The sequence below is a fragment of the Medicago truncatula genome, chromosome 7 (assembly GCF_003473485.1).
Source record: "Medicago truncatula cultivar Jemalong A17 chromosome 7, MtrunA17r5.0-ANR, whole genome shotgun sequence".
NCBI lineage: Eukaryota > Viridiplantae > Streptophyta > Magnoliopsida > Fabales > Fabaceae > Medicago > Medicago truncatula.
Genome location: NC_053048.1, coordinates 11,877,712 through 11,998,791, shown reverse-complemented (window position 1 = coordinate 11,998,791; position 121,080 = coordinate 11,877,712). Strand labels below are relative to the sequence as shown.

Here is a 121,080-nt window from a genome sequence, read left to right as displayed (position 1 = left end):
CTTATGGTGGAATCTTCTTTCATGAGGTTGTTGATGTTCCACAAATCGAATGTTAACTCACTGAGTTTACGATTTTAGGTCCCAAAATCGTGTTAACTCGGAGGTAAACTCGATTTCTGGTAAAATCGGAATGTTTGCCGAGTTTGACTCGAGTTAACTCGGTCTTGAGTTTACCGAGTTTACGTCTAAAAATTTTAAGCAAAAGTGGGCTATTTTTTTTACCCATTTAATTTCAAAGCCCAATTTCTTTTCTTCAAGCCCAAAGATGGAATAGTTTTCTTTCCGTAACACGTTGCCTGGTGTACTTGAAAAAGCACAATAAGGGATTCTAGGGTTAAGAATCGTATTCTAGGGTTTTAGAACTGATTATTGGATGCCTTGATAGTGATCTCAAGAGTGGTATTTATAGGTTTCCTTGTGGGCTTACTTTAGCGTGATTTCAGCCCTAAGGAAGTTGGGCTTTTGGTCTTTTTGGTTTGTTTTAGGCGGTTTAAGACGAATTCTAGAAGTTTCTAGAAGCTAAGAATGGCGGCGTCCTAGGGAGGATGCGCCTGGGCCTCAGGAGCCCATCTAGAGGGCGTTTTAGCCATTCTAAAGAGCTTTTAAACCTTTAGGAATATTATGCGTTTTAGCCTTTAGGAATATTAATCTTTCATGAACCTGCAATTAGCATTAATATGACTTCTTTTTATGTTACTAAATAAACTAATAACTCCTTCAAAAAATAAAAAAAATAAACTGATGACTACCAACATTATATTTATATTGATCTGAACGAAATTGTTTGTTATTTTATAAAGTCAATTTTCTTTAAGAAAAAAGAAACAAAATAAAAAAATTAGAGGACATAAACCTAAGAAAGGAAAAAATAAAAGTAAAAATAAAAAGTTCTTCATATTACGTAAGTTTTCTACGTCTTGTAATATGTAATCGAACTGCATTCGCCATTTTTTTTTCTTCCATAAAGACCATCTATATAAAAGACTTTCTTAGAAGTATCTTTATTCATAGTTTTAAAACTCGGCTCGGTCATCGACTCGGCGGGGGTACTGGGTCAATGGGTCAATGGTCGAACCACTGAGTCATTGGTCGAACCGCATGACTGAATCGGAACCACTCGGATAACTCGGTTAGATAACTCGGTCCTTAGATTAAATTTATATAGTTATTTAACCGGATTAACTCGGATTGAATCGGTGACTCGGTCATTTTAAAAACTAAAATAATCTAAGAGACGCGGGTTCAACACTTATTATATGATCAAACACAAATTAATTCTTATATATATATATGTTATGAAACATTTACTTATACAATATATTATGAAGATAAAATAAAAAATAAAAAGAGAATACATGTTTCTATTTTTTTATAAGAAAGACAAAATACAAGTTATGCAAAAAAATTGACAAAATTCAAATTATGCAAAAAAAAATATAAAATACAAGTTAAAATGTGAATTGAAATGAAGTAGTTTTAGTGTAACGAAAAAAAAAAATGGTGTAGTTTTAGTTTATGATATTTTGAAATAATATACAATCAAAATGAATCAACAATTCATCACAACAAACAGCAGTGAATTATTAGTACCTTTGAGAAGTTTGTGACTGTTTGGTCGCCTGTTCGATCCACGGCATGGCCAGTTTTCAATTTTTTGGTAAATAATATAATTATTCATTAAAAAACAAATTTGTAACCCGGTTGGCTCATTAAACCGCCGGTTCACCGGTTTTAACCGAGTTTGTCCGGTTCATGCCGGTTCGCACCGGTTTGATTGCATGACCAATCCAACATGCCAACCGAACCGGTTACCCCTCCGGTTCACGGTCGGACCGGTTCGACCGACCGGTCCGGTCCGGTTTTCAAAACTATGTCTTTATCCTTCAAATTCTTCAATATGTTCAAGCCATAAGAACATTTGGATATTCTCGAATATAGTCTTTGCTCTAGTATGGGCCGACGCCCAATCACTAATAAGTTCTATAAAATTGCTCTTCTCACATACAAAATTGTTCAGTCCCATACAAACTGACGAAAATATCCCACGTGACTCGAGTCACGTTGACCTTATACTGCATCAAAGATCTAAAGGAAAAAAAGTAGCTTGAGATTCAAAGACCTTATGGATTGTCTAATTTCAATAGTGTTTAAAGTTTGGATATGTTGTGGGATTGCTTAGCATAGAAGATTAGGAATCGAAAGAATCTTTGTCATCATATAGTTGTGTAACATTTTCAACATCATAGTGGAAGTCTGTATAGGAGGCGTTTTCCTTTACAAAGAGTGGATGTACCTCTAGCGAGGAAGAAAAAGGGAACCGTTATAAATCTTTCTTTCCTTATCTCTTTAAATTTTTGCAAGTCAATTTGTGATATATAATTATGATAAATTAGCTAATATGCTACATGCTTGTGATTGAGGAAGATCTAAAACTCATTTTTCAAAAGCTTATTGACAATCACATTTATTGTATAGATCAATTTGGTGATTAATTCATCATATATATCAAAATTGTTCAATTACTTGTGTTAGTAATTTATTAATTAAGAGTATGTTTGGTTTGAGATAATCATAGATTTTGTGGATTATTGTGTGTATTGATTAATTGATTGTTAAATAATAATTCATAGTTAAACATGGGAAAAGTTATGGTGCATAAGCCATTTTCTTATGCACTGTGCATAAACACTTCACAACCATTAGATTTACATAAAAAAGGGCAGTATAAAAACAACTTCAAACAAAAAAAAGTCATAAACCAACACTCTTTCTCTCTCTAAGTCTGAAACTTAGAGAGAGATGCTCTGCAAAAGAGTTTCTTCTCCGACCTCCTCATCAAGCGCCGGCGCGGTGGCTGCCTGCCCAACAGGGTGGCGCCGCCGTGCCGGAGATAGCAAAAACCTCCATTTTAAAAAAAAAAAAATTCAAGAATCCGACATCCATTTTCTTTTTAAACTCAAACCCACCTTTAAAAATTTCGAAAAGCAAACACATATGCCTAGATCTAGCTTCAAAGATTCGAAAAAAAAGGACACGGAAGAGAAGAATTCGAAATTGATAGAAGAGAAGAGAAGAATTCGAAATTTGTAGTGTGTTATGATTCTGATGATTGTTTGCAGGAAAAGTGTTTGATGGATTTGTAGTGAAAGCTCAAAAAATGAATTGCTGAAACCATTCCCACAGCAAAAATTTATGGAAATCATTCCCACAACAAAATGGTTTTGGTTTCGCTTGGAGGTGTAGGAAAGCAATTATATTTCAAATGAGATTTATGCACGGTGCATAAGGATTTCCTTATGCACCATAACCGCTCCCGTTAAACATCTCATTCTAAGTTGAATTATCTTTGTCCTTTGCTTATTCTATTATCATTCAAGCTCTAGTATATAATCCAATAGTCATAACATTTCAAACAAGTTTTTCAAACCACACTTTCGCAAACATTTTTAAATCGAAATAGCTACTCATCCCCCTCTAGCTTCATCTTATTACCATCATATCGGCCAACATATCCAACTCGACGGATTAATTTCTACAATTGCGCACAAAGGCAGGGACGAAGGTACGTATGACTCAAGACTGCTGATAAACCCCCTCACTTGAAGGAATTGACAATGCATAGTGCAATAATTCTGCTATTTTGCTCTACATACACTGACCTATAGTGTGTTGGTGTATAAATTGCGCATCACTAATATTAATATTAATATATATAACATAGCAACTTAATTATAATGCCCTTGGGCACATGTCAAGCATTTCACTAATGGTAAGAAGTTATTGTAAAAATTAATTTTCAATATTTTGAATAATAAATTAACATAATTTCCAATACATAATTTTTTATTGGCAGAATTCTTAACATGTACTCCGAGGATACAAATTGGTATTTCTCTATCTTTTACTCGATCCTACTTTTCTAGTAGATTTTTCATTTTGAAAGAAACTATTTTGATTCAATTTTCAGCCTAGTAGTGCAGTACTGGTCCAGCTTTCACACCTCCCCAAACACTTGTAGCCTTGTAGGTACGTATTGGTAATGTTTGTTTTTTGAAAGTTTTTTTTTCTACAACAGCCTTATCGAACAAGTATTATAAAATAGGCCTTTCTTTCCTGTTAAGCAGATATTCCCATTTGGGACCTCTTACAAAAGAAACCAATACATTTCAAAATGTCTACCTTATCAGGTACTCCAGTTCACATGGGAATATTTATTTTATTAGAAGTTACCTAGAAAATACAGACATTTTACACAACATTAACCTAGAAACATCGATACCATTAATTTGTATAACTATTTTTTTATAACTTTTGAAAAAATATTCCAATAGCATTCATTAACATTCTCTTTTTAAAAAAAAAATGAAGTTTTAGCTCTCTTGTACTCCATCCGTTCCATTTTAAGTGAGTTTTTTTTATTCATTTCACACATATTAAAAAAAAAAAAAAAAGATAAAAATGATTTTAAGTGTCTTGCCAAATATTTTGCATTACTTCTTATCATAAATGCAAAGTAGAATATATTATTGATTATTGATATGTCAACTGCTAAAGACTTATGTTGCCTATTACAAACAACTAAAAATTAATTTCAAACATAATTGTGATGGATCATATCAGTAAAACTTACACGAAAAAGGGATGGGTTGGAGAGGAAATTCTATAAAAAAATAAAATAAAAAATAAAGTGAATCATAAGACTAAAAAAATGGGGGTTAAAAAGAATAATGATATTTGAACAATTATTTAATGACAACGAACAAGATAGAGGGTAAGAACATAATGTGATTTTGGAAGAGAGTTGTTTAAAAGTTGTCGGTATAAATGTCATTTCTCAGAGGCTGAGACTCTAAGACGAAAGTGGAAGGTACCTACAAATGCGTCAGCACTCCAACACTCAAGTCAAAATCTGAATGAGGTGGTTAAGCGCAAAGTAGGGTGAAAAGTGAATTGTACCTTGAGGGTGATGAGGAATCACCCTTATATAGGTGTGGAGGCGTATAACTGTCTTCGTGAAATGCGGAGAGGCTAGCGGAGTAAGTTAGAGATGATATGGACGAACGAGATGGAGCCAGGATGTGCTTCTATGAGGTCTTCTACATAGAGCTTAACATGCTCCCTCACCGTGTTGTTTATGATTCTTTTCAATATGGGCCCCTTGTCTTCATGGGCTTCTAGCCGATCTAGAACAGTTTCCCCCAAGTCTTTACTGTCTTTATGACGTATTGGACTTATTGTCTAGGGCGTGAAGAATGCCGCTTTGGTGAGTCTTTGTCAACAGGTGCAAATAATATCGTGTTAAGGTACTATGTGCAGAGGCTCCTTGGCGAAAGACTCCCACTAAGTGGGGTTAGTTTGGCAATAAACGATGTGAAATCAAAGGGACATATGTTCAGTTTCTCTTCACACGTGTCAATAGCGTGGGAGGCACTCGTATGTGTTCCACTACTTGAGTGTTTCTCGGGGCTCGAGGTTATTCCAATTGTTGGATCGTGCCCTGTGGTTTCTGCTTGATCTGAAGCGTTGATTTAAACGCTTTGAAGTCTATAAAAGGTGGGGAAATCTTCATTCCCATTATTTCTATCTTCTTAACTCAGTTACACACTGAAACCGCAAATTTCTGGTTCATTAATCTACCTTTGTTTTTCCATAATTCTTTAGCATATTCCAGATTTTACGGTGATCTTCTTTGCTTTGTTCGGCTAGAACTGCGGGTCTTGCAGTTTTCTTCGCCGTTTCTACTTTCCAGTCGAAGTTCACCTTTCAATTGTGTTATTCCTTTTTCGATCGGGTATATTTGTTTATTTCTCCCTTCTGAAACTTTGTTGTTTTACTTAGCTTTTTTATTGCATTGAAATGGTGAGGGACGTAATTGTTCTTGATTTGAGAGTTCCCATGAGAGTTCAGGTTGTGAGGAAGTTGACGAAATGCTCATTGAGTGGGATTGTATTTCGGATGAGGTCGACGAACCCAAACCACCTTCTAACATATGAGTGGGTGTTGGCTATACTTTTGGTACGATCAATCTGGAAAGCGTTGTTGTTGTTATTGATTTCGAGAGTGATGAGGGGTATCAATGTATGAGAAGGTCTTTAACATCATGTCTGAATCGTTCTCATTCTTACTAAGAAGTTGTGTGGTGGTCAGAGGAGAGTTCCAGATGATGTACTCATGGCCTTCGTTTTCTTTTTGTGGACAGATTCGGAGACTTGTCGGACACTTGACTAGAACTTCTTCTGTTGAGACATAATATTTTTATTTTTGAGATAAGTTGAATTATTTCCATTGTTGAGTATGAATTAATATTGCCTTATTGAATGAAAGACGATGAGTTTTGTAACATCATTTTATTTAAATATATTCTTATTATTTAATAAAACAACGTCGGGATTCAGGATGTTACAATGGACCCTTCATAGTAACACGACTATGCAAGAATAGTCTCATAGAAATTTAGGACAACATGAGATGTTATGCCAAGGTGAATCGACATAAACTGAAGTATGTAGAAGATCATGTCCAGGAGATGGGAGCCGAATAAGATGAACAAGTTTTGAAGAGGTTAAAGGGCACAATGTAGACTCGTCAGTCAGGCTTGAAAGAGATCATATTCATCTCGCAACATGATATTAACTTCTCAAACATTAGATAGAAATCACCATTACACTCAATCTTCCAATATATCTTTGGCACATCTTTTATAGTGGGTTTGAAAAAGTTCATAATCACCTTACGATTATAAGATTGAACCTAGAAAGAAAGATCATTGTGATATCAAATTGATCATTGTTATAATCACGATCACAAAACAATTGTGTAAACAGTTGTAAAGCTTCATTAATCCTCTTTAGGATATAAAGGTGGATTGTGTGGTAACTAGAGTATAAAGTTGTCCAAATCTTCTAAGGTAGGCTAGACTGGAAAAAAAAGAATAGAAAATGTACAAAATCTGAGAGGGAATCTAATGCACCAATATGTTATTTTCAACACAAAACATGCTTTTTACCAAAACCATGAGTAACTCACTATAAAATCTTCTAAAACATATGCTAAAGTAGCAAAAAGACTTGATAAAACACCTAAAACATGACACCATAGGGTGTCATTACTCCTTCCTATGTATGTGTGGAATGAAGCCCAGACACCTAATACGACGTCGATACGGAAAAAATATAAAATTCAAGATACGATACGTCCAGAATACTTTAATAAAAAATTAAATTTTAACTATATATTAAAACTCAAAATACAAACTATAAACTAAAACTCAAAAGCAAAAGAATATGCGCAAAATCTAGACCAACTATAAGACGTCTTTTATAACCTAAAATAAAAGACGTCTTTTATGTTAAAAGACGTATTTTTCATTTCTTAAAGAAATAGTTAAAAATATTTCGAAGACATAATTACTATTTTCAAGAATTTTGTAATACTTTCAATACATTTTTTTAAGTTTTCTCTCTTTTTTTTTATCAACGAGTACGCTCTCTTCTAGAACGAACATGTGGTACACCGACGCATTAATGTCGTGTTTTTCAATTTGAAACCATCTGTATTGTGCATTTGAAACCATCTGTATTGTGCTTTAATGTCGCTTTTTTTATTAGTACCTTTTTTATTTTTATTTTTTTAGAGAAGTATCTTTTTAAATTTTAACTTGTATATTTATTGATTAATTTCTTTTACCTTCTTAACTTTTGTTCTAAGGGCACAAGTTAGCATGACCCTTTTAATTTTTGTCCGGTCTCTTAGTCCCTCGATTTGTCTAGTTTCAAAAACAGTTTTAAAAACAAAAATGATACAGATAATATTAATGTTAATTAGTAGAAGATAACAGTCTTTTATTGTCAAGTATTGGTGCATTCATAGTTAAGGATGTAAGTGGTTTGGACAAAACCAACGAAACCGAAAAAATATATGACCTTGTTTGGTTCGGTTTGAAACCAATCAAAACCGATCTAGTTTGGTTTGGTTCGTGGTTTTTCATTTCGAGATCCGTAAAACCGATAAACCAATCCGATGATAATTTCAGTTTGTATGGATTTGATATTTTGACTATGTTTTAATTTTAGGATGTTCTTTTTAGAATTTTTGTGTTTGTTGATGAATGATGCATGTATGGATCATGAGTGATTGAAATATTTGAATTTGATGAAGTTGTTTTTGAAGAATGATGGATGAATGAGTTTTGGATCATATGTATGAAATATTGAATAAGGTTAGTTATAAAAAATTGTTTAAAAAAATAGAGAACATGAAAAAACAAAATATGAAATACAATTATTATACAAAGCTCTATGAAATATTTTGTGAGAATATGAATTTTTTTAATTGTATTTTTAAATAAACTGATCGACCGAACCAATTCAAACGGAACCAAACTGATTAGTTTGGTTCGGTTTCTTTTTTAAAAACAGCAAAAACGAACCAATCCAAACCGATGAAGGTTTCATTGGTTCAGACATTTTTTTGACTGAAAACCAATTCAAACCGAACCGTTATAGTTATCATAAATATAAAGTAGAAGATATTGAATTGAGAGTGATACAAATAATATTAATTAGAATATACAATTAGAAAACAGTCATGCTAGGCAAAAGTTAAAAAGTTAAAGGAGGAATTAATCAATAAATGTACAAGTTAAAAAGCTAAAATTTAAAACTTTCAAAATTAAGAATACACAATTTCTATTATGAATATTATAAGTGGATATCCATATAACAACTGGGTTATTGGGCCACACTATTAGCTCATGCATACTATTTTGCTAGTTTCCGAAGTCATTGATGCTTGTTTCTCAAGTTATTGTATTTCTCTATAAATAGAGCTCACATGTAACCTTATTGACAACATAAGAGAATAATATAATACTTCTCTCTCTTCTCTCTTCCTCTACTTGCTTGTTTCCAAAGTCATTGTGTTTCTTTATAAATAGAGGTCACATGTAACCTAATGGACAACATATATAAAAGAGAATAATAGAATACTTCTCTCTCTTCTCTCTATTCTTGTTCCTACTTATTTAGTTTTATAACAATTTCCAAGATTTTATTTTTACTTTTGGTTCCTTATCTTGCGTCCTTAAGGAACAAGTTAGCATTTCCAAAACTAAAATTCTCGTCCCTTATTAATTTTTTGTGAACAACACAAGTTGTTTAGAGTACGAAAATAATATTTTGTCTACTAACCATTGTGCAAGACAAAAATTTATCAATACTTCAAAAGTTTGTCTAGTGTTATTCTATCTTATGTTGTTTTGTCATTGTTGTTCTGTTCATTATTTAATTTTTAGTAGATCAAACACACATTTAATGAAAAATTAGATTTAATTATTCACACGGTCCTAGTTAGCCGAACAACAAAAATGGAAAACTACAGTAGAGAAAAGGTTAACTGTAACACCCCGTTTTCCCAATATTTAAAAATTTCTTAAAGCATAACATTTATCAGAGTAAACATCAATCAACGGGATATCACATATATCGTAATCCAGCAGTTAAATAACAATTTAACCAATATCTTAACCATTGCAGCGGAAAATCATAATCTTAATTCATAAAACATTTTGGCACGTAGGCCCCATCAAATAGTTCATAATCGCAATCCATAACATTATAAAAATAACACAATAGTCACGTAAGAGAATGAAGCATGCATAAACATAAACCCCATCCCGTTACGTATCAGAGCGACCTAAACGACACAGTGAAGGCAAGGCCAACTCACGAAAGCAACCTGCAAACTAAGCACGATCACCTGCAAGTTACCCATACGAAGGGCAACTTTTTCAAGCAGAAGGGGTGAGATTTCATAATCAAATAACATTAATCAATGTAATTGCGAATCATAAATTAACAACATAATCATTCCTTAATTAACATTGCATATTTGCTAAACAGTTATAACATAATCATATATTCAATTATCATGAACAAAATCACATAATTGGTAAACACTTATCACGTAATCACGTATTCAATCATCATCAACAAGGCATCTTAATCATGACAATGTGACAATGCTCTTAGACTCCCTATATGCATGTGGTACCAATCGTCATCATAAGTATTAATATACTTTAATCGTGCGGAGGACAAAGCTCCTATAAAACGTGCGGAGGACAAAGCTCCTATTATTTGTGGTGAGGACTAAGCTCAATATGAGATGCTATGCATGGACACTTATGAACAAAAACATCGTAATCAACATATCAACATGCATCCATTAATTTGGAGCTAACTTCATCATGAATTTATGCACTTAGTTAAATAACGGAAGCAGCATAAACAGGTCACATAAACAAAATGATATCATTATATCAATAGCTTATAAATATCAGGAATATCAACCTTCATTTCTTGCATGAATATACAATACATTAGTTCATGTCCATTTAATATCAACATAACTTAAACAACTCTACAGACTGCATTAAACGTCATCATTAGGTCTTAATACCAACTAGGGGTTCGCTCTTGATCAACACGTGCGACACAGGTCGCACAAACACTCAAGCAAGTACATTCTGGTTGTACTCGCGAGGCGAGAGTTCTTACTCGCCATGGCGAGTACCACTCATCTCCCAAACTAAAGTTGTTCTGGGTTCCCTCTGATCCTACATTCATTCCTAATCAATACTAGGTATGTTCAGGCACTCTAGGGCATCCAAGGTCCAACTAAAAATGTCGAAACACAAAATATGACATGCACTCTGCCTAAGCTCGCGAGGCGAGGAAGGGTTGCTCGCCATGGCGAGTTGCACCAAACAACTCGCGAGGCGAAGGGAAGGGGCTCGCGTGGCGAGCGATGAAGGTCATCACTCGCGAGGCGAGGATCATCACTCGCCGTGACGAGCGATGAACAGAAGCACGGGCAGACTAGGGTTTTTCTCAAAAATCCAACACACAACATGGTTCAAAGCCTAATTTTGATTCCATGATCCATCCTAAACATGTTCTAAGGTTAAAGGACGGTTTCTACATCAATCTAAACAAGTTTTACCGTTTCATCACCAATTTTTTAGGGTTTTGACCTAATTCCAAAACTTTTCTAAATCAATCCTAACTTTGTCAATTAATCATCAGAATTACAACAATCAATGCTATTGAATCATTAGTCTCACCCTTACCTTGTTTGAAGAAAATCGCAGCACTCTTGGTCTCTTGCTCCTCTCTAAGCTTTTCTCCCTTTTTCCAAAAGTTTTCACGTACAATAGTTTTCTAAAGATATTAGGTCTTCCCTATTTATACCTCTTTCTAATAACTTATCTTATCTCACTTTCTCCCTCAAAACTATCTAAAATATCAAAACAGCCCTCAACTAAATATTTTATATTATTTTCAAATCTTTATTTTATTTAACAATAAAATAATTCTCCTATTCTTATCAAATCTTCCAAAGCTCATAACTTAACACGTCATCAATCAAATCATCGTAAATCATCAAGACATACCAAAATCATGCATATATTATATAAATATAATATAATCACCTAAACTCGATTAAATAAACGATTAAACGAAAGTGGGCGTTACATTAACAAATGCCTAAATACTTCTTAAGGATTCAAAATAGGAAATAGTATATAAGTTTTATTTTTATTTTTTTTAGTGAAGTATATAAGTTTTATGTAGATAAAGTTTCTTTTTAAAGTTTAAATATCGTAAATACAAATTTTCTAAAATATTTTTTTTTATTTCTTAATAAATACCCCAAAGATATTTGTTGGCTTTTTCATTGAAGTAAAAGAGAGAAATTTTGAAATTGTCAAATTGTGACAAATATTTTCAATGCTACTCACTCTCTCACATAAGACTAATAACTCCTTCCCAAAAGGTTGGATAACAGAACAGAAACACTTGTAAAGACAATGAGTTCCAAAATCAACAACCAACCACAGGTTATATTTTTCATCATGTCATGTTTATTTTCTCACACAATTTCGGACCCAAGAATCTCAGAAGCTGGACTCTACTGTGGTAAAGACAAAGCACCACAAAAATCAAACTTCATCCCAAGTTTCATAAAAGAAATGGAGAATCTCTCACAGCTTGTGACTGATCATAATTGGGGAACTCAATCCGTAAATATCGCAGAATTTGTTCCGATATATGGCTTTGCACAATGTTTTCAAGATCTCTCTCATACTGATTGTCTTCTTTGCTACGCTGCAAGTCGGACTATGCTCCCTCGTTGCCTCCCTTCGCTATCAGCTCGTATTTATCTTGATGGTTGCTTCCTTCGTTACGATAATTATAGTTTCTACTCAGAGGAAACTGACCCTTTGAGGGATAAAGTAATTTGCACCTCTTCTGAGAGGTTGGAGGTGCAGATGGAAAGGAGTGTTGAAAGAGTGGTTGATGTTGTGGCCAAGGATGCTGGTGATGGTGGTGGATTTGCTGTTGGAGAGGTTGAGGGTGTTTATGCCTTAGCACAATGCTGGAAAACTCTTGGGATTGATGGGTGTAGAGATTGTTTGAGCAATGCTGTTAAGAAGGTTAGAGGGTGTTTGCCAAATAGTGAAGGTAGGGTTTTGAATGCTGGATGTTATTTGAGATACTCAACACACAAATTTTTCAAAGATGGAGGTGGAACAAATGGTGGAAATGGTTACAAATTGTGTTCTTTCTTGATTTCAAACATGGTTACCTTTTTAATTATTGTCTCCAACTGCAATTAACACTTTGCTATAAGAGTTTGCAATTAAGACTTTTTGTACACTAAAAATTTTGTGGACTATATAAACAAACATCAATTATTCAACGAACCTGGAAAATGAATATTTGCTTATAACAATGACCGAAGAGAGTAGTAATGAATACATTAGATAGTTTCTAGGATCGCGGAGTAGCTTGTATGAATATTTGTTTATAACAGTGACCGAAGAGAGTAGTAATGAATACATTAGATAGTTTCTAGGATCACGGAGTAGCTTGTATGAATATTTGCTTATAACAGTGACCGAAGAGAGTAGTAATGAATACATTAGATAGTTTCTAGGATCGCGGAGTAGCTTGTGCTGCAGCAACTTAAACCTTTTCCTTGATTTTTGGTAGTTTCTAATGAGTTAAAATGACAGTCTGAATTGAAATTTGAAACCTACCTTGGGATTTTCATGTCTTTTATTTTGATGTTATTGTTTCAAATTTGGTCTGCTTTTAGAAGCAAGAATCTTTCATACCAAAAATACAAAACTGATTCTCTTGCATTTAAGAAGCACGGATACCGGACACGACACGGACACTGACACGCCGACACCGCTAACAATTTGAGAAAATCACATAATTCAGGGCGTGTCCGACACAGGGACACGTTGAATCCGAGGAGTGTCCGTGCTTATATGGCATTTATTGATGTCATTGTTTGTGTTTCATTATTTCAGGATCTTTAAGAAATGGAGCTGTAATAGCAGCAGTGTTAGCAATAGCTGCAATTATCATGCTTGCTCTCTCTGCCTCTTTTGCAGTCTACAAAAAATTGTCAAATCTGAAAAAAGGTTAACATTTCATATTGAAAATGAAATTATTTACACACTCTAAACTTTTGTATGTTAACTTCCTTTTGTTGTTTATCTTTTTCTTTATTCAGAAAAAAATAACCACGATCAAATTTCATCTTCCATAACAAAATCAAGTTTGAATTACAAATACGAAACGCTTGAGAAGGCAACAGATTATTTCAACTCTTCGAGAAAAATAGGCCAAGGAGGATCAGGTTCAGTTTTCAAAGGTATTCTCCCTAACGGAAACGTTGTTGCAGTAAAGAGATTGGTATTCAACAATAGGCAATGGGTGGATGAGTTCTTCAATGAAGTAGATTTGATCAGTGGAATTGAACACAAAAACCTTGTCAAACTATTAGGTTGTAGCATTGAAGGACCTGAGAGCTTACTTGTATATGAGCACTTACCCAACAAGAGTTTAGATCAATTTATCTTTGGTAAGTTCTCTTACATCTCTTTATCTTAACACTTACATTACATAGGTTCTAAAGTTAATTTCTTTATTTAATATAAGGAGGCTTTTATAGAATAAACGCTTATCATATAAGTGTTTCTTTATAAACTATTTCTATAACAAAAGTTAAAAGAAAGTCAAATTGTTTGTCAATAAGTTGTTTTAAGCTTTCCTAGAAGTTATGAAATAAGATGAAAACAAATTATCGACATGTCATAAGCTATTTCTATAAGTCCTCGCAAATGGTATCACAAGTGTTTATGTAAGTAGTGGTAATGACACACGTGTAAAAACTCGAATACTAACAATACGATTTAGGCGAGGAAAACAATTATAAAAAGAAGCTGCATGTTCGTTGGAACATTTTGTTATTAATGGTAAATAGATAGATACCGACAGGTCAAAATGTAAGCATATAAACCAACTTCGGTTGGCCTGGTGGTATTGGCTTGGGACCTGGGAATGTGCTCCTCCTTAAGGTATCAGATTCGATTCTCCCCAGTGCCAATTTGGGTGGGCTAATTTAGCTTCTTCAAAAAAAAAATGTAAGCATATAAAGATGGGTAGATAGATCAATTTTTGGGGCTTGTGGAAAATAAATCTTTTGTTTTCCTTTTCAGAGAAGAGCAGAACTCAAATTCTAAATTGGAAGCAGAGGTTTAACATCATTTGTGGAACAGCAGAAGGGCTTGCATATCTTCATCAAGGTTCTATTAAAAGAATCATCCATAGAGATATTAAAAGCAGCAATGTTCTTCTGGATGATAATCTCTCTCCAAAGATTGCAGATTTCGGCCTTGCGCGATGTTTTGCTACTGATAAAACACATTTGAGTACTGGAATTGCTGGAACACTGTAAGTCTTTGGCTTTAGGTAGATCATATGATATTACAAGTTTTCGATTTATGTAGTCTCGATTAGTTTTTCAAAAAAAAAATGTAGTCTGCATTAACAGTGGCATTTTCATGCTTGGAGCAGTGGTTACATGGCTCCGGAGTACCTAATTCGAGGACAACTTACAGATAAAGCTGATGTCTATAGTTTTGGAGTACTTGTTCTCGAGATTGTATGTGGTAGAAGGAATAATGTCATCAGAGAGGACTCTGGATCACTTCTACAAAATGTAAGACTTTAAAACATGAAACTGGATTGGTTAATATTTATTCTTATAAAATCGAAAATATGTTGATTTTTCCACTAAAACTTATCACTTTTTAGTCCAAATATACCGTATGGCATCAAAGCTTTATGCTTGTTATTCTCTTCGTTCCACAATATAAGTAACTTCAGAAAATAAAATTATCAATTATATAAGTCGTCTTACACTCTTTGTATTCCGATTAAATACCTTGCTACTTATCAAGCTCATTCTCATACCGTTGTTTAAGGATATCATTTGTTAATGCGAGTCCTATTTTTTTATATAATTAACTACATTTCTTAAGATGTGTGCCATTTGCTCTAGTGACTTATATTAGAGGAACGAGAGAGTGATAAAAGTTGTCTTTTTGGCGCCAGGTTTGGAAACATTATCGTTCAAACACATTAGTCGAGACTATCGATTCTAGCTTGGGAGATGATATTCCTGAAGCTGAGCCATCAAGAGTGTTACACATTGGTTTGCTTTGCACACAAGCTTCTGCTTCCCTTAGACCATCCATGACTCAAGTTGTTAAAATGTTAAGTAATTCAGATTTAGATGTTCCTACACCAAATCAACCACCATTTTTTAGCAGTGCAATTTTAGACTCAGAAAGTTCCATTAGATCTTATAGTACAAACAGCTTTGTATTCAATGCTTTAAAAAAGATTGGAGTTTCATACAGCTATTCGGAGTCCACTTGTTCTCACAACTCAGACGAGCCATCAAGAAGTGAAGAACCAACTATCCAAGCTTGATTATAGAATGCAATTATTGGTTTTGAAGGTCTAATCAAGTGTTTATATTGTTTATAGTAACAAAAACTGAAAGATTAATTACATGTAAGACTTACCAAGTAAAAAAAAATTAGCCAAATAGGTGTTACAAAGGACAATGTAACGATCTAAATAGTATCATTTTTGTTATGAAATTGAATTTTCTTTCACGATTCAGAAGCGCGATGTATAAGAGCAAAAACAAATCAGAAAATGCATGGGGCTGAAATTATAATAAGGACTTGATTAAGATCAAATTGGAGAAATACGCTTAATTAGGGGACGCAAGTTGAAACATTTGAACAAAATAGATAGATTACAAATCTAGGGAACACTGTAAGTTCTTGAATCAATAGATATATGTAAAGAAAAAAGTATATAAACCTTAAAATGTATGAACAAAATGAGTGAATGAAAATTTATGAATTCCTCTAATATAATTGCTCCACTAAATGCAGCTGATTTATGAATATGAACTATTTCCTTTCTTGCTCCACAAGTCACCTGCATTTAGATATAGCGATATATTGGAATTATTTTGTATTTTTGCTTGAGCTATTACATCAAACATTTAGTTTCAATCGAAAAAAAAAAAATCGATTTACCTATAAATCATGCAGATTGTGGACAAGTTCATCTTGGTATGCTTCATTTGACATCAATATCTTGAGGTCTGCATTGGTTACTCTCTATAAGAACATAAAACATTGAAGTCAGGTAGTAGGTACAAAGCCAAAAAGAATAATCAAAGCAAATGCATTATAGTTTTATTAGATTTATATGTAAACACAAATAGCATTAGACTAAGCTTGTTACCAAAGCAACCATTGAGGCAAGAGGCTCAATTAAGGAAGTCGATGCCTCTTTTAGAACATAAACAATGGTTGCTTTCGTAACAAGCTTAGTCTAATGCTATTTGTGTTTACAAGCTTAGGAAGTCGATGCCTCTTTTAGAACATAAACAGTCGATGCTTCGAAAGTCTAAAAAGTATTATTTTCAACTTAAAACTTTCTCGTTTTGCTTCTTTAAACATGCCCAGGAACACTGGTTAGCATGATCCATATTTATATTAGTTGCATAATTTTAAATGGAAATGAGGAAGGGAAACAACTAGTTCTTAACCTTTTTTGTCCCTGCCAAAGCTTTGAATTTCCAGAATAGAGTCTCAAGTTCATCATCCTTTAGTTTATAACCATGCTGAAATAACACATGAAACAAAATTAACAAATAGTTAATATGCTTTTATTGCATATGAATGAAATGTGATGATTACCTCTTCAAGTCTTTTTCTTAATGCCTGGCGTCCGCTGTAACAATTGGTGTAAAAGTTCATGAAATGATAAAACATGTCACAAAATAATTGTACAGTTACTAATGAAATTAACAATTAGCACAAAACTATAAGCAAAATATAAGCATTATATATGCTGAGGTCCGGGTTCGAATCCCAAACTCCTTACTTATTCACCATTAAAGGTGAAATTATAGTCGGTAGACTACTTGAAAAAAAATAAAACGGTATCTCTTCAATCAGAAGTATATTTTGTACACTTAATTTGTATATAGATTAAGAATAAATTAAGGAAAACATTATTTTTTGGGACAATGATTTAATATTAAAACTTGAGAAAGGAAAATTTTATAAACTTCTGTATTATGTTGGATTTTATATATCCTATTATCTCTTTTAAATCCTTATAAAGTTCTTAACCTTGCCTAATAATAGTTAATTTGAAAAGGGCCAAATGACATACCTAAGTTTCCCCAATACAATACTAGCCTCAATGGATCTTTCAAGACCAATATCCTCAGGAGATATTATTTCATATGTGCCTTTATGTTTTAACATGCCATCCTATATATAAAGCATAAAATTAAGTTAGAGAGTTAAAAAGTCACAAGACCAAAGGAAAACTCTTAACAATGGTTTAGAAATGTATAACTGGAAAATATTAAAGGAATTAAACTCTCACAATAGCTATATTGTCTAATGTTTCTGAGTAAGGTTCAGCCACCAGTGTTATAGGTGGCTTCATTCGGGGGCTAAACTGGGCGTATCAGATGTTTGGTTTGCTATTTGATGGCATCTCTCACATTGTCGTGGCTACCATCATTTCGTCCCATAACTCGGTCCACATAAACAATGTGAACAGAAAATGGGATGAAAATGGTCGCTCTATTCCTAACTTTCTATAATTGGTCGATGTCGTGTGTGTCCCAGAAAAAATATACATGGAAAAATATCTTTGGTGCAATGTTGGGTCGGGGATCAGAGGTGTTGTTACTATTTAGGTCCTAGTATTTTATGTGAGACAAATGTATCTGCTTGAATTCTTTTTTGTTTCTATTATTGGAGGCATCTCGGTGGACGATCTAGTGGGTCTCAAAACACTCTTTAACAGCATAAAATATGTTTGATTTGGTAAAAATATTAGCGATTTCTATATTTGGTAACTAATGCACTACGAAAGCGTAGGCTAGCAAGCGCTAAACTTAGAATAGGAAGATTTGATCTTTCGTCCATGAGAATCTTCTTGACTTCATCGCGATTCAACAAAGTTTGAACGGGAATTACCAAAGATTACAATCCTAGAGTAACATGTTTGTTAGTGTTGATTCTTTGTTAAATTATATTCCTTTTATTAACTCACATTCCTGAAAACACATTCCTGTAGGGTTGATCGATGGGAGGGAAAACAATATCATGCATCTGGTTGTTGAAATGTTTGTAAACCAAAGACTAGGGTTTGTCTTACAATGAGGAATCTCAAACTCTTCAACATTATTCTACTAAATAGAGGTGGAGGCTCTAATTCGTCATAATCTGATCACTGAGTAATGATTGTCAACAATATGGCTCAGAAACCAAGAGAGAATCCACTCTCTAACTCTCAAATGAGAAACTCAAGTTTTATATATTTCAAATTATGGTGATACATGAAGGAAGTGGCATTATTTATAGCAATCCTAGAGGCCATATGGTAGCTGAAATAGTGCTGATAATTAATACATCAATGGAAACACAATCTAGTAAATGTCAAACATGGTGGCTTGTTGGCCTTATTGTCAATAATAGGGTTGTGGAATTGAAAAGCTAGCATATAGGGTGGTGGCTGCAAAGTCTATGTCATATTAATGTCTTACTCTGTATCATCCTCCCTGGGTTGAACAGAACTCGCCCTCGAGTTCATATCTGGTTCGTCATCCAGATATGGTGAAAGATCGGCAACATTGAAGGTTGCTGAGACACCATAGGTTCCTAGCAATTCTACCTTGTAAGCATTGTCATTGATTTTTTGAACTATTTTGAAGGGACCATCAGCTCTTGGTGACAACTTGGCATTTGGTTGTTTGGAAAATCGTTCTTTGCGCAAATGTATCCATACCAAATCTCCAACTTTAAAGATTTGTTGCTTTATGTGCTTGTCACGATTAGTTTTGTATCTTGAATTTTGCTTGATTATCCGTTGTCAAACCTGTTCATGCAGTTTCTTGATCTCCTTTGCTCTGCTTTCTGCATCTGCACTAAACTGATGTTTATCTGATGATGGAGTCAAGTCTAACGGACTGTGTGGTCGAGTTCCGTATGCTACTTCAAAAGGACATTTTTCAGTTGCTTGATTAGTTGAATTATTGTATGCAAATTCAACTTGTGCCAATATGAGATCCCACTGTTTTTGATCAGTTTGTCCATCTGTTTAGGGGTGACTAGCACTACTAAACTGAAGTTTAGTACCCATCTTCTTCCATAAGGTTCTCCAAAAATGACTTAAAAATTTAACATCCCTATCAGAAGTGATGGTTTTTGGAATTCTATGAAGACGAACAATTTCCTTGAAGTATAAGTCAGCAACTTGAACGGCATCATTAGTCTTCTGGCATGGGATGAAATGAGCCATCTTTGAAAATCTGTCCACAACTACCATCACAGAATCTTTCTGGCGTTGTGTCCGAGGCAATCCAAGGACAAAGTCCATGCTAACATCTTCCCAAGGTGCTTCTGGAACAGGGAGTGGCATGTAAAAACCAGTGTTTTGGCTTTTGGCCTTGGCCAAATGGCAGACTCGACATCTTTGAATATGTTTGTAGACATCTCTTTCAAGTCTTGGCCAATGGAAATTTTCTTTCACTAAAGCAATAGTTTTATCTCGTCCAAAATGACCTGCTAATCCTCCATCATGGGCTTCCCAAATAATGGCTTCACGTAGACAGCACTGGGGAATACATAAGGTTTTTCCTTTGAACAAAAATCCTTCATGTCTGTAGTAGTCCTGAGAGGATTGTGAATTAGTGGCATTCCAAAACTTTTGAAAATCTGGATCATCTTTGTATAACTCTTTGGCTGTCTCAAATCCAATGACTTTCATTTGCATAGTGGCAAGTAGGGTATGACGCCTGCTAAGAGCATCTGCAACAACATTTTGAACTCCCGCCTTATGTTTTAGAGAGAACGGATAAGCTTGTAAAAACTCACTCCAAGCGGCATGCCTGCGATTGATCTTTTGTTGAGAATTCAAATGTTTAAGGGCTTCATGATCAGAATAAAGAATAAATTCTTTATTCAACAAGTAATGACTCCAATGTTGCAAGGCTCGGACAATGGCATAAAATTCTTTATCATATGTTGAATATCTAAGTTTACCATTGTTGAGCTTTTCACTAAAGAAGGCTATAGGATGACCTTCTTGACATAGAACCGCACCAATTCCTGAATTGGAAGCGTCACAACTTACTTCGAACACCTGGTCAAAGTTGGGAAGGGCTAGCACCGGTGTTTCAGTCAAAAGTTGTTTTAGGTGGTCAAAACTCTTTTGTGCTTGCTCGGTCCATTGGAACTTATCTCCCTTTATGCAATCTGTAAGCGGGGCAGCAACAGAGCTAAAGTTCTTGATGAACCTTCTATAAAATGAAGCTAATCCATGGAAACTTCTCACATCATGAATTGACTTTGGAATAGGCCACCTATTGATAGCCTCAACCTTGCTGGGGTCAACTCGAACACCTTCAGCAGTGATTATGTAACCCAGAAAAGTAACCTCATTGGTTAGGAAAGAACATTTCTTCAAATTTGCATAAGAGTTTTTGTTCGCGAAGAGTTTGTAGCACTTGTCGAAGCTGCTCTAAGTGTTCCTCTTTCTGTTTGTTGTAGATCAAGATATCGTCAAAGTATACAACTACAAATTTGCCAATGAATGGTCGAAGTACTTGATTCATTAGACGCATGAAGGTACTTGGAGCATTAGATAACCCAAAGGGCATCACTGTCCATTCATATAAGCCATCTCTTGTTTTGAATGCAGTCTTTCATTCATCTCCTGGCCTAAGCCTGATTTGATGGTATCCACTTCGAAGATCAATCTTTTAAAATATGGTGGCACCATGCAACTGATCTAATAAATCATCAAGTCTAGGTATCGGAAATCGATATTTGATTGTAATCTTGTTGACAACTCGACTATCAACACACATTCTCCAGCTTCCATCCTTTTTGGGTACTAAAATTGCAGAAACAGCACAAGGGCTAACACTTTCCTGTATTAGTCCTTTCTTCAGCAATTCTTCAACTTGACGTGTGATTTCAGCATGCTCTTGTGGACTCATTCTATAAGTTGGTCTATTAGGAATGACAGCTCCAGGAATAAAGTCAATAGCATGTTGAATGTCTCGCATCGGCGGCAATCCTTGTGGAACGTCTTCTGGTACTACATCTGGGAATTCACTGAGTATTTGTTCAATTTCTACTGGAATGACAGTTTCTGCATTTTCTTCGAACATTAGAATAAAGCTCATGGTTTGGACTTCGTCCACAGCTTCTTTGAACTGAGTCTTAGTGATTAAAGACACTAATGGCTTGGACTCATTTTTGTTTTTATCAAGTCCACTCGATGGTAATGGAGTTAACTTGATTTTTACTCCATCTTTGACAAAGGAGTAGGTGTTGGCATAACAATCATGATGGGCACGACGATCGTATTGCCAGGGTCTTCCAAGGAGAAAATGACATGCATCCATTGGGACGACATCACACCAAACTTGATCTTGATACTTCTGACCAATGGAAAAACTCACAAGGCAACGCTTCGTAACCTTCACTTCACTACCTTTGTTGAGCCATTGTAGTTTGTAAGGATGAGGATGACTTTGTGCTGCCATCTCTAACTTCTCTACCATGTAGTTCGACACCACATTTTCACAACTACCACTGTCTATTATAACATCACAAACTTTTCCAGCAATGGTGCAACGAGTATGGAAAATGTTTTTCCTCAACCAATGCTCTTCTTGAGCTGACATCGCGTGTAGGCTTCGTCTGATCACCAGAGACTCGCCATGATCAGCAACAATGAGCTCTTCATCATAAATTGGCTCTAACACTTCTTCTTTTTCTGGTTCATCTCGGTTTGTTTCCTCATCAACTTCTTCATAAGCTTCTCCTTTGATGATGGTGATGGTTCTTCGTGTTGGACAATTTGAAGCTATATGTCCAAAACCTTGACATTTGAAACACTTGGTAGCTTTGGGTTTATTTTCTGTAGTGGGTTTAGGAGAAGGTTTTGTAGAAGTACTGGGCTGATCGTTGTCTGTTTTGCGGGGATAAGAAAAATTCTCAGTGGAGGAAAAATTCCTATAAGAATGCTTCTTGGGTAAATGTTTCTCCACTCGCATGGTCAAACGAACAACATCGTCTAATGACCAGTATTGTTGGAGCTGAACTGGATGAGCAACGTCAGTGTTTAATCCACCAAGGTAACGAGCTATTGTCTGCTCCTGCCTTTCATGAATGTCGCACTTCATCATTAACTTCTCAAATTCTCTAGTGTATTCTTCTACAGACAAGTTTTTCTGACGAAGGTTCTGTAGTTGAATAAAACTATCTTGATAATAGTGAGAAGGCAAGAACTTTTTGCTTAGTTCTCGACGCATTTTCTCCCAAGTCTTGATCTTGCTTTTTCCTTCACGGACTCGCTTCATTTTTAGATTTTCCCACCAAATGGAAGCATGCTTCTTTAATTTGACAGCAATGATCTTGACTTTCTTTTCTTCAAGTATCTCTTTATACTCGAAGACTCTTTCAACAGTTTGGAGCCAATCAACGAACTCATCTGGAAGTAGCTTTCCTTCAAAATCAAGAATATCTACCTTGATGTCGTTGTCTCTGAATGATTGTCTTTGTGGACGACGACTTCTTAATGATGATGATTCGCTACTTGATTCATCAACGTCTGATTGCATGTGTTGGGCTTCCAATTGTGCTTGTTGTGCATTTACAGTTTCTTGTAACTGTTGGATTTGTCTTCTCATTTCTTCCATTTGAATATCCCTAAGTGTTTGGTCGTTTTTTCTTGGAGGCATATTTTTTATTTTTTTTTAAAGGGTGAAATGAGTATAAATACTATAAAATAGAATAATTATTTTCTGATGTGGAAGATCAGATTAAACTGCAACCACAGAGCATAATAGAAATTGTCTATTATAATAGCACTAAAAAGGAAGGATTTCCTGAAAATTCACAATTTTTGAACAAGGGTAAAATTGTAATTCCATAAAGAATATGGGCAAATTTGCAATTTAAAAAAAAAGGGTAATTCTGCAATTTTTTGAAAGTTGAGGGGCAATTTTCTAATTTCAGAAAGTTTTGGGGCAAATATGAAATTTCTGAAAAGTTTTGGGGAAAATTTGCAATTTCTGGAAATTTTGGGTGACTGGGTCATGACGTGGCACTGGGTGACACGTGGCAGGGATGTGGAGGCTGACTTGTCGATGACTGGACATGTCAGGTGATGTGTCAGGTTGACACGTGGCAGCAAGTTATTGGTTTAAGTGACACGTGGTTGCTGACTGGTCGTCTTCAACCTCTAGACTTCCGGCGGTGGTTAGTGGCGGCGGGTGGTGGTCCGGCGAGTCATTTGGCGGCTCGTGGAGGCTCCGTTGGTGACAAAAACCTCCAGTCCAAGGTTTTTCGGCCTTCCGAACGCAATGGCGGCGTTAGTTTTGCGAAAAAATGGCCGCAAAGTAGAGTTTCGAAGGTGGCAGCTCTTTTTCTTCAAGAAACCCTTAGAAAACCCTTAGAACCTTGCTCTAATGCCAATACGGCTCAGAAACCAAGAGAGAATCCACTCTCTAACTCTCAAATGAGAAACTCAAGTTTTATATATTTCAAATTGTGGTGATACATGAAGGAAGTGGTGTTGGAACAAAGTGTGTTTCACAATGAACCTTATTGAGTTTTGATGATAACAAGGTATTAAAAATTGTCAATTGGTTATTACTAATAATTGTTCAAGTGTACAGGACCAAAGGCTACTCAAGTTATTTCAATAGGTCTTGGAAGAACAATGGAAAGAAAAAGAAATTCTGAGCATCTGAAGAAAACTGCTCCTGAAGAGATGACGTCATCAGAAGCAGAAGGTCATCAGAAGCAAAAGTTTTCATCAGAAGCAATATCTTCACCAGAAGCTACGTTTGATCCTTTAATCAAACTGAAGATTCAAAGTAGCTGATTTTCAATTCAGTCTTATCAAAGAAGAACGAAGAATTGAAAGGGAGGTATCAACGGATATATGGATAGCACTGAGCTCTTGTCTCTCGTTAATAGAGTTGACAAAGTACAAGTGTACAACCACTACCTCCACTACTCTGTTTTCTGTCTACGCTACAAGACAAAACAACAGCCATGCCTGCAGAATTGTACACTCAAGATGGGAATGAATTTGAAGTTTATTCTTCAAAGGACTACACCCAAATCAGGCAAAGGATCACTGGTGGATAATCAAAGGATTTCAAACGACTCTTTAGACGTGCTGATTATCTCAACGTCTCTTTCACGCCTCTATATAAAGGAGTGAAGACTTGAAGATAATAGATAGAAATACATAAGTTCAAAAGCGCCAAAACTCTGTCAATTTGATTCTACAAAGCACACTGAATTTCTGCACTGATTTGATACATCTTAGAAATTCAAAGTCTAGAGTCTTTTCTGTATTGTATTGTGAACACCACTGATTGTATATCAAGTTTTCAATTCAAACTCAATTCTCTGTATTGTTGTTTGATTAGAAGTCTCTTGCCTGCGTGCTTGAGCATTAGAAGTCTCTTGCTTAGTGCTTGAGCATTGGAAGACTCTTGCGTGTGTGCTTGAGCATTTTTGTGAAGTCTCATACTTAGAAAGTATTGAGCAGTTGTAATCTTTGTGATTATAGTGAAATCTCCTTGGAAGTGCAAGGGGACTGGACTACTTCCGTGTTGTGGAAGGAACCAGGATAACTGCTTGTGTCTTTGTCTTTCTTTTCTCTGCTCTGTTCTTTTCCGCTGCAATCTGACTCTGATCATTTCATCAGAAGCAATCAAACTGCTTCTGAAGTTTTATCAGAAGAAGTATTTTTTAAGAGAAAAAGAAAACACAATTCAACCCCCCCCTTCTTGTGTTTTTCACCTTCAATTGGTATCAGAGCTTGCTCTGTTATCACAGCACTTAACCGTGTTACAGTTCAAGATCTATTAGAAAAACATGTCTGGAGATGAGGAATCAGTTACTACAAAATACACAAGTGTCAAGCATGACTATGATACTGCTGACAAGAAAACAGACTCTGGAAAAGCTCCAAAGTTTAATGGAGATCCAGAAGAGTTTTCATGGTGGAAAACTAATATGTACAGCTTTATCATGGGATTGGATGAAGAGCTATGGGATATACTGGAAGATGGAGTTGATGATCTGGATTTGGATGAAGAAGGAGCTGCTATAGACAGAAGAATACATACTCCTGCTCAGAAGAAGCTTTATAAGAAACACCACAAGATAAGAGGAATCATTGTGGCTTCTATACCTCGCACCGAATACATGAAAATGAGTGACAAATCTACTGCGAAGGCTATGTTTGCTTCTCTATGTGCAAACTTTGAAGGCAGCAAGAAAGTAAAAGAGGCTAAAGCTTTGATGCTAGTTCATCAGTATGAACTTTTCAGAATGAAGGATGATGAGAGTATAGAAGAAATGTACTCAAGATTTCAAACTTTAGTTTCTGGATTGCAAATACTGAAGAAAAGTTATGTTGCTTCTGATCATGTTAGTAAGATTTTGAGAAGCTTACCTTCAAGATGGAGACCCAAAGTAACTGCTATTGAGGAAGCTAAGGATCTAAATACTTTAAGTGTTGAAGATCTTGTTAGCTCACTCAAAGTGCATGAAATGAGTTTAAATGAGCATGAAACCTCTAAGAAGAGTAAATCCATTGCTTTACCATCTAAAGGAAAGATCTCAAAATCTTCCAAAGCCTACAAAGCCAGTGAATCTGAAGAAGAATCACCTGATGGAGATTCTGATGAAGATCAATCTGTAAAAATGGCTATGCTGTCCAACAAGCTTGAGTATCTGGCAAGGAAGCAGAAGAAATTTTTGAGCAAGAAAGGTAGCTACAAGAACTCCAAGAAAGAAGATCAGAAGGGATGCTTCAATTGTAAGAAGCCTGGTCATTTCATTGCTGATTGCCCTGATCTTCAGAAGGAGAAGTTTAAAGGCAAATCCAAGAAATCAAGCTTCAATTCCAGTAAATTCAGAAAGCAAATCAAAAAGAGCTTGATGGCGACCTGGGAAGATTTGGATAGTGAATCTGGTTCTGATAAAGAAGAAGCTGATGATGATGCTAAGGCAGCCGTTGGGTTAGTGGCAACAGTATCATCAGAAGCAGTATCAGAAGCTGAATCAGATTCAGAAGATGAAAATGAGGTATATTCCAAAATCCCTAGACAAGAACTTGTTGATTCTCTAAAAGAACTTTTATCACTGTTTGAACACAGAACCAATGAGTTGACAGATTTAAAAGAAAAATATGTTGATTTGATGAAACAACAAAAGTCAACTCTATTGGAACTGAAAGCTTCTGAAGAAGAACTCAAAGGGTTTAACCTCATATCAACAACATATGAAGATAGACTCAAGAGTCTTTGTCAGAAGCTACAAGAAAAATGTGATAAAGGTTCAGGCAATAAACATGAGATTGCCTTGGATGATTTTATTATGGCTGGAATAGACAGAAGCAAAGTTGCTTCTATGATCTACAGCACATACAAGAACAAAGGCAAAGGGATTGGATATTCTGAGGAGAAATCCAAAGAATACAGTCTCAAGAGCTACTGTGATTGTATCAAGGATGGATTGAAATCCACCTTTGTGCCTGAAGGTACAAATGCTATAACTGCTGTTCAGTCAAAACCTGAAGCTTCAGGTTCACAGGCTAAGATCACATCAAAGCCAGAGAATCTTAAGATCAAGGTAATGACAAAATCTGATCCTAAGAGTCAAAAGATTAAAATTCTGAAAAGATCAGAACCTGTTCATCAGAATCTGATTAAACCAGAATCTAAAATTCCAAAACAAAAGGATCAGAAGAACAAAGCAGCTACTGCTTCTGAGAAAACAATACCAAAAGGTGTCAAACCTAAAGTATTGAATGATCAGAAGCCACTCAGCATTCACCCTAAGGTACAAGGGAGGAAAAGTAAAACCTCCAAAACTAACCCAAAAGGACCCATGAAGATATGGGTACCTAAATCTGAATTGGCCAAAAATGCAGGTGTGCTTAAGGGCAAGAGAGAAACAAAGGTCATGGTACCTAGACAGCGGATGTTCAAGGCACATGACTGGAGAGAAAGCTTTGTTCCTTACCCTTACAATGAAAGATGGAGGAGAAGTGAAGTTTGGTGGCAACCAAACTGGAAAGATCATTGGTACAGGTACTATTGGTAATTCCTCCATCTCAATTAATAATGTGTGGCTAGTAGATGGTCTGAAGCATAACCTATTGAGCATAAGTCAATTTTGTGACAATGGGTATGATGTAACGTTCAGTAAGACCAACTGCACACTAGTCAACAAGGATGACAAATCCATTACATTCAAGGGAAAGAGAGTTGAGAATGTCTATAAAATAAATTTCTCTGATCTGGCTGATCAGAAGGTAGTTTGCCTTCTGTCAATGAATGATAAAAAATGGGTATGGCATAAAAGGTTGGGACATGCTAATTGGAGATTAATTTCTAAAATTAGCAAGTTACAACTGGTCAAAGGATTGCCTAACATTGATTATCATTCAGATGCACTTTGTGGTGCATGTCAGAAAGGGAAAATTGTGAAAAGTTCTTTCAAATCTAAAGACATTGTATCAACCTCCAGACCCTTAGAATTACTCCATATTGATCTTTTTGGTCCAGTTAACACTGCATCTTTATATGGAAGTAAATATGGATTAGTCATTGTTGATGATTACAGCAGATGGACTTGGGTAAAATTCATTAAAAGTAAAGACTATGCATGTGAAGTGTTTAGCAGCTTCTGCACTCAAATACAATCTGAAAAAGAATTGAAAATTTTGAAAGTCAGAAGTGATCATGGTGGAGAATTTGAAAATGAGCCATTTGAACTTTTTTGTGAAAAACATGGGATTCTCCATGAGTTTTCCTCTCCTAGAACTCCACAACAAAATGGAGTTGTAGAGAGAAAGAACAGAACTTTACAAGAAATGGCCAGAACCATGATCCATGAAAACAACTTAGCTAAACATTTTTGGGCAGAAGCAGTCAATACTTCATGTTATATTCAAAATAGGATCTATATCAGACCTATGTTGGAGAAAACAGCATATGAACTCTTTAAAGGAAGAAGACCCAATATCTCTTACTTTCATCAGTTTGGATGTACCTGTTACATCTTAAACACTAAAGACTATCTGAAGAAATTTGATGCCAAGGCTCAAAGAGGAATCTTTTTAGGTTACTCTGAAAGGTCAAAGGCATACAGAGTGTATAATTCAGAAACACAATGTGTTGAAGAATCTATGCATGTAAAATTTGATGATAGAGAGCCTGGAAGTAAAACTTCAGAGCAAAGTGAAAGTAATGCAGGTACAACTGATTCTGAAGATGCATCAGAATCTGATCAACCTTCTGATTCTGAAAAGTATACAGAAGTTGAATCTAGTCCAGAAGCTGAAATCACTCCAGAAGCTGAGTCTAATTCAGAAGCAGAACCTAGCTCAAAAGTACAGAATGAAATTGCTTCTGAGGACTTTCTAGATAACACTCAGCAGGTTATACAACCTAAATTCAAGCACAAATCTTCACATCCTGAGGAGCTAATCATTGGAAGCAAAGATAGTCCTAGAAGAACAAGATCACATTTTAGACAAGAAGAGTCATTAATAGGACTGCTTTCAATAATTGAGCCTAAAACTGTTGAAGAAGCTCTCTCAGATGATGGATGGATATTAGCTATGCAAGAAGAGCTAAATCAATTCCAAAGGAATGATGTGTGGGATCTGGTACCCAAACCTTCTCAGAAGAACATTATTGGAACAAAATGGGTATTCAGAAACAAGCTGAATGAACAAGGAGAAGTAACCAGAAACAAAGCCAGACTTGTTGCTCAAGGCTACAGTCAACAAGAAGGCATTGATTACACTGAAACATTTGCTCCAGTTGCAAGATTGGAAGCAATCAGGTTACTTCTATCCTACGCAATTAATCATGGCATAATATTATATCAAATGGATGTCAAAAGTGCCTTTCTTAATGGTGTCATTGAAGAAGAAGTGTATGTTAAACAACCTCCTGGGTTTGAGGATCTTAAGCATCCTGACCATGTTTATAAACTTAAGAAATCACTATATGGCTTGAAACAAGCTCCCAGAGCTTGGTATGATAGACTAAGTAATTTCTTAATTAAAAATGATTTTGAAAGAGGACAAGTTGACGCAACACTCTTCAGAAGGACTCTTAAGAAAGATATTTTGATTGTGCAAATATATGTTGATGATATAATATTTGGTTCTACTAATGCATCTCTTTGCAAAGAATTTTCTAAGTTAATGCAGGATGAATTTGAAATGAGTATGATGGGAGAATTGAAATTCTTTCTTGGAATTCAAATCAACCAAAGTAAAGAAGGAGTATATGTTCATCAAACAAAATATACAAAGGAGCTTCTGAAGAAGTTCAAGCTAGAAGATTGTAAAGTGATGAACACTCCAATGCATCCAACCTGCACCTTAAGCAAAGAAGATACTGGAACAGTAGTAGACCAGAAGCTATACAGAGGTATGATTGGTTCTCTGTTATACCTCACTGCATCTAGACCTGATATTTTATTCAGTGTATGCTTGTGTGCAAGATTTCAATCAGATCCTAGAGAATCTCATTTAACTGCAGTTAAGAGAATCTTCAGGTATCTGAAAGGAACAACTAATCTTGGACTCCTGTATAGGAAATCCCTAGATTATAAGTTGATTGGATTCTGTGATGCTGATTATGCTGGTGATAGGATTGAAAGAAAATCAACCAGTGGAAATTGTCAATTCCTGGGAGAGAATCTGATATCCTGGGCAAGCAAAAGACAAGCAACTATTGCTATGTCTACAGCAGAAGCAGAGTACATTTCAGCTGCAAGTTGTTGCACACAACTACTTTGGATGAAACATCAGTTGGAAGACTATCAGATCAATGCTAACAGTATTCCCATTTATTGTGATAATACTGCTGCTATTTGTTTGTCAAAGAATCCAATTCTACATTCAAGAGCCAAGCATATTGAAATCAAACACCATTTTATCAGAGACTATGTTCAAAAAGGAATTTTAGATATACAATTCATTGATACTGAACATCAATGGGCTGATATATTTACAAAACCTTTGTCTGTTGAAAGATTTGATTTTATTAAGAAAAATTTGAACATGCATTTTGTGTCTGATTGAAAATTTGCTTGCCTCTGAATAAGAAGTTTGGTTCTGAAGTTTATTCAGAAGCATTTTGGTTCATCAGAAGCTCTTAACTGAGGTTCTGAGGAAAATGTGCTTCTGAAGATGACGTCAGCACTAAAACTTCAGAAGTGTTATTCTTTGCTTCTGAATAGCTTGGTTAGTGGGAACGTTGACAGTTACTTTATGTAACAGCTGTCCCATTACCCAAAAGGTAGTTTTCTGAAGAGTCTCTGACGTGGTCTATTTGTATTGGAGTATAACAAAAAGGGCAATGATGTTTTTATTCGCTTTTTAACATACTTACACGCGCCCCCAATTTGTCATTAATGCTGTGTTTGTTTGTCCCCTCTGAATTACAAACGTTTTAATAAAAACACTAAGTCATTTCACACACTTCTCACTTCACAACAAACACTTTCTATTTTTTCGTCTTAACCCTCTGCGAAAGTAAACGCATTCTCTCATCCTCTCAAAAACTCTTTAGAACCCTAAAACCACTTCATATCAATGGCTTCTTCAAGTTCTGCATCTAGTTCATCATCAAACGAACAACAAGGAGAAGCTCCTGCTTATGAGATAAAGGGAAGAACCATGTCCTTGGAGGAATGGGAATTAAACATTCAATCAGAAAGTCCGGTGGATTTTGATTCTTTGGCCGCTCACGACTGTGACATTGGCAAGTACTACGAGAAACAAGGTCTGGGAAGGTACTTCAATCTTCTAAATGGACCAACTTATCAAACACTGGTTCGTCATTTCTGGGTTAGAGCCAGCATCTACGACAGGGAAGCCGCCAAGATTGAAGAAGATGAAAAAGTTCTTCTCAATCCTGAACTCAAAGGGAAGTCTAGAGCGGAAATGGGCTTGGAAACTTTCTCCAAAACCCAGATAAGATCAAGCATCATGGGAATCCGTGTCTGGATCACTGAGGACACTATTGCCTTTGTCATCAGAAGACCAGCAGAAGGAGAACATGAGGCTGGGATTTCAAAGCCAAAGGACAGCCCCTGGAATGCTATTGTTAACAGAACTCTCTACAACAAGGTAAAGGACTTTGCCTATTCTGACATGAACACCAAGACAAAGGTTATGTTGAAGATTCAGAACGAAAACCTACTACCAAAAGGTGGTGGTGGTGATCAGCCCTCTCTGGAACATAAAATCCTCTTACACTTTGTCATAAAGGGTGTAGAGGCAAATATTCCCAGATACATATTCAGACATATGGTTCATCAACTCAGAGAGAGTCAACTGAATAAAAGGTCTTGGGTACCCTATGGAAGACTACTCTCTGAGATTTTCCATCAGGGAGGAATTATTGAGATGCTGAAAGAAGCTCAGATCTTCACAGATGAACAGTTGGGAACTGTTAGAGGGAAGATTATCAATGGTGAGACTCTAAGGGCTATGCATCTGATTAAAGCAAAAGATGTGAAGAAGAGTCCTACTGACTTGAAACCTTCTGATGCCAAATCAGATCTTATCCCAAACTTTCCTCCCATCTGTAAACAAGATCCCTTGGAGGTTCAAAGGGCATATATCATGGATTTCTACAAATCCTATAACCAGAAAATCAGCTTGAAGGATGTTCCTGACCAGATGTATGGTGGTGCTTTGCCTGTGGCCAAAGGCAGGAAATCCAAGACTAAGCCAATCACCAAGGAAGAATATCTTGCTGGTGATGCTTCTGAGAAGGGTGCTCAGAAGCACAAAAAGGCTAAAATTGTCAAACCTGCAATGTCCACCATTCAGGAAGAGGAGGAGGATTCAGATGATATCCCTCTTATCAGGAAAAGGACAAGGAGTACTCAAGAAACAGCAGAACAGCCTGCTTCTGAACAAACTGGTTCTGAACAAGCTGCTTCTGATCAAGCTGCTTCTGAAAAGCCTTCAAGTCCCAAAAAGAAAAGAGAAGCTGCTCTTCAGACCATCAAAAGGAAGAGGTCTAATTTAACAAAAAATCTGAAGACAGTTGAAGGAAGGAGGGAAGAAATGTTGAAAGAACTGGAAGAAAATTGGGATGAAGACTCAAGCCCCAAGAAGGCAAAAAGGACTGCAACTTCTGAGCCCATAGTCATGCCCAGTTTCGAAATGACTGAGGAAATGAGGCAGTATACTAGGGAGGTTTCTGCATCCAAGATAGCAGAAAAGAAAAGGATGAAGATGTTGTATGAAAAAGAAAGGGATGAGCATCTCAAGGCTGCAGGGTATGTGCCTACTCCTGACATTGCTGCTTTAGCGTCTGAGTTAGAAACTGTTCAGTATGGAGCAACTCTGCTTTCTCAAGCCTTGAAGAATAAGCAAGCTTCAGGAGCAACTTCATCAGAACCTGTTTCAAAAGCTCCAGAAGCAGTTCATCCAGAAGCTCAATCTTCAGGTAATTCATCCAAACCTGACATCTATACTCAGATTCCATCTCTACCCTCTTCACCCTCTTCATCATCCACAGAATCAGATGACCAACCCCTTAGCCAACATATAGACAAGCTTCTAAAAACCAAACCTACCAAACTAACAGAATTTGGAACACTTGACTATGAGAGTACTCAAATAGAATTTTCAAAAAATAGGATAAAACTTTGTGAGAAATTCAATTTGCCTACTACTCATCCACTATATCCAGATATTCCAGAACCTGTTAGTATACATCAACCTGAACCTACCCAAACAAACTCACCAAATAACCAATCTCCACAAAAAGCCTCTGAAGTAGCTTCAGATGCAACTACTTCAGAAACCCCCCAACACCAAGAATCCTCAACCCTTCACAACTTAGAAAAACATCTAGGTGGTGAAATGCAACCAACACCCACTAAGGCCTCTAAGACAGTTTCTGAAAAGACTGTCTTGGAAACCCAAACAGAAACCCAAACCATCCCTGAGCAAACTGTTCAGGAGCAAACTGCTTCTGAACAAGTTGCTCCTGACCAAACAACTTCTGACCAACATATACCTTCTGACCAAACAACAGAACAACAACAACCAGATTCACCCACTATAATAGACTTAACCTCTGACCAACCTTCCACATCAAATACAACTCAAACTGAACCTTCACCCATCCCTGACCATATCCTGGAGTCTGAGTATATAGAGGAACAACTGATCAGACTTAGTGATGAGATTCAGGCACTGATTCTTCGCAGAACAGTTCCTGCACCTCCTATTCACTATTATGATCAGTGGATGGATCTACAGAAGAGCTTTGATGAGCTGCTGGATCAGCTTAGAACTAAATGTGTGTCATCTCACTCTGCTATGCTGAAGAAGCTTTTGGATGATATGCATGAAGCAGCTAAGGAGAAAGAGCTGAATTTTGTGCCTCTGCTGGACATCACTCCTTTCTATCCAGAAGAAGAGTACATCACTAGGGCTGCTAGAATTCAGGCTGGATATAAAAGAAGAATGAGGGAAAAGGATGAGCTACTTCAGAAGAAGGATGATCAGATCAAGTATCTCTTAGAACAGTTGTATAAGCAAGCCCAACCTTAGTTGCACACCCAACTCTAGCTTGTTTTTTACTTTTGTTCTTAGTAGCTGTGTCTTTGTATCTTAATCTTTCTTTATATATATTATCATTGTTTCTGAATCTTGTGCTTTTTCACCTTCAATATGTTTTACAAGCTTTAACTCTGATGATATTTACTGTTTTTAATGCTGCTTGCTCTGATACTCTTTCTTTTGTTTCTATTCTTTTTGTTGATGACAAAAGGGGGAGTAAATGTATAGTATTTTTTAAGGCACTGAGCCCTACTATAACCACTTCTAAATTTCTTTTAAATACTTCTGATTTGATTTTATAAGTATTTTATTGAAATTTAATTAATAAGAATAGAACTTAGGGGAGCTTACAAACCTCACCTTAAAGATCTATTAGACTCAGGGGGAGCTTACAAACCTCTGTCCCAGTAGTCAACTTATTAATTAGATCAACAACAATTGAACATTTTAAATACTATTGTTTGTCATCATCAAAAAGGGGGAGATTGTTGGAACAAAGTGTGTTTCACAATGAACCTTATTGAGTTTTGATGATAACAAGGTATTAAAAATTGTCAATTGGTTATTACTAATAATTGTTCAAGTGTACAGGACCAAAGGCTACTCAAGTTATTTCAATAGGTCTTGGAAGAACAATGGAAAGAAAAAGAAATTCTGAGCATCTGAAGAAAACTGCTCCTGAAGCTAAACTGCTCCTGAAGAGATGACGTCATCAGAAGCAGAAGGTCATCAGAAGCAAAAGTTTTCATCAGAAGCAATATCTTCACCAGAAGCTACGTTTGATCCTTTAATCAAACTGAAGATTCAAAGTAGCTGATTTTCAATTCAGTCTTATCAAAGAAGAACGAAGAATTGAAAGGGAGGTATCAACGGATATATGGATAGCACTGAGCTCTTGTCTCTCGTTAATAGAGTTGACAAAGTACAAGTGTACAACCACTACCTCCACTACTCTGTTTTCTGTCTACGCTACAAGACAAAACAACAGCCATGCCTGCAGAATTGTACACTCAAGATGGGAATGAATTTGAAGTTTATTCTTCAAAGGACTACACCCAAATCAGGCAAAGGATCACTGGTGGATAATCAAAGGATTTCAAACGACTCTTTAGACGTGCTGATTATCTCAACGTCTCTTTCACGCCTCTATATAAAGGAGTGAAGACTTGAAGATAATAGATAGAAATACATAAGTTCAAAAGCGCCAAAACTCTGTCAATTTGATTCTACAAAGCACACTGAATTTCTGCACTGATTTGATACATCTTAGAAATTCAAAGTCTAGAGTCTTTTCTGTATTGTATTGTGAACACCACTGATTGTATATCAAGTGTTCAATTCAAACTCAATTCTCTGTATTGTTGTTTGATTAGAAGTCTCTTGCCTGTGTGCTTGAGCATTAGAAGTCTCTTGCTTAGTGCTTGAGCATTGGAAGACTCTTGCGTGTGTGCTTGAGCATTTTTGTGAAGTCTCATACTTAGAAAGTATTGAGCAGTTGTAATCTTTGTGATTATAGTGAAATCTCCTTGGAAGTGCAAGGGGGACTGGACTACTTCCGTGTTGTGGAAGGAACCAGGATAACTGCTTGTGTCTTTGTCTTTCTTTTCTCTGCTCTGTTCTTTTCCGCTGCAATCTGACTCTGATCATTTCATCAGAAGCAATCAAACTGCTTCTGAAGTTTTATCAGAAGAAGTATTTTTTAAGAGAAAAAGAAAACACAATTCAACCCCCCCCCCCCCTTCTTGTGTTTTTCACCTTCAAGTGGCCTTATTTATAGCAATCCTAGAGGCCATATGGTAGCTGAAATAGTGCTGATAATTAATACATCAATGGAAACACAATCTAGTAAATGTCAAACATGGTGGCTTGTTGGCCTTATTGTCAATAATAGGGTTGTGGAATTGGAAAGCTAGCATATAGGGTGGTGGCTGCAAAGTCTATGCTATATTAATGTCTTACTCTGTATCACAATATGAGACTAAAGTATGCAGCTCGCCACTCCTAGGCCAGCAGAGATGGGTTTCGTCTGCATACTTGCGGCAGAACACATTCGTGTGGTGCATGTGAGTAGGGGTTTGATTCATACTAGTTTTATGACACAACTTACAAAAGGGAATGGATATGGATCCTCTCCTTCACTTGATTAGGAGGCCTTAATTTCTTTTGGTCCGATGCTTGGTTGGGCCAATAACCTTTCTGTAATAAGTTCAAACTCATAACAAATACGTTTTAATCGTCTTCTAAGTACAACTTAGATTATTAAAGACTGTAAGAACATTTGATATGTTGAAGCAGAGGGTCGAACCCATAATTTCCCACTTCTCAACATTTAATGTCAGGGAATTCGATGTTAGGTTCTTTAGAGAGAAAAAAATGTTATAATCTTTAGGTATTAACTGAAAACACAATGAAACAATTTCATAAATATTGTAGCAAATGTATTGATATCAAAAACCTGATGAATGCCACTCTCATGAAGAAAAGCATTAGCACCAACAAGAGCCTTGTGTGGCTGTAAAAGCATGCCGGAGTATTCTTCAACCTATTGACAAAAATTGTGAAATTTGAATTGTAAAAAGGGAAATTCAATGAGGGAATATATAAAAATAACAAGAGTTTCAAATATGTAACCATTTTGCTTGTCCTTATTATGTGTCTTGTATTAATTCCTGTATGTAGACCACCTAAGACATCATTACCCCTGCATGTCAAGGCCATTACAACCTTGAATGTACAAAGAAAATATGAGAGTGAGTTATAAAGAACGAAATGTAATTATTTGTTGGATTCAGATTATTATATCAACTTCGATCTAGTACAGATTTAATCAATGATTATTTTGGTGATATCAATGTGACAGATTTGAAGGCATTGGTTAAATGGAAAACGAACATTCAAATAAACTTTGCATAATAATTTTTTCATAGAAATAAATTGTATTAAAAAATTGAAAAATATGCATTAAAAAAGTTACAAGGATTCTCCATGCCTAAAAAATTTAAAATGACAAAAGCTGTTATTACTATTTATTTAAAAATAAAAAGTAGAAGATAAACTCACCTCTTCTAATGAGGCATTACCAGCCCTTTCACCAATACCATTAATTGTTACTTCTAATTGTCTTGCACCTGCACGTGCACCCTGAAAGTAGAGAATGAATAGGTTACAGGTAAAATTAGAATTTAAAAAAAAAAGTATTTAAATATGAATTTTTATATTTTTAACAGTTAAAAATTCATGTTTATTAAAATAATCTAATTTTTTGTTTGAGAGATTTTTAAATTATGCTACACATTTATGCACAATTTCATTAAAAATATATGACTTGAAATTGGATCAAAAGTGATGATTGAAAATTTTATAGGGACTAAAAGTCGAATGAAAATTTTAGTGGGATTAAAACGAAAATTTGATATATTTATATAGTGACAAAAAAACATATTTACCTATTAAAAAATTATATATTTTCTGTTTTTAATGCTAAATTGTTTTTTTTTTATTAAGAAGAATTTGACTGAACCAAATTATCTATAGTAAAGTGATGGTTATATGGTACCTCTATGGTGTTAGCAGTAGCCAGTCCAAGATCATTATGACAATGGGTTGCAATGATAACATTTTCAATTCCAGGTGTATTCATTTTTATATCAGCAATAAGATTTCCATATTCAAATGGCATTGCTATGCCAACAGTGTCAGGTATGACCACAGTTGTTGCCCCAGCTTTGATAACTTCTCCCAAAACTTGATAAAGGAATTCCTTCTCTGATCTGATTCCACAGTGCATAATATAAGCATAAACACAATGTTTATTAATAGATTGTTTTAACACTGTTTTTGTTTTTTTTTTTAAAGTAAAAAGTGCAGACATCTCAACTACGTTGACATGCCAAGATTTAATATACTTTTTTTATATATAATTGGTATAGTTCATTGTTTTTTTTTAGTCTTTTTAAATATGTGTTAGGGTTTTTCAAAACATATTCGCAATAGCAAAAATTATGTTGTGTAACCTGGTCGCATCTTCGACACCAAACTGGATATCACAACAACCTAAACTCCGTGCAAACTTCACCGTTTCACGAGCAATCTTGAGAACTTGATCTTTCGTCTTTCTTAGCTTGTACTCCATGTGAATGGGACTAGTGGCTAGAAAAGTACAAATCCTTGGTCTTTTGGCATGTTTGACAGCCTCCCAAGTAATGGCAATGTCCTTCTCATTGCACCTACACATACCACCTATCACAGGAACATGTCCATCATTATCAACATCGTTCCCAACTTCTTGCGCTATCATTTTGACAGCCATGAAGTCGTCATTGGAAGCAGAAGGGAAACCTGCCTCAATGACGTCAACACGTAGCTTTGCTAGTAGGTGCGCGATGTCAAGTTTCTCTTTGCAAGACATCGCGGCACCAGGGGATTGTTCACCATCGCGGAGGGTGGTGTCCAATATGCGCACATAGGTTGGTATAGGAATTTGGTTAGGAGTGTATAAAATGGTACCATTTGTGCCATTAGGGGATTTAGAATTTGAAATAGGTTTACTTGCCATGAAATATTAATATAATCAATGAAATGGAGAAGTTTTGAACTTTTATATCTATGAAGCATGCCCTGAATGTTTTATCTCCACTCATACATATTAAATGAATTAAGCAATTTCTACTTGCAAGTACCACTATTTTTCACAATATTATTATTATATTTAAAAGATGTTGGATTTGATTATAAATTTTTAAAAAATATACAGAGGTTTTTATCTTTTCATTATAATCTGTCAATTGCCCCTCCCTCTCTCTCTCTCTAGGTTCATTAAAGGTTAATACACGGTTGAAGTGTGAAAAACAACTATACTTTGCTATGATTGATCAGACAATATTTTTTTGAGTTTGTCATAGGTTAATTTCATAAAATTAATATTATTTGAGATATATCTTGTAATTAAAAATGAGTTTATCTATTAGTTTGAGAATTTAACATTTATTCGCTACAAATCCATTTGGATTGGTTCGGTAGTGTTGACAATGGATTTAGGTTTGATTCTCTTGGGTGATAATTTTGGTGGATGGTGGGTTAGTTTAATTTCTTATGAAAACATTGATTCCCTACATTATAGGAGTCTAGCCTAGACCGAACCCTCATATATTAGATTAATTTTCTACTTCTATTCACCTGAAAATGAGATGTTAGATCAAACGGCATTTTTTAAAAGATCATATAATAAGATTTTAAAACCAAGTACGAGACATTTCATAAATTTGTCTATTTTATTCACAAGTTGCAAGTAAAGTTCATTTTGTAGGTCGTACAATATTTGAGAATTTTTTAAAAATGCAATAAGTTTAAAATGATCACTATAAGCTAGTAAAAAAAAAAATTTATTTCAATTATTTTGTAAGTCTCTAGAATATTTGAGAATTTTTAAATTGGATTTTAAACTAAAAATACTGTAATCAAATCTCTAATCTATTCGTTTCGGACTGCATGATTCAATAGTCAAATAGTGGTCCGGCAAAGGCCCCACAACGGCCCACTTATTCCAGACCTGCACACAGGCACAACGCCTCTTAAATGCACTCACACAATATAATCTGAGATCATTAGAGCATGGAATGGGGTCTCATGACGATCTCACCTATAATCTTATCATTCAACGGTCATTACTGGTCTTCGATGTCTATATAAGTGTGGCATCTCTGCCACGCCAAGTACATAATACATAATTATTTATGCACACACATAAACTCAAAGCTAAACTTTGAACATTTTTCTTTCTCTCGAGAAATACTAACTTAAGTGTGGAAATGTATGTCTGTTTCACAATTATTGTCGTCTCTCGCCTTAACGATCACCATAAAGCTCATCGATAACAGTAATTGTCACCGGAAAACTCATCGAAACATCTTGACGGTTTCGGCTCCCCTTCATGGGTATCACAACCCATTTCATCCATAAGCTATGTTTTCTGACAGATCACTATTATACCTTTTAATTTAGGTCCTTCAGTTACTTTCCATTACACAACTCTTGGTCAAAAACACATGTAATAGAAAATCTTAATTACAACAACTATTATAATTCAGGACCTAATTAAATTTTTTTTAGGGATATAATTGAAAACCTCAAAATAGTTTAGGAACTCACAATATATTATATATATATATATATATATATATATATATATATTGCTTGTTAACTTACTCCTACTTTAAAATATGAAGGAATAAATTAGCAAACTTACTACAGGATACCTTAGACGAAAAAACTGCTTTCTATCATTTTGAGCTAGTATTAACTAAAGGTTAATTTTTTGAATTTTGTTTTTAAACACTCATAAATCTTTTCTTAATTTCTGTAAAAATTGTCAACTATGTTGTAATTTATTATTTTTATACTAAATATCCATTCTTTTCCCCGCCATCGTTCATCTCAACTTGATTTCTTGGCTACACAGTATTTAATATATATCCACCTGACTCACTAGCAATTTTCATGCCTTTGAACATTGATCTTTCCAAGCTATGACCCCAAATTGCTCATATTCATAGTAAATGTGAATAGTCTTACGACTGAGTATATGTTCATTTCTAAGCTTGTAGTGAAGGATCTCCCCTACCATCTTGTGTGTATTGTTAACAGAAATACATTGGGAGACTAATATATTTACTTCTAATTATAATTAAAATCAGCTAGAAGGTTAGTGTCCAATAACCACAATAAATAAGATGACCAATACATAATTTCACAACTTTTATCAAAATTTTACCACATAAGTATGAACTCTAGCTCTCACACCCTATGAGACTTGACAACATGGTGATAACATACATGAACCTGCATTGAGCTGTTCTTTCATTTGGCATTACATGTGGCAATCTTTTCGACAAAATGTATGAACCAATCACAACAGAACAAAAGCTATTAACTCATCCAGAGTTAGAAGTTTATTCAGTCTCCACAAAATTTGCAACTCATATAAAACTGATGTAAAGGAATATTACAGCCATTGTGGTGGAATCATGAAATAATTGTTTAATCGGAAACAAAATTTAACTGTTTTCTGCTGATCTCACACAAAACTACTGAAAAAGAAGAGAAAAAAAACAGCTTCTTGATACAAGTTACAGTTCAGTTTGTACCCAAATTCGCTTTGTTTCATAATGCATATAGCTTGATCTGACATAACTTAATTCACCTATTTTCTGCAAAACTTGTCTTAATTCAACCAACATACATCAAGTCTCGTCGTTCTTCTTGCTTTTCTTCTTTCTAGAAGCAAAGCTGCTGGGTCCAACTTCTATTGACAGTCTTTTTGTTCTGCTGGGTATAAGGAAAAAGAAACTCAACATATAGATTTGGCAATATGGAAAACTAGGTATTACTTCAGATTAGTCCTAATGTTTGGAAAATAGTAATTTCATGCTGAAGTAAAATACCTTGAGGATAACTCTTCTGACTCCTTGCAATCCACATCAGCATCACCATCTACAAAAAAAAAAAATAATAATATCATCTGCTCTGTTAATTTTCTTGTACAAGTAGAATAGAAACCATGTAATATATCGCTAATCTCACTCACAATTGTGATAAGGAACAAGGAATAAAGAAATAAAATAAACACATGAATAGTAAAATTTTACAAAACTTAACATGGTTCGCTGTGTTATGTTAAGTCTAATCCTCATATTAGAGGAGTAGATAAAAAATAACTATAGCAGTTATACTTTATTATTAATTGTCAGTTATGATGTGCTTGTGTTTAGGAATAAAATAGGGAAAGACAAGGAGAGCCCAAGACACTCGAATTTCTCGGAGGAAACTGCTCTATCTATCTTTGATTTTCCTCCCTCAGGAATGCTAGGGTCACAGTCTCTAACACACTCCAATGAGAACCAGCCACATCACCTATTCTTTTTATTCAATTAACCGGCAACAGGATTTTCAAGTTGCTCAAGGTTAAAACATAAAAAATTGCAATTTTTGGGTTTCGCCGTTTTTGTACTGTGATTTTTGCAGAGAGGGAGAGAGAGATCATCGTTCCATTTTCTCCTGTTTCTTCCCCATTCTCATTCTTAATTTCAATAACATCCTGCTAATTCATTTTTAACTTCAATTTCTAACAACCACACCTCTTCTCAATGTAATAGCAAATTGAAAGAAAAAAAAGGAATCGTGGTGAATTTGGTGATGGTGAGTGTGGAAACAGTATTGGAACCATGGGTAATTGGGGGAAATATCATTTTTCCATAGGTCTTCAATGAAGGAAGCATCATCAAGGGTCTTCTTGAAAAGGGGTGTATACAGACCGCAAATTGAAGCAAAAAGTAATGGGTATTCTTAGAATTATCCTGTTGATTTCTCGGCACAACCATATGTTTTCAAGTTCCTCTCTTTCTCTGAAAAAAAGAATCAGTCGGTGAAGGAAGAAAATGAACAATTTTTTTTCTTTTTTAATGTTAAACCACTTGTTGCACCGGTTACAGGTTAAAAGAATAAAAAAAATAAGTGATGTGGCTAATTTTCATTGGAGTGTGTCAAAGAGTGTGTTAGAGGGTGTGTCCCTAGCATTCCTCTTTCCTCTAACTTATCTCTAGTAACTATATATAAACTGGATTTCCCATTTTGTGTGATTTTAAATAATAGGAGTTTAGGACAGAGGCAGGGATTGGGTTGGGAGAGATAGGCTCTCAATTCCTAGTGGTTACAATTATCCATCTCTCTATTGTATTTCCTTTTCTCCCTTTGTATCAAATATCTGTTGGAAGATAATTCACATAGTTAGAACAGTAAAAATTAAAAGTATTATTAAGCAAATCAAAGTAGTTTCATGTCAGTTCTACCAAACTATTACTTTCTATTAGAACAGCAAAATCAATCACTCAAATTTTCACTAGTGTCCTTATACCTTTGTTATAACAATTGTAATTTGTTAACAAAAAACAAGCTAAGCGAGTTTATGTTTCTGATCAATATTTAGATGTCATGTATTGATTCGATTCCTGTTTTCTTCTCGTGTCTTCTTTATAAACTTGGGTAAGAATTTATTTATCAGTATAAGTAGCATCTTATAACTAGCTCTAAGCTATTGAATTGACATTACAAGTTATTTTAACATTAAATCTTATTTGAGTTTAGAGAAAATGTGTTATGGCAGTATACATACCAATTACATCGCCTTCTTCAGCTTCCGGTTCTGACTCTGAATCGGACCCTGAATCTGAACACCATCGATCTCCTCCGTCATCGTTATCCCAACGTTCTCCAGCAGGAGGCATCCAGAAGTCTTCCTCCTCAGTGTCAGTTTCCTCATTAGAAGACTTCCTAACTTCAGAAATAATCTCTTCAACTCTCTTATCTTTCTTCTTCTTTGTCTTCTTTTTCTTCTTATTCTTTTGCTTGTTCTTCTTCTTCATTTCAGCTTTAGTTCCACAATCTACACTTTGCTGCTCTTGCAAGCTCTCGCCATTTTCCATTCCTTCTTCCTGTTGCTCTGTTTATGAAACCTTTAATGCATAAGCTAATGAAGCTCCACAAAATACAGATTCATTCATTATATAATCAACTAATCAATTTTCATTCTCTGCAATCATGCAGTTGTGGATCTCTAAAGTCTAGATGAAGACCGGATACTCATTTCAATATGTATTTTTAAAACAATTAAATGAAGTCAAAATAGTCTAACATCCAACAGTCGAGATCCCTTGACTGTGTGAGCGGGTGTTTAGCCCAAGCGAATAGAATTGGGTCCATCCACTGATACTAGTAGGGAAACTGAGGCTTGTCATTTCATTTAAGCACCCACATTATTTCAAACAAAAAATTGGGTGAATCATAATTTTGGTCCTCCAGATGGTAACAGATGGACAATTTAGTCTCTTCCAAATTCACATAATGACAGATTGTACATACGATTGAAGGTTGTCAGCTATGAATCAGGGACACTCCTCGGATTAGCCGTGTGTCCGACACCGAGACAACACAGACACATAATTACATTGAATTATGTGATTTTGTCAAATTATTAACGGTGTCAGCGTCCGTGTCGTGTCCGTATCCGTGCTTCATAGGTTGTCAGTCAATTAAGTCTTTCTTATCTAACAAGATCATAAATGTTTAGTTGACATGTTTGAAATTTTTTCAATTAAAGCACGCTTCTAGAACTTCGTTAAAAACTTCCATGGATATCTAAAGCATCCAAATGAAACTAGATTGAAAAACAACCTTCAGAAGACCTATTTGGATTGGCTTATTAGAGTTTATCCACTGACATTAATGCTTGTGAAACTATTTGTGAAAAATTATGAAAACAACTTATCACATGTCTGCAAGTTGTTTTCAGTTTATGCATACAGCTTCTACGAAAACAGCTTAACTTTACCTTATCATCTGTTATAGAAATACAGGCCTGTCCAGATAAACTCCTTATTTTCAACTGATTGCACAAGCGCTTATTTTTATAGAAAAAGATAAAATAAAGTTACATTGTTTTTATATATGCAATAAGCTTCTTTTATAAGCTAAATTTGAGAACTTATGAAAATAGTACGGAAAAAACTAATAAACTAAATTAGCCCACTCAAATTGGCACAGAGAGAATCGAACCTGAGACCTTGAGGAGGAGCAAACTCTCAAGTCTCAAGCCAATGCCACTAGGCCGGGTTAACTCTCACAAAACTTTTGTCAGTAGATAAGCTCAAATTTCCCTAATCCAAACAGTAGTCAATACATAAGCACGTATATGAGAATAAGTTGTTAATCCACATTGCCGGGATGACCAAATTTCCCTAATCCCTACAATCAAGTACTAAAACAGCATTGCTCACAACAACAACAAAAATTATGAATAAAAAGTAAAGAAAACTGACCTAATTTATTGAGAAATCTTTTCCCAGTCATATGCTTCCAGATATGTTCCTCTGACTTATTAACCTTATGACCAGTCAACTTACATATCAACTTCGAACTGCAAACACAAACACAAACACAAACAAAACAATAACTATCTATTCGCGGTGCAGTTTGGATCGGTTTTGAGACGAAAACATAAAGGGCGAAAGGAACGAAGAAATTACCGGCAAAGAGGATCTTGATTAAACATATTAAGCGGAGATTTATTATTCGCCAAAGCGAAATCGATGAGACCCAAACGACATTTTTTACTGTTGGAGTAAAAGGGAATGTCTTTGGAGAGTACTTCGTGACCTGTCTCTACGCATTTCAATCGACCGTTTCCGATTTCTTTGAATTTCGGTGAACCTAATAGGTTACTTCCTTCTTTCTGCTTAACACTCTCCTCCGTCGTCACCACCTCCACCGCCGTCGTCTCCGCCATAACCTTCTTTCCTGAGAAATATCTAAGTTTTTATCGACTCTGTTGTGATGAGGGATGATGGTAGTAAGCCAAGACCTAACTCTCTCAGCTGAAGTTTATTGCAATGTATTCGGTATACACATTACGGTGTCGTTTAATAATAGGCGATTTTCGTAATACTAATAGACAAGACCCATTTTAGTCGTAAAAAGAATAAAAATAAAAAATAAAAAAATAAAAAAACTTTTGTTTTCTTTCTATTTTTGCTGTGCCAAAGTATGGAAATTGATTATTCATTTTAAAATTATGTAGTTTTGGTTTATTTTTCAGATTTTTGAACTTAAAAATTATGATATATCATATTTAAATTGAATTTTTTTTTAAAAAAAAACTAAAATGGAATTTATGAAGATAACAATGAATCTTAACCGCCACAAGGAGTGCTAGGTTAAGAGTCTTATAGTAGCAACAAACAAAGGATGATAGAAGCCCCAAATAGAAAACCCATACACCCGTGAAAATAAAGAAAAATCCAAAAACCGATAGGAAATACCTCCTAACAAAGGGCCATCTCCGAAATCAATAAATAGAAACACCAAAACAATGCGAACACCTCGAGCAACGAAACAACATAAACAAAATCATCAAGCATCGTCACAACTGCCACAAAAACAACTTCTACCACCCACATTCTGCTGCTCGCACACAACCCCTGAACACCAGCTTAAAAACCTACACCACAACCAACAACCTTTGGAAAACAGCCGGGAAAAAAAACCCCAAACACAACCATTAGCTCTCCTAAGCACCTTCACCCAAACACACCTTATAAACAATCGCAAAAGCCAACCAAAACTCCGTGTACCATCCCCAAAAATCACCACAAAAATCAACACCATTACCACCACCGTCACCAAAACTACCATTGACCACCACAAAAATCACCATTAACCCTCACCTAAAAGCAACACCAGCCACCACGTGCAGCACCACCCAAAACCACAACAAGCATCACCACCAAAAACCACCACGACCCATATAGTTTGTAATAATTGTTTCGGTTAATGAAAGTTATCTCTATTTACCAAAAAAAAATTACAACAAAATATTTTTAATTTTGACTCATTAACTTGTATCTTAATAACACAAGTTAGCATTCCCTTTTTTTTAAAAGATTTTATTCAAGGAATGAATATAGGTGATTGTATCTTCCTTGATTTGAAGCAATCAATCTATTTTTCCATATATTTGAAAAGAGAACAGGCATGACATTTGAGATTGTTACAAAATTAAAGTGTAAGATATAGAGAATGTTTATTGTGAGAATGACTATTTTATATGAGAATGTTGAGAATGATCATCAATCATTAGATCAAAAATAAATGGTTGAGATTAAAAAATCACCTATGTACCTCAACTTATTACATCAATTCTCATAAACTCATTTCCATTTTCATTTTCTTCTCCCTCAATCTGGATTTTTGCTACTGTCTCTCACATTGATTCTTCTTTCTTCTTCTCTGCCCTAAAACAAATCAAATTCTGCTTACTCCCTTATCTCTTTCGATTCATTCATTATAACATTTCTTCATGTCCTAGATCTCACCCTCCCGAATATTTTCAATTTTTAAATTCAGTTTAATTGATTTATCCCAATCGCTTTATACAAATTCTTACGACAATTAATTTTCCACTAAATTGAAAATTGAATACATTAGTTCAATGGCAAGTTAGCAATGTCGATGAAACTACTGTTGGTAATACCAACTGAATTGAAATTAGACCTCGGTACACTTAAAGAATTCACATACGTGAATTCAATTCAGGTACAATAATGAAAACATGAAAACACCAGAAATCATTCAACAACTCACTTTTTTGAATTACATATATCTAATAAAATTTCAATGGAATATTCTATACTTGAATCTCCAACCTTTCAACAAATTCATAAACCATCAATTGATAATTGTTAATGAGAGGGTTAGTAAAAATTTAATTTCGTTTAACTATGATTGTGGGGGGAAGAAGATGAAAAGGGAAATGAGCTTATGAGAATTGATGCAACGAGTTGAGGTACATATATAACTTTTTAATCTCAACCATTTATTTTTGATCTAATAATTGATGATCATTCTCATATAAAATAGTCAATCTCATAGTACTATTTTTCAACTTAAAACTATTTAAGATATTTTGATTTGTAGTAAGGTTAGAATGAAATTGTGATAATATTCATTGAATTATGCATCGTCGATGTATCTAAAATTAAGAGATAATAAGATACTATAAATAATTGTAAAAAAAAATATATATATATATATATATATATATAAATAATAATTTTTGTTGTCTTAATTTTGGTGGTGTTCTGCATATATCATGTATTATCTTTACCAATTGAGCTAAGTCTATGGGAACAAATTTTTGTTGTCTTATTTCATTTTATCACCACCATCTTAAAATACAAAATCATAACCATAAAATTTGTAAAAGTTATAGAATGATAAAAAAAAAAAAATTAAATTATAGGGTTCCAACACAATAACCAAATAACAACACATAAAATTTTAAGTAAATTACACTCTTATGTTCTGAAAGATGCTTTAATTACACTCTTCTCTCATCTTAGGTTAAACATACACTCCCCTCCCCTCTTATTCAAAACTTATTAGAAAATATTTCACTCTCCCCCCTTAAGAGAAGCTTGAATTACATTCCTCACCCCTCTTATGTTAAAATGTACGCTGTACTCCCTCAATATTTTTTTTTCTAACAATCTAGAAAAAAAAATCTAACACACTTCAAAGAAAAATAGTATTGCGGATCCATTTTTATATAATCAAATTTTGAATACATATGCTTCGCTATTTTTTATTCACAATTCCATTAACACGTAGTTTTAAACCTTATTATAAAATATGAAACAACCCTAAATAAAATTAAAATATGTGACAAATAACTAAAATGGATTAAGTATGGTTATTTAAAAGTGGATATTTTACTCAAAATTATAAAATTAATAACAAAATATTTAAATTTAATTATCAATAACATTTAATTATAAAGAAACAAATATATTTTTTCTAAATGGTGATTCAAAATTAGTACATATATTATAAAAGTATTTATCTATCTTAAAATAGATTAAAAGGTAGTGCATATTTAATTATTAAGGGAGAATATTGTAATTCAAGCATCTCATAGGGGAGAGGAGTATAAATTTTACTTTTCAATGGAGGAAAGTGTATCTTTTAACATAAGAAAGGATGAGAGTGTAATTCAACCTTATTTTAAGGAAGAGCAGTGTAATTTACTTTAAAATTTTCAAGTAGAATCTTATGGACACATACTCAAGCACGGTGGCATTTAACATGCACAAATTATAAATTTGTGCATCATACACAAGTTACCTTCTCATCCATTGATAACCATTGATATATTATTATTTTATATGGACGGTTCAGATCAAAGACCGGTTACTTATTACCAACTTTTTGTCATTGTACCAAAAACAAAAAGAGCAACCCCACCTCTGAATTGTATATAATAAAAGTTAGAAATGGACTTTTATGTGGGTTATAAATTATTTTAACGTGTAGACTTTTGCTTTTCTGATAGGATTATTTCTTTAACTAAAAATAAATTATTAAACTGTACCCAAAAAGAAAAAGTATTAATATTATTCATGTGTTCTTTAAAGAATCTTCATCTTTACCAATTTTTTCTTCCTAAAAATTCAGATCTTTAAATCTGAAAAACCACAACCACAAGAAAATGTTCATTTTTGAAAAACCACCACAACCTTACCACATCCTTTTCTTAATATCAGCCAAAGTATAGAGTAAGAATCCTCTTGAATTATTTGGCAGGATTATGTAGAATTATTTTAGTTCAATTTGTCACAACTTCCTTCCCATCTCTAACTTCAGTTCATGTTTCTAATTGTGTAAATCATAAAAGGAAATTTAAATTTAAGCTTACAACCAAAAATGACAAAAGTAGAAGAGATGGGGGCGTGAATTTGTTTTCCAGCTTTTACAAAGAAAAAAAACCACCCTAAAAAAAACAGATCTGAGTTTCACGTTCTAAGTATATCTTCATCTCATAATATTATTCAACTTCTTAAAATTGGGTTATAGGGTTATTCTTTCATCTCAACAAGATATCAATTTTGTACTTGTAGGAAATGTTACAAGTGGATTCATTGGTTCTTTGATGATAAAATTTTCCTTCAAACTTAAGTGGGAAATGGAAAGAAATTTAACAGAGAATGTGTTACTGGAGAGTGGGTTGCTGATAATAAAAAGAAGGATGTGGAGGAGGAATGGTTTAGAGAATGGTTTTTGCAGATGGGTTGCTGGAAATTTAACAGTAGTATGAACAAATTAAAAGCACCTTTTTTTTTTTTATGAATGAATGAAGGGAGAGAGAGAGTAACCGAGAGAAAAAGAAGAGATGAACAAATTAAAAGCACTTTTTTTTAGAGAATGGTTTTTTTTCAGAAATAAAAAACTAATATGGATGGAGGTGTAATTGTTTTTAATCATTTATAGGAGTTCAATTAACAAAAACAAACAATCAATATTTACTATTAAAATATGTTTCAATTTTTTATTTATTTTTATTCCAGCAGGTAAGCAACCCACACCTGGCCTTCAACAAACAATTTGTGCATGGTGCACAAGTTTAACACTTGTGCATACTAAATGCCACCACTCAAGCACATGCACATATGTTGTGTTTATTACACCATGATATATCAGGAAATGGGCACATGTCATCCGGACAATCATAATTTTGAGTACAGTATGTAACCGCTGTAAGGAAAAATAAGAGATAATAAAAGGATGTTACTAAAATGGGATCAAACATTATGCAGAAAGTAACTCACGAAATTTGAGAATGAGAAAAAATGACTTACCATCAACATTCATTCCAATAAGATATATGAAAAGAATGATAATCAAACCATAAATAAATTTGACTATTTCAACCATATTTTTTCCGTATACATGTAAGAAATAGAATATGATTTTAGCACTTTATAATTTATAAAGTTTCATGCACTCCTTAAGTACATTAAATAGTTTTTAGCACTTATAGATATGTAAACAACTTCCTAAAATAATAATAATCATAAAATGTTTCTTAAGAATAGAGTTTGTCTTTTTAGCACACTTAGTAAAGAGGCAAAATAAAAACTCCAATCATAAGAATTTATTCTTATTTTACCAAGTTTTTATTATTTTATAACCTTTCATGACTAAAACGGAAAAATTAAGATTGTTTTAAGGTTTTTCTCTGATAATGTTTTGAACTTTATGTCTAGCGTAACACCCTTATAAACTCTTTGTATTTTTAAATGACTTTGTTACGTAGAACTTGAATTAAGTCTGGTATCATAAAATGGTTTTATAAATATATAGAACCCTTTTGCTGATGCAAAATAACTTCTTCTCACAATTCACTTCAGAAACCCTAGCCTCTACATAGGTTCTAAAACACCTTCTCTCTCTAGCACTGTGAATGGATGAATTTTGTTCATGTTGACTAAGTAGAGGTGTTGTCATTCGGGAGGCGCTCAAAATCCATTCTTGATGCGTTTTCGTTCGATAGGTGCTCGTACACGGTTAATTGTGAAGGTGAGAAAAACACGAGAAGGAGGTTGAATTGTGTTGGTTTTTTCTAAAATCTTTTTCTATGTTGCTAACAAAATAGAGCAAGCAAAGATAAACACACTCACACACGCGTGCGCGCACACACACAAACAAGATAAGCACAATAAATTATCCTAGTTCACCTCATAGTCCGAGGTTAGTCCAATCCCTTGCACTTTCAAGGGATTTTCGACTATAATCACACAAGATTACAATTACTTAGACACACAAGTCTAATATTTCCTTGTCTCACACTTAAGGACTTGTACAATCAGAGTTTACAAATAAAGTTGATTGTGCTTACACTTTGATAGTCAGAGAGAGGTAATCTAACTTAAAGCTCAATAGACTTCTGATACTTAAGAAATACTAGGATTAAAAGTTTGTAAGAATTTTTCTAAGTGTTTGTGCACTATGAGTTCTTACAGAGTTTGGGCACCCTTAAATTTCGTGAAGTCTCTTATATTCTTCAAAGGCTCAAGGTCCTTAAATAGGAGAAGAGAATAGAGATATTGTTGGAAGAAGTGCTAACACATTAAATCTTCCTTGAGAAGCTTTGCCGGCACATTAAATCTTCCTCGAAAAGCTCTGTCATACCCAGCTCTAGGAGCTTGTTTGAGACCATAAAGTGACTTTTTTCAATTTGTATACATTGATTAAGGTCTAACACCTTTAGGGATTTAATAGGGACCTCAACATTTAGAGGAAAATTTTGGTTTCCTACTTCATCTGGGTTTTCCAAGTTCACCATTCGTATGATCAACAAAAAACAAATAGTAAATAGAGAGGAAGACGAAGTAGCTTTACGTTATCTTAAATCGCGTGAAGGATGGCAAAGAAAACACAAAACAAGGTGAATATTCAACAAGAGATAATAGCAAGGGGTTTCAGAAAGTTTCTAAAATCCGAAAGTTCTTACTTTATAGTACCACTCGAAAGACAAATCAATAGTCAAGACCCATGTGAATACGAATAAAGCCTTCATACACTCCTAATTGTCACTCGAATCTACAACCACTCTCAAACAACCAAGGTGTATCACCACCAAATCCACACACATGTGAGACACGTGTAGACAGTTAGTGTGAAAAGTGTCGCTTTAATTATGTAGACATTTAATGTAACTACCCCCATCCACATCGTCGTTCCAATACATAACTGACCATTAACCCATAATCCTCACTATTCAGGGCAACATAGAAGACCTTCTGAGTGTGTCATTCAATCTGGACCGTTGAACTAATCTCTAATGGCTTCCCACATATCCCGCGGAGTTTCACGGAGATAGCTATAGCCGTGCTTCGCATATAAGTGTGGAAAATTATATAATTTTTTTTTTGGTCAAGTAGTCTAGTGGTCAGAGCTCGCACATTTTAAATGTAGAGAAGTGGGGTGTGTTTGGGGTTCGAACTCCGGCCCTTGCATATATTATGTAATATCCCTACCATCTGAGCTAAACTCACGGGGATGAAAATTATATAATTTTATAAAATAATACTAGCAACACTCTCTTTTGAACACACTCTCTAATACTCACTCTCATATTAGTTTAAATCACTGTGAGTTTACACTTTGAAAATTGAACCTACACAAAGTGGTAGGACATACATTGATTTCATCCAATAAAAGAGTGAATATTAGAGAGGGTTATTAACCTTCCTCAATTTTATAATATAGATATAATAAACTTAAAATATACAACTTAGATATAAACTGATACTATACAAGTAGAAAATGATAGATAGACATGGCTTGTAAATATAAAGGCAGAAGAAACATTTGATGATATGTTTCGAATTTGAATTTACACAAGAAACTTGAAATTTCCATATCCTATCATCCCACTACAAAGTCTAAAAATAAGAAAGAAAACTAAAGAGCCTCTCCTTTTGCTTTGCTTTGCTTTGTCTCCCTAAGTGGTGCATCTTTTCAAATTTTCAAAAAGCTTTTTATTCGAATCTTCAATTATTGATCATTAGCGTATACACCATTCAAGATTCTCTATAACTTAACGCACTAACCCAAAACGTTCAAACGACGCCGTATAATGTACTGTCTTTATCTTCTTCACTTTCACCATTTATTTCAGGTATCTTCAACATTGTGAAAACTCTCGCTATCACTTCACTTCCTTTTTCCCTTTTCTTCACCAAAACGCAAGTCCTTTTCGTTGCATGAAACATTTACTGAATCTCGTGCGTTACACGAAAACACAAGGCTGTTTTGTTTTCTTTGCTTTTGTTGGTTAATTTGTTGATTGATTCTGTTACATGTCTGCTTTCATATCAATGATTGGTTCTACATTTTATATTTTATTTCTTTTCCTTTCTCTAAATTGAACTAAACTTTGTCTTGTGTTGTCTTTTCATGAAAAGAATCTTGTTGTTGCTGACGCTTCATATTGAAGGTTTGTCTGGTGTTTGACACGTGTCGTTGTCAGCCACCGATGAGTGTGGTTATATTTAATGACGTCTATTTTTCTTAGAGGGTGTCTAGTTAAGGAAGCAAATATAGTAATAATGTCTTGAAACATATGTTAATATTGTGTCTCGTATCCGTGTCTGTATTAGTTGAAGTTGCTTGTAGTTGAAGCCATTGGTAGCTATAACTTGACAATGTTGTGTTACTTAAATTGGTGGATTTTGTATTGACTATTAAGGAGTCGTGTTGTGTGTTGAAAAATTACTTTTAAATGAGTGGAAAAGATTGAGAAGTTGTTTGGAAAGTGGAAACTGGAACATCGAAGACGATACCTTAACTCGTTTCTATTTATAGCATTTGGAATTGGTGTCTATCTGCAACTTTTCATGTTATTTGTTTTTGTTGATTTAGTACTTGAACAAAGATAAGATTGGTTTGGTTTTTTTTTTTTTTTTTATAAGAAAGAGTGAGTTGATATGGGGGGACGAAGTTCCAAGGAAGAAAGTTGGAGGCAGAGTTCAAATTCTTGGAGGGAATATATCGATCCACAATCGAGTTATGGTCAGGGGAGTTATGCTTATGAATATGATCCACATCCCTCTTATTCTTCTTCGCAGCTGTATTATAACCCGCCTCCTCCAAGTTACTATGGTGCTGGCGAGTTTTATGAGAGTCGTAGAGTGGCCTTTGATGAAGGTACAAAGTTGCAAAGGAAATACTCAAGAATTGCTGATAATTACAATTCCATAGATGAGGTAAGACATTAGTCGCTTTACGTAAATGACCATTTGTTCATCTTGCTTCAACATGCAGTTAAAGTATGTTAATTTGAGTTCTCCGAAAAGAAAGATAAATACTCGGCATATTTAGTTTACTATTTTGCAATTTTATAACGATTAATCCAGCATTATAGATACTTCAGAGTGTATTTTTCGTGTGATTATTAGATATAATTTGTGTTGTGTGTTGAATGTTGATACTGACTTGTAATTTTCAGATTCGTTTCTCACCGTATTTTAGTGCTCGTCTTCATATTTGATACTTTGTTATTGTTTTAACTATAAACATTTACATCATTGACTATATTGCAGGTTACCGAGGCTCTTGGACGTGCAGGCCTTGAATCTTCCAATCTTATTGTTGGTGTTGATTTCACAAAGAGCAATGAGTGGACAGGTTCGTATTTACTACATTAATTTTCTCGCTAAAGTTAGAATTTACGCAGTATGTTATAGTGAAACGTGTTGAACTTGGTTTTGATTTTAGGGAAGAATTCATTTCGCAGACAAAGCTTGCATCATACTGGGAGTGATCTAAATCCCTATGAACAAGCAATATCAATTATTGGGAAAACCATGGCAGAATTTGATGACGATAACTTGATACCTTGTTTTGGATTTGGAGACGGTAGGTATCTCATAAACTTCATATAACGTAACATCGTAGAGTTTATTCTTTCCAAAGTTTAGAGTTGGTAGTAAAAATTATGTGATATTGTGGCAGCATCAACGCATGATCAAGATGTATTCAGTTTCTATCCTGATGGAAGTTTTTGCAATGGATTTGAAGACGTGCTGAGTCGGTATAGGGAAATTGTTCCTCATCTTCGACTTGCAGGTTACCTTTCACAAAAAAATCTTGTTCCTCGGTATATTCTACTTATTCATGTCATGGTTAAAAGAACATTGGTGCTTACTATTTTCAGGTCCTACCTCATTTGGGCCAATAGTTGAAATGGCCATGACAATTGTTGAGCAGAGTGGGGGTCAGTACCATGTTTTGGTGATAATAGCAGATGGCCAGGTATTCTTTCAACTCAATTTCCTTTACGACATTAATTTTATTTGCATGTGTACTCTTCAACGGCTAAACAGTTTCTAGTAGGTTTAACCATACATAATGGTTAAAGACATTGGTTGATTTATGTGTTCGGTTCAATCAATGTGTTCATGATGGATCCATTTTTACCGAGTAGTTATTATAAACATATCTTTTGTGGTTTGGCCGTGCTGCAATTTCATAGCTTTTCACATTTACCTTGAAAAACCGTGTCTTTCGTATGGAGTTGCTAGTATGTTTTATCATTAAGTGTAAACATTATACTCACTCGACATCTACAATGGTCGATGTAGGTAACAAGAAGTGTTGACACTGAGTATGGAAAACTAAGTCCACAGGAACAGAAGACTATGGATGCCATTGTCCGGGCTAGGTGACTCTGATGTAGTTTTTGCTTCAGAATCTATCTTTTTTGAAACATCATATCTTATATGTTTTATTTATAACAGTAAGCTTCCTCTTTCAATTATATTGGTTGGTGTTGGAGATGGACCATGGGACATGATGAAAGAATTTGACGATAATATTCCATCTCGTGCCTTCGATAATTTCCAGGTTTGTGATGAGAAGCACACAGAACTTCCTTTAAATCTTGTTCAAATGACATTACTTGTCGAAATTGATCCACTGAATCATTGCGAATTTCCCTTTGTTCTCTTTAGTTTGTGAATTTCACGGAGATTATGTCAAAGAATACACCTCCTTCACGAAAAGAAGCAGCATTTGCACTTGCAGCATTGATGGAAATTCCTTCTCAGTATAAGGCAGCAATAGAGCTTAATCTATTGGGGTATGTATTTGGGTTCCTTACCGATCCCATCGGTTTTATTTTTTAATTTGTATTTCGAGGAAGTTTTTGTCATCTCATGTTATTTATGCATATTGTTATCCTTTGGTAGCAAAAAGGAGGTCAATGCTTCTCAAAGAGTTCCCTTACCACCCCCATATATGAGAACTTCAAAGCCTTCTCATGCAGCTAGGTTTGAGCCGATTATCCCTCGCCAGTATGGCAACAGCCTCCCAATGGGAACAGCTCCTTCTGCCCCAAGTTCGACTTACGACAATCAAGTACAAATTCTCTAATATAGTTAGCTCTTGTTAATTTCATAATTTTGTGTTTTTTTTATCTCTATCTTTGAAGAACGTGGTTTTGCATACATGAAATTGTTTGAATATGTATTTTTTTTGTCTTGTTTGTCATGTTTATGCAATTTAGCTGCTATTCATTATTATTTTCAAATGCTTTAGAAGGGAAATTATATTACCTATCCACATTACTTACTCTAAAGCTCCTTTTATTAACTTATAATACGAAAAAGAGTTTGTGATCCGAGGTGATCAAGAAAACGGCGCCCGACGAGCTCGTGTGGTGTTGTTTGTAGAGGGGGTACCTACAAAAGGTGCTTCGACGCTCAAGTCAGTATATGAGCAAGGATGAGAGGTTTAGGTTAGATTGATCGTACCTTTTGGGGGCAGCAAAGTGCCCCTTTTTATGTGGGATGGACAGCCTTGTGAGTAAAGGCGATAGCCGTTGAACGAGAGTTGTAGACGGGTCTCGTTACCCTAGCAACCCTTATTGGTAGTAGAAAGGAGGGTGTGCACAGTGTTTTGGGCTCTTGTAGTATTGAGCCTCTTATTGGGCTTCTACTTGTAATGTGATGAACTAAAGATACGTTATGGACATTGAAAATTGCTCTTTCTCTAGTGCCAGCGTGAGAGTGTTTTTCAGCGTGAGTTAACTCACGCTGTCACTTTTAAGATCGGTTGACCTGACTTTTTAACGTTCTCTTATTTTTCCTTTTTGTTCCATTCTCATCACATTATTGTACACTCTTCTTTTTAATTTCTCTATCTATCTCCCTCTTTATGAAAGCACATTGTGCTTGTGAAAGATGAAAAACTTTGATCTCATTAATTGAATTTAAAGAGGTACAATGAGGTTTTATATAGGTAGATAGCAGCTCTCTAACTACCAAACCTAACTAAAATCAGAAACAGTTACAGACAGATATGCCAATGTGAGCTAGTTAAGCCTAAGCGCTAATTTAGTAACTTCATCCTCTATGATTGATACCTACCATTTTCAAATCCTTACAATAAAATAATTGATTTTGTGAACATTCTTGTATAAGAAATCAATTAATGTAGGCTTAATTACTTTTTTGGTCCCTTAACTTATTTTTTAGTTTCATTTTGGTCCCTTAACTATTAAAAGTTTCGTTTTGGTCCCTTAACTTACTTTTTGGTTTCGTTTTGGTCCCTTAACTATTAAAAGCTTCGTTTTGGTCCGTTAACTTACTTTTTGGTTTCGTTTTGGTCCCTTAACTCATCCTCCGTCAACCACTTTGGTCCTTTATGTTAGGATGAATGTATTAGAGTTAAGGGACCAAAATGAAACAAAAAAATAAGTTAAGGGACCAAAATGAAACCAAAAAATAAGTGAAGGGACCAAAACGAAACTTTTAATAGTTAAGGGATCAAAAGAAAACCCAAAAATAAGTTATAGGACCGAAACGAAACTTTTAATAGTTAAGGGACCAAAACGAAACCAAAAAATAAGTTAAAGGACCAAAAGAGTAATTAAGCCATTAATGTAAAAATCATTTTGTGTAAAATATTTCATGATTTGTAAGTCCTGCATGTAGTTTAGTAGTTAGTGATAGGAGTTGTGAATATTCTTATTTGAAATGAGTTAATTTTTGTTGCAAATAGAGGTCGTATTTTGATCCACCAAATCCATATTCATCCACTACAAAATCCATCCTATCGATCAATTTAAAAATATAGATGAATCCAATCCATCCAACTTATTTTAAAGATTAAATTGATCGTTGTTTATTATTTGTTTTTAATCCAACGAACTAGACAATTTTATTCAAAAAAATTAAAACATTAAAACAAACAAACAATTGAAATGTTTCAGGAGTGGTAAAATAAAATGTGTTATTCTGGAGTTTCAGTTGTTACTGTTATTGCCTCTTGGATAGAGGTCCTCTATATTTATCTAATCTAAATAAAAGAAAGGAAAATTCTTTTACTCTTGCCTAGGCACACTTTATTGATATTTTGTAACTTTTTTTTTTGAAAATGCTAACTGGTGCTTCCGGGATACTGGTTAAGGATATAAAAAAGGAAATTATATAGTAGTTAATGCATTGAAATTGTGTAATTAATTTATAATAAAGTCAAAAACAGTTTTTTTTTTTATGGTAATAATTCTCTTTTATGATATGCTTAACCTGTACCCGGAGGCACCGGTTAGCAGGACCTTTTTTACAAAAGATAATTTGTGACATAATTGGGTCATTTTACAACCAACATAATATTAAATGAGCTATTTATTTCAGATGAGAAATGATAGGACCTCTAATTAACATCCTAAAATAATTTAATTGTTTATTTTCTCTTTTTATTGTTCAATTCAATAGCAATGAATTTATGTTTCCAAATGTGGTTGTAATGTCAATTTGATTAATCGAGTTGATCTTATCCAGCTTTGTCCTATTTGTCTGACTAATACAAAAGACATGGCCTTTGGATGTGGACATCAGGTAAATGCAATTTTTTTTTTCTTTTTAAATTGCTCAAAATACATCAAATATATGAGGTATGTTATTTGATATTTTTTGTTTTATGCTTTTTTGAAGACTTGTTGTGAATGTGGAAAAGAGCTTAAGTCATGCCCCATCTGCAGAAGCTGCATTAACACTAGAATTAAGCTTTACTAAGGTTATTGTTGTTGTTGACCATTCATGTACATGTATCAATCTAATTAATGAATTTTATATTACTTTTTCTTTCTGCCACTGCTTTTCTTTTCTGAATTGTTTTGAATGTACTCTTGAATCATAGAATCGTAAAGAGTGAATCATCATCTTTGTTTTTGAATTTTGTAAGGATCGGTTAAAATCGTTCTTCAATTATACGAAATATTAAATTAGTTTCTGAATTTGTCATATGTCAATCAATTTAGTCACTCTGTCCAATTGGAGTGTTAACGGTGCTGACGTGGCCGTTAACCTCTCACATGGGTTGCCATGTCGGATGCCACAGAAGCAGGGACTAATGTGGTCGATAGCGACCAAAATTTCCAAGGATCAAATTGATTGATTTGTAGAAAATGCTTTGCTCTTTCTCCCCCAAATATATAAAATTGGAACCCTAATTTTACAATCTGTAATCTACACTCCAAAATCTCCAAAATTTCTTTCAATAATTAGAGGTAACGTTCTTCACCAATTCAAAAAGCTTCAAAACCTAATTTTTTTTTAGGGTTAATAGTGTTTTTCACCCCTGTAATATAGGTCATTTCCGGTTTTCGCCCCTATAAAATTTTCGGTTTGATTTGCATCCTTGTAAAACTTTTTTTTTTTTCCGGAAAACATCCCTCCCCCATATGACTGTGCATATTAGCTAACGTGGTACACGGTGTGGCATGCTGACTGTGCATATATGCTTATGTGGCGTGCTGACAGTATAATTAATTTTATTTTTCTAAGGCTGCATGTGGCATTTGTGACTATTTTTTTTAAAAAAATTATAATATAATTCATTTATATTAATTTAGAAATAAAAAATTTGAAATTATTTTTTATTACGAAAAATATTTTCCAAAAATTTTGTTTAAATTAGAAAATGATTTTTTTAAAAATCTGGAATAAAATTTTCAAAAAAAAAATCTGAATTTTTTCTAAATTTTTAAAAATAAAATATTTCTCCATAATTTTTTTTTTGTAGAAAATGATTTTTTTATAAAATTTTAATTTCAAAAATGATTTTATAAAAATCTGGAATAAAATTTTCGAAAAAAGAATATGAATTTTTAAAAAAATTTGTATCCAGAATTTTAAAACTGTTTTTTTATTTTTAATTTCGAATTTGTTTTTTCTAATTTATTTTTTTTTATTTTGAAAATTAAACTCCAGAATCTTTAAAAAAATTAATTTCGAAAAAAAACCGAATATTTTTTCTGATTTTTTTAATATTTGAATTTAAATAAAAACCGAAAATTTCAAAAAAATCTTATCGTTTTTTCTGATTTTTTTAATATATGAAAAAAAAACTATTTTTTTTCGATTTTTAAATTTTTTGGAAAAAAATCTGAATATTTTTCTGATTTTTTTATTTTTGAAAATTAATTTTCAAATATTTTAAAAAATAAAATATGTTGTAGACAATTAAAAATAAATAAAAATTAAAAAAAAAGCTAAGTTAGCGCCACATATGCGCATTTGATGAGTTGGATGGAGGTGGGGTGTTTTCCGGAAAAAAAAAGTTTTACAAGGATGCAAATCAAACCGAAAATTTTATAGGGGCGAAAACTGGAAATGACCTATATTACAGGGGTGAAAAACACTATTAACCCTTTTTTTTATTGAATCCAAAATCCCCAAAATTTCTTCAAGCAAAATTGTTCAATTTGAATCCGAAATGATGAGGGGTGGTGTAAGGGCAAAAAGCAATTATGAAAGTCGAGCTTCATCTTTAAGCTCCATGTTTAATGGTGATGTGAGAGTACTTGAATGTTGGTGTCCTAGAATTTGTGTTGTAAGAAAAACCAATACTCTTAAAAATCCAAGAAGGTCTTTCTATGCTTGCCCTCTGCCAAAGGTTTGTTTAACTATTAAAGATGTGATGTCATCCTGGTTTGATCAACACCTTTCTGATTCTGAATTTTCTTTTGTACAAGACGATGTTGAAAATTGTGAATTTTTTGTCTGGATTGATTAAGCCGAAGAACTAGGATACTTTAAAAACAATGGAATTGGTGCTAGTCAATGAAGAAAGACAAGATTGATGGAGAATGTTCAGTCCATGGTTAAGGCTAAGGCTAAGGAAAGTGGCAATGAAGAGGTTTGGAGGGCAAGGTTGATGGACAAAGTTGAGTGTATAGGAAGTGAGCTTAGGTTGATTAAGTTTTTGATAGTCATAATTTACTTGTTTGAGTTTTTTAACATGCTATTGTATTGTTCTAGGAGTGTGTAAAGTTATAATGAAAAGAGGTTGAAGATGAATGAAATGTAACATTTCTATAATAATATTATCATCAAATTAGTCCCTGAATTATTTGACTAACTATCAAATCGATCCCTACATTATATTAAAAACCCATCAAATAAGTCCTTGAATTATTTAATTAAATATCAATTTGATTCTTAAAGCATATATGTGCAGAACAAAGTAAAAAAGTCAGAAGACACAACTTGATCCTAAAATATTACATAGGAAAAAAGTCATAAGTTATAAGTCTTAAGTCTGAAATATTACACAAGCAAAAACAACCCAACTATGGGGCATTAACAAGTCATAAATCTTAAATATTACACAGGCAAAATATTACACTAACCAAACGATGAAATCACCTTCAAAACACAATCTTCTCCAACATTGATTGATGAAGATGATGGTGATTTTGGAGAGATGAAGATGGTGAAGGTTTTAGCGGAAAGGAGAAGAATCAGAGTCTTGTTTGATGTGTCTGAATAAAATGTAAGGATGTAAATGAATGGGTAAGAGAGGGGTAATATTGAAAAAACAGAAAAGAAAAAAAAATGAAAGTGAAAAGTTAAAATGAAATTTGTTGCTTTTCAATCAAAAGGGGTTCTTGTATACGTGGCTGACTTGATGACATGTGTACAACACATCACAGCATTCAAGAAGACACCTCATCACCACTAACAGAGAGATTGGACGGAGGGACTAAATTGATGGACGTCTAACGAATTCAAGGACTAATTTGATATTTTGCATAATTGAGGGACGATTTTGACACAGAATATCGTATTTTATTTTGTACAATTTTTCGTTAAAATATATCCTTAGCATTTTTGTAATTTTAGTGTTCAATCAGTCCCATAATATATCCTCCATATTTTAAATTTTTATTTGTCTTAAATTATGTCCCTTTTTAATATAAAGATTTGATTAATTGTATACCACAATTTTTCCAGCATCGATATCTCAGCTTACTATTTATTAATCAGACATTCTACCTAACAGCTAATTAACAAATGTATTTTAGTACAAAAAAAGGTGTTTTAGTAAATTCAACTTTCTCATGTGTCTATATTATCTTGAGTAATAGATAATGAAAGTGCCACAAATAAGATAGGTACCTCTCCATTGAAAATCACTGACAAAAATAATTATAAAAGAAATAAAAAAAAAAAAAAAAAGTCTTACATGTATTCTCAGGCCACATTAACGTAGTAGCATTAAATTTTGTATTAAAAATTGTGTTAATTTATTTTTCAAAAAATTAAATGATTCATATGAATTAATTTTTTTTAATAAATACTTACTATTTTTAAAATCTTTAACATATATTATGAGGACACAAGTTAACAAGAAAAAAAAGGAAAAATTATACTTTTAGTCCTTAACTTAATTTCAGATAACAATTTAGTTCTTTATCTTTTTTTATTTTAATTTGATCTTTTTTGTCCATTTTCATATATATTTTCAAGTTTCAAATCTAATATTCTTATGCAAACATAGATGAGGATTATAGATTTGAAAACTGAAAGACCATAAGAAAATAAAATCATGAATTTTAAGCTTAAAAATTCATATGAAAATGGACAAAAAGGACCAAGTTAAAATGAAAAAAAGATAAAGGACTAAATTGTTATTTGAAATTAAATTAAGGAGTAAAAACGTAATTTTGCCAAAAAAAATGACTTGCTCATTAAGAGAGAGTGAAACTTCCTAACTAGATAGGTACATAACTGAATTGAGAAATGAAGTAAATTTATCACATGAAGTAAAATATAAATATGTACACTCATTACTCAACAACCTCTTCCTATTGCATTTAATACATTCAACAACTTCTTCATACTCACCTCTCTATTCCTATCCATCGAACTTTCCCTTCTCTTCTTTTCATCTCACATTTTTCATTACAAAACCTAACTCACAAAACCATATTTATCCACACTCATCAAGAAGGACAAGTTAGTTTTCATTGATATTGTATCATCTTTTGAAAAACTTCAACCATGTCTTCCATTCAGATGGTATCTTCTAACAAATTTGGTTATCAAAAACTAAGACATGAAGTTGTGTTAGATGATGAAAGAGTGATTCAAAGACCAAAGAATTTTTTTAGGTTTAGAAGGATTCCTATGAGGAGAAGGTTTAGGTTGAAAATACCAAGCTTGAGAAGACTTTGGAGGAAGAAAACAAAGGTGGTATCTTCCATGAGAGTTTCTTGTGCTAAAGTGGTGAAGAGATTCAAAGATGGACAAGTTCATTTTGGTGATCTTTTTGCTGGAAACTACTTGTTCATGCAAGTCAATCCTTCATCACTCAACTACCTTGGAAAAGATATCTCTATTCCCAAAATTGCTTAATGCATGTCTTGTTTATTTACTTTTGGCATGCACTTTCTTAAGAAATAAATATTTTGGTTTTCTTGTCTCTTTATGTTTCATGTTATTAAGCCTAGCTAGTTTGCTACAAAGGTTCACAACTATGCAAAGTTTCTTTCATGTATATTTTCATATTTTCCTTCAAATTTACTCACATGATAGGGGATCTAGTTTACTTGTATAGGGTCGGATCAGTTGAAGAATGGAATACTCATATTTTAACAACCATAAGTCAGATTTAAAAAAAATAGAGTCATTTGATCTTCATCTAATAGAATTCAAGGAATTCAGATCCTTATGCTTGTAAACCAAATATGTTTGCCTCTTGGTAATTGTAATTTACTGATCCACAACTAATAATAAATACAGTAGCAGTACAAGTAGTAAGTATAACATTTATTAATACATTATTATTTGTAGGGATTGGAGTTCAAACTCCAAACACCCCATTTATTCACCTTATAATGTGAATTCTAGCCACTAGATTACCTGACAAAAAAAAACATTTATTATTCACCCTGCCATTTCCAGAAGAGTTTATTTTGGTTACACTATACTCCCTCAATATAGTTGAAAAAAAAGTAAAGAATGCATCTAGAAATTTGTAAATGATCTTATATTTAAGGACAAACACTTCTTTGTAAATAGTTTTATAATTAGGGACGAAAGAGGTATATTGTTAGAGCTATTTTCAAGTGTTCTATAAGGAAAGGAAATTCATTATAACGAGTAAGGTTTTTTTTTTTTTTTTTAACCAAACAATTGAGCTAAAGTGGTTAATGAGCTCAATCAAACGGACGAATTATTCAAAGGAATTTGAGTTCGATTTTTAGGTGGAATAATTTTTTATCAAACTTTATTTATCTCACGGTCGAATAAAAAGTTTCTTATTTTTCTTGAAATTGATAATAAATGCATAGAAAAATCCCACTCGTCACACAATAACTTGTTCATACGAGTATCTATGTGATTTATGTGTTTTGTTTCTTATATAAAGGACCGCATCAAGTATTATTTTATCTTGTGCAATAATATATGATACTGCACATGTAAAGGCAAATAAGAATAGCAACTTTTTTAATTGAAAAACAACAATTATTTATTAAAAAGTTATATATTTAATATAAAATGTAAAAATTTCAATACAAACTCATTATGTGGTTCTTTACCTCCACCTCATGTGTTTTCAAGAGAAAACTATGATTTAATCGCTGTAAAATAGAAGACTTATTTGAGAGCTTGAAGTTTATGCGATGTGATTGAAAAGGGTAGCAATCCGTCACCTCTCTCAAACAACCTAACATTAGCTCAAATGAGAAATCACAGTAATGAAGTGGCAAAAGAAGGTAGAGCCCTTGCCATAATACATGGACCTCTATATGATGATATTTTTCTCAAGATTTTGAATCTTGAAATTGCAAAAGAAGCTTAGAACAATCTGAAGGAGGAGTATGAGTGCCAAGGAAGTGAAAGAACAAAGAAAATTGAAGTGTTGAACTTGAGAATAGAGTTTAAAGCACTAATAATGAAAGAAATTGAACCTGTTGGAGAATTTTCTGATAGAATTTCAAAAGTTACATGAATCAGATTGTTGGGAGAAGATCTCAGTGATCAAAGAGTTGTGAAATTTTTTTCGATGTGTCTTTCAGAGATGTTTGAAATAAAAATTTTATCTCTTGACGAAAATAATTTTTTTTTCTTTCTAAAACCACGGTTGTAGATCTTGATAATGCATTTCAAGCTTCTAAAAAAATAACATCTTTAAGGATAGAAGAAAATGTTGAAGGTGCTTTTTTGGCCAGCTACAAAGGCAAAAATCAAAGCTTTAAATTTTTTAGTAAAAAGAAGTTTCCACCCTATCTACATTGCAATAATGATACTCATTTAGATAAGGTTTTTTGGTACAAGCCATAAGTTAAATGCAGAGCTTGTAATCAATTTGGTCGTGTGGAGAAGGTTTGCAAAAACAAAACAAACCAACAGGAACGAAAAGCTCGAGTTTTTGAGAACCACCGAGAAAATGAGGAGCAATTACTTAAGGCTTCTTGTTATTTAGTTTGTAGTAGTAATGAAACATGGCTAATAGATAGTGGATGCACCAATCATCTAACTAACATTGTTAGTTTTTTTGGCTAAATTGTATTTTTGGTCCCTTAACTATTTAAGTAGTATCGCTTTGGTCCCTTAATTAAAATTCGATTTATTTTGATCCTTTAACTTCTATCTGTTACACATTTTGGTCATTTCCGTTAGTTTTATTCAAAAAGGTTAGTTTTTCTTCATTTTCTTCTCATCTTTTTCATCTTCATATCATCTCTGTCAAGCTTCAACAACAAAAATCCTAGAAAAATTCCAGAAGAAAATGAAGAAAACCTAACGTTTTTGAATTAAAACTAACAGAAAGGACCAAAATGTATAACGAAGAGAAGTTAAGGGACCAAAATAAATCGAATTTTAATTAAGGGACCAAAGTGATATTATCTAAATATTTAAAGGACCAAAAATGCAATTTAGCCTTTTTTTTAAAAGAATTTGATGAATCTTTTTACTACAAAGTTGTTATAGGCAATGGACAACATCTTAAGGTCAAAGACAAATGAGTTGTGGCTATTGAAACTCTTTCAAGTATAAAATATATTTCTGATATTTTATTTTTGTCTTAGATACATCAAAGTCTTTTGAATGTTGGACAAATGATTGAGAAAAACTATTCTTTGCAATTTAAGAATATAAAATGCAATAGTTTTTATCCTTATGGATCTAAATTAATGATTTTTGAAATGAGAGGCTAAAGCTTTCAAGTAGAGTGGAAGTAAACATCCTTGCTTATTTTTCCAAGTAAAGTCGAAGAAAATTTTTCGGCTCGAGAAAAGGTAACTTTTGATGACATTTATGTTAGATGCAATATTATTGCTTTGTTAGATACCGCAAGGTATACTAAAGCTACTGATTTTGATTGGTTTAAAGTTACTATGCAAGAGGAGAAAAATATTATAAAGAAGATTGTTGGCTGTAATGTTGTTAATCCCTCCATAAACATCATTTTTTCTATATATTTGTAGTGTATGTTTCAGTTTAGGGAAATGTTAACAAGTGTCTTAGAGGCATTGGTTAAGATCTTTAAAAGGTAATTTATAATGAAAATACGTGTAATTAATGCATCGGAAATTGAAATATTTGATTTTTAAGGAAAATATATGTAAGAGGATACCGCAACAACCGAAAATCATAACTAGACAAATTAACGGATCCTTAGCATTTCATTTCATGTAAAGCAACCATGTAATCTCCTACAAAGATTCCAAATGGACAGTGACAAATTTTTAAATTTAGTGATGAGTTTTTTTTAAGGAATTTAAGTAATGAGTTATATTCTTATAAAAAAAAGGGTAAATGAGAAATTTGTTGTAAGTTGTAATTCATAGTTGTTAGGGTTTGAGGTGAAAAAATGGAAGGATTGGATGAATATGAATATAGATCATAATGAATGGATAAAATAATTATTAATCTTTTACAATCTACTAAATTTTTTTAAAAAAAATCCATCCAACTCATCTATTAATGGATGGATGAATATCCATTCGATCCATCAATTAAAGCTTTATATTTTGTTACAATGAAAAATCGAAGAAACAACAAAACAAATGAAAAAAGCTAACTACTCCCGAAGGAACAAAATGCCATCGACATCGCTTCCGAGAATTTTGATAAGACCAACATGGACCGACATATGAAGAAGAAGATCATATGAAGAAGAAGCTCCAAGTTTTTGCCAAGAAGTCTGCACATTGACTCTGATTAGGTGTCAGTCTTGAGTCGTTTATTTTTCATGTCTTTGATACTTATTCACTCAGTATGTTGAGATTGAGATTTTATCTGGGTGATGTATTACATGGCTACTTAGAGATTTTTATTTGGTTGATGATGAGATGTTATAACTATTATTCTGATGCGATGTTTTAAAAAATTATTTATGCATGATTTGAACTTGTAGAAGAAGTAACATCTAAATTCTTTATATGATTGTATCATTTACGTAATTTATCAATTTAAAGGGTTTAGGATGTTACAATACACACATTAAAATTTGGGTTGACTACCTTACTTCCATGAGTTTATTTTTGGTCCACACTAATACTCCCTCCGTTTTTAATTATAAGCAAAATTAATTTTTTAGGTTCATTCAATTAATGATGTACGTTTTTAATTATAAGCAAAATTGATTTTTTAGGTTCATTCAATTAATGAGGACCACGTACATCATTAATTGAATGAACCTAAAAAATCAATTTTGCTTATAATTAAAAACAGAGGAAGAACTACTTAATTGGTAGTTAATTCCTTCCTAATCTCTTGAACAACAATATCGTGTGCTATAAATATGCAGCCTTAACATAAACAAACAACTTTTCCGGTTTTTTACTCTGAACTCTTGCAAGAGTCTTCTTCCGTGCTACGGAGGTAAGGGCTTTTCCATATACATCCATACTAAGTGCTACGATCATGTTATAAAATAGTGGTATAAATTCTTGTCGTTTAAAAGAAAAATAATAATAATTAAAGTATATATATTTATTAAAGTTTGGATTTTTTTACGAATTTTATATAGGAGAATATGATATTAGATTTTTTTATTTTATTTTATATGCTTTGTGATGTTTGAGAATAAAAAGATGTAATTTATTTAAGATTTAATTGTGTGGTTGCCTTAGTGGCTGAATTTTATTTTGTATTTGCCTAAGTGGCTAGAACATAATAAAATCCAGCCACTTAGGCATAATTAGTTTTTAAAATTAATTTTCATTAATTTGTAATTGTAACTTTAAAAATATTTTTGAACTCTATTATTTCTTTCGTTAGAAAATAATTAATCTTAAAGAGTAATTTTCCATTAATTTATTTTAATAGTTTATCTTTCTATTAGTTTTGTTCAAATAGTTTGTTAAAAAAAATATAGTCTCATATTTTTTAAAGAAGTGAATTTTTTTAATTAAAGTATTGTATTAAAATCCCAGGGCATTACAACAAGGATATGCACATCGTCCCACCTACCGAGCTAACCACACTCACCTCTCCATGCCCTTTTACATGTTGGGGAATCGACAAACTATGACTCATCCCCAAAGTAGTGAGGAAGGTCAAATATCTAATGGTCGTTGTCAACTACTTGACATAATGGATTGAGGTAGAAACCCTCGCAAAAATAACAACAAACAACGTACCATGTTTCTTCAAAAGAAACTCACTCGTCAGATTTGAAGTACACGCAATTGTAGTCACCGACAATGAGACTCAATTCATTAACGGAAAATTCCAACATTATCTAAGGGATTTGAAAATCAAACGCCACTTCACTTCTTTCGAACATCCCCAAACCAGCAGGCAAACTAAACTCGCCAATCAAGTCGACGATTGGACAAGACAAAGGGAAATTGGGTCGAGGAATTACATATTGTGTTGTGGGCTTATCACAACAGTCTTCATTAGACCACTGATGAGTACCCATTTCGTCATACATACAGAACATAAGCTATCATTCTTGTCGAACTAAATGAATTTAGTTGGTGAACGGAGGCATCAACCGATTTCCAAACCAACGATGAAAGTCTACGAGAAGAGCTTGAATTTTTCGAGGAGATTAGAAGTGAAGGGGCACTAAAAGAAGACACCATCAAACAAGAGATAACTACTCGCCACGACAAAAAAGTTGTAAAACAAGAATTCAAAGTAGGTGACTTTGTCCTCCAACGAAAACACGAGGACTCGAAGGAAGGCAAGTTCGCTACCAACTGGGTCGGGCCATATCGTGTGTGTCTCAAAATGGAGACAGGAGCCTATGGCCTCAAATATCTCACCAAGGGACCAATCCCAAACCTGGAACGCCGAGAAACTCATGAGGTACTACAATTGAATTAATTCACAAATTCCAAGTAGGTCCTCATCACTTTTCTATAAGCATTCCTTAAATTACAAATTGCATTTCTAAAATTACACATATTATCATGAACATGTTACCGACCATCACAATCAAGCAAAAATAATTGAAATGCACTACTCAAAGTACCAAACACTTGACATACAAAAATGAAAAGGTTAGTCTAACATCAACCAGCTCTAATGCAAAGGAGCAACTACAATGGAGATAGACATTCATGCCAATATATGCATCCAAAACTCATATTTATAGAACAAGTAAATGTATTCGACATATATACTTGATCCTTGGTATAACAGCTACAAACTGCTACATCAATGTCTGGCATGTAAGGCAGAACTTCAGCTCTAATGGGATCTTTATGCCTTGGGGAAAAGAACTAAAACTTTGTTTTTGTTCATCCACCATTTCCAGTTCAAACAACATATTTGAACACACGTTCAGAATAAACTACTCTTGAGAATGTGCACTTCTAATCTAAGAAGGAATGTTAAGTCAAGAGGAATCGTAATCATAATGGTAAAAAAGTCATTGATAAGATTTGATAACAAATTCTAATTTAAGAATCTGACTCAAAATAACCGTGTCATTTTCATCAAAATTCTACTAACTTTATTCATAAATGAATTACAATATATAGAGCTCTTACTCCAAGTAATACAATGGATGCAAATAAATTAAAAATAACACCTAATCTTAATTTAAATAAAAAAATAAATGGCATATTAGCATTGCCATTATTTTAGTAAAAATAAAGTAATAAAAATGCTAGTACACCGGCTAAACCAATCCCATATCAAAACCTTAATTGCCATTGTCACATAATGAATTAGCATGAATTGGCTAGTTGCCCGTTTCAGCGGTGTCTTCGTGTGAGCAGCCCAACCAAATTCCAACGTTTATAGTCAACTAGACCTTGCACCTGTGCTGCCGCACGGGTCATATTGATGGCAAACAAAACATTCAATTATACCGTTAATTATGTTGTATAATTAGGTGTGGAATTATCACAAATAAGAAATTTAAGAGAAATATCATAACAAATAAATATGACTAATAATAAAGTGAAACAAAGTAAAAGGAACTTATCGAATTTAGTTGTCGACACGACTCCATCAAAACCTTCACAAATTTAATTAGGGGAAACCTGCAAAACAAAACACTTCCTGAGGTGTGACATAGTCACTGTCCTTGAGGATTTTATCCGCCTCATAAGCGCATATCCTCCCAGGATACAACAGTTGTTCCCGTTATGAATCATAATCGGAGGTGACAGAACAACTCAAATTTATCTCAAAGATATCATGAGATGTAACCCAGAAACCTCAATATTTTGGATGAGAGAAAATGATTGTATGTACAGAAAACATGAAGTGAGAGTATGTATCTGTAGTTATTTTTTTGGACTGACAATTGCTATGTATTGTAGTAGTTAAGCGTATCTTGTTTGGAGAAATAAAAGAAGAATATATACATCAGAGTTGTGGTGAGTTGTTCCCTGTAGTAAGGGAAATGAGGCATAACAATAGGGAATGAGCTTTTAGCATTTGACCCAACGCTTATAAAAAAAATAATTGTGACAAATAAGACTTTGACTAAGTAAATATCACATGGTTAAATCAACAACAAATAATAAACAAATTTTAATAACTTTTGAAATATAATATCAACTCAAAAATACTAACAAATTCATAATCTGTTTATGCAAATACAATGTTTGTGTAAACAACATTGGAAGTGTTATCCATGTATACACATCATAAGTCATAATTTCATGTAGAGAGAGCATACATATGTGTGGATGTTTAAACGGAAGCAACAGAGAAAGAAACAGAATCATCCTCAGAGAAGCAACAATCAAGAAGAGCAGCTTCTGAATTCGCTTCTAATCTATCCACAGAAGCATCCAAATTGCATAAACGAAGATTCTGCAAAACCCACATCGAAAAGTCGATTCAATTCAGTGAAATGCCGCAAAAAAAAAAACTCAAATTAACAAAACAAAAAGAAACGAAACTTACTGAATCCCAAGATGAAATGAGAAGGTTGTTAGAATTAGGCGCAAATTGAATTATGAAAATAGCGTCACTGATTGGAATCAACAATTTCTACGATTTCAATGAGATACTTCTTGCGTTCATTGTTTTTTGCAGTGAATAGTGTTGCTGTGATTTGAATTTGAAACAATGTAGTTCTTCACGGTTTGTGTTTATTTTGTATCGTATTTGAAAGAATTATGAAAGGACCGTGAACTTTCTGATTTGAGCAAGAAGAAAGTGTTGGGTCAAAATCAGAGACGGGGTCGGCGGAGATGAAATGGCAAGAGCTGGTGCCGTCATGGGTGATGGTGGTCAGGTGCCGTCATGGGTGATGGTGGTCAGGGCCATCCCCGTGAAATTGGAGGTTCGGTTCTCTTTTTAAAATAGACCCCTAGTAAAATAAAACGTAAATTTTTTTGTGTAGTTAAATTTCATTAAAAAAAAAAAATCAGAACTATAAGAAGTTCTAAACATGAAAGGAATTAAAAAAAATTAAGTGAAAGAGGTGAAATTTATCAAACGATGTCGTTTAGATTTGTCACTCCTCTGTTGTGGAAAAGAGTAAAACGAATGATTTATGCGAAGAAAAAAATGATTGTTGTGATTCTTTCATTGAAATAACTTTCCAAATTGACTGATTAAGTGATTATACAAATTAGGAGTGGTTTGATAGGATCCGATTTATATGTACAAAAAGGAGAACTAGAGTCTAGAAAAAAACTCAAATGTGTACTAAAGAAAGAAAATGATATAACATATATATTTTTTATTTAAGTGGGGGGTGGATATTAGATTTAATTTTTCGTTAAAGGCCCGACCTGGTTGAGCACCTTGCACACCCTCAAGGCCGGGCCTGAATTGGTGGTGATACGGCAGAGAATAACTTCTACTGCGACATAAGCGCGTTAATGGGGGGTAGGGTTTTGAGCTGCGGCGAGTGGGACGTTGTAGGAGAGAGTGGATGTCGAGGGTGTTATTGGGGTGGGATAGAGGGAGTTCAGGGAGGATGAGGGAGGCGGTTGGGGTTTTTGGGGTGAGAATTTGTGGAAGAGAAAAAGAGGGAGAATAGATACCGATGATGAGGAGGGTGGGTTTATTCAAATTTAGATAATATATAAGGATTTATTCAAATAAAAGATAAGATGCTAGCTTGAAATTAAATTTAAAAACTTACTATTCATTTTTAGTGTATTTTTTTTTATATTTCTTTCCAAGTGCTTAATGAACTCGTGATCACATCAAACACATAGTTAGTTAATTTTTTTAAAAAAAAAAAACTAACTATGTATTTAAATTCCCTATAATTATAGGATAGATTTGAATTTAAATTTGACAATAATTGTATATTAAAAATAGCTCACACCAAAAAAATTATGTATCAGTATAGATTATAATAACATAACTAGCAACAAACACGTACTCTGCACGGTTTAATTCGAAGCGGGGGACAATGCTATATGAATTGAAAAAATAAGAAAAAAAACTAATGAATAAAGCTGACGTTAATAATAAAAGGGTAAATTACATTGACTTCCTTTAAGACTTTTTTAAATAACACAACCACCCCTTCTAATTTTCCAAACACATCAATCTCCTCTCGTTTTATCCATTTTAAGAACTTTGTAAATATATAATTTAATTTCAATCATTTTGATTTGTTTGTATCTGTTTTCTATTTTCATAATTAAGTTAAATGAGATTTTTTTTCTAACAATGGAGAAACAATAATAATATTTGTTTTTTCTACCAAATAGAATAAAACGTCGGCAATTATATAAGAGATCAAAAGAGAATATAGAAAAGAGAAGATTTTTGGTGGATGGGCATTGTGGTTGATCAATGAAAAAGAAATAATCTTTGATATATATGTTTTATTACATTAGAGTTTAAAAATTATAGGTTTAAATATGTAAATCGTCCCCGTAAGTTCGCGTGTTTTTTGTTTTCGTCCATGTATCTATTTTTGTTCTAAAACAAACCCTGTAAGTTACAAATGTTTTGATTTTCGTCCCTCTCGTCAGCATCTGTTACAAAAATGCTGATGTGTCTAACGGTGACTGACGTGGCGTTGTTTGACGTGGAAAAACAAGCTTATGTGTCCTTCCACACAAGATTATAGGGACCAAAATCAAAAACGAAAAAATTACATAGGGACGAAATTAAAAATCACCAAGTTACAAAATTTGAAATTAAAAATCCTTGATGTTTCTATCCTCTTCCTTTCTCTTCCATATTCTTCTTCTTCCGCTCAGACTCTCTTCACTGTGAAATTGTAAATATACCATTTGTAGCTTCTCCTGGTTTGTATCATGATTTCTCCATTCACCAAACATATACTTCATCATTTTGAGGCCAAAACTTGTCCATTTTTTTGTCCTACGTCACATGAGTAAGTACATATTTATGGGAGAAAATTTAGAAAAAGGTGATAACATTATTCAACAATAACATTTGCTTAACTTGTCCAATCATTATTCAAAATCATAATTGTACTGCAATTTTCTTGGGCATATTCTCTATGTCAGTTGCTTAACATTGTAAACTTAATCAACAATAAAGAACTTCTACCATATGAAATGAAAACTGGGGTATTGATTGATAATTTATGAGCTTAAAGCTCTCACAGTGGAAGAAAATTGAAACCGAAAAGAGAGAAATGACACCAGAGTTGCAAGAACTCCTAGACCAGAGTTGCAAGAACTCGGGCAACTTTATATTGTTCAGTTAGAAGCGAAACTCTCTCTGATTTAAGAGCAATACTTCTCTGGTCATGCTTATCTCTCTGTGGATGTCTTGAATTATTTACTACTCTCTTGTTGGATTTTCGTCTTCCTTAACGATGAGCTGGTGGTTCTCTTGTTGAGAGTTCTAAGGGCGGATTGATTTGTGGAAATATATCTTACATGGATTGTTCATTCAATTTGGTTTGATAAATTTAAAAGGCAGCACAAGCTGAATATGTATGAAATAATGTAAAAATGTCATAGTTGTTCATTTTATAAAGTAACACAAAGAGGATTGTTATTAGAGATGAAGAAATTGGAGTTGGAGATGAAGAAGAAAAAACAGAGGTTGGAGATGAAGAAGAAGAAAATTTTAAATTTCAAAATTTGATATTTACATTTTTTTTCAATTTCATCCCTCTGCAATTTTGCATTTTTGGTTTTGGTCCCTCAAATCTAGTCACTTATCATCTGTCAGTACACATAAGCGTGTTTTGCCATGTCATCGATTGCCACGTGTGACTCCATTTGCCAACAATGCGTTTTTGTAACGGAAGTTAACGTTAGGGACTAAAATCAAAAGGTTAACAACTTACAGGGTGAGTTTTAGAACAAAAAAACTTACATGGACGAAAACCAAAAACATGCGAACTTACAGGGACCGTTTACATATTTAAGCCAAAATTATATCACCTTGACTGAGGAACAATAAGTTGTGAAAAATGGAAAGAAAAAATGGTCGAATATGAAGTGAGTTCATACTCGTATGAAGAAGTTAATTGCTAGAAAAATGGAATTAACAAACTTTAAACGGTGTTATAATATAAGGGAGATTAGTGTTTGGTTAAAAAATAGAGTGGATGTTTGTGTTATTTAAGAAGACCTTATGGGAGGTTAGTGTAATTTGCCCTTGATAAAATCATTGAAATAGTTGTTATTAAATATTATGAAGTGGTAAACTAAAAATATGTAAAAATAATAAAGATTTCATTATTAATAAAGATGTTGTTATGAGTCTCGTGTATGAATTGAATAACTATATTATTTAGTGACTCATTTATATTTTTTTTAGTGTTTTTGATAGTCATATTTTTTTTGGGACAATTATAGTCATATTTCTAAAAGATATAATAATTAATAATCAATAATTATAAAAAATATTATTTTATTATATAACATGGTGGTCTGACTTCTTTGATTCTCTATTGTTTTCGATTATGTTAAGATCTGCAGGTTTCAAGGTATCTTGTTTACCTACACTTTGGTTCTTCAAGCTCGAAAGAGCTTTTATGCTTGCTGATTTATTTAGGGAGTTGTTGACACTTAGATTTTGATATTGTGATGACGGTTGATCCATTAATTATTCGTTGGACATGTACATTTTTCATATTTTTTGTAACCTGATTTCACGCCCGTATACGGGTTCGCTGGGTTGCGTCTGTGATTAGTGAATTTTTTTTTTAGGATAGATTAGGGTCGATCAATCTTTTGAAAGTTATTTTCCCTCTCAACTAAATATGATCTTTTGTTACAAAAGACACAAAAAGGTAAATATATGTTGAGGTGTCAAAATATTAAGATGGGGCAAAATTGTGTTTTTACAAGTCATTAGCTTTCCTAATTAGAGAAAAAGATAATAGATTGTAAATTGTTTTTAACTCTTTAAATATTTAGAAGATGAATTATAAGAAAATTTGTTTTGATTGAGATTAAAATTAAGTTTGTTTTTTCTTTAAAAAAAATAAATTAAGTTAGTGTATTTTATCGAGTGAGTTTGTTTTAATTTGTTTTTAAGAGAGAAAAAATAGGGGGACGTTGAAGCAAAAGACATAAAATGATATAGTTTGATGACGTGTCAACAAATTAAGAAGGGTTAAGATTGTATTTTTGGTAGACATTAAGTTTCATAAAAAGAGAATAAATTAGAGAAAAAGATAATAGATTGTATATTGTTTTTAACTCTTGAAATATTTAGAGAATAGATTAGAGAAAAAGATAATAGATTTTATATTGTTTTTAACTCTTTAGATATTTAAAAGTTGAATTATAGGAAAATTTGTTTTGATTGAGATTAAGTCTGTTTGTCCTTTCCTAAAAAAAAAAAAAGAGGTTTGTTTGTTCTTTAAAAAAGATTAAGCTAATGTGTTTTATCGAATAAGTTTGTTTTAATTTGTTTTTAAGAGAGAAAAAATAGGGGGAGGTTGAAGCAAATGACACAAAAGGATATAATTTTGATGACGTGTCTAAAAATTAAGAAGGGGTAAGATTGTATTTTTGGTAGACATTAAGTTTCATAATTAGATAATAGATTAATAAATTTACCTTCAAAAATAAATAAATGAAATTAATTAGCCATTACTTCCTTCGGTCCTATTTATAAGAAAAATTTGACTTTTTACATTCATTGATTAATTGATGTATCTTGTCTAGAATATAGATCAAATATATCATTTATGCAATGAATCAAAAAAGTCAAATGTTTCTTATAAATAGGACCGGAGGGAGTATAACCTACTAAATATTCAGTCAAAAGATTCATTTAAAGTTATAAAAATTCATTTAGTACATTTAGTCAAAAGAATAAAAAACTTACCAAACATGCTCAAAAGTTTGAAAGATTTACATAGTACATGAGTAGGACTATTGGTTTGGACATCTATATATATTGCCCTCAACAGATTAGAATCACATAAAAGGTGCTGCAAAATCTAAGGCGGAATTGAAATCCTTCTCTTACAATAAAGAGAATCTATAATAGCTACAATGGTTGAGTTTATGACCATTATTTTAGCTTTCATTTCAATCTTAACCTTTGCTTATCTTGTTAAATATCTTAGCAACCAAGGTTCTTTACACAAATTACCCCATGGAACTATGGGGTGGCCATTCATTGGAGAAACTCTTAAATTCCTCAAGCCTCATAGATCAAACTCCTTAGGAAGCTTCTTACAAGAACGTTGTTCTAGGTAAATTTCCATTTTCTACCTTCATCTTCTATTCTTTGAAGTCATTTTTTTCTCTAATGTTGTAACAATCCTCATAACCAAGGTCTTTTTAAATCGCGAATCGAATAAGTATTGTTGATCTTGCGGAGAATCGATGTTTTTTTTTTTTTTTTAAATCCAGCTCCAAACATGTATAATAGCTTTGTTGTTTAGCGTACGTTTGGATTCACATTTTGATTTTTTAAAACTGATTTTCGAAATGTAGAATTTATTTCGACATATTTGCTTATCTCCAAGAAAAATTGATTTTTATTTTGAACCTATGATTTTAGCTTTTGACTCTAAGATTGTTTTTATTCAAATTTATTATTCAGTTCACTTTTATATAAATGTAGTCAAAGATTTTTATTAGGGTCATGTTAACTTGTGCCCTTAGGGCACATGTTAAGCATTAATGGTAAAAATGTATTGAAAAAAATGAATATTAAACAATTTGAGCAATAAATTAACACAATTTCCAATACATAATTTCTAGGGTTAATAGTGTTTTTCACTCCTGTAATATATGTTATTTCCGGTTTTCGCCCCTATAAAATTTTCAGTTTAATTTGCACCCTCATAAAATTTTTATTTTCCGGAAAACACCCTTAATAGACCATTCAAAAACCAAAATTTATTGAAAAAAAATTCTGAAAATGGCCTATTAGGGGTGTTTTCCAGAAAATAAAAATTTTACGAGGGTGCAAATCAAACCAAAAATTTTATAGGGGCGAAAACGGAAAATGACATATATTACAGGGGTGAAAAACACTATTAACCCTAATTTCTATTAGTGGAATTCTTAACATGTGCCATAAGTGCACAAGTTAACATTTCCAATTCATTTTTATTACTAAAATCAGTTTTACAGATTCAATTCATTCTACATCGATTATATCCGTCACACAAAAACAAACAATCGTTGTATAAATGACTAAACAATCGTTGTTATGTAGGTATGGCCGAGTTTTCAAGTCGCATTTGTTTGGCTATCCCACCATAGTTTCATGTGACTTTGAGCTCAACATGTTTATTCTTCAAAATGAAGGGAAACTATTCCCAGTTGATTACCCTAAGGTAATGCACAAAATCTTAGGGAAATATGCTTTACTTCTTGTCACAGGAGAACTTCACAAGAAGCTAAGAAGCACTGTAATCAGTTTTGTTAGTGCATCAAAGTCTGAATCCAACTTCCTTCATTTTGTTGAAATGCTTGCACTCTCAAGGATTAACTCATGGGGTTCAAATTGTAAACAAGTTGCTTTCTATAAAGAAGCTAAAAGGGTATGTATGCTACTATCAACTACTAACTCTTTTCATATAAAGCTTCTTCTTCTTTTTAAACTTTTGGGTAATTTAAGCATATAAGTTAATCTTGTTATTCAAATCTTTAAATAAGTAATTTTATATATTTTTAAATAGGTTATAACAAGATAATAAATCAATGAGATTAATATTACCTTTCGATATTTTACGGGGCATTTTAAAGCAGGGTAGGGTTAAATATGTTATAAAATATCGAAAGGTAATATTAATTTCATTTATTTATTATCTTGTTATAAACTATTTAAAAATATGTAAAATTACATATTTAAAGATTTGAATAACAAGTCATCCAATCAACTAGTACATGAACTGAATATCATAAAATAATATAGTAATGCAATAATAATCATATCCCCTAAAAAAAAATATTATGTTACTTTTATTAATGTATGGTCAACAAAGTTTACTGACTAAAATATGTTGTTTTCTTCTAAGTAACAGTTTTCCATTAATGTTATGCTTAAGCACCTTCTGAATATCAATCCTGATGATCCCCTAGCCGTCAAGATTTTGGAGAACTTTGAGAATTATATAAAGGGCTTCATTACATTGCCAATAAATATTCCAGGGACTACATACTCCAAAGCTGTGAAGGTACTACTGATTAATATACAATATGATCAACAAATAAGTTAACTAGCTACTAACAATTTGTCAAAAAAAAAAACTAGTTGATGAAGAACGGATACGGACACTGGATATTGACACGCTGACACAACTAATAATTTGAAAAAATCACATAATTCAGTCTAATTATAAGTGTCGATGTCATGTCGGTGTCGAACACGACACGTGTCCGACACCGAAACACATCTAATACGAGGAATGTCCGTGCTTCATACGTTACTAACAAAGTTGCAAAAAAAATTGACTTGATTCTAACATGAGACTTTTCTATTTTTGGCTTGTTTTAGGCTAGAATAAGACTCTCATCTATTATCAATGATATTATAATAGAGAGGCGTAAAGTTAATATTGCTGGACCTGTGGAAGGAGGGGACCTCTTGAATTTGATTTTATCAAAGCAGAATTTAAGTGATGAAGAGATGGTGAGCATTGTTATGGACCTTTTGTTTGGGGGATATGAGACAACCTCAAAACTTCTGTCTCTGATTGTCTATTTCCTTGAGGGTGCCCCTAATGCTTTGGAAAGCTTAAAGGTACTTAGCTCTTTTGAACAACAATAGATATATGTTTTAAAATTATCACTAATTTGATTAATATACAATGGCAATATAAAAATAAAAATTAATTACAGAGACATTTATTCATACTTTATCAAATTGTCTTAGAAATCGTGATTGGGTCTAACACTGCCTCATAAAACTAGCTTATGAGGTAGGATTTCTTATCTGATATAAGATTTTAGAAATCGTTGTTGGACCTAAGTCTGACACAACCCCACTAAACAGGGGCTATTGAGGTGAAGATTGTCGCCACTTATAAAAACATTTTTAGTCAATCTCTTATCCGATGTGAGATTTTAAAACAAATTTTGAAGAGATTGCAATACTTCATGTGTTTCGTTTTTTTTTCTTCTTCTAATGGCTAGAATTCACTTTTTAAAGTGAATAAGTGGGGTGTCAATGCATTGTCCCTGCCAACTGAGTTATGCTCACTGATACGTTCATGTGCTTCGATTCCGTAACAATGAGCATTACTCTTCATTAAATATGACATATCATGTTTTACAACTCATTAAATGATGTGACAAGGACTCATTCAATTTTCATTTTTTGTTTTATATTTACCACATATATAAATTAAATGTATTTTATTAACCTAACATTGAAAATCTTTGCAGGAAGAGCATCAAGTGATAAGGAAAAGTAAATTGGAAGGGGAGCTATTGAACTGGGAGGACTATAGGCAAATGCAGTTCACTCAAAATGTAGGAAATTATAAACCAATTAAATATTAAGTGACTTTATAGCAGTATATGATTTTGTTCTTTCTCATGTGTGGTATCAAAAAAATTGTTAACACTAGGTGATTAATGAAGCTATGAGATGTGGGAATGTTGTCAAATATCTGCACAGGAAAGCTGTTCAAGATATCAAATTCAAAGGTATTTGTAAAGTTTATAGTTTTTATATTTGCGATACAATAAGAAAATCTAAGATACTCTTTTTGATAGGGTCGGTCTAAGGGTCAAATCACTTAAACAACTGATTTGAGATTAAAAAATTCTCGCTTATAAAAGGTCTATTTAAAGTTTCTCTAAAATTTCTCACTCACATTCTCTTAAAAACCACACAAAGTCATGTTTGTGGTGTAAAAAATTTCTCCACTTAAAATTTATTTAAGACCTTATTCATTACTCGGTCCATCGATACGCAACACTTACGAACCATATTAACATTGCGTTAGTAATACATGTGTCAATATCTGATAGCAATACCACATTGACGCATATGGTTACATTCCTTTTCTTATATTTTTCTAATGGGTGGATGCTTTGACTTTCTCACACTATTGAAATTTTTGCAGAGTTTGTGATACCAGCAGGGTGGAAGGTTCTTCCTGTCTTGTCAGCATCACATTTGGATCCTAACCTTTTGGAAAATCCATTAGAATTCAATCCCTATCGATGGAATGTATGTTGCAATGCCTTTATACAAACCCTAGATATAAAGAGTAAAAGTTTCATAGCATTCTTTTGTTCATTATTCTATTGCAAATCTAATCTAATTTTGTCTCTCTTAGGATGAAAATTCGACCAGCAAGAAAGTTGCACCATTTGGTGGTGGTCCACGTCTATGTCCTGGTGCTGATCTTGCTAAAGTGGAAATAGCATTCTTCCTTCATCATCTTGTCCTTAATTATAGGTACTTACCTTACAACACTAGCTATAAATTAGGTAATACGTATTAAGATAAATTAGTAGTACAAATGATGTATATAAGAAAAATATTATATTGAAATTCCTATAAAATTCCATATATGAATTTATTTACTTAAGTAGAAAATTACACATGAATGAAAGATAAACAGACAATAAACTGTGTCACTAACCTTTCTAGTGTAGATAGTAAAACCAATATTCTTGAAAACTCTATTTAAAATTAGAGAAATGCTAACAAGTATCCATATAAGAAATTTAAAGTGGAAATTTTATCTTAAAAATGTGTATTTAACACATTGAAACATCGAAAAGCAACGTTTTCTACATGAAAGTTATCAATTGTTTCTATTTTTGAATTCCTAACAAGTGCTCCATTATTATCTTAAAACAGGTGGAAAATGAAGGCAAACGATAACCCAATTGCTTTCCCTTACGTGGAATTCAAAGGAGGGCTGTTGTTGGATCTTGAACCTACCGGCACTACTCTTCGGAAACACTCTTGAATGCTATTTATGCTATTTGGCCTTTACTAAATGTATGTACTAGAATAACCCAAACATATTGTAACAAAGAAACTAAAATATCACTGGGTGGGTTGTTAAGTATATAAGATTATAGGCAAGTATTTACCTTCATATATGTAACAATGACTAGTGTATGGTGTAACATCTTATTTTTCGACGGTAATTATTAAATAATAAGAATATATTTAAGGTTAAAGTGCATTTTTCCCCCCTTAACTTTCAAAAACTTGCAATTTTAGCTCTCTATGTACAAAAACTATAATTTTGGCCCCCCAAGAATTAGCCCCTTTGCAATAGTAGTCCTTTATGTCAATTTTGATCGGTCAACTGTAACGCCCTAATTGTTATTTAATTATTTTTAGTTGATTTAAAGTCTTTCATATGATTTTAAAATGATTTATGTTGATTTTGTGGTGTGGTGTATTTTATTAAATGACTATTTTTATTATTTAATAGAATAAGTGGAGAAATAGAATTATTTTGGAGTTTGGGGATTTAAATTAGAATTAATAGAATTAAGAGGAGTTAAGAATATTTTGGAGGTTACAATAGGTTGGAAAAATAGAAACTGAGAGTTAGAACCAGTTTCACGTACAAACAGAGGTTTTGGGAGAAAACAAGAGAAAGTTAGGAGAAGAGCCAAAGGGGGAGAATCTGATTGTGTAAGAGTTTGTTCATCAAAACTAAGGTAAGGGTGAGGCTAACATTCAGTAATTATAGTGTATAAATTCTGAATTTGTGATTTAACATGTTGTTGTTCTTAGGTTGGATAATTGGGATTATGTTTTGATTATTGATTTTTGAATTGAAAAGTGTAAAAACCATCGAAATTGTGTTAAGAATTGATGTTCAGGTTGTAGACTAATTATAGGTTAAGTTTCCTATCAAATTTGGGGTTTGGGTGGATGAAAAATTGGGTTTTTGGCTAGAAACTGGTCTGTTCCCGTAGAGTTGTCTGTCGCAACTCGCCACAGCGAGTAAACTTACTCGCCTCGCGAGCTGCCCAGTGACAGCATACCCTGTTCCGCGTTCTTGCGTCTTTTTCACACGTTTCTGTTTTGAATTGGCCTTTGGTGTAAACATGAAAGTTTTAGATAATTTTGTTAGCTTTCCAATGGCTTTGGTTTGACTTGAAAATGACTTTTATTTTTTGAGTTATGATGGAAATACTCCAAGTAGGTCTTAGTGAAATCTTATGAAAATTCAACACAACCATTTCTAAGTTAATCCAAAACTTATGGGATAATTCCAAGGCTCAAAACTAGAAGTAATATGAGTTCAATTAATGTGTTTAAGAGTATTTAACCCATGTTGTGAGTTGACCCTGGGGTAGGAATGGAGGTTGATTATAGTACTGTTGATGTTGAGTGAGTCAGATATAATATGATTTGATGTTGTTAGTAATGAGATATATTTGTATATGCATTATGTGGATTATATAAGATGTTTAAGTTGATGTTGATTATCATTTGATATTGTTATATCTTGAGATGTTTATGTGCTGCCTATGTTGCTGTTGTAAATTGATTAAGCTGCATGTGTCGGTATAAGATGTAAGATGTTGTTCCAAAGTATTGGAGTCTTAAGTTGTTGATGTTGACCAAGTTGTGGAGTAAGTCATAGTTATTTATGCACAGTTGTCGTTGTCTACGTTGTCGTTGATGTTGCCGTTGTTGAGTTGTATGTAGATATACACAGTTTAAGTCCATTGCATACTCATAAATTGTTGAGGGCTCATGCCCTGGAACGCCTTGTCGTACAAAGCGGGAGGACTCATGTCCTGGAACACTTTGTTGTTCAAAGCGGTGAGGGCTCATGTCCTGGAACGCCTTGTCGTTCAAAGCGGGAGGACTCATGTCCTGGAACACTTTGTTGTTCAAAGCGGTGAGGGCTCATGCCCTGGAACACCTTGTCGTTCAATTGGTGAGGGCTTATGCCCTGTGAATGCTTTAACCATTCAAATCTGGGAGGGCTCATGCCCTGGAATGCTTTGTCATTCAATTGTTGAGAGCTTATGCCCTGGAATGTTTATCATTCAATTGTTTAGGGCTTATGCCCTGGAATGTTTAGTCATTCAACACGTTGAAAATGGTGCCACATGCATATTGTAGTTGTCGTTGTTCTTGAGAGAGTTGTTGTTGTTGTTGCTGATTAAGTTGTTGTCGCCGTTGTTGAGTGAGTTGTTGTCGTTGTTGTTGAATCTTGTTGTTGTCGTCGTTGTTGGTTGAATTAGTAAGTGTTACTAAAGTTAAAGAAGTAAGAACATTATTGTTGAATATATGTTGTTGTTTATATTATTATGATGTGATGATTATGTTGTGTCGTTTATATTATTATGAGAAGATGTTTATGATATGATGAATTATGTTGTTATGATGTTGTTTATGATATTGATTATGATGTTATGATGACTGTTTATGGTGTTGAATATGAGGTTGTTATGATGTTACATGATGATGATTATGAATGTTGTGATGATGATTACATGATGTTATCTATGAGTTGTTAAATGTACTTGATGATGGTTATGTTAAGTTGGTAAGTTGTCTTTTATTCATGAATTGCTAATGAAATGTTTGATGAATAATTATTATTATGAAATTATGATGTTACGTATAATTGCTAAGTTGTCTTCTATTCATGAGTTGTTAATGAGATGCTTGGTGGAGAATGTTAATACAAATTAATGATGTTTTTATGTTGTATATGAACTATGAATATAATGTTGTTACGTTGTTTATGTCATTGATTATGAAGTTGTTATGTTGTATACGAACTATGAGTATGATGTTATATGATTATGATTAAGATGTTGATTATGATGTTAAATGATGTTGTTATGATGTTGTTTATGATATCGAGTTATGGTTTAGGAGTCGTTAAAAGAATTATTATTACTAATTGATGGAGTTTAAGTTGTTAGATGCATTTGATGAATTATATGCTTATTATTATTGTTTGTGAAATCTCACCCCTTCTGCTTGAAAATGTTGCCCTTCGTATGGGTAACTTGCAGGTAATAAAGATTAGTAGGAGTGGTGGTTCAAGTGTCTTAGGGCTCTGATACGTAACGGGATGGGAAATTGTTGCTAAGTTTATCATTCCTTTATGTATCAATTTTGGAACATGTTGTTGAAGCTTTTATTGTCGTTGAATTAATTCCGCTGCAAAGTTTTAATTATTACGTTGTTGAAATTTGAAGGATAATTATTTAATTATTCCATTTGTGATTTTTAAGAAAAGAGGTGTAACATTCCGTTTAAGGTGTTTTACTCTGATTAATTTATGAAATTTTTATGTTGGGAAAACGGGGTGTTACATCAATGCCTATATGGCAGACCACGTGTGTAATTATTAAATTAAAAAAATTTAAAATGCCACATAATCATTTATAAATTAAAAAGAAATTAAAAAAATCCGAAAAAAAAAATTAAAAATTAAAAGAAAAGGAAAATGGAAGAGGCCTGACATTTCCTTCATCTCTCCTATTCCAAAACCTGCATTCATCAAATGCTTATGGACTTGACAATATCAAAACCTTCATATCATCAACATATACATTGTTTTGTTATATAAATTATAGGCATGGACTTAAACAGTATCGCAATGGTTGGTGCAGATCATCGAACCCATATCATTCATCAAACCTTCATAATTTCTTCAAAACCCATAACTCATGAAACCCAATCAAACTCAGTAATCTCGTCACTGCCGTTCCAACCCAACACCACCACCGACGACTGTTACAGACCGACTCCATCTCTTTCGTTTCTTCTGAATTTCTCGCGGAAGCTTTTCCACCGTTGGTCCCACCGGCGACGTCGACAGACACCGTGCAATCTGTTTCGAATTTGGGGATTCTTTTGGGGTTGGGTTGGATTTTAAGATTTGTTGGTATGAATTTTGTTTGGGTTGTGGTTGAAGATGACTTTTTGGGGTTTTTCATAAAGTTTGTTGTTGTTGTAGTACTGGAAATGGAAAAGGGTGTCGCTGCCATAAGATTAGGTTGCTGGAGACTTTAGGGTGAAAGTGTGAAAATGAGTGGATTTAGAAATGAGGTGAAAAAGAAAGAAAAAAAAAATCATAGAGGAGGTTAAAGTTTGAGAAACAAATAAGATTGATTGGATTTGAGAAGATGAAATTTGATGATATGTGAATGATGATAAACAAACCCAGGAAATGTCTCGCCTCTTCCGTTTAATTTTTATTTCTATTTTTCTTCTGATTTTTTAATTTCTTTTTTATTTATTTATTTTATAAATGATTATGTAGCATTTTTTATTTTTTAATTTAATAATTACACACGTGGCCTGCCATATAGGCGTTGACCGAGTCAAAATTGACATAAAGGACTACTATTACAAAGGGGCTAATTCTTGAGGGACCAAAATTGTAGTTTTTGTACATAGGGGGCTAAAATTGCATGTTTTTGAAAGTTAAGGGGGGAAAAGTGCAATTTAGCCTATATTTAATAAAGAGGATGTTACAAAACTCGACAATATATCCCATATAACATAAACATTTCATTTTAAACAATAATATCAACAACGGGAAATATTTCGTTGTTCGCATTAATATAAATTATCCTTTTATTCAACATCATAAATAGTAGTAATCATAGTTCCAAGATTCAACTTAAAAAAAAAAATATGAATTCAACGTCAACCTCAGCCGTGGTGTTACGTGTAACACCTTAATTTTCTATTTTTAATTAATTCAATGATGTTTAATAGCTGGAGTTTTGATTAATATTATTGTTGATTGCTCTTGTGCTTGAGTATTATTTAATTGTTGAGAAAAGAGAAATAATGACGTGGAGTGGGAAGTGGTTTGAGAAAATTAAAAGCAATGAGGAGGAGTGTCCTAACAAAATAAATAAAGAGTCGTGGGTGTAGAAAGTAAGATTTATAATAAGTGGGGGAGGGGAGAAGTAAAAGAGTAGTGTGTAGGAAAGGAAGACAATTATAGCGAATAGTGAGCCCAAATATAAATAGGAATATTAGGGATTAGAAATCAGTTTTGCTAATCAGAGAAAAGGGAGAAGAAAAGAAGAGGGAGAGAAGAGGAACCCTAGTGCAGCTACATCAAGCCAAACCAAAGGTTTCTACGGATTCGAGGTAAGGGTGAGAATCTCTTCATTTCTAGGGTTTAATATTTTGTTGTGAGGCTGTAAAGGGGTTACAGTAGAAGTGTTGTTATGCTGGTGATGAGGACGTTGTTGGGGTTAATTAATTTTACAGTTATGATTGTTGTTATGAGGAAGAGTTTCACTAAAAATTATGATGAACGAATGTAAATTGTTGTTGAAAGAGTTTTGTTAAGGGAATCAAGTTTAGAGATTATAGTTAAGAACATGACCCTGAACGAGTGTAAAATTGGATAGGTTAAGAGGGAATTAATGCCCAAACAGTAAGGTCAACTTAGAGTGATAATTAGGGACAATTGGGGTGTATTGGGATTAAGTTAAGTGAGATAAATATTATTAATTGGAAGAAAACGTAATTTTGGACTGTTTTTGGTCGATTGTCTGTCAGCCAAAATCGGGGCCCGATTTGGGAAATCGGCCACCGATTTTGGTTCAAAATTTGAGTGTTTTGATTCGACAAAAATCGGGCCCCGATTTTGTCAGCTCAACTTAACAAATAAAAAATGTTTTGTTTAACCATTTTCCCTTTTGAACTGAGTTTTGGCGTAAACACGAAAGTTGTAGGTATGTATGTTAGATTTTCAATGGCTTTGCTCTCACCTCAAGAAGACATCCAAAACGGGAGTTATGATCAAAATACCACACAGGGGTCAACACGGTTATGCGATCTGCCTAGGTTCAGGGAAACAAATCTTTCCACCCTTCTCTGTACCGAATTGGATTTAGGTTTATTCGTGAAAGATGTAGATAAAGGTGTTAGATTTCATTTACCATTGGATGGAATTCATTAGTCCCTCTAGAACTTGAGTTATGATTTAAACACCGCACTTGGATCATGATGCGTTGTTAATGAAATTTCAGTACAATCCTTTTAGTGGAATCTTCAACATCTATAAAAGTAGTAGTGATTTTAAGAAAGCCATTAGTGTGTAAAGTAAATGTAATGACCTCTAAATTACATATATAGATGAGGGAGTGTGTTCGAGCATAAGTAGAAGTGATTACGTCAAGATAATAACAAGCTTAAATATGAACCGAAGATAATAGCCTATGAGAAATTAATAATTTCAAGATGACTTGGAAATAGGAAGTGAGAGATAATATGGATGATGCTACGAGGAATATTAGTAGAGAGGTAAACACTTAAATTAGAATGGAGAATAGGGTATACTGTTAGAATGAAAGAGGTAGTAATGGAGAAAATGAATGACGAGAATAGATTCCAAATTTAGCAATGAATAACAAAGGAATGTGATGTGTACATATGTTCGTGTAAGATGTTATTTACTGATAAGAGGTTAATGTCATATGATGAAGATCTATGTTTAGATGATAATTTTTGAATGAAGATGATGAATGATGTAATAAATGATGTTTGTGAATGACGAGTAATACCGATGAGGTATCTTGTTTAGGGTGACAAATAAATGATCAAGCGAGTTATGTTGCGAGTAGGAGTTAAAACAATGGGTAAGGTCGGTGGTGAAAATAACAGCGAGGAAAGATATCCAGTTAACTAAGGTTTACAAGATGGGACTTCAATAGAGCAAATAGTGTGGGTACGTGGTGAGTCTAAAAACACATGATCTAGTAAAAGGGGTATAAAACGATCATAAAAGGGGATATGAAGTAGGTGCTTTTCTAAGTAACTAATGAGGTTATACATAATCTCCTTAAGCCAATAATGAGTTTAGCAATACCGTTAAGTGAAAGAGTAAAACCAAGGTAGTTAAAGAGCTTAAGATGAATGTTAGATAGTAATGTATAAGGTGTAAAAATGAATTGAGAATATAGAGGTCTAATTTAGATGATTGTAAACGATGAGAGGGTCATTAAAACGAAATGTAAGGGAAGATAAGGAGTTGTATATTAAGTAATGAAAGATAATAGGAGTGATGATAACGATGAATAAAACGGGGATCAATTAGAAAAGACCAAGATGAATAGGAAAGAGGATAAGAGGTAATAGTTATATACAATAATAATAAAGACTAGTATCGACAGAATGAAACCTTGAATTATAATGTAGTATTAGTGAGGAAAGTTGCTAAAGTCGAAATTAATGATAAGGTGGTGATATAAGCGGATGATAAAGAATATTGATGAGGAGTCCTATAGCTGTGACAGAGAGTGACGATGATTAATATTATATATATGTAAAGAAATTACTACGATGGAAAATGATGAGGTTATATTATAATAATGAAGAGAATGACGATGTCTATGTTGTTGTGATGATGAGAGTGTCCATGGTTAACTTATGACGATGATGAGAGTGATGATATTTATCTATGATGATGATGAGAGTGGTGATGATGTTTTTTGTGCTTGCATTAGAGTCGTGCATTTTATGGAAAATCTTGCATTAGTATGTGAATTATGTGATGAGTGTATACTTGTAATACATGTTGATTTTAATTCTATGTGTCCATGTAGAGTCTAGAGCATGATGTCTTGCATTCTTATGTAGTGAAATTCCAGTAACATACCTCTGACAAATTATGCAGTGAAAGTCCAGTAATATACCTCTGGCAAAATATGCAGTGAAAGTCCAATAACATAACTTTGGCAAAATGACGAGTAGGTGTGGTACCACATTCATATAGGTCGATAGGAGAGTCCATATGCATATATATGATGATGTTTTGTGCTTGGTGGTTGTAAGTGTGAAAATGATGTGCTTCAGTGATTTGTGAAAAGAAGAGATTATGCATAATAACTGTCAAGAGTGAAGAAGATATAGTGAAGATTATATTATTTTGATATTTAATGTGTTTTTCGAAAGAGTGAAGAAGATATAGTTGAGATTATATTATTTCGAAAGAAAGCGATAAGTACATTACCCATCAACAAAATTTGGATAGAGGATACAAATCTAATTTGACATCGATCAAAATCACTCATTCATCTATTTATTATCTAGTTATGAATTTTACAAAAATGTTGGAACTGGACTCAAAATGTGACTGACGAAAAGTAACATGAGAGCCACGTATGTTAGGTTCTCATATTTAAATTGGATTTTTTTTTATATGTATGAGTCATAAATTGAACTTCTAGCCGCATATTCTTTACCATTTTAATAAATCCATTGTTAGTAATTTCATCATTTCATTTACTATAGTAGTATTTGAATTCACTGGTTAATCAATTGCATATAACGTGGGACTTATCAAAAAATAATTAAGAATACAGATAACGTGGCTTCGAGGAATGAAATGCTTCATTGGAGGAAACATATTTGTCATAATAATGAAATAATTCAAATGTGATAAACACGAGTATGGATTAATAATTTATTCAAATTCGTGCATAATTTATTCGAGTTTTCGTAATATGTACACTGTGTCCACAAATTTCTATATTGCCTGGTTTTCAATTTTTCTGTAAAAATAATTGCTACTTTCTTTTTGTTAAGTATTTAAGGGTTAGAGTTCACATATTTTAAATGTGGAGATGTCCGAGGTTTGAATCTCAACTCCTGCATATAATATGAAATATCTCTACCAATTGAGTTAAGTTAACGCGATAAATAATTGCTACTTTGTTGGAAGGGAAAAGGTTGTTCTAACACAATTTTTTTTTACAAAAGCAAAACAATATTCATTCATTCAAATTGATAGAATACATCAAATACAATAACATCATCAATACAATAAAATCTAAATCATCAGAATTCCCCTTGCTTCTGATTTGCAACGTTGACGCTCAAATCATTAATTGTATCTGTAATTGATTGACTAAAATTGATCTTTCAATAGAAACAAAACGAGCACCACTACAAGACGCGAAATCAAAAAAAGGTCTCGCAAGACGACGAACAACACAACGTCATACTCAGACGACGAAATCACGAAAAAGCACAAAAAATAAAAACTTTATATGTGAAAATCACTTATTTAGATTTTAAAAAAATAAAAAAAAAATGCAGATGGATGATTCTAGGTCAAAAAATAACCTAAAGCCACCCGCTCACAATTTTTGGTTGAAGTAACACATATATTGTTTGTTTATAAGAGAGAATTATTAAAAGTGCATGAAATAAAAATTGCAAATTTTAAACCAAAACTTCTCGCTAATTAACTCCACCAATACAAAGCAAATATATTGTTTCCATTTTATTTATAACACTGCCAAAAGTTGATTCAACATAAAGAATCAAATAATAATATTCTTAATCAAAATATAAAGCAGTTAAATTAGAAATGTTTATAATGTGCTTATTGAATGTTCCTTCTTTGGATTCACGGTGACATTGAACCTTCATCGTTGTGTTTGTACTTCAACTTCTTCTTGGTAGGGTTCTTCCCAAGATCCTCATCACTCCTCAAATTTGCTAATGAATAAAAAGACTTTGACTTTCCATCATAGCATTTCGAAAGCCCCCTTCTATATATAATATATATATACCAACATCAAAAGAGACAAAATTTAATTAGAAAATTCATCATATACATGCAAAAAAAAATATATATATATATAAAAAAAAAAAGATAAAGAAATAAGAATATTACTTCCTTAGAAGTCCTTTGAACTGATTTGCGAGTTGATGATCCGTTAGTAATGTTGACTCATCATAAACTTTTGGTTTCTTATATTCTTCTTCATTCATGGAATTGTTTCTTTGTTGCTCCATTTCTAATGTTTCTATTTTCGAATAGTTACATGACTGGGAATATATATATATATATATATATATATATATATATATATATATATATATATATATATATATATATATATATATTTATAGAGTGTGATTTATGTCGTATTTATTATGATGGATAAATGTGGGTGAGGTTATCTCATATCAACGTCAGAAAATATCATCCATCTCTAAAAATGAAAATAAAAGATCAGCCATGATCATGTAATTAACTATATTAACTTACGGTGATAATTAAAGGTCTGTTTGATGATTAGGATAACAATAAACATTTATATATTTATTTTTTCAATCACATGACTGTTTCTTTTTTGCTCCATTTTTAATGTTTCTATTTCAAATAAAAAAATATTTTGACAAATTCTATTTCAAAATTGTTACATGACTTATGCATGTACGGCTCATGTAAATATTTATTATGAAAAATGTGATTTGCACAAAATTGTCTCAATATCAAACCTTACTTTACTTACTCGTTGCCCTGACGTAAAAAAAAAAACAGTCATTATTAAATAATAAACTTGATTAATATGTCTTTACTCCTATAATTTGGGCGAGTTCCGGTTTACCGCCTGTAAAAAAAAAAAATTAGATTCCAACCCTGTAAAATAAGATTATTTGATTTTAGCCCCTGACTCATGTGACTGAGCATAATTGCTGGCGTGACAAGCTGAGTGGCATGCTGACTATGCATATCTGATTATGCGGCGTGGTGACTGTATAATTATTATTTTTTTCAATTTTTTAAAAAAATTAAAAAATTTGTAAAAAAAATTCAGGATATTGTTTTTTACGAAAAATATTTTCGAAAATTTTTTAATATTAATTTAGAAAATTTTGAAATGCATATTTCAAAATTTTTATTTCGAAAAAGAATTTTTTTAAATTTTCTCAACAAAAAAAAATCAAGTAAATATTTTTATTTTTAAAAATCTGAATACAAATTTATATAAAAATTTAGGAAAATTCAAATTTTTTTCGAAAATTTTATTCTGAATTTTTTTTACGATGTGTTACAGATTTGAGAATATTTTTTTAATATTTAAAAATTGAGGATAAAAAAAATCTCAATTTTTTTTAATATTTTAATTTATTCTTATCTATTTGTTACATGTGTTATTTATATTGAAAATTGAGGTCATTTTTGAAAAGAAACAGCCAGTCCAAAAGTGCTGAAAGGGGTTGTTTTCTATATATATATATTTCCCAAAAAATTATATATAAAATAAAAAAATTCCTAAACTTACTGTATTTCGAAATTTTTGAAAAAAATTTAAAAAATCCAAATTAAATTAAAATTTTAAAAATATTCGAAAAAAATTAACATAAGCTAATTTTTGAATGTTTTTTGTAAAAAATATTAAATTTTTTCTGAATTTTTTTATTTTTATAAAAATATCCAAAAAATTTTGTTTTTTTAAAAAAATTGATTTTTTTTTCTTATTTTTGAAAATTAATTTTCAGGTTTTAAAAAAATAAAAATTATAATAATTATACAATGGCGTGGCACGTCAGTGTCCATTACACACGTGTCAGGTTTTAAAAAAAAATTAAAATTAAAATAATTACATACTGGCGTGCCACGTCAGCGTCTGGGTGGGGTCAGGGGTGTTTTGTGGAGAATCTTCATATTATATGGTTGAAATCTAAACTTCTTTTTTTACAGGGGGTAAACCGGAACTCGCCCAAATTACAGGGGGTAAAGACATATTAACCCAATAAACTATAACCTTGTTTAGAAGAATAAGTTACTAACTTTTGATGAAGAATAATTTCAAGGATTTGATTGAGACAAGATAAGACTGATCATATTGTGTAACACTAATGTTGCTTAAAAAAAAAAGTAAAACTAATGTGTATACTTGTGCTATAGGCGAGATAAAAAATTGTAAAGTACGCTAACGGATAAAAATTCACATTTTTTAAGGTGAATAAGTGGGAAGTTTGAGATTCTAACCCCAATTCCTGCATATATTGTGTATTAATGTCCATGCTAACATCCCTTAGCAGCAATTAATGCTAATGAGTTAACCCAAAAATAATCTCTAAACTGTTTTGATGTAAAAATTATGGTAGGAGAGGATAATGGGTATGCAATCGTTAATATAGAAAGTTTCTCAAGTTAACATCAGGAGAGGATATGGTTTAAATGTTTGTTATGAGATCTACGGCTGAGACGTAGGGGGTTGTTGACCGACTTGATTAGCATTAACTACGTCTTCAATTGCATTAAAAGTGTGTTATTCGTTTTCAATTAGCATTAACTAATTTATATGAGAGAAAATGAGGAGTTTGAAAATAGAGTTTGAATCAACGGGAGTGATCAAGTGTGAAAATAGAGTTTGAATTAACGGGTGAGATTAGATTAGCAATAAGTACATGTTTAGGAGGGAAAAATCCTAGCATTAACTATGTTTTCAATTGCATTAAAAGTGTGTTATTCGTTTTCAATTAGCATTAACTAAGTTATATGAGAGAAAATGAGGAGTTTGAAAATAGAGTTTGAATCAACGGGTGTGATCAAGTGTGAAAATAAAGTTTGAATCAACGGTTGAGATTAGATTAGCCATAAGTACATGTTAGGAGGGAAAAATGCTAGCATTAACTACGTCTTCAATTGCATTAAAAGTGTGTTATTCGTTTTCAATTAGAATTAACTAAGTTATATGAGAGAAAATGAGGAGTTTGAAAATAGAGTTTGAATCAACGGTTGAGATTAGATTAGCAATAAGTACATGTTTAGGAGTGGGAAATGCTAGGGATATCCCATATTAGGGCAAACTAGATTTCTGACCCGTGCTTCGCTCGGATTTATTGTAAAGGGATTGACATACGAATAATAAAATGCAATATATGATAGATAACGGTGAAAAAATAACACGTGATAATTCATAGTAGACAAAATAAAACACTTCATAAAATGTATGAAATTTGAAAATATCCTTATTTATTAATTTTGTTAGGTCTGCAACAATTTAACCTAATTTTTTCCCGCTCATTTGCTTTATTAGGTTTGCAATTATTTAACCTAACAAATTCCATCTAAAAAATGCATCACACCAATTTCATTCCTATCCTCTTGCCTTCTTTTTTTTTTGAATTTTCTACACTTATTTGATGTTGCACGTTTGTTCCAGAAACCATAAGCATATCAATGATCACGTTTGATGGCTTCTATTTTATACTTTTTTGTTCTAGAAACTATGAGCATATCAATGATCACGTTTGATGGCTTCTATTTTATACTTTTTTGTTCTAGAAACTATGAGCATATCAATGATCACGTTTGATGCCTTCTATTTTATACTTCTTTTTTTTTTTTTACAATATTTTGTACTTCATGCCTTTTTTTTTTAACCAATTTTGTATTTCATTCCTATCATGTTGCCTTTTTTTTTTACAATATTTTGTATACTTATTTAATACGTTTACAAATAGAATATCTTAATTTCCATGCAAACTCGGCTAATTTCCATGTAAACTTAGTTATATATACCCGAATTATTGCCATGATTACCGAATTTTCTTTAATAATACAATGTTGCATATCCATCTCATTGGAAACCATGGCTTTGACCTAACCCTCCTTTCTCTCCATCTATGATTCCCCATCTCCACCGCCTTTCTCTCGCACCCATTCTCCCCATCGCCACCGTCCACTCCCCCTTTCTCTGTAAATCGTGATTCTTCCACTTCTTCCTCTCGGGTTCTGCTTCTACATCTATATCCATATCCAAATACGCCCATCCGTGTTCACTAAAAAGGAAGAACACGGTTGAATGATTATTCAATACAAGTGCATCCAGGTAATTGTATTAGCAAGATTGAATTCATTGTTGACGGTGTATCTCGCTCCGACTTCGAAGCTTCTGTCATCGGTAAGACCATGGTCGCTTCTCACGAGCCAGCAGTTATGTTCTGCTGCCTTGGTTTAGTGTCCTGGTCAAATACAAGCTTCGGTTTGAACAAATAAAAGGTACGCAAAATTACTGATTAATTGTTTGTTTTAAATAATTTGTGCAGATTAATTGGCAATTTGACTTAGCAAATTTATGATCCAAATGAATTGGTGGTGTGGAGCAGCTGTTTTTCTTCAAGTTGAAAGTGGTTATGTAATTTGCAACATTTGGTGGTCCTTATGTGCAGTTTTCTTTTGAGTTTTGTTCAGGAGGGAACTAATGATGCTTATCTTTATGAGATGAAGATCAAATTTAGAACACTTGCAACTAACAAGGTAAATCCAATTGAATATCAGTGGTTTGCACTCTCCATGATTATTCTTCATTGAATCATGATTTGAATGCTTCATTTTATTGCAAAATAATTTTCAAAAGGAAAAAGAGGGTAGTGTAATAACCTCTAAACAAGATGATGTAATATATGTGTTAGCAGTGTCAACTGTCAAGTACATGTAAGTAGTACTAATTGGAATTACTTAACTGTCAAGTACATGTAAGATGATGTAATTTAATGGTAAACACATTAAGTGATGTCTTATGGAGTAAATTACATAACTGTAATAAGTTGGAATTCTGGATATATGTTTCTTACTTTTTGGTTTACATATTTTTTAGATTGTGTGCTGTCATATAACAATGATTGTTGGGTGATCCTTAAATGATCCAAAAGCATGCAATCCATATTTAAACTCTGATATGATTTAGAATAGTTAAGAATTGGTTGTCTTATGGTACTAGAGTATGTGCTTAATATGCCCAGTTATTGGGAATGTTGTCTCATTTAAATTTAAAGACATCTAAAGTTGAGTGGAAAAATGTAACTCAAATGGAGGAACTTCTTATGCAGACCAGCCATTAAAAAAGATAGAAAATAAACAAAGGTATTGTATGTATCTTCTAGCCATTTTTCATTGCTATGTGAACCTATTTGAAGGTAATAGTTTTTGAATAAATGTTTAGATTGAATGTTTGTTTTAGTTTACTATAATGAATTGAAATGTTTTTACAAATATATTCATTCAATTAATCATGATTTCTCAAAAGGTAGATTTATAAAGTGAATAAGTCAAATGTAATTAAAGTGAGTTGCATTCATATGCTTTTGGTTAATTAATTATGCTTACTCACTAATTTGGTTCTTTATTAACATTAGTTTGTTTTGCTTTGTTGTGTACTTTGCTTTTGGTTATATTGAAGTCTCAACATAAATCTTTTCATTACTACTCCATCCATCCGTCCCTAATTATAAGACCCTTTTGAGAATTTTTTTTGTCCCTTTTTATAAGACCCCTTTGCTATTTCCAACTACATTAATTATTTCTTTACATACATGCCCTTATTAATTATACATTTTTTTCTTCAATCAACAATAAATAACATATTGAAAACATAAATCATCTCTCTCTTAAAGGATAAAATTGTAAAAACAATACTAATTACAAACATATTTAATACAAATATCCACTATCTTAATTCCCGTTATTTTTTCAAAAGGGCCCTATAATTAAGGAGGGAGGTAGTATTTTGTATTTGATGATTACCTTGCTATGTTCCTTCTAATTTATTCCAAATTACTTTTGTTATCATTTCTATTTTCACTCCCTCTTTCCTCATTTTTATAACAAGAATATTTGCTTAGGTGCATTTGTGACAATTCCGCATTCAAAGCTTAGTTTTCAAACGGAGCATCTGCAATTTGCACGAGTGAGTAGCAGAGTAATACCGTAAACAAGGTCTCATTTTTTTTCCACTTACATGGTTGATCTGAAGTTGTCTTAGTCCATGGCAAGCATGAGGAAGCTGAAGATACATATAGCTTTAATTTTCCCTGCCATATCCTTTTTGCAACCTATTTATTATTTAGATTATAGTTATTCATTTTCTTTACAAATGCATTCTACAAATGCAATCTTTTTGTCTGGTATACAAATGCATTCTTTTATGCACAAAACTTTAAAACTCTCTTATTTTCATGTGTTCTTTTACAACGTATATGACCCGTAGTTGACATGGCCCTTTGTGAAATTTAGGAAAAGATTTATTTTGTATTAAATTAAATGCATTAATAACAAGATTCATAAATTGAAAAAAAAGAAATTGTTTACCGCTTATAAATAGAACCCAAAAAGTAGAACGAGAAAATCGTTAAAAACCAATAGCACTTCAAAGCTATTAGACCCATACGATAGAACGGATGCCAATGACGATTGTATCAAAACCACTTCAAATGTAGTGTATAAAGAGATATTTCAAAATGTGTGAGCAACTGTTGTATGACCTAAAATATTGTTTATGTTGAATTATTTTCTTATCTATGTAAAGGATAATATTGCAATATATTAGTTTCTCCATTGTTTATGACCCGAGCGGTAGCACGGGTAAAAGTTCTAGTAATTGCAAACCTAATAAAGCAAATGAGCGGAAAAAAATTAGGTTAAATTGCTGCAGACGTAACAAAATTAATAAATAAGGATAAGGATTAGGACGAATTAGGGCAAACATGTTTGCTAGCCAAGTCTAGCTTTATAATAAAGGATGAGTTAACCCTAAAATAATTTCGCCTCAAAGTATTTGGTTGTTTGAAATCCTTATCCTTATTTATTAATTTTGTTACGTCTGCAGCAACTTAATCTAATTTTTTTCCGCTCATTTGCTTTATTAGGTTTGCAATTATTTAACCTAACAAATTCCATATAAAAAAATGCATAGCACCAATTTCATTCCTATCCTCTTGCCTTTTTTTTTATGGAAATATTTTCTACACCAATCTTAACGTTTACCCTCATTTATTAATTTTGTTATGTCTGCAGCAACTTAACCTAATTTTTTTCCACTCATTTGCTTTGTTAGGTTTGCAATTATTTAACCTAACAAATTCCGTCTAAAAAATGCATCGCACCAATTTCATTCATATCCTCTTGCCTTTTTTTTTTATGGAAATATTTTCTACACCAATTTTTTTTTGGTACAATTATCTACACCAATTTTATCACGTACACTTTTTTTTGTAATATTTTTATGGCTTGAAATATTTTTCTGCATCAATCTTAACGTTTATCCTTATTTATTAATTTTGTTACGTCTGCAACAACTTAACCTAATTTTTTCCCGCTCATTTGCTTTATTAGGTTTGTAATTATTTAACCTAACAAATTTCATATAAAAAAAAAAACATTGTACCAATTTCATTCATATCCACTTGCCTTTTTTTTTATGGAAATATTTTCTACACCAATTTTTTTTTTTTGTACAATTTTCTACACCAATTTTATTAAGTACACTCCGTACACTTTTTTTGTAATATTTTTATGGCTTGAAATATTCTTCTACACCAATCTTAACGTTTAGGGCTTAAATTTTTTTTTTTTTGACAATTTTTTGTACTTCGCACACTTTTTTTTTTTTAAACCAATTGCATCCTTTTATTTCATTCCTATCTTGTTGCCGTTTTTTTTTTTTGACAATATTTTCTACACTTGTTTAATACGTTTACAAACAGAATTTCCTAATCTTCATGCAAGCTCGGCTACCCTAAACTTGGTTATATATACAAAGCCCTAAACGTGTTTCTCTATAAAAAAAAAACCTAAATCGTGGTAAATTTCACACACAACACAAGAATCATATATTTTGATATTTAGAGCTTTGCAAATGGAAAGACGTGACCTTACAACTTACCTCTCATACCACTTCTTAACTGGTAACTTTGATTCCATTCTGATTTTTTTCTTCCATTTTTTGGATTGTTGTTATTAGTGTTTTTTGAATTATACAATTGTCATACTTTTTGTAACATGTTGTTTTCCATTGATTTGGTAGGTCATTTGATGACCCATCCTGTTACTGAGATGGACGAGACTGTCACCAAACTTCAATTGAAGTACCAAACATACATAGTTGAGTACGACACAGAAGATGTAATTTGTCATTTTCCTTCCTAACTTCTTAATCTTTTTTTGTTTTTTACGAAAACTATCATTCTGCAGTATATTATTTGGTTTGCAATATATTATCCTTCCTATTACTTTTGCTTGCTACTATTACTTTACCCTATTTTTAATTTGTTTTATTTTTTTGGTTTGCTGGTATTACATTACTATTCATCCAATTTTCAATTAAATTTCATTGTTGTTGTGTTTGAATTATTACGAGGTATTTAGTTTCTAGCTAGAGTTATTGCTTAGGTATGTTGTGTCGTACAATAAGGAGTTGCTCCTGAAATACAATGCTCATATTAATGTTGAATGGTGCAACCAAACAAGGTCGATAAAGTATTTGTTCAAGTATGTAAACAAGGGACATGATCGTGTGACTGTTAATTATTTTAATGGTCAAAACCAGGGCAACCACTCTAAATGTTTCGATGAGATAAAAATGTATTATGATTGTCGATATTTGTCGGTGTGTGAAGCTGCATGGAGGATATATGCTTTTGACATACACTATAGGGAGCCGAGTGGCGAAAGGCTGAATTACCATCTCGAAGGAGAGCAGTCGATTCTGTACGAGGATACTCAATCATTAGAAGACATGCTTAATAAGCCTTCTGCTCATATGACAAAGTTTTTGGCTTGGATGGAGGCAAATAAATTGTATCCGGATGCAAGAAAATTAACTTATAGCGAGTTTCCTACCAATTTTACATGGAACGAAACCGAGCATCGGTGGACTCCCAGACAAAGAGGATTTTCTATTGGAAGGGTTCACTTTGCGCATCCAGGTTCGGGGGAGAGATTTTATCTGAGGACTTTACTAAATTATGTCAGATGCCCGACATCTTTCGACGACATAAAGACTGTTGATGGTGTAAAATGTAACACATTCAAAGATGCTTGCTATGTTATGGGTCTATTAGAGGACGATAAGGAGTTTATTGAAGCATTAAATGAAATCGGTCGTTGGGGTACATGATCTTTTATTCGGCGAATGTTTGCAATGCTGATGGTTTCAGGTCAGTTGTCCAGACCTGAAGTTGTATGGAGTAAAACGTTGGACCTCATGATTGAAGACATTCTATCAAGTTGTAAGTTCATATTTTATTTATCATTCTTATTCATTCAATGTTTTATGAATTAAGTTACCGCTGCTGCATGACAGATTTATTATACTTATATAATTCTTCCGATTTTGTTGATTGGAAAATAACCATGAGTATGTGATTCTATTTATCATATACTTTGCATATTTGATCTTGACAGATGACCAGCTCAAATTATATGCAATGGCTGACATTGAAATGCTTCTAAGAAGGGCTGGCAAAACTCTTTCTGACTATCCTCCAATGCCTACAGCAGACCCCTCATTGATCCCTGATTTGCAGAACATACACGATGAGATGAATTATAACAGGAGAGAATTAACAGAAGAGCATAAAAAACTTATGGCAACCATGACAGCCGAGCAACGAGGAGTATACGAAAAGATTATGACACATGTTGATAGTAAACTCCCTGGTCTATTTTTTTCTATATGGATATGGCGGAACAGGCAAGACGTTTCTTTGGAGGGCATTGTCGGTTGCGATACGGTCAAGAGGGGAAATAGTTTTAACAGTTGCTTCAAGTGGTATAGCTGCATTATTAATACCAGGAGGTAGAACCGCACATTTGAGATTTGGCCTTCCCTTTATTATCGATGAATGCTCCACGTGTAATGTCAAACCTAATACCCCGTTGGCTCAGTTGGTAGTCCAAGTAAGATCAGTAATATAGGACGAGGCTCCGATGATGCACAAATTTTGCTTTGAAGCACTTTATCGTTCTTTCAGAGACGTTATGAAGGAGGTGGGCAAGAGAAACAAATACATCCCTTTTGGAGGTAAAGTCGTTGTATTTGGTGGAGATTTTAGGAAGATATTACCTGTAATTCCTAAAGGCACAAGACCAGAAATCATTCATGCTACTATCAATTCTTCAAAACTATGGAGTTATTGTGAGGTTCTTACCTTGACTAAGAACATGAGGCTTTTGTCTGGTGCGTCGGTATTAGACATTGAAGCAAAAAGACAATTTTCAGAATGGGTTTTAAGTATAGGCGATGGACGAAAAAGGAAGACAATGAAGTGGACAAGACCATTGCTATTCCGTCAGATTTGCTCATAGAAAGTGCAAGAGATCCTCTTGCTGCTATTGTTGAAAGCACGTATCCTAACATCTTGGAGAGCATGAGTGACATTAGTTACTTTCAAAATAGGTGAGGAGAAGGTTTATTTGAGTTATGATTCACCTATTCATCGTAACTTAAACGGTGATCATATTGACGATGTTCATACACCCGAATTCCTCAACATGTTAAAGGTTGGTGTGCCAGTTATGTTGTTGAGAAATATAGATACACGATATGGATTATGCAATGGAACCAGACTGGTTATCACTAAGTTGGGAAGATACGTCATTGAGGGGAGGGTCATTTCCGAAAATAATGTTGGTGATCAAGTTTTTGTATCCAGGCTATCTATATCGCCTTCAGATGTCAGGATTCCATTTAGGTTTCAACGAAGACAATTTCCTTTGACTGTATCATTTGCAATGACAATTAACAAAATTCAAGGGCAGTCGCTTAAACATGTTGGTGTATATCTACCAACACCTGTATTTTCTCACGGACAGTTGTATGTTGCTGTTTCAAGAGTTACATCCAGAGAAGGACTAAATATATTGATCACTGATGAAAATGGTGAAGATACCAATGTAACGTCTAATGTCGCATATGAGGAAGTATTTCGCAATGTGTGATGAAACTACATGTCAATGTACTAAAAATTTTATATTTCTTTTACCGAATTTTGTTTTATAATATTTTCAGATTTCATACATTTTATGAAATCTTTTATTTTATCTTCTATGAATTATCATGTATTATTTTTTTCACCATTACCATTTATATATTGCATTTTATTTTTCGTATATCAATTCTTTTACAATAAACCCCGAGCGGAGCACGGATGAAAATGTACTGCACACAATAAACCCAATCGTAGTAATTGAAAATAATAGTGGAGTAAACCTAAAAATTTAGGTGCACACTGCTCGTGTATTCCACCACACAATTGACCAATCAAGTTTGAGATATCCTCTCCTCCCAATCAGTATCAATAATCTTAACAACAGCCATTCCAAATTCCAACTGTTGAAACGTGATTAAAATATACTATTTGCTGAATTTGGCGTATGAATGGCTCATTGGGTTGTATTTCCTTGCCGCCCCGGTTAACATAGGTTTAGGCCTATATAGGCTGTTGGTCACAATAGATTGTATTATTTTAATGTTAGGGTTTTCTTATTTGTGTATGGGTTTCCGCGTTGATTTTTTTTTAATTCTCAGTATTTTTGCGGCTATGTTTGAATTGGGACATGCTATGGATATCTTTCTAGGTTTCTAGGATCTTAGGCAAACATGTTATTTCACCCCTTAGTTGGCATGCTGTTGCCGGGAACGTTGGATCTTGGTTGTATTTATTTTTTTATAGAGGATTTATAGTTATAATATTTTTCTTGGGGCAAACGTTTTGTTTGTATTCGGCTCAATCAGTGAGAGTTACTGTTTATATTTGCAAGTGGGATAGCTTGCTTCTCAATATAAATAAGCGTTTTGCATCTTTGTTCCATTGCTCACTTCCATTCCTTCCTCATATTTCCAGTTTGTTCTGTTTAGAGGTGTATTGTTTTTCTTTTCTCATGGCAATGGATAACACATTTAACAAGTTTGCTGAAGTTGTTCCTGGGAGGGATGCTTGGAAATTTCTTGTTCGTGTTTGTGGAGTTGGTTTTGGTGGATGAATGTGTAAGTTTTTCAAGTTTTCAAATGGCTTTTGTTTATAATTTTTTTCTTCAAATGTATTTGTGTTTGGAATTTAAATATGACCATGTAAAATTATTTTGAACTACTGCGTTGTCCAGGGGGACAAGATTCATGCTAGCATACGAAAACAACTTTTGTACATGTTTCAGAAAAAAATTAGTGAAGGGAATGTGTACAAGTTATCGAATTTTACGGTGATACCTAATTATGGATCTTATAAAACTACTAATAATAAATAGAGTAAATTATACCCCCTCCCCTCAAAGATGGTTAAATTACACTCCCCTCCCCTTTTATGTTAATATATACACTTTTCTCCCCTCTTATTCAAAACATATTAGAAAATATTTCACTCCCCTCCCTTGAAAGAAGCTTGAATTACATTTCCCTCCCCTCTTAAAATCTACTATTTAGTCCCTCAACAATTTTTTTTTAAAATTTTTAATAATATAGCAAAAAAATAATTTAACTCACTTCAAAGAAAAATAGTAGTGCGGGTTCATTTTATTTTAATATAATCAAATTTTAAATACATATCTTTCTCTATTTTTTTTATTCACAATCTCATTAACATATAATTTTAAACTCTATTATAAGGGAGCTTCTACGGTACACCTCGCAAATTGAGGTGTACCGATACTCCGCTTTATAAATTTATAAATTAATGATTATTTTATGAAATAAGTTGTTATTTGTCATTATTTATATTTTAGAAAACACCATCTCATGAGAAAAAAACACCATTTCATTGTTTATATGAATTATATTAAATTTTTAACATTTTCTCATAAAAAATAATCAATATTCTTCATTATGAGCAATAAAAATTCAAAAAAAGTAAATTTTATTTCATCGACGCTTTTGGTAAATAAGATTTAATTATTATAATTGTCAATGATAGAAAATAATTATTTTTTCTTCAAAAAACAATCAATTTAATTATTAATTTAATGTTTGGTGTACCGGTACACTCAAAATGTTGGGTGTACCATAGAATTTGCCCTATTATAAAATATGAAAAAACCCAAAATAAAATTAAAATATATGAAAAATTACTAAAGTCGGTTAAATATGGTTATTTAAAAGTGAATTTTATACTCTAAATTATAAAATTAATAACAAAATATTTAAATTTAATGTCATTGACATTTAGATTATAAAGAAACAAATTTATATTTTTTAAATGGTGATTCAATATTAATATATATTATAAAAATATTTATCTATGTTAAAATAGATTAAAGTGTAATCCATAATTAATTATTCAGGGAGGAGGTTGTAGCAAGCATCTTATAGGGGGGGAGTATAAATTTTACTTTTCAAAGGAGGAGAGTGTATATTTTAACATAAGAGGGGAGGGGAGTGTAATTCAAGCATCTTTGAGGGGAGGGGAGTGTAATTTACTCTAATAAATATAAGTTGATGTTCCAAGTGAAGACTAAGGTTCAGGCTCATGCAAGCAGTTTGATTCCTGTTCATGGTTTCAGTTTCACCAAAATTTCTGAGATAACCAGTAGCACTAAGGACTACAATTTTTTAGTTGGTTGGTTTATTTTTTCATTGTTTCTATCGTAATTTACATTGGATCTCACATTCTGTTTGTATTGATAAAAACTTGGTGTTGTTTTTAGATGTGATTGGTGTGTTGAGTGGCATGTCTACTGAGAGGGAGTACGTCAGGGATGGGAAGGTTACTAGAATGATTGTTATAGAGCTAACTGATCACAGGTTTGTTTATTTTGAAGCTGGTTGATGGGTGCTTATATTTGTAGATTTGTAGATTTTGTCTAATGATTTATGTGTAATGATGTAGATGAAAAAGCTTATTGGTGAAACTGTTGATGGAGTACCAGTTGTTGGTGTTATGTTTGATGTGGTTTAGTTTTTAAGAGTGTTCTAATGTCCTATGAACATGTTATGTAATCTTGGATCTAATGGAAGGTTATAAACCTAAAGTTCAATGTTATTTTCATCCTTTTACTGTGTTTTTTTTGTTTGGTATTGTATAAGTTTATTTGCTCTTCAAAGGTGCTTCTAGCTCTGACCTTGTGAACATTGTCGTTAAGAACCCTATGTTCCTTACAACAAGTTTGCACAAGAAAATAATCCCAATCTATGATTTGGTTTGTAAATACTTGCAATCTGAAAAAGACATTCTTGCATTGGTTAATTGCAATCTAACTTTATTTGGAAGAAGTAGTGTGGAGCATAACATGAGAATGTTGATAATATTGCAAGACTGCTTCTGAACAATTTTCAGTTTTTCTTCACATGTAGATTCATATCACATGTAACTTTATTTGAGCTCCATGGTTGGCTTGAATATTAGGAGGGATATAATATGTTCATTTTGAGTTGTTAGGTTTGGAAAATTGAAAGAGTGGGAAATCTTTGTTGAATGGGAAAATTAACATTTTTCTGTTTGTGGTACTTTTTACTACCAGCTTATAGAGAAAAATTAAATATATGTATAAGGATGATACACCATCATGAAAGCATTTTTATAGCCACTGAGACTATTTTAATTTGTTTCATAAAAAATAAGCACAAAAAGTAGACACTGTCTTTAGTTTAAAGATTTTTTTTAAAGCATGTTGAATTGATGAAAAAAAAATTACGCTATACTTACTTATTTGCCTATCGTGATAAGAAAAAAATGTATTTGCCTTCATTAGTTTTAAGTTTTTTTATTAAAGCATGTTTAATTCATAAACAAATAAAAGGATGGCTATGGTCATCACTAACTATGTTTGGTTATAATGATAATAAAAAAATGTAAGTTTATGATTCTTATACATGTTATTGTTCACCATTTTTTTTTAATAAACCTAATACGGTTATCATCCTCCTTTTTTAATTCAGTCATCTAATCGTTTCTCTTTAGCTTATGTAATTTATTTTAGATTTAAATGTGTCATTGGTCCCTGCACTTTCATCAGATTTTGACATTGATCCCTATACTTTTTTTGTTTGGCATTGGTCTATGCACTTTGTAAAAATATTTAAACCTTTATTTTATTGCCTTTGCATAACTTGAAATCAATCATGCGTTTCATAAATTGGCTTGAAAAATAACCATTAAATCCGCCCGTGCGTATACGCACGGGTGCCAGACTAGTAGAGAATACACGCTTCACCAGACAAAATCATCTCCTTCCAATAGTTCAGTCTTCATCTCCTCCTAATTTTTTGAAATAAAAAAATGCTGTGAAAACAGATGAACACACAACCATTCCTTCTGGTTCGTTTCTGTACATCTACCACCATCATGATCTTTCTCTCTTCCACCGACGACCACTTCATTCCTCATTTGTATGATAGTCATTTTATGACATCATCGCCACCGCCACCGTCATCATCGTCGGAACCGGCATCGGAGTTAGGTTGTTGTACGTTTTTCGTTTCAATGAGCTCTTCTTTCATCACCGCCGCCGCTGGATCCGTCAACTCCGATGGAGATAAATTAATGTTGCCGGTGTTGTTTTCTTCGCTATAACCATCGCCGCTAATTCAAGTGCAATCAAAACCCAGATGAAAAAAACGAACAAGATTTCAAATTTACGAAATTCGTTGACGGCTGCGGATAACAGAGACAAAAGCTGATGATGGTCGGCGGAAAGCAGAGAAGAAGGATGATTGCAGCAGTGAAGGTTACGCCGACATGGTTCAATTTTTTCACAGGTAATATTTACATTTCTTGGTATGCTAAAGTTGTCAGGGCATTGGAATATCGTTCAGTTATTATTGAAGAGGGGGATGTCGAATATCAAGAACTGGATATGGAATTAGGTAAGCCTTCTCCTATTTTTGTTATTTGGTACTTGCATCAATTTTATTAGTTGTATCTTGGTTCAGTGTAATTTAACTTAAGGTTGTTGAATCTCAGCATTCATAATAGTCTATTTTTTAGTATCATTTTTCAGAAAATTAATGATGTTGAGAAAATGATTATGTTTGGATTTTCAGTTCCAACTTTACTTGCTGTCTCCAAGGTTTTGTTTAGGGTTGCTTATTGACAACTTGATCATAGACCAAAAATGTGTTATTTTTCAATATTTTAGAGAGGGGTGCTTTCTATTAAGGATATTGAAGAAATTCACCGTCATTTGAAGAAAGAAACTTTTGCAAACATATGCAATTTGTACATTTCTGCCATAGTTAGGAATTAGACTTGAAGTGCGAGTTTATTTAGTTCTAATTTGTACCCTTTTGTTTCATCATCCCTCATTCTCTTTCAGGTTGAATGTTTGTGATTGGAGTGGCTTTTGGTATCTTTGTATGTTATTTGTACAAATCAAGGTAATTGTTGTTCGCGTATAGATTTATTGTGGGTTTGGTTCCTTTTTTTGTAATTTGGGTATTTTCAAATTGGGGTTCCATTAAATAGACCAATTCGATGCGTTTGTTGCTTTTATCACCAAACAACAAGCATCCTACAAGATAGAGAAGATAACAACACTTCACACAAAATGTCCTAACCCTCTGCAGCTCCTCCATCTCCTCTGGATCCTCCGTATCCGCCAATACGTTAGCCCTACCAAAGTACCTCGTATATAACTCCCTCAGCTTCGGGTAACTAATGTTCCCACCGTACCACAAATTTTTTTCGCCTCCTGCTGCGACACACTTAAGTGCCTCATCAATAGTGCCGCTCCCTCATGTCTCAGCATCTTCTTCCCATAGTTCAACATCCGCCCCTCAATCTAAAGATGCATAAGACATGCGACATCATCCAAAGTCACAGTCATCTCCCCCAAGGGCATGTGAAAAGTGCTGGTCTCGGGATGCCACATCTCGCATAAAGTCATCAGCCGGGCATGAGGCACAGTGGCGTAGCCCAGATAAACCAACTCATGTAATTCGCTCTCCCTAAGCGGATCCCAAAACCAATCTTGATTCTCGTTCGTCCAAGACTCAAGATCTTAGCATCATGATTAATCGGTTTTATAACACGCAGCTTACGAACCTGAAATAATAGAAAAATAAACATAGTTTAGACAATTTATACATTAAACAAGGTAAACATTTAACTAAACAAAATAAAACTTAACACATCTAAACCTTAAAACTTAAATAAATCACATAACAATAAATTTAAATCATAATTAAACATAAAGAAAACAATAAAAGTTGAAATAAAGAAAATATAAAGAAAAGAATTAAAAAAAAACACATAAAAGTTGATATAATAATTAAATAAACACACATATAAAGAAAATAATTAAACATAAAGAAAAAACATTTAAAAACATTACACTTACATTCTCTGAATTATACCAAAGCTGCAATGCCACATGATTGGCATAAGAGTGCAGCAAATATAGGTCTTCCGGTCCTCCAGGAAAGGGAGGGTCCACAGGTAATACCTCCGGGGCAGCAGCTGCTATAATGTCATTATCATCTGCTATATGTTGCTACTCTAGTATATGATGCTGGTCATATCCACCATCCGTAACATCGTGGTGTACCTGATCCTGATAATTCAGGTACTCCACCTGCTGGCTCGGATCAACATCATGGAAAACCTCGGCAGTTAACTGCAGCATGATTTTTAATTCCTCGACAGTTAAATGCCGAGGGGGAAAAATGTATGTGGTTGATCTGAGTCAGCAGGTGGAGTACCTGAATTATCAGGATCAGGTACACCACGATGTAACCGATGGTGGGTATGACCAAGATCATATACCAGAGTAGCAACATATAGCAGATGATGAGGACATTGAAGCTGTTGTTGAAAGAAAAATCCTCTTTTGATGTTTTAAAGATAACAAACAAATTTTATCATGTTATCTACTAATGAATTTTGTGAGCATGTTTCATAAGAATGATCCTGAGAACGTTCTTGCCTCACAAAGTGATCATGAAGTGTTTCCATCAAAATATCAAAAGCAAGAAATAGACAAATGAGAACTTTTCTACACATTCAATATCTGCATCAATGGAAATTGATTCTCTTTGTCTCACTAAAAGTGGGAATAAAAGATCTTTAGGATAAAGACTCTTTTAAAGCTCTTAAAGGCAAAAAATAAATTAGTACAATCATAGACAAATATGTGCACATGAGCCACAAGACTACAAAGGAATAAAATCTGATTAGGGCCCATGTGATTTTCGACCCACTAAGGAATAAATGGAAAAAGATCCATTAAGGAAAGTTTCTTCAAATAAATATTTTCACATGACATCATCAAAGGAATCATCCTATGACATCATACAATGACATCACAACTACATCATCTTAAGTGGCCTCCAAGTTTCTGAAGAAAGGCAAACAGCTCATACACACCTTGCAAAAACGTGTTGCTTCATGCCCAAGTTTTGGTTGGATCACTGAAAAAACATTCTTGAGAACGTTCTCTGAAGACAGCTTGCACACTTGTTCCCCAAGCAACTTTTGGAGCGCATTTTTCAGTTTGAAATGGATTCAAACAGCTCTTTTGTGACCTGTCCTCAAAGGCTATCCGTGCTCTATAAATAGAAGAGGTCGTTGAAGGTTAAGAGCAAGAGTTTTGAAATACAAAAGCAATTATCTCTCAAAAGCAATCAATCTCTCAATCATTCTCTCAATCAAGCTCTTCAACAAACACATTCAAACTCCATAAGCTTTCACTATATTTATTGTATCATTATCTCTTTGAGTTTGTGTTTGTAAAAGTTTCATGTGTTGAGAAATCAATATCAACACAAAACCAATCACCATACAAAGAGTGATCTTAGTTCTCAAGTCTATTGGGCTGAATAGTTTGAGATAGAAAATTCCAACCTTTCTTTTGCTAGTGCAAAGAATTGTAAGAAGCCTGCTGAGGTTGATAATACAGAGGTTACAAACTGATCGGGTGTGATCAAGACGTTATAGTGTTGGTTAGAAGTTTCTGCCAACTGAATACTATAGTGGATAATCTCACACGAAGTGTGGGGACTGGAAGTAGCCGGATTTGGTGAACCAGGATAACTCTCCTGCGTTTATTTTCTCTTCCTTACTCTTTGTTATTTATTTTTATAATCTAGAGTTCTCTGGTCCTTATTAAATTATTATTTTAATCAAACAACTGCTTCCAGAATATTCTGGTCCAAGATTAAACAAATAACTAATTAATTAGACTAAAGTTAAAATCAAATTAAAACTTAATTTTTCTCATTCTGCTTATATAATCATTCTTCAGATTATATATTATTTGTTTAAACTAATATCTTAACCAAGAACATTCTTGAGTACATATACTTGATTTAAAGTTTCAGGAATAATTTTAAAAAGGGTCACAATTCAAACCCCCCCCCCCCCCCTTTCTTGCGACGATTATTGCTACTTCAGCTGTTGCTCCCCCGGAGGTGTTACCTGTGGACCCTCCCTTTTCTAGAGGACCGGAAGACCAATCTTTGTTGCACTCTTATACAAATCATGTGGCATTGCCGCTTTGGTATAATTCAGAGAACGTAAGTGTAATTTTTTTAAATGTTTTTTCTTTATGTTTAGTTATTTTCTTTATATGTGTGTTTGTTTAATTATTATATCAACTTTTATATGTTTTATTTTTAATTATTTTCTTTATTTCAACTTTTATTGTTATATTTATGTTTAATTATGATTTAAATTTATTTTGTTTAAGGTTTACTTGTGTTATGTTTTATTTTTGCATTTGTTAAGTTTTATTTTGTTTAGTTAAATGTTTACATTTTTTAATGTATAAATTGTCTAAACTATGTTTATTTTTCTATTATTTCAGGTTCGTAAGCTGCGTGTTGTAAAACCGATTAATAATGAGGCTAAGATCTTGAGTCTCGAACGCCCAAATGGGAATCAGGATTGGTTTCGGGATCCGCTTAGGGAGAGCGGATTACATGATTTCGTTTACCTGTGCTACACAATTATACCTCATGCCCTACTGATGACTCTATGCGAGAGGTAGCATCTCGAGACCAACACTTTTCACATGCCCTTGGGGGAGATGACTGTGACTTTGGATGATGTCGCATGTCTTATGCATCTTCAGATTGAGGGGCGGATGTTGAGCCATGGGAAGAAGATGCTGAGACATGAGGGAGCGACACTACTGATGAGGCACTTGGGTGTGTCGCAGCAGGAGGCGGAGAAAATTTGTGGTACAGAGGCGTGTAGGCCTGGAGATAGAGCTCTTGGGGGAAGCGTGTCACTGCTCACTGTAAGAAACTTATAAATGTGAACCTTAACTTTTATTTTATTTTTTTTATAAATGTGATTTGTTTGGTTTGTGCAGACATGGTTTTTGGCGCATTTTCATGGCTTTTACAGTGTTGATCACAACATCGACTACATGGAAAACTATCCGGTTGCAGCGAGGTGAAAGCTTTAGAAGGGTCATGAAGAGGGGGTCACATATCGGTCACTGCTTGATCGTATTCAGTTTGATGACGTATGTTGGAGGTCGTACGAAGAGCACAGGGAGATCCAGGATTTTGAGGAGGTTTTCTGGTATTCAGGCTGGATTATGTGCGGTGTTCGTAGGGTCTACCATCACTTTCCCGAGAGGGTTTTGAGGCAGTACGTATACGTCAAGACCGTCCCTAGACATCCGACGGATGTTGTAGAGCTGCCACCGCCTCAGATTGTGCAGGCATTCGTTGACTTCCGCACTCACATGTAACACCCCGTTTCCCAAAATCAATTTAATTATAATTATAAAATCAGAGTTCCACCTTAAACGGCATGTCACACTACAAAATATAAATTCTTAAATAGATTAAAACTATTTAACAACATCCTTCATTAAACTGCAGCGGAATATTCTTTAAATTAAACTCCATTATCCAAAATAATCTTGGCATTAAGCCGCAACATAAAATTCAACAATAAACATGGACTACGTTAACTTGTTCCAAAATTTGATACATAGGTAGAAACTTAAACTATAAATCCCATCCCACGCATCAGAGTCCTAGACACATTGAGCCACCACCAACTACTCAGGATCACCTGCAAGTTACCCATAGGAAGGGCAACATTTTCAAGCAGAAGGGGTGAGATTCACAACAAAATATAGATAAAGAATACATCAATTGAATCTAACACCCTATCATAAATCATCAACATTATTATTATTTACATAACATCATTTTCGCATCTCATCACAATATTAATTCATACACCTCTCAACAATATATACAACTTATCACCACTCCACTAAGACTCCTCTAAACACCCATGCATGTGGTACCAAAAATCAGGGCCGTGACCCACACCGCTGTCGAATGGTTAAAGCATTCTCAACAGGACATAAGTCCTCACCACTACACCACTTTGAGTAACTAGTACTCCACCACTTTGAACGACTAAGCATTCCAGAGCCGAAGCTCTCCCACTGTTATGTTTATGCAACTAATCCCCATAGAGTATATCTACATACCAACCAACCTAGACATATACATATATATGATTCACCAACCAACTTACACCTTTAAGGGAATTTTATTTATATACAACACACATCAGTCAGCATCCATTCATCAAAACCAGCTAAAGCATCCAGGGAAATATATATCAGCATACAAGCCATGCAATAATTCAACAAAATACACCATCCAAACAACAACAGAAATTAACCAACCAAATACTGGGCAGCTCGCCTCGCGAGCTCATCTACTCGCTATGGCGAGCTCAGAAAACAGGTACTCGCCATGGCGAGTTGGAGGCGAACTCGAGGCGAACAGAAATATGGTGCTCTCGGGAAAAAAGACATTTTTCTCACTCAAACCTCAATTCTAAGCTCCCCCAATCATCTTTTAAACTTAAAACTTGCTCTAGTCCTCTTAAAAATCATCTAGGTACACGAAACTACCCAAAATACGGCTTATAACAACTTTTTCAAAATCCAGATTTTCACAAGGCTACTCGCCATGGCGAGCTGTATCACTCGCGAGGCGAGCGATGAAGTTGTTCCCTCGCTATGGCGAGCAATGGCTACTCGCGAGGCGAGCGATGAACTCCTGTACGGGCAGAATGCAGTTTTTTCCCAAAAATCCCATTTTTCCTCAATTCACTCCCCAAATTAGTTTACAGATATGCAATGAAAGGTTTTATGCACCCAGAACCCATTTCTACCCTCAATTCCATGATTCCTACACCCAAAACTCCTTAATCAACAAAAACCTAATTTCTCTCAATCCTCACATAAACCTGTTAGAACAAAATCAACATTCAGAATCTATATAATTGCGGTAAACCTCACCCTTACCTTGGAATTGCAGAATAAACACAGCAGAAAATGGTTCCTAAGCTCCTCTCCCTTGTTCTTGGTTTTTCTCCCAAACTAGACTGTTTTCACGTAAAACAGTTTTCTCTATTTTTCTTTCCTTTTCTCAATTCCCAAAGTGTAACCTCCCACTCCCTAATTAGCAATTAACTCCCTACTAATTATGTTAATTATTTCATAACCCCCAAAAATAATAATTAATCCTATTCTTGTATTATTTTAATTATTTAATAAAATAATCATATAATAAATAAATATACACTACATAAATCACCAAAAATCACATAAATGACACCACACAATTAAAAATAATTAAATAAAAATTAGAGTGACGTATCGGTCATGAAGAGTCATGAAGAGGGGGTCACATATCGGTCACTGCTTGATCGTATTCAGTTTGATGACGTATGTTGGAGGTCGTACGAAGAGCACAGGGAGATCCAGGATTTTGAGGAGGTTTTCTGGTATTCAGGCTGGATTATGTGCGGTGTTCGTAGGGTCTACCATCACTTTCCCGAGAGGGTTTTGAGGCAGTACGTATACGTCAAGACCGTCCCTAGACATCCGACGGATGTTGTAGAGCTGCCACCGCCTCAGATTGTGCAGGCATTCGTTGACTTCCGCACTCACACGCTTAAGGCGGCCGATTGGGTGAGCAGACATGGCAGATGGTTATGTGTTATGGTACACTAGGGTGTCTCACCCTCAGATTTTGCCACCTCTTCCAGGAGATCTTCCGAGGCCAGCAAATGAAGATCAGATCATTGCACAATGGTGAGAGCGGTATGAGGCGAAAAGCTCGCCTGACACCTATGACATGGTTAGTGCCGCTGATGCACAGTTAGGCCAGAAGGAGGTCATGAGCCCTCAGCAGTGGTTTCAGGTCAGGACCCATGTTAGGGAGCAGATCGCGCCGATCTTCACCAGCAGCATCAGCAGAACCAATAGTATTTTATGTTTATGATAGATTTTTAGGACTTGGTGTATATTTTTATGACATTTTGTTCGTTCCGTTATATTTTCATGACATTTGTTACTTTGTTGGTATTTCGATGACATATTTTTATGACAATTGTTCGTTTTCGTATCATATTTTCAATTTCAATTATGTTGGTAATTTTCTTTGATTGACTTTATGATTTGACATTGAAACAATGTGTTTACAATGTGTAAAAAACACATGTAACAGGTTCTGCCTCAAGAGGTTCTGCCATTTATTGCTTCAGGAAGCCTCGACAGTTAACTACCGAGGAAAAATGAAACCGGCGGCAGTTAACTGTCGAGGAAAACCTCGGCAGTTAACTGCAGCCGGATTTTTAATTCCTCGGCAGAGGGGGAAAAAACGTATTTTACTCGTGTTTCGCAGCCTTATCTAATGTGTGAACAGCAATTCTCAAAAACATTAGGCCTGCAGATCATAATTCATCCTTTGTGTTCTGTTCCGACAATAATTAGAGCGAGAAACATCTATTCTTCGGCTATCAATGAAGTGTTGTGGTTTGGTTAAAGGTTTATCAGTGGATTGGAGTGTCTATTGTAACTTATGTAGATCTTATGGTACATTTGCTGCACCATAATGTGTCTTTGTGGGGTGTGAAAAATGTTGGATATTTGTATATTGGCTTCACTTTTGCCTAAAACAAATATTCATGTGAGATGTTGAACATCCTGGCATGGTTCAGTTGACCTGCACCTTGCCTTGTTTTACGCACACGCTTTTTTATTAAAGGAATCCACGCTTTTATTCTTGTTGGTCAAGCTGCGTGTTTTTAGGACAGGATCAGATCGTTTGTGATTTCCTAAGATTGTGTTATCTACTTAGGAAAGTTTTGGAGTTGATCAGGATGTTCCTAATAATGTGCCTACATATTAGGAGTTTCCTTTTCTGGTTCTGTTGTTCGTGAAATGGATCACCGGATTGTTCTAAAGCCCAACAAGTTTACTGACCCGTATTGCTTCAGTATTTAAACAAAACTGGAAGACCTAAAGAATTATTCAAGCCGTCATTTTGAAGAATAGATCATCTAGGGTTTTGAGTCTGTTATTTGTGAGCCTTTCGTGTATCATCTTGAAGCATGTTTAGGACTGTGTTTGAGTTGTAAATTGTGCACTACTCTGAAGCTTTTAAGCAAAGAGTTAGGTAGTTTGTAAAGTGCACCAAAGCTGTGAAGTACGGTGATTAGTTTTTGTTTGAAGGTAACTTCATTTGATTGTTTTTGTATTTTGAGAATCACAGGGGTTGTGATCAGTTGTAAGGGAGTGAGGTGGGATCTTCGATCTAGGAGTTCCTAGGCTGAAGTCAGTACGGGTAGGTCCTAGGTCATATAGTGCAAACGAGGAGTTTGCTAAGAGCTATTGAATAAGGACTACAAGAGTGGATTTCCTTCCTAGTTTGGTAACCCCCAAAGTAGGTGACGTTGCACCGAACTGGGTTAACAAACTCACTGTGCCATTTTCTTTACTATCTGTTATTTTTGTTATCCTTGTTATCTGTTAGCTTAATGTTCTGATCTTTTTATTCAACATCTATTTTTCGATAATTGATGTTGGAACATCGCATAGAACATCTTAAGTCTAACGTGCCAGAACTTCAAATAAACAAAAAGCTCAGTTTGTTGTTGTTGGGAGAGGTTGTTTGGTCTCTATATATTGCTAGAAATAATATAATTTTTATGGACAATATTTCTAATGTGGTTGGACTGCTAGATTGTGTTCAATCTCTTGGAAATGGATGTTGTCGAAAATAGGTAGCAGATAGAGAATGCCACTTTCAGGCTGGAGTCTATGTCATTTGGGTAGTAACTTTGACATGATATATTTAAAATATTTGACAAAGTACTTGAAGAAACACAATGTAAACAAAGATAGAAGTATCTTTGAGCTGAGGTATTTAACATTGTCGAGAATGAGGGAGAGGAATAAGAGTAATTCTATGATCAACATATGTATAAATTTCAAAGTTTTATTTTGTACAAATTTGTTTGTATTCTTACCCAAAATCAAATCTTAAGGTCTTATTTTCACTCATTTTTATAGTTCATTACAAGTTGGTTTTTAATTTTTTTTATATGTAGACGAGAATGCAAGTACCATCTAAAATTTACACATAATTACAAGATTTAAGATTCAAACCGCGATCAGGATGTTCAACATAACAATATTAGTATTGTGTTGTCGGATGAGTTAAACTCTTTCCATTTCCCATAAACTTTAATTTTTTCTTACACTTATTATTTTTGGTTCTTAAATAATGGTTCAAACAATTATTTCTATGAGTTGAATCCAGCTCATAAGCCTTGTAATACATGTGGCACGCAATCTTTGTTGGGCAGACATGGCTTTAATCAGCATCTTTCTTTTGGATTTCACATCAGCTTCACTGTTAGTGTCCATGGGCAGCAGTTGCACTGGATTCGCAGTTAGTTATACACTGTTGATGATATTAGAGCAGAAATTGTGGAAGGTTATGGGGCTCAGAGGAAATTAAAAGGAAATAACAATTATAAGACTATAGATTAAATTAGTAGAAACCAATATATACAGCTGACAGTACAACTCCCAAAATAAAAGTAATGGAACATCCTTTAATACATTAAAAAAAGCAATGATATAAGTATGTGTTGATTAGTTTAAGTGTCAATAAAGAAACAATTTCCAACATAAATTAAAACAACCACCATCATATCATAAAAGGGTTAATATTGTTGAGGCAAAATCCCTAATTAATTTTAAAGATAATAAACTTTAATGATTAAGGATTAAATGGACTTTGATTAATTCCTTGGTATTTAACTTGTGCTCTTGAGTGTTTTCACTAAGACAGGAACAAGGTCTGAATCATACCAAGATGCATAAAATCAAAGGACATTAAATCCATGAACTAATTCTGAAGTTCAGAAACTTAGATCAGAATGTTGCTCAGAAGGTTGTTCAGAAGCAACCTAGTTCAGAAGGTTGTTCAGAAGCAACCAAGTTCAGAAGCAACCTAGTTCAGAAGGTTGTTCAGAAGCAACCAGTTCAGAAGCAACCAAGTTCAGAAGCAACCTAGTTCAGAAGGTTGTTCAGAAGCAACCAGTTCAGAAGCAACCAGTTCAGAAGCAACCTGGTTCAGAAGGTTGTTCAGAAGCAACCAGTTCAGAAGCAACCTAGTTCAGAAGGTTGTTCAGAAGCAACCAGTTCAGAAGCAACCTAGTTCAAAAGGTTGTTCAGAAGCAACCTAGTTCAGAAGGTTGTTCTTATACAAGCCAAGAATCTCAAGAACTGTGATCAAGGTCATGCAAGGCACATGTGACATGAATATATGTCCAGGAAAGTACATTTGCATGATCAATCAAGCAATAAAGGCATATACAAGAGTTATGTCAAAGAAGGCATTCAATGTTCATTTAAGACTATGAACATTGATGTACTAGGAATATTTCACAAAGGAATATCATCCTAGATGTTATCATCACTGCTCTTCATTATTGTTTCACTATTAGGATTTGATTGCATCAAATGATAGTCTTACAAATCATCCTAAGTGAAACAGATGGAACATTCTGATGATCAGAATGTTCAAGCTCAGCTCATGCTTACTTTATGAACAGTATAGTAGGTGAAAAGCAAAAAGCAAAAGCAAAGCAAATCTGTCATCTTCAACAAGAGATAGACACGTCTGAGAGTTGGTACTGAACAAGGACAACACAATCTCTCAAAGCATGGGCATGAAGATGCATAATCCCACTAAATCCTCCTGCACCGGTTCCAAGACAAAATCTGGGAAAGGAACATTCTGATGTATGAAGAAAAGTCCATACATTGGTTATTGTCCAGAAATTCATATGAAAAGCATATGCATAGCCCAGAACTTCATGTGTTTATTCATACATGATGAACCCAGATGAAGAACGTGATGAACCCAGATGAAGATCATCATGAACACAACAACATTCTGATGTTCATCAGAGATCAGAATGTTTGCCCAGAATTTCAAGTTAAAGCTTGTGGGACCCAGGACACATGGCATAACACCATTGGACACCCTACAACGGCTATATGAGCCCAAGGACTCTATAAATAGAGGGCTTGGCCTTAGCAAAACTTGCACCATTGCAAAGCATACAAGAAAACAACTCTGATTTTGTTTGAAGCTTTTGCAAACTGAAATTGATCAATCTCTAAGTCTTTCATCAACTTAGTGCAAATCAATACTCTTGTTATCTGTAGGATAACCTTTTCTTCTTCCTCCACTGTTTGTTTCACAAACACCCAACTTCCATACAAATTGTAACAAAGTCTCATCTAGCTTTTAGAGGTCCTAAAGTGTTAGGTTGAGCAAAAGTTGTAAAAGTCTAAGTGGTTAACTTAGCAAGAAGGTGCAAGCCTGCTGAGGCTTAGAGAATACAGGATTGTAATTGTTCAGGTGAACAAGATTGTAAGGTGCAGGACTTGAGAGGTTATCTCAAGCATCTTAGTGGAAACTCTCACAGGATTGTGGGGAGTGGACTAGCCCACATTGGGTGAACCACTATAACTCTTTGTGTGTTCTTTCTTTCTTCTCTATACTCTTTTATCTACAGTATACACAACACACACTTACACTTATACTTTATTAAACAATTTTGTTTATGAACTTCAGAACATTCTGAAGTCAGAAAGTTAACATAATTCCAAGTAAACAACTTGAGAATCATTTTTAAGTTTCAGGATAATTTTTAAAGGGTCACAATTCAAACCCCCCCTTCCTTGTGACTATTTTATCTACTTCAAATATATATGTTTACCTCCCTGTAATATTAGTGCTTTCTGGTTTACCCCCTTGTAAAAAAATTTGTTTAGATTCCAACCCTGAAGATTTTTATTTATTTTGGACCTTCATGACATCAAATTACATAATTTAAGGTACTTTCGCCCCTTGTAGTTTGTGAGAATTTCGGTTTACCCCCTACCATATCATTGATATTTCGGTTTACCCCTAGCAGCTAAGTCATCTTGAACATGGGTAGATTCCTAAATAACATAAATAGTATAGTAATTAGTACAATACAGATGTTGACAACTATTTTAGTAAAAAAATAGGGCATGTACGAGAGTTCAAACAACCTCCACAAGTACATACTTGAACTTATTGATGATATCTTTGTCAGCACATATGTTTTGACGTGATATGATTATTCAAATCCAAGAGTTCACATCATTTTTTACATCAATTTTGAACAACAAAGTTTGTTCAACCAAGCCTTCAATGTCTCTTGGCACACCTATTGTTTCAGGATCCTAATGGTCTTGCGATGACTCAAATTCAGATACTCCTTTGTTAAGCTCATTACAGATGCATCTTTCATGAAACTCAAAGGTTGAGTAGGTGAGCCAATGTTATCACTGAGAATAAAAGATAAATAAAGTAATCAGCAATAAAACTAAATGAACTTAATAAACCATAAAACAACTTTAAACAATTTAAAACTTTTTACCTGAGTTTTATTGTCTCGGGTAGTTCTGGGTTAAAAAGGAGTTTGGTACAATTCATAGCATTTTGCAGCTGGACTTTCCCATTAAACATTTTCACTTTCAAAAACTGAGCAAGCACGACAACATTTTTTGTGTAGCCAGATTGGAGGTATGCATCAAGGTCGTCGACATATGGGTCAAAAAGTATACATTCAAGCTTCATACTGCAAAAAGAGGGACCTTTAATATTACAGTAACATAAAAAAAAATTAAAATACTTATCATACGAAATATCGTAACCTACCCATTGGATTCCAACTCAATTACTTTAAACTGGTAGTAACACGTTTCCTTTCGTAGACTCTTTCACGTCAAACTCCAACTAATATCCCTATAACATCTATTACACAAATAAGACAATAACATTAAAATGTGTCATCAAAAATAAAAATATATCAACTAAAAGAAAAAAAAAAGATAAATAAGAATGAATTTGAAATAATTGTACCAATCATGTAATCCATGTCAATTTTTTCAACAATTATGGGAATGAAACAAATGACTATGAGGACATTGTAATTAGTCCAGTTCCAACTTCTCTAACCACTGTATCATTTTGTAGACTCAAATTGAATTTGTGATTGGTTGTCTTAAAAGCACCCGTGTTAGCTGCAACACCAAAAGACTGGATATTATAAATAGTGCCCTCACGTAACTTATTCTCAAATCGAAACACCAGAGC

General features: G+C 33.4%; 6 protein-coding genes and 3 long non-coding RNA genes across 13 annotated transcripts; 6 read left to right on the top strand and 3 right to left on the bottom strand.

Annotated features, from left to right (window-relative positions):
- The first annotated feature begins 11,844 nt into the window (after positions 1-11,844).
- On the top strand, positions 11,845-15,090 carry LOC25497890 (cysteine-rich receptor-like protein kinase 42). The gene is made up of 5 exons (XM_039828350.1): positions 11,845-12,608; positions 13,382-13,495; positions 13,588-13,938; positions 14,576-14,810; positions 14,934-15,090. Exons 1-5 carry the CDS (start codon positions 11,870-11,872, stop codon positions 15,088-15,090), a joined length of 1,596 nt encoding a protein of 531 aa, XP_039684284.1. The 5' UTR covers positions 11,845-11,869.
- Positions 15,091-16,161: 1,071 nt separating this feature from the next.
- On the bottom strand, positions 16,162-38,796 carry LOC25497889 (probable 2-isopropylmalate synthase). Of its 2 annotated transcripts, XM_013592616.3 has the most exons (10): positions 38,141-38,796; positions 37,684-37,897; positions 37,188-37,268; positions 36,759-36,851; positions 36,583-36,669; positions 17,628-17,728; positions 17,147-17,180; positions 16,996-17,070; positions 16,478-16,561; positions 16,162-16,376 (listed from the first exon to the last, which is right to left on the bottom strand). In XM_013592616.3, the coding sequence occupies exons 1-9, from the start codon at positions 38,680-38,682 to the stop codon at positions 16,478-16,480; spliced, it is 1,311 nt and encodes a 436-aa protein (XP_013448070.1). In that variant the 5' UTR covers positions 38,683-38,796; the 3' UTR covers positions 16,162-16,376. The 2 variants fall into 2 exon arrangements, 1 of the variants encoding a protein (XP_013448070.1); XR_005643272.1 differs by lacking the exons at positions 16,162-16,376; positions 16,478-16,561; positions 16,996-17,070; ... (3 more) ...; positions 37,684-37,897; positions 38,141-38,796 and adding an exon at positions 19,018-24,173.
- Positions 38,797-41,007: 2,211 nt separating this feature from the next.
- On the bottom strand, positions 41,008-45,620 carry LOC25497888 (surfeit locus protein 2). Of its 2 annotated transcripts, none has more exons than XM_024771452.2 (5): positions 45,203-45,620; positions 44,996-45,093; positions 43,294-43,620; positions 41,567-41,615; positions 41,008-41,450 (listed from the first exon to the last, which is right to left on the bottom strand). In XM_024771452.2, the coding sequence occupies exons 1-5, from the start codon at positions 45,460-45,462 to the stop codon at positions 41,366-41,368; spliced, it is 819 nt and encodes a 272-aa protein (XP_024627220.1). In that variant the 5' UTR covers positions 45,463-45,620; the 3' UTR covers positions 41,008-41,365. The 2 variants fall into 2 exon arrangements, with proteins under 2 accessions (XP_024627220.1, XP_013448069.1); XM_013592615.3 differs by having other exon boundaries at positions 41,008-41,447.
- Positions 45,621-49,966: 4,346 nt separating this feature from the next.
- Positions 49,967-50,525, bottom strand: LOC112416269 (uncharacterized). Its single transcript, XR_003006578.2, has 2 exons — positions 50,366-50,525; positions 49,967-50,261 (listed from the first exon to the last, which is right to left on the bottom strand). It is a non-coding gene; the product is annotated as an uncharacterized lncRNA (long non-coding RNA).
- Positions 50,526-53,127: 2,602 nt separating this feature from the next.
- On the top strand, positions 53,128-59,167 carry LOC11435543 (E3 ubiquitin-protein ligase RGLG2). Of its 2 annotated transcripts, XM_024769570.2 has the most exons (12): positions 53,128-53,190; positions 53,984-54,277; positions 54,614-54,698; positions 54,789-54,929; positions 55,026-55,139; positions 55,228-55,325; positions 55,655-55,734; positions 55,811-55,916; positions 56,024-56,151; positions 56,261-56,429; positions 58,856-58,912; positions 59,009-59,167. In XM_024769570.2, exons 2-12 carry the CDS (start codon positions 53,999-54,001, stop codon positions 59,087-59,089), a joined length of 1,338 nt encoding a protein of 445 aa, XP_024625338.1. In that variant the 5' UTR covers positions 53,128-53,190; positions 53,984-53,998; the 3' UTR covers positions 59,090-59,167. The 2 variants fall into 2 exon arrangements, with proteins under 2 accessions (XP_024625338.1, XP_003622329.1); XM_003622281.4 differs by lacking the exon at positions 53,128-53,190 and having other exon boundaries at positions 53,235-54,277.
- A 3,973-nt stretch (positions 59,168-63,140) lies between these two features.
- On the top strand, positions 63,141-64,138 carry LOC11432169 (uncharacterized). The gene has a single exon (XM_003622279.3). It carries the CDS (start codon positions 63,362-63,364, stop codon positions 63,713-63,715), a length of 354 nt encoding a protein of 117 aa, XP_003622327.1. The 5' UTR covers positions 63,141-63,361; the 3' UTR covers positions 63,716-64,138.
- Positions 64,139-77,057: 12,919 nt separating this feature from the next.
- Positions 77,058-82,305, top strand: LOC11437159 (cytochrome P450 724B1). Of its 2 annotated transcripts, none has more exons than XM_024771564.2 (9): positions 77,058-77,396; positions 78,371-78,698; positions 79,206-79,334; positions 79,655-79,900; positions 80,545-80,631; positions 80,730-80,808; positions 81,231-81,337; positions 81,447-81,568; positions 81,977-82,305. In XM_024771564.2, exons 1-9 carry the CDS (start codon positions 77,194-77,196, stop codon positions 82,086-82,088), a joined length of 1,413 nt encoding a protein of 470 aa, XP_024627332.1. In that variant the 5' UTR covers positions 77,058-77,193; the 3' UTR covers positions 82,089-82,305. The 2 variants fall into 2 exon arrangements, with proteins under 2 accessions (XP_024627332.1, XP_003622324.1); XM_003622276.4 differs by having other exon boundaries at positions 77,060-77,396; positions 79,182-79,334.
- A 21,171-nt stretch (positions 82,306-103,476) lies between these two features.
- Positions 103,477-105,812, top strand: LOC25497885 (uncharacterized). Its single transcript, XR_003006922.2, has 3 exons — positions 103,477-103,662; positions 105,312-105,408; positions 105,494-105,812. It is a non-coding gene; the product is annotated as an uncharacterized lncRNA (long non-coding RNA).
- Positions 105,813-110,837: 5,025 nt separating this feature from the next.
- On the top strand, positions 110,838-112,351 carry LOC112416232 (uncharacterized). The gene is made up of 3 exons (XR_003006525.2): positions 110,838-111,114; positions 111,405-111,839; positions 111,915-112,351. It is a non-coding gene; the product is annotated as an uncharacterized lncRNA (long non-coding RNA).
- The last annotated feature ends 8,729 nt before the right edge of the window (positions 112,352-121,080 follow it).

What these genes read in the sequence shown, in the direction of transcription:
- LOC25497890 (XM_039828350.1), top strand. Translation starts at nt 11,870, where the DNA reads ATGAGTTCCAAAATCAACAACCAACCACAGGTTATATTTTTCATCATG. An exon ending in TGGAACAAATGGTGGAAATG is followed by an intron (nt 12,609 to 13,381) that starts GTTACAAATTGT and finishes TCATTATTTCAG; the next exon opens with GATCTTTAAGAAATGGAGCT. An exon ending in TTTAGATCAATTTATCTTTG is followed by an intron (nt 13,939 to 14,575) that starts GTAAGTTCTCTT and finishes TTTCCTTTTCAG; the next exon opens with AGAAGAGCAGAACTCAAATT.
- LOC25497889 (XM_013592616.3), bottom strand. Translation starts at nt 38,682, where the DNA reads ATGGCAAGTAAACCTATTTCAAATTCTAAATCCCCTAATGGCACAAAT. An exon ending in GGTGTCGAAGATGCGACCAG is followed by an intron (nt 37,898 to 38,140) that starts GTTACACAACAT and finishes CTGTGGAATCAG; the next exon opens with ATCAGAGAAGGAATTCCTTT. An exon ending in CTTTGGCAGGGACAAAAAAG is followed by an intron (nt 16,562 to 16,995) that starts GTTAAGAACTAG and finishes ATGTTCTTATAG; the next exon opens with AGAGTAACCAATGCAGACCT.
- LOC25497888 (XM_024771452.2), bottom strand. Translation starts at nt 45,462, where the DNA reads ATGGCGGAGACGACGGCGGTGGAGGTGGTGACGACGGAGGAGAGTGTT. An exon ending in AAGATTTCTCAATAAATTAG is followed by an intron (nt 43,621 to 44,995) that starts GTCAGTTTTCTT and finishes TTTCATAAACAG; the next exon opens with AGCAACAGGAAGAAGGAATG. An exon ending in TGAAGAAGGCGATGTAATTG is followed by an intron (nt 41,616 to 43,293) that starts GTATGTATACTG and finishes TTTTTTTTGTAG; the next exon opens with ATGGTGATGCTGATGTGGAT.
- LOC11435543 (XM_024769570.2), top strand. Translation starts at nt 53,999, where the DNA reads ATGGGGGGACGAAGTTCCAAGGAAGAAAGTTGGAGGCAGAGTTCAAAT. An exon ending in GTGCCTTCGATAATTTCCAG is followed by an intron (nt 55,917 to 56,023) that starts GTTTGTGATGAG and finishes TGTTCTCTTTAG; the next exon opens with TTTGTGAATTTCACGGAGAT. An exon ending in GTTCGACTTACGACAATCAA is followed by an intron (nt 56,430 to 58,855) that starts GTACAAATTCTC and finishes GATCTTATCCAG; the next exon opens with CTTTGTCCTATTTGTCTGAC.
- LOC11432169 (XM_003622279.3), top strand. Translation starts at nt 63,362, where the DNA reads ATGTCTTCCATTCAGATGGTATCTTCTAACAAATTTGGTTATCAAAAA.
- LOC11437159 (XM_003622276.4), top strand. Translation starts at nt 77,194, where the DNA reads ATGGTTGAGTTTATGACCATTATTTTAGCTTTCATTTCAATCTTAACC. An exon ending in TTACAAGAACGTTGTTCTAG is followed by an intron (nt 77,397 to 78,370) that starts GTAAATTTCCAT and finishes GTTGTTATGTAG; the next exon opens with GTATGGCCGAGTTTTCAAGT. An exon ending in ATGCTTTGGAAAGCTTAAAG is followed by an intron (nt 79,901 to 80,544) that starts GTACTTAGCTCT and finishes AAATCTTTGCAG; the next exon opens with GAAGAGCATCAAGTGATAAG.